Raw genomic sequence first — 144179 nt, forward strand, 5'->3', positions numbered from 1 at the left:
TGTTCATTCGTTCAGTCGTCTCCCACTCTTCGTGACCTCATGGACCAGCCCACGCCAGAGCTCCCTGTCGGCCGTCACCACCCCCAGCTCCTTCAAGGTCAGTCCAGTCACTGCAAGGATGCCATCCATCCATCTTGCCCTTGGTCGGCCCCTCTTCCTTTTGCCTTCCACTTTCCCCAGCATCATTCCCTTCTCTAGGCTTTGCTGTCTCCTCATGATGTGGCATTCAAAGGACTTCAACTTTGTCTCTCGTCTCCTTCCCTCCAGTGAGCTTTAGTCGGGCTTTATTTCCTGGAGGATGGACTGGTTGGATCTTCTCGCCGTCCAAGGCACTCTCAGAACTTTCCTCCAACACCACAGCTCAAAAGCCTCTCTCTTCCTTTGCTCAGCCTTCCTTCCCTAAGGTCCCGCTCTCACCTCCGTAGGTGACTACAGGGAAGACCATGGCTTTGACTAGGCAATGGATCTTGGTTGCCAGTCTGATGTCTCTACTCTTTACTATTTTATCGAGACTGGACATGGCTCTCCTCCCAAAAAGGAAGCATCTTCTGATTTCCTGGCCACAGTCTGCATCTGCACTCATCTTTGCCCCTATCTGACTACAGGTATTAAAAACTCTAAAATTACAACACCACAACAACAGAGAGGAAACAAACAAGCACATCTAATCACCCCTCAACAAAAGATTGCTCCAGGCACTGCCAGGCCATCTAATGCTAATCAAGGTGGTCAGCTGAAACATTCACACCTAGCTCCAGCAGACAAGAGTCCTTTGTCCCACCCTGGTCGTTCCAGAGATATATAAACCCATTTTCCTAGTTCCAACAGACCTCACTACCTCTGAAGATGCTTGCCACAGATGCAGGCGAAACGTCAGGAGAGAATGCTTCTAGAATATGACCATATAGCCCAGAAAAACCTACAACCACCCAGTGATTTCGGCCATGAAAGCCTTCGACAATACACATATACATAGACTGGGCCGCAGCGACGCATGGGAGGGGACCTCTAGTAAATAAAGTCAAAGCAGCAGCAAAGTCAAAGCAATTCAAGAGAGATGTTGACAAGCTGGAATGTGTCCAGAGGAGGGCGACTAAAATGATCAAGGGTCTGGAGAACAAGCCCTATGAGGAGCGGCTTAAGGAACTGGGCATGTTTAGCCTGAAGAAGAGAAGGCTGAGAGGAGACAGGATGAGGGCTATGTATAAATATGTGAGAGGAAGCCACAGGGAGGAGGGAGCAAGCTTGTTTTCTGCTTCCCTGGAGACTAGGACGCGGAACAATGGCTTCAAACTACAAGAGAGGAGATTCCTTCCTGACTACGAGAGCCATTCAGCAGTGGAACTCTCTGCCTTCCCCGGAGTGTGGTGGAGGCTCCTTCTTTGGAAGCTTTGAAACAGAGGCTGGATGGCCATCTGTCAGGGGTGATTTGTGTGCAATATTCCTGCTTCTTGGCAGAATGGGGTTGGACTGGATGATGGCCCAGGAGGTCTCTTCCAACTCTCGGATTCTAGGAAGTGTCGCATCCCAGCAGCTGGAGCATCCTTGGCAAACATATTCTAAATCACACTAAAACATTAAAACAGCAAAATACAGTCATAATTACAATGGTCATCTCCCCGGCCAAGCCGTAGAAGACGAAGCTTTCTACAGGAGCTCTTGGTATTATGTCCTGCGTGAAAGGCTTCTCTGTGTGGACTGAACCCAAACTGGCTCCTATTCCCTTCAAAACTCAAAAAAGGGGGCAGGACCAAGGAACCTAACTATAATTGACAGATGGCTTGCCCTATGATTGCAGCCAAAAGAAGTCACCTATCTGCAGAGTCCCTGAAACTTAGGACTATAACAAACATTCAATGCAAAGCAAACAAAATTGGAGCTCCTGGTACAGTTGTACCTGCACAGCTAGTAAATAAAGCCAAAGCATCTCTACAGCAGGATCATAGAATCATAGAATTAAAGAGTTGGAAGAGACCTCCTGGGCCATCCAGTCCAACCCCATTCTGCCAAGAAGCAGGAATATTGCATTCAAAGCACCCCTGACAGATGGCCATCCAGCCTCTGTTTCAAAGCACCCAAAGAAGGAGCCTCCACCACACTCTGGGGCAGAGAGTTCCACTGCTGAACGGCTCTCAAAGTCAGGAAGTTCATGTTAAGATGGAATCTCCTCTCTTGTATTTTGAAGCCACTGTTCCCTTGCGTCCTAGTCTCCAAGGAAGCAGAAAACAAGCTTGCTCCCTCCTCCTCCCTGTGGCTTCTTCTCACATATTTATACATGGCTATCATCATATCTCCTCTCAGCCTTCTCTTCTTCAGGCTAAACATGCCCAGCTCCTTAAGCCGCTCCTCATAGGGCTTGTTCTCCAGATCCTTGATGCAGGCGAAATGTCAGGAAAGAATGCCTCTAGAACATGGCCATATAGCCCAAAAAAACCTACAACAACCCAGTGATTCCGGCCATGAAAGCCTTCAACAATACACATATACACAGACTGGGCTGCAGCGACGTGTGGCAGGGGACCGCTAGTAAAGAAAGTCAAAGCAGCAGGAGACCCTTTGGCATCCCATTGGGATCCAGGAAGTGTCGCCTTCCAGCAGCGGGAGCACCCTCTTGAGCCCTTTGGCGCTTCCGGGTTCGAATGGAAGCCGGTGTTGTGAGGGTGTGCTTCATAGAGGGGGACCGGAAGTAGCTTTTCACTCTCTCTGTCCGGGCCTCTCTATGGCTGCGAGGAGACCGGAAGTGACGCGTGCCTCTTTGGCTACTTCCGCCGGACGGGCCGGCAGGCTCCCTGCAAGATGGCGGCGGCTGTGGCGGCGGCGATGGCGGCGCGGAGCTTGGCACGTTCCCGGGGGGCCCTGCTCAGCCCGTGCCCGGCCGGGGGCCCTCGCGCTCGGGTAAGGCAGCAGCCCCCGGTCTCCGGGGCAGAAAGCCCGCCTCGCTTGGGCCTCCGCCCGGCGGCCGGGCCCAAGGTCACCCCGACACGGGAAGGGTCACCGCCGCTCTCCTCAGCCGAGTGGGGCCTTGGAGGGGGGCGCTCCACCGGAAGTAGGCCCCACACCCGCTCCCTCCCGCCTCGACCTCCCTTTGGGCCGGGCTTCTCAAGGGAAGGGCCTCCTGTGGATCCAGGAGAGACCCGGCCTGCAGATCCCTTCAGCCCCGCCTCGGGATGAGCAGAGCAGGCCTCCTTCCGCCCTTGTTTTGAATATTGGGAAACCCTATATGGTTATATAAGAACAGAAAGAGGGAGGGAAGGCTGGCCACAGCAACGTAAGCCGGGTACAACTAGTGTATGTGTGTGTGAATAATAATAATAATAATTATTATTATTATTGTTATTATTATTATTACTATTCAAACTACAAGAGAGGAGATTCCATTTGAACATGAGGAAGAACTTCCTGACTGTGAGAGCCGTTCAGCAGTGGAACTCTCTGCCCCGGAGTGTGGTGGAGGCTCCTTCTTTGGAAGCTTTGAAGCAGGGGCTGGATGGCCATCTGTCAGGGGTGATTTGAATGCAATATTCCTGCTTCTTGGCAGAATGGGGTTGGACTGGACGATGGCCCAGGAGGTCTCCTCCAACTCTGATTCTATAAGAACTTGCCATCTGTGAGAGCTGTTCAGCAGTGGAACTCTCTGTCTCGGATTGAGGTGGAGGCTTCTTCTTAGAATCCTAGAGTTGGAAGAGACCTCCTGGGCCATCATCCAGTCCAACCCCACTCTTCGAAGAAGCAGGAAAATTGCATTCAAAGCACCCCTGACAGATGGCCATCCAGCCTCTGTTTAAAAGCTTCCAAAGAAGGAGCCTCCACCACACTCCCTCCAGGGCAGAGAGTTCCACTGCTGAACGGCTCTCACAGTCAGGAAGTTCTTCCTCGTGTTCAGATGGAATCTCCTCTCTTGTAGGTTGAAGCCATTGTTCCATTGCATCCTCATCACTAGAGAAGCAGAAAACAAGCTTGCTCCCTCCTCCTCCCTGTGGCTTCCTCTCACATATTTATACATGGCTATCATATCTCCTCTCAGCCTTCTCTTCTTCAGGCTAAACATGCCCAGCTCCTTAAGCCGCTCCTCATAGGGCTTGTTCTCCAGACCCTTGATCCTTTGAGTCGCCCTCCTCTGGACACATTCCAGCTTAGAGTCAATATTGTGGTGCCCGGAATTGGACACAATATTCCAGGTGTGGTCTAACCAAAGCAGAATAGAGCATGGGGAGCAGGACTTCCCTAGATCTAGACACCAGGCTCCTCTTGATGCAGGCCAAAATCCCACTGGCTTTTTTTGCCGCCACATCACATTCCTGGCTCATGTTTACCTTCCTCCCCACAAGTACCCCAAGATCTTTTTCACACGTCCTGCTCTCGAGCCAGGCTCATCATCCCGCATTCTGTCTCTTTGCATTTCGTCTTTTCTGCCTAAGTGGATAGATCTTGCAAATCTGAAAGAACTATTATTATTATTGAAAAAGAGAGAAGGGAATGTTTTGCAAAGGAAAAGGAGGGGGAGACAAGCCCTTGCAAGCCAGGAAGATAGGTAGGCATTTTCCCCTGCAAGCCTTTGCAATCCCAATGTACCTATGTATTTCCTGTCCTGGCCCCTGTTCAAAAGATTCTGCCTCACTTTCTATCCCTGTAAGAACTGGATTTTGGAAAAATTTCACTTGTGGAAGAAACAAGGGCTGGGATAAAGCTTCAGTGGAGACCCATTTCCCCCTGATAATAATAACTCTTCCAGGAGTGGATTTCCCTTCCTTCCGAGGGGAAGATTCCTCTCACTTCCTGTTCTCTCAACCCTGTTCTTAACTATGAGTCATTTATAAGTCGTATGTTTGTAACTTGGGGACTGCCTGTATTTGGATGAAGTTATTTAGAATCCAAAGGCCTAAACTGGCACCCAAACCAAACTAAGTTTATCACTTTATTTTATGGTTCATGCAATTAAATCCTACCTCATCCTTGGCCCCCCTCCCTGGTTTTTACACTGTCCTATCTCCCAGTGCTTTAAAATTGTATCCTTGACTAGCTGTCCCCTGCCATGTGTTGCTGTAGCCCAGTCTGTATATATGTGTTTTGTGTGTGTATATTTGTGTATATGTGTATACATGTGGTTTTGCGTATGCATTGTAATGTATTTTTGTTTTCTGGCTTTTAAAGTCTCTTCTGCTGTGTTTTTCAGTGTTTTTATGAATGATGGTCACTTGTTGGCCTGATAGGTGTCTTGTGTCCAAATTTGGTGCCAATTCATCCAGTGGTTTTGAGTTATGTTAATCCCACAAACAAACATTACATTTTATTTATATAGATTTTGGCCCTGCCCAGTGTGATCATCTGTGTTTTAATGTTTGATTTTATGCTGCTGTGTTGTTTACTTATATTGGTTTTGTATCTTATGCAATTTATTTTCTGATTTTTTTGTTGTTGTGTTTTTGTGTTTATATTGTGTTTTACTGTATTGATGGGCGTGGCCTTATGTAAGCCGCCCCGAGTCCCCTTGGGGGGAGATGGAAGCGGGGTATAAATAAAGTATTATTATTATTATTATTATTATTATTATTATTATTTGGTGGGCATTTCAAAACCGCTGTTGCCATCTGGGCTGCCTCTCACCTGGATCTGATTCCATTTTCCATTTGCAGGCCAGCATGGCATCTCTGGCGGGTCTCTCACGAGGCAAGAAGGTGGTCCTGAAAGTGCTGGGAGTCTTGACGGCCGGAGGGGCCGGCCTGGCTGTGGCCCTCCACTCAGCGGTCAGCGCAGGCGAACTGGAGCTGCACCCGCCCAGCTTTCCCTGGAGCCATGGCGGACCCCTCTCCGCCCTGGATCACAGCAGGTACTGGCGATCGAAAGGAACAGGTGGGGCGGGAGGCTTTGACCAGCCTCTGGGGCTGGCACGCAGGCATTGGGAATCTTCCTTGGCATCCCTGCCTTGCTCTGCTCACCTTATATCAGTGTTTCTCAACCTGGGGGTCGGGAGGGGGTGTCAGAGGGGTCGCCAAAGACCATCAGAAAACACAGTATGTGGGAAGTTTGAGCCAATTCTATTGTTGGTGGAGTTCAGAATGCTCTTTGATTGTAATGAACTGTAAAGCCCAGCAACCACAACTCCCAAATGTCAAGACCTATTTTCCCCAGGCTCCACCAGTGTTCACAGTTGGGCATATTGAGTATTTGTGCCAAGTTTGGTCCAGATCCACCATTGCATGAGTCCACAGTGCTCTCTGGATATAGGTGAACTACAAATCCCAAACTCAAGGTCAATGCCCATCAAACCCTTCCAGTGTTTTCTGTTATTCATGGGAGCCAAGTTTGGTTCAAATCCATCGCTGGTGGAGTTCAGAATGCTCTTTGATTATAAGTGAACTATAGATCCTTGGAACTACAACTCCCAAATTACAAAATGAGTCCTCCCCCAACCCCACTAGCATTCACATTTGGGTGTATTAGGTATTTGTGCCCAGTTTGGTCCAGTGAATGAAAATACATCCTGCATATCAGATATTTACATTATGATTTATGACTGTTATGAAGTAGCAACGAAAACAATGTTATGGTTGGGGGTCACCACCACATGAGGGACTGGATTAAGGGGTTACGGCATTAGGAAGGTTGAGAACCACTGCCTTATATGATTTTGATTTATCGTGGGGTTTTTTTGTACTGATATGTTGTATGTATTTTACTGTATTGTTACTGTGTTTTGGTTTTATTTTATTGTAATATGCTGAAGAAGAAAAATAATAATAATACTACTAAGAATAGACCTTCTTTTGGCCTCACATAAGCCTCCCCGAGTCCCCATTGGGGAGATGGTGGCGGGGTATTAAATAATAATAATAATTATTATTATTATTATTATTGAGTAATAAGAGTTGAAAGGGACTCCCCAAGGGCCATCCAGTTCCTGCTTCCAAACCTCTAGAGAAGGAGATTCCATTGCACTCCAAAGCAGCACTAGCAGGTTCCCTCCTCTGTTGACACTCTTTCCAATATGCAAAGCTGGCCCTCATCTCCCCTTCTCTCAGCCTTCTTTTCTCCAGGCTAAACATCCCCAACTCCCTCAACCATCCCTCAGAGAGTTTCCAGGCCTTGGACTATTTTGGTGGCCCTTCTCTGGATTTTATATTGCTGTGTTGTTTATTATATTGGTTTTTGCATTTTATGTTTTGTGTATACTCTGTGTATTGTGTTGATGGGTGTGGCCTCATGTAAGCCGCCCTGAGTCCCCCTGGGGGAGATAGAGCAGGGTATAAATAAAGTTGTATTATTATTATTACTATTATCATCATCTTCCAGCTGATCAGTCTTTTCTTACTTTGGTTGACCGCTTTGGCCCACCCAGACTTCTGTTTTCCTTCTCACAAAGGAAACAATCCTGGGAGTTGCAGTTTTTCGAGGCCTGTTGCCTCACTGAGCTGCAACTCCCAGAGTCCCAGAGCCTTGAGCCATGGCAGGTAGTTCATGTCAGATTGCATTAACACAGTGTTACACACAAGGTCTTTGGCCCTCTCTACCAAAAAGCGCTGTTGCCCCGCCAGGCTGCAATTCCCAGGATTCCACAGCATTGAGCCATAGAATAATAATAATAGTAATAATTATAATTATAATATTTTATTTGTATCTTGCTACCATCTCCCCAAGGAACTCGGTGCGGCTTACATGAGGCAGAGCCCAAACACAACATTACAAGCAATAATAACAACAATACAAGCAATTAAAACACATAGACAATAAGAAACAACATTATCAATAAGACAACACATAATTATTAACAGTGGGAAGGCCAAATGTTAGGTTAAAATTGGAAATTAGAAGCCAAAGTGGTTCCAAGCTGTATCAATTCTGTAGTGTAGATGCCATTGCATCCCAAGCCCAGGGCAGTTTGCACCCAGGAGTCACACATGTTGCTCTGAGATCTCATGGAGGAGAGCGTGCTGTCTGTACCTGGATGCAATGAAAAAGTAAAAATGGTTTTGTGGTTCTATATCTGAAAGAAGGGAGCACAGGTCACCCTTCTGGATCCGATGAAACATGGAGGTCCGTGAGGGAAACATCCATCCTCTTCTCCTGGCTCCAGCACGCGCACACACACACAGATCATAGCAGCCCAGTTGGGGGGCTGGAACCTGCCTTCTTGTGGGCGAAGGAACATGGAGCTGTGGGTAGCACATCCCATTCTGCCTTCACAGTTTGGGTCCCAGCTGATGCTCCAACTGGTGTTTCCCCACAGTAGAAAGAGAAGAGGGGCTGGCATTTATTGTCTTGCTGCATCTGAATGTCTGTGTTTGCTTTGGTTGCGTGTGTTGTATCTGTTGTGATTCATCTTATTTATTTAAAACATTTATATTCTGCCCTTCTCACCCCGCTGGGGACTCAGGGCAGAGCACAACACACACACACACACATATATATGGCAAACATTCAATGCCAGGACATAAAACCATAAATATACACAAACATTAAAATCACTTATATCCACTTTAAAATCAGTTGCTTAAAAACCATCTCAGGTTGCATGTGTTGTGTCTGTTGTGAGCCGTCTTTCAAGGATTGTACCCTAAAAGATGGGAATGTCGGTGTTTGCTTTGGTTGCGTGTGTTGTATCTGTTGTGATTCATCTTATTTATTTACTTATTTAAAACATTTATATTCCACCCTTCTCACCCCGCTGGGCACAACACACACACACACACACACATATATACATATACAGCAAACATTCAATGCCGGGACATAAAACCATCAATATACACAAACATTAAAATCACTTATATCCACTTTAAAATCAGTTGCTTTAAAACCATCTTAGGACAGCATTCTATTATTGCTCATTGCTATGCCCCAAAGGCTTGGCCCCACAGCAAGGTCTTACACATCCTTCTGAAGTACAGAAGGGAGGGGGCTGATCTAATATTGCCAGGAAGGGAGTTCTGTAACTGGGGGGCAATCACTGAGAAGGCCCTGTCTCTCATCCCCGCCAAACGCGCCTGTGATGGTGGTGGGACCGAGAGCAGGGCCTCCCCAGAAGATATTCGTTTCCGCAGTGGTTCGTAAAGGGAGATGCGTTCAAACAAGTAAACTGGGCCGGGGCCGTTTAGGACTTGATAGGCCAAAGCCAGCACTTTGAATTGTGCCCGGTAGCAAACTGGCAGCCAGTGGAGCTGGCGTAACATGGGAGTGGTGTGCTCCCTGTATGCCGCCCCAGTTGTTAACCTGGCTGATTCTTGCTGGACTATTTGAAGCTTCTTCACCATTTTTAAAATTTTAATCATTACATTTGGCCCTGCCACAGGTTTTTAAATGTGTCGTGATATTATTGTTATTGTTTTGCTTTGTTATGAGTTATTTATTGTTGTATTGTTGTTGTGTTTTATTGTTTTATTTGGGCTCAGCCTCTTGTAAGCTGCACGAAGTCCTGTGGGAGATGGTAGCAGGGTATAAATAAAGGTTTATTATTATTATTATTATTATTATTATTCTAAACTGCCTTCAAAGGCAGCTCCACGTAGGGTGCGTTGCAGTAGTCTATCCTGGATCTTCCAAGGATTGTACTCTGAAAGATGGGAGGATAATTTTGGGCTGCCTGGTTATTGCATTGTGGCTCCCAGCATTCCTTAATATTGGCTCTGCTGGGAGTTGCAGTCCCAGACTGCCTTTGGGGCCACATTTTCTCACCTTCAATGGGGAAAAGCATTAAGGAGGTCTCATAAGCTGACCCTGGTGTCTCTGCAGCGTCCGGCGTGGTTACCAGGTGTACAGGCAGGTGTGCTCCGCCTGCCACAGCATGGAGTACCTGGCCTTCCGCAACCTCGTTGGCGTTTCACACACAGAGTCCGAAGCCAAGGCCCTGGCGGAGGAGGTAGGCTGGGTTCTGCTCAATGGGGGACCCCAAGAGGGTGGGAGAGGGGTCCCCCTTCACCCTGCCACTGGGAGAGTTGAAGGGACAAGATGGGCGGCCACAAGGTGTTTCTGCCTCGGGATGGCCTTGGCTGACCTCTGGCCTCTCTCCCGCTTCAGGTGGAGGTGCAGGACGGCCCAGACGAGAACGGGGAGATGTTCATGCGCCCCGGGAAGCTCTCGGACTATTTCCCCAAGCCCTACCCCAACCCTGAAGCGGCCCGGGCAGCCAACAACGGTGCCCTCCCTCCGGATCTCAGCTACATCGTCAACGCCAGGTAATGGGGCCCAAAGGAGAGTGTGTTGCAGGGAGGCTAATGGAGCTGGACAATGGGCCTCCCTCCCTCTGGTCTGTTGGGAAAATGCTCCAGGAGCAGATCAGGTTGGACACGTTGGCAGCCTTGATCCGTAGAATCATAGAATCAGAAGAGACCCCAAGGAAGGCCTGGTCCAGCCCCCTTCAGACACCATCCAAGTGTCAGGAGTCAATTTCTGACATCATGAAGACATCACAAATTCCCTCTGTGACATCCTGACCTAATCATCCTGGCTCAGTTATCTCTGTGACATTTTGAAGCCAGCAGAGGACGCTGGAAACTTTGTATTGGAACTTGTGAAACAAGTTCTAATAAGGAAACTGAGAATTGGGGGGAGATGGGCAGGAAAAGTGTATAAAAGGAAGTGGTGGAGGGGAAAAGTCAGTAGGGTCTTTCTTTGCTGCAGAGATACAAGCAATATATCCATTTCAAAGCAAAAACGGCTTGTGAGTGGTTATTTAATATTGCTATATTGATCCTACAGTCTTACACCAAGCCCTCCTGACAGAAGGCCACCCAACATCTGCTGAAAAGTCCCCAGAGAAGAAGGTTCTAAGATTATTAGGAATTCCAACATGTTAGAATCATAGAATCTTAGAATCCTGGAGTTGGATGAGGCCTCAAAAGGTCACCAACCTTCTTCTGCTAGGCAGGAAGACACAATCCAAGCCCTCCTCAGAGATGGCCACTCAGCCTCTGCTTGAAATCCTCCCGAGAAGGAGGCTCCAATGGGCTCCCATTCAGCATATTCCATGGCTGAGCAGCTCTTGACTGTCAGAACCTTCTTCCTCAAGTCCAGGTGGAATCTCCATTGGATGGCCCTCCTCTGGTCACCTATCTTGACCCTCTCTCTCTCTGCCTTCCCTTGCTTTCCAGGCACGGAGGTGAGGACTATGTGTTCTCCCTCCTCACTGGCTACTGCGATCCGCCGGGTGGTATAAGCTTGCGGGAGGGCCTCTACTACAACCCCTACTTCCCTGGAGAAGCCATCGGCATGGCACCCCCCATCTACAACGAGATCCTGGAGTTTGAGGATGGTAAGTGGGAGCGAATGAGGGAAGGAGGGAGGAGAGAATGAAGCACCTACCCTTGTATCGATAGGGCACGGAGGGAACCTATGGGGCAGGCCTGCTCTTCTGTTTTCTCCCTCTGTTTCCTAGATCTATGTATCTCAGGGTGTCTTTGTCTCCTTTCTGCATGAGGAAGTCACTTCCCCTTCTTCCCAGAAGTCTTTATTGCCCTTTTGTTTGAGAAGGGAGCACCATGAGGCCCCTCTCTGCCTGACCCAGAGACACAAAAGTCAGCCTCAGAGACTCTTCTGCTGAGGCTTGGGAGCTTCCTTTTGTCCATCTTCTCCTTTATACACAAAGCAGAAGTCACTTCCCTATCTCAAACGAAAGTGGTAATGTATTGTCGAAGGCTTTCATGGCCAGAATCACTGGGTTGTAGGTTTTTTCAGAACTCTTGTCTGTTTGAGCTAGGTGGGAATGTTTCAACTGACCACCTTGATGAGCATTTGATGGCCTGGCAGTGCCTGGGGCAATCTTTTGTTGAGAGGTGATTAGATGTCCTTGATTGTTTCCTCTCTATTGTTTTGCTGTTGTAATTTTAGAGTTTCTTTTAATACTGAACAAAACCTGGTTACCAGTATTAAAAAAACTCTAAAATTACAACAGCTAAACAACAGAAAGGAAACAATCAAGGACATCTATTGAGCTCTCAACATGTTGTGACTCAGCTTGACTCTGAGTTTGAAGCTGAGGAAGCTGAGCTGTTTGGGCCTTCTGAGCCTGACTTTGGCCTGCAGGATGACGAGGAGGCTGATGGGTTATAGATTCCTGTACATGTTTCAGACGGGGTTAATAGTGTGGCTGCTGAAGGAGAAACAGCAAGTCAGTTCTCAGGGGAAAGGAATGTTCCTGCAGTTAGAGAGACTGATAGCGAGAGTGAAATCCCACACGGCCAGGTGGAGGATCCGTCCCAGCTGGACCCAGATAAGGGGGTTGCATAGCCTTGCAGATAATGAATTAATGAGCAGACAAGATCGTTTGCAATTAAGGCTTCAGAGAAGCACTCACTTGGCCAGCAAACGAGAAGCCAAAGGTCAACGCAATGCTTTCATGTTCGCAAAGGGTATTTAGTCTTGTAGCTGACAGGCAGTTGTTGTCAGTTCAATATTGCTCTTCCCATGTTAACTTCTGGGGATTTTCCTTGGTTTTTTGCAGCTCTCTTCTGGCTTCCTGAGTCTGAGATTTGGGTCTTGTTTTCAACTGTTTACCATGGACTCTTGTTTGACTATTGCTAAAGCATTATGCTTCATGTTTTTGCCTTTGGATCTTGGGAACTTTGCCTTTACATTTAAGTCTCTGTTTTGCCTATGGAATTATTGCATTTCTATTTCTTTGTTTTGATTTTGCTTTTTTCAATAAACTACACAAACCTACAGCTTTGGTGTGGTGATGTCTGGAGCAAGGTGGATACTATCCAGAGTTGCAACACAACAAAAGATTGCCCCAGGCACTGCCAGGCCAACAAATGCTAACCAAGGTGGTCAGTTGACTCCAGCAGACAAGAGTCCTTTGTCCCACCCTGCTCATTCCACAGATATATAAACCCTTTTGCCTAGTTCCAACAGACCTCACTACCTCTGAGGATGCTTGCCATAGATGCAGGCGAAACTTCAGGAGAGAATGCCTCTAGAACATGGCCATACTGCCCGAAAAAACCTACAACAACCCAGAAAGGGGTAATAAAGCATGCTATTAAGGCGTCCTTTGGGAAGAAGGGGGAGTCTTTCAAATCCTATCTGTAACTGGATTGATATGCAAAGTACCTGCATTCTGAATACATGGAAGTTTGTGAGTAAACCAGCTATGTTACTTTTTTTTTTTTTTTGGCTGTGTTTTTCTGAATGATTGTGGTGCATGTGGACTAGATGGCCCATTTGTTCCCATCTACTTCTAATACTTTAATACTCTATGACTCATGGGAACTACTGTCCAACAGCATCTGGAAGCCAACACTTCTATGGGCTAGACCAATTCTTTGTGTAAATCAATGCAATTGACATAAGTGTTAGCTTACTATTTAGCTGTTGATTCAGGTGGTCATCTAATCACCTCTCAACAAAAGTTTGCTCCAGGCACTGTCAGGCCATTATATGCTAATCAAGGTGGTCAGTTGAAACATTCACACCTAGCTCCAGCAGACAAGAGTCCTTTGTCCCACCCTGCTCTTTCCACAGATATATAAACCCTTTTTCCTAGTTCCAACAGACCTCACAACCTCTGAGGATGCTTGCCATAGATGCAGGCGAAACGTCAGGAGAGAATGCCTCTAGACCATGGCCATACAGCCTGAAAAAACCTACAACAACCCAGTGATTCTGGCCATGAAAGCCTTCGACAATACACTTCCCCTTCTTCCCAGAAGTCTTTATTGCCCTTTTGTTTGAGAAGGGAGCACCACGAGGCCCCTCCCTGCCTCAAGGTGCCTGACCCAGAGACACAAAAGTCAGCCTCAGGGACTCTTCTGCTGAGGCTCAGGAGCTTCCTTTTGTCCATTTTCTCCTTTATACACAATGCAGAAGTCACTTTCCCATCTCAAATGAAAAGGGTAATGTATTGTCGAAGGTTACTGGGTTGTTGTAGGTTTTTTTGGGCTATATGGCCATGTTCTAGAGGCATTCTCTCCTGACGTTTCGCCTGCATCTGTGGCAAGCATCCTCAGAGGTAGTGAGGTCTGTTGGAACTAGGAAAATTGGGTTTATATATCTGTGGAATAATGTCCAGAGTGGGAGAAAGAACTCTTGTCTGCTGGAGCTAGTTGTGAATGTTTCAACTGACAACCTTCATTAGCATTTGATGGCCTGGCAGTGCCTGGGGCAATCTTTTGTTGAGAGGTGATTAGATGTCCTTGATTGTTTCCTCTCTATTGTTTTGCTGTTGTAATTTTAGAGTTTTTTAATACTGGTAGCCAGATTTTGTTCTTCTCAGGGAGATTCCTGGTTTTCCCAAAGGGTAATGAATGCCATTTCCTAAAAGGTTATGTCGTATTTTTTTCCAAAAAAAAGGGAGTGCAACTATTATGTGATGAAATACACTATTCCTCCATGCTGACCCCAGTGTATGCTCGCATGTTCTGCAGGTACCCCGGCCACCATGTCCCAGATCGCCAAGGATGTTTGCACCTTCTTGCGATGGGCGGCGGAGCCGGAGCATGATCACCGCAAGCGGATGGGCCTGAAGGTCAGTCTCCTCTTGCCTTGGGAGAAAGGGGGGGGGGGTCCCTAGTTGGGTCCTTTGGGTGTTTTGGACTCCAACTCACCCCATTCCTAACAGTCTCAGGCCCTATCCTTTTCCCCTTCTGCCGCTTAAGCTCCAATTCTTTTGACAGATGGATAGTACTGAATGGCAGAAGGGATCCCATCAGGTCCGCTGGCTTTGTATTGGCCCATGGCTAGTTTAGTGAAGTCTGAAGCATTCTGTGCTTAAGTGGTTGAAGGGTAAAAGGAAAGGGCCTGAGGCTGTTAGGAATGGTGGGAGTTGGAGTCCAAAACACCTGGAGGGAGGCCCAAGTTGGCCCACTGTCCTGTCCACCATCATGACCTCTCCTCTGTCTTTGACCCCAAAACAGGTGCTGCTGATCGGGGGCCTCCTTGTGCCTCTCACCTACTACTTGAAACGGCACAAGTGGTCCGTCCTCAAGAGCAGGAAGATCGCCTACCGGCCACCCAAGTGACCCGCACAACAGAGGTCAAGGACCTCTCCCTGATGCTGAGGGGCGGCCCCTGCCCTCTCCTGCCCTAGGAATGTATGCGCAGGCGGGCAGGAGGGGCGGGCGCCCCCCTCTCTGCATTGGCTGTTATTTAACACGTTTCCATCCGGTCCGTCACCCACCGAGTCTTGGGAAGCGGACCCTGGGAGTCGCGGGGGTGGCGGGCACCCAATAAATGCGCTTCTTCAACCAGACAGGACTCTGTGATCCATGCCCAAGTCCAATGTGTGTGTGTGTTTGCTAGGGAATGGTTGCTGTGAATTTCTCTGAGGAGCAGCTGAGGTTCAAATGAGAGGAAAACAGCAGTGGAACTCAGACTGTGGTGGTGGCTTTTGAACACAGGCTGGATGGCCATCTGTTGGGAGTGCTTTGAATACAATTTTCCTACTTCTTGGCAGAATGGGGTTGGACTGGATGGCCCACCAGGTCTCTTCCAACTTGAGGATTCTATGAAAAGAGATTCCACCTAAACATTAGGAAGAACCTCCTGTCAGTAAGGGCTGATGAACACAGGAACATGTTGCTTTGGATTCCAGTGGAGGCTTTCTCTGGAGGTTTTAAAGCCAAGACCAGTTGGCTCTTTGTTGGGAGGGCTCTGATTGTGCCTGGCAGAAGGAGGTTGGGCTGGATGACCTTTGGGGGACCCATCACTGGCTGAATATAGATTCTTGGAGTCTGATAGATTTCCCTTCTCTGGAGGTTTGTAACCAGAGGCTGGATGGCCATCTATTGGGAAGGCTCTGATTGTGTCTTGCTGTCTGGCAGAAGGGAGGGGGTGGACTGTATGACCTTTGGGGGGTCCCTTCCACCTCTGGTTGAATCTAGATTATCTGGGAGTGTGATCTATTCCCTTTTCCCTGGAGGTTTGTAACCAGAGGCTGAATGGCCATCTGTTGGGAGGGCTCTGATTGTGTCTTGCTGCCTGACAGAAAGGGGTGGACTGGATGACCTTTGGGGGTTTCTTCCACCTCTGGCTGAATATAGATGATTGGAGTTTGGTAGATTCCCCTTCCCTGGAGGTTGGTAACCAGAGGCTGGATGGCCATCTGTTGGGAGGGCTCTGATTGTGTCTTGCTGCCTGGCAGAAGGGGGGGGTAGACTAGAAGTCCTTTGGGGGTCCCTTTCACCTTGTGCCAGCTGAACTGCTGATCTGAAGACCTGAAGATCAGCAATTTGAATCCACGAGATGGGATGATGGGCTCCCGTCTGTCAGGTCCAGCTTCTCATGAGGGACATGAGAGAAGCCACCCACTGGTTGGTAACACAGCCAAGCGTCCACTGGGCAACGTCCTTGTAGACAGCCAGTTCTCTCACACCAGAGGTGACTTGCAGTATGTTCTCAATTCGCTTCTGCCACAATAAAAAAAATCTGGGAGTCTGATGGAGTCCCCTTCCCTGGAGGTTTGTAACCAGAGGCTGGATGACCATCTGTTGGAATGGCTTCAATTGTGTCTTGCTGCCTGTCAGAAGCAAGTAAGTGGACTGGATGACCTTTGGGAGTCCCTTTCACCTATGAGGTGAATCTAGATCGAGTCCCCTTCCTTGGAGGTTTGTAACCAGAGGCTGGATGACCATCTGTTGGAGGCGCTTTGATTGTGTCTTGCTGTCTAGCAGAAGTGGGGGTAGACTGGATGACCTTTGGGGGCCCCTTTCACCTCGGGTTGAATATAGATTATTGGAGTTCGATAGATTCCTCTTTCCTGGAGGTTTGTAACCAGAGGCTGGATGACCATCTGTTGGGAGGACTCAGATTGTGCCTGGGAGAAGGGGGTTGGACTGGATGACCTTTGGGGGTCCCTTCCACCTCGGGTTGAATATAGATTATTAGAGTTCGATATATTCCCCTTTCCTGGAGGTTTGTAACCAGAGGATGGATGACAATCTGTTAGGAGGGCTCTGATTGTGCCTGGCAGAAGGAGGTTGGACTGGATGGCCTTTGTGGGGTCCCTTGAACCTCTGGTTGAATCTAGATTATCTGGGAGTCTGATCGAGTCCCCTTCCCTGGAGGTTTGTAACCAGAGGCTGGATGACCATCTGTTGGAGGCACTTTGTGTCTTGCTGTCTATCAGAAGTGGGGGTGGACTGGATGGCCTTTGTGGGGGTCCCCTTAACCTCTAGTTGAATCTATATTATCTGGGAGTCTGATCAAGTCTCCTTCCCTGGAGGTTTCCAAGCAGAGGCTGGATGGCTATCTTGCGGCCTGGCCGGAGGGGGATGGACTGGATAACCTTTGGGGGTCCCTTCCACCTCTGGTTGAATATAGATTCCCCTTCCCTGGAGGTTTGTAACCAGATACTAGTTGGCCATCTGTTGGAAGGGCTTTGATTGGGTCTTGCTGCCTGGCAGAAGGGGATGGGTGGGTTGGATGACCTTTGGGGGGGGGGTCCCTTCCACCTCTGGTTGAATCTAGATTATCTGGGAGTGTGATTGAGCCCCTTTCCCTGGAGGTTTGTAACCAGAGGCTGGATGACCATCTGTTGGAAGGGTTCTGATTGTGCCTGGCAGAAGGAGGTTGAACTGGATGGCCTTTGGGGGTCACTTTAACCTCTGTGCTGAATCTAGATTACTGGGAGTCTGATACAGAATCCCCTTCCCTGGAGGTTTTCAAGCAGAGGCTGGATGACCATCTGTTGGAGGCGCTTTTATTGTGTCTTGCTGCCTGGCAGAAGTGGGGGTGGACTGGATGGCCTTTGTGGGGTCCCCTTGAACCTCTGGTTGAATCTAGATTATCGGGGAGTCTGATTGAGTCTTCTTCCCTGGAGGTTTCCAAGCAGAGGCTGGATGGCCATCTGTTGGAAGGGCTTTGATTGTGTCTTGTTGCCTGGCAGAAGGGGGGTGGGTGGGCTGGATGACCTTTGGGGGTCCCTTGAACCTCTGGTTGAATCTAGATTATCTGGGAGTCTGATACAGAATCCCCTTCCCTGGAGGTTTGTAACCAGAGGCTGGATGACCATCTGTTGGGAGGACTCCTGATTGTGCCTGGCAGAAGGAGGTTGGACTGGATGGCCTTTGTGGGGTCCCTTGAACCTCTGGTTGAATCTAGATTATCTGGGAGTCTGATTGAGTCCCCTCCCCTGGAGGTTTGAAACCAGAGGCTGGATGACTATCTATTGGAAGGGCTTTGATTGTGTCTTACTGCCTGACAGAAGTGGGGGTGGACTGGATGACCTTTGGAGGTCCCTTCCACCTCTGGTTGAATATAGATTGGAGTTTGATAGATTCCCCTTTCCTGGAGGTTTGCAACTGGAGGCTGGATGACCATCTTTTGGAGGCGCTTTGATTGTGTCTTGCTGCCTGGCAGAAGCAGGGGTGGACTGGATTGCCTTTGGGGGTTTTCAAGCAGAGGCTGGATGGCCATCTGTTGAAAGGGCTATGATTGTGTCTTGCTGCCTGGCAAGAGGAGGGCTGTGTGGACCAGATGACTTGGGACGGGGTCCCTTCCACCTGTGGTTGAATATAGATTGCCCTTCCCTGGAGGTTTGTAACCAGAGACTAGATGGCCATCTGTTGGAAGGGCTTTGATTGTGTCTTGCTGCCTGGTAGAAGCAGGGTGGTGGCCTTGATGACCTTTGGGGGTCCCTTTCACCTCTGGTGAATCTAGATTATCTGGGAGTCTTATCGACTCCCCTTCCCTGGAGGTTTGTAGTCAGAGGCTGGATGACCATCTGTTGGAGGCGCTTTTATTGTGTCTTGCTGCCTGGCAGAAGCAGGGAGGTGGACTGGATGACCTTTGGGGGTACCTTTCACCTCTGAGGTGAATATAGATCATCTGGGAGTCTGCTACAGAACCCCCTTCCCTGGAGGTTTGTAACCAGAGGCTGGATGATCATGTATTGGAAGGCTTTGATTGTGTCTTGCTGCCTGGCAGAAAGGGGAGTGGAGTGGATTACCTTTGGGGGTCTCTTCCATTTCTCGTTGAATATAGAATATTGGAGTTCGATAGATTCCTCTTTCCTGGAGGTTTGTAACCAGAGGCTGGATGGCCATCTTTTGAGAGGTCTCTGATTGTGTCTTGCTGCCTGGCAGAAGGGGGGGGGGAATGGACTGGATGACCTTTGGGGGTCCCTACCACCTCTGGTTGAATATAGATTGGAGTTCGATAAATTCCTCTTCTCTGGAGGTTTGTAACCAGTGGCGGGATGGCCATCTGTTGGGAGGACTCTCATTGTGTCTTGCTGCCTGGCAGAAGGGGGTGGGCTGGATGACGTTTGGGGGGGGGGGGGTCCCTTCTCCCTTGGGTTGAATATAGATTATTAGAGTTTGATAGATTCCCCTTTTCTGGAGGTTTGTAACCAGTGGCTGGATGACCATCTGTTGGAGGCGCTTTTATTGTGTCTTGCTGCCTGGCAGAAGTGGGGATGGACTGGATGGCCTTTGTGGGGGTCCCCTTAACCTCTGGTTGAATCTATATTATCTGGGAGTGTGATCGACACCCCTTCCCTGGAGGTTTGTAACCAGAAGCTGGATGGCCATCTATTGGAAGCACTTTGATTGTGTCTTGCTGCCTGGCAGAAGGGGGAGGAGTGGACTGGATGACCTTTGGGACTTCCCTTGAACCTCTGGTTGAATCTAGATTATCTGAGAGTTTGATCTAGTCTCCTTCCCTGGAGGTTTCCAAGCAGAGGTTGGATGGCTATCTTGCGGCCTGGCCGGAGGGGGGCGGACTGGATGACCTTTGGGGGTCCCTTCCACCTCTGGTTGAATATAGATTCCCCTTCCCTGGAGGTTTGTAACCAGAGACTAGGTGGCCATCTGTTGGAAGGGCTTTGATTGTGTCTTGCTGCCTGGCAGAAGGGGGGTGCGCTGGATGACCTTTGTGGGGTCCCTTTAACCTCTAGTTGAATCTAGATTATCTGGGAGTGTGATTGAGTCCCCTTCCCTGGAGGTTTGTAACCAGAGGCTGGATGACCATCTGTTGGGAGGACTTGGATTGTGCCTGGGAGAAGGAGATTGGACTGAATGACCTTTGGGGTTCCCTTTAACCTCTAGTTGAATCTATATTATCTGGGAGTCTGATTGAGTCGCCTTCCCTGGAGGTTTTCAAGCAGAGGTTGGATGGCTATCTTGTGGCCTGGCAGAACGGGGATGGATTGGATGGCCCTTAGGGTCTCTTCCGCCACCTCTGTGGTTCTATGATGGACACACAGAACAAGGCAGAGGCGCAAGGAAGGCTGGCGAGCCCTGTGTGCCCCTCCGTGACTATTCTGCCCCTTGCCACCCCCCTCTGTATCCTTGGAAATAATCCCTTGCACTTCCCCAGTGTTTTAGTCTTTTTTATTGTGGGGCTGTGTTCCCCTCCACGCCATTCACACACGTCCACGTCTCCCTCCGCCAGCCCCAAACTCACTCCACTTTGCAGGCCGGTTTCTGCTGCTGTGGACGGTCAGTTCAAGGTGATGCCCCTTCCCTCCCTCCCTCCCTCTCTCCTTTGGCAAGGGTGGGGCTGAGGAACAGTGTCAAAAAGTCTTTGGCAACAGCTTTCAGGGCTAAGAGCGGGGGGGGGGGGTGTTGAAAGGGTTGGGGGTCTGCTCTCTCCCTGATTCTGCAACGTAAACAAGCAGCAGGACCTTCCCTTGTAAGTGTTTTAAGGGGTGCAAAGATTACAGAGAGGAGTGAAGAGGGTGGGGTGACCACCCAAAGTTGGAGAAGCCTTGCAAGAGGTTTACCTGGGTTAGTAACTGCCCCTCTCTGGGACCCCATCCCTAAGGTGAGTGCCAGGGGCCCCTCCAGGGCATCCAGACGCTCCTCCGTGCCGCAGAGGGCTCTGGAAGGCAGCCAAAGGCCGTGTCCAGTCTGACCTGTCGTCCCTCCGGTGAGAGTGGAGCTCAGTGGCAGTTCTGGCAGTTGGGGTGGCAACGCTCTCCGTCCACATTGCAGCGGCAACCTCCGCTCGTGTCCCCCGGGCCCTACGTCAGGAAAAGGCAAGACACGGATCAGGTGAGGCCTGGGCCAACTTGGGCCCTCCACCCCCCCCCCTAGAGTTTACGGCCCTTCTCTCCGCTTGTCCCTTACCCCCGGCCCCCACCGCGGCCCTTTGGTCACCCAGCAGATCTCTGTCTGGCAGACCGGACACCGGATCCAGTCGCAACCGCCTTTCTTCTGCACCACAATGCGACACACCGGGCAGTGCATGGCTTCCCCCACCTGCACCAGCATCTGCCAGAAGAGGAAAGAGAAGAGGAAGGGAAGGAAGTCAACACAGGCTCCTCTCTAGGGCTTTGGGGGAAACCTGCTCTACACCTGCGAAACGTGGACTGTCTACAGACATCACAAGCAACTCCTGGAAGGATTCCATCAGCACTGCCTCTGAAAAATCCTGCAAATCTCTTGGGAAGACAGGCAGGGAAATAAAGGAGAGAGTGTTTGAGACCAGGACATCCATAAGGAGACCAAGGTGCTGGTTTATAAAGCTATTGTCCTCCCAATCCTGCTCTACACCTGCGAAACGTGGACTGTCTACACACGTCAGACACAACTCCTGGAACGATTCCATCAACACTGCCTCTAGAAAATCCTGCAAATCTCTTAGGAAGACAGGCAGGGAAATGAAGGAGAGAGTATTTGAGGACTGGGACCAAGGTGCTTGTTTATAAAGCTATTGTCCTCCCAACCCTGCTCTACACCTGCGAAACGTGGACTGTCTACAGACATCACATGCAACTCCTGGAACAATTCCTTCAGCGCTGCCTCTGGAAAATCCTGCAAATCTCTTGGGAAGGCAGGCGGGGAAATGAAGGAGAGAGTGTTTGAGGACCGGGACATCCGTAGGGAGACCAAGGGGCTTGTTTATAAAGCGATTGTCCTCCCAACCCTGCTCTACGCCTGTGAGACGTGGACTGTCTACAGACGTCAGACACAACTCCTAAAACGATGCCATCAGCGCTGTCTCCGAAAGATCCTGCAAATCTCTTGGGAAGAGAGGAGGGGAAATGCCAGCGTGTTGGAAGAAGCAAAGACTATCAGCATTGAAACAATAGTCCTCCACCATCAACTCTGCTGGACACGCCATTGTCCGAATGTCCAAAGATCACCATCTCCCAAATCATTTACTCTATTCCGAACTCAAGAACAGGAAACATAATGTAAGCAAACAGGAAAAGAGATTGAAAGATGGGCTCAAAGCCAACCTTAAAAACTCTGGCATAGACACAGAACTGGGAAGCCCTGGCCCTTGAGCACTCTTAACTGGAGGTCAGCTGTGACCAGCAGTGTTATGGAATTTGAAGAGGCATGAATGGAGGGCGAAAGAGAGAAACATGCCAAGAGGAAGGCATGTCAAGCCAACCCGACTAGGACCGCCTTCCACCTGGAAACCGATGCCCTCACTGTGGGAGAACATCCAGGTCATAGGCACTCAGAGAGAGCTGGGAAGCCCTGGCCCTTGAGCGCTCTAACTGGAGGTCAACTGTGACCAGCAGTGCTGTAGAATTTGAAGAGGCACGAATGGAGGGCGAAAGGGAGTGACGTGCCAAGACGAAGGCATGTCAAGCCAACCTTGACCGGGACCATCTTCCACCTGGAAACCGATGCCCTCACTGCGGAAGGGAGAACATGCAGGTCAAGAATAGGGCTACACAGTCACCTACGGATCCACCACTAAGACACCACACTTGGAGGACCATCATCCTCAAAGAGACAGGAATGGAGGGCAAAAGTAAGAAACGTGTCAAGAGGAAGAGGGTATATCAAGCCAACCCCAACCGGGATGGCCTTCCATCTGGAAACAGATGTCCTCACTGCGGGAGAACATGCAGGTCATGAATAGGGCTCCACGGTCACCTACGGACCCACCACTAAGACACCACACTTGGAGGACCATCATCCTCAAAGAGACAGGAATGGAGGGCAAAAGTAAGAAACGTGTCAAGAGGAAGAGGGTATATCAAGCCAACCCCAACCGGGATGGCCTTCCATCTGGAAACAGATGTCCTCACTGCGGGAGAACATGCAGGTCATGAATAGGGCTCCACGGTCACCTACGGACCCACCACTAAGACACCACACTTGGAGGACCATCATCCTCAAAGAGACAGGAATGGAGGGCAAAAGTAAGAAACGTGTCAAGAGGAAGAGGGTATATCAAGCCAACCCCAACCGGGATGGCCTTCCATCTGGAAACAGATGTCCTCACTGCGGGAGAACATGCAGGTCATGAATAGGGCTCCACGGTCACCTACGGACCCACCACTAAGACACCATACTTGGAGGACCATCATCCTCAAAGAGACAGGAATGGAGGGCAAAAGTAAGAAACATGCCAAGAGGAAGAGGGTATATCAAGCCAACCCCAACCTGGAAACAGATGTCCTCACTGCGGGAGAAGATGCAGGTCAAGAATAGGGCTCCACGGTCACCTACGGACCCACCACTAAGACACCACACTTGGAGGACCATCATCCTCAAAGAGATAGGAATGGAAGGCAAAAGTAAGAAACGTATCAAGAGGAAGGCGTATCAAGTCAACCCCAACCGGGATGGCCTTCCATCTGGAAACAGATGTCCTCACTGTGGGAGAAGATGCAGGTCATGAATAGGGCTCCACGGTCACCTACGGACCCACCACTAAGACACCACACTTGGAGGACCATCATCCTCAAAGAGACAGGAATGGAGGGCAAAAGTAAGAAACGTGTCAAGAGGAAGAGGGTATATCAAGCCAACCCCAACCGGGATGGCTTTCCATCTGGAAACATGTCCTCACTGTGGGAGAACATGCAGGTCAAGAATAGAGCTCCATAGTCACCTACGGACCCAACACTAAGACACCACACTTGGAGGACCATCATCCTCAAAGAGACAGGAATGGAGGACAAAAGTAAGAAACGTGTCAAGAGGAAGGTGTATCAAGCCAACCCCAACCAGGATGGCCTTCCATCTGGAAACAGATGTCCTCACTGTGGGAGAAGATGCAGGTCAAGAATAGGCCTCTACAGTCACCTACAGACCCACCGCCAAGACACCACATCCTCAAGCTACAAGGGATCACCTAAGTAAGTAAAGGATGGATGGCCCTTGGGGTCTCTTCTTACCCTGGGGTTCTATGGTTCTGGCAATGGGCAGTTCTTGGGTCACCATGGAGGAAGGTGAAAGAGGCTAGGGGACCTGGCAGGGATCCCCATTTGGAAACCGAGGGTTGTTCCCCAAAAAGACACTGTGGTCCACAGGGGCGGCTTGTCCATTACGCAAAGTAAGCGGTTGCAGAACACTTTTTTTTGCCAGGGGCGCAGAGGCACCTCTGTAAATGCCCCTCGACCGCCACTTGAGGAGCGCCCCCTCAGCTCACAACAGCCCTAGAAGTCCGGGGGGAGCCTTGGCTTTCTTGCCTTGCTGCCGGGCGATCCTCTTCCCAAAGGGGCCGGGCCCTTGAGCCTCACCTCACCCCTCTCGTTCCTGCTCCACCCGGACACCGGGTGCACGAGCAGAGCCGGCGCTCAATCGTTCTCCGCGTTCGATCCCTTCCCCGTGACCGGCTCCCTTTCCCAATCCCCCAGCGCTCCACCCGCCTCCTCTCCTCTCCCCAATCCGCGGGTGGGCCAAGGGGCGGAGCCGCTGCACCTGGCCCGCTTCGGGTCCCAAGGCATGTCTGAAGACCCCAGCGTGCGCACCAAAAGTCACTTCTTCTCCTGACTTTCTCTTCAGCCATTGGGACCAAGAGAGAGAGAGAGAGCCCCTCTGACTGGAGGTATCTCCCACCTCCGCTCCCTCCTTTGTTTTTGCACCTACCTTCAGGAAAAGTGGGCATCTCCACCTCTCTCTCTCAATCTCTCGGTCCCAATGGCTGAGGAGAAAGTCAGGAGAAGAGGTGACTTTTGGTGCACACGCCGGGGTCTTCAGGCACGCCTCCGGACCCAAAGCGGGCCAGGCAAGGGAGCAAGTGCGGCAAGTGTAGTTACTGGGATGTATAGTTCACCTACAATCAAAGAGCATTCTGAACTCCACCAATGATGGAATTGAACCAAATATGGCACACAGAACTCCCACGACAAACAGAAAATATATATCAATGATTGGTGGGGGGGGGGGGGCACCAAAATACTGTTTGCTTACCATTGAAAATTACCTAGGGCCACCTCTGGTGGTCCACTAAGACTTCTACGGCCCATCCCCAGGAAGCCTTGCCAGGTCCTCCTCACCTTGAGCATGTTGCTGGTCTCCCTGGCCGCGGCGTCGTTGTGAGCCTCGAACTGCAGCTTGTCCTGGTACTGCTTGCAGTTCATGCCCTCGTGAATGGCCTGGAAGAGAGAGAGAAGGAGGAGGAGGTGGTGGTCAGGCTCTTGCAATGAAGGAGAATGAATCCAGCCACCGCTCCGGCCGCATGCGCAGACCCACCTTGCAGACGAGGCAGTTGAGAGCCCAGCAGATGGGGCAGCGGAACTCGTTGACGTCGTCCTCGTAGATGCACCACCCCAGGCAGTCCACCGTCTGGCAGTGGTAACTGTTCTGGGCCCGGCTCTCCGCCACCGCCAGCCGCCGCTCCAGGAAGCGCTCGTACTCATCCCAGGACACCAGCTGCGGAGAAGGACGGGTGCCACAAACGAAGATTTAAAAACCTACAAATGTACACTGTGGTGACTGAAAGCTAAAAGACTTGCAGGCCTGAGCAAACTTCGGCCTTCCTCCAGGTGATTTGGACATTCAGGAATGAGGGTGCCCCTCAGCCTAGCTTAATTTGATCTGTCTGCTGCCCATTGAGGACTACAGACTTGAGCAGTGTGGGGTTGAATTCCAACAACGTTTAGGGAATGCTGTGGATGTAATGTATATGGGTTGAATGAAAAGTAATGCCTCCACCTTCGCAATTCCTCCACAGATAGCAGGTACTGGCTTGTTCAGTAGACTCTCTACAGTTCCATTTTGGCGGGAAGCCTTAGCATTGGACGGTTGTGTTGTTAAAGTGTGAAGTATGGAACCTTGCGCAGACAGTTGGTCAATGTGACTTAAGCAACGTATGTGGCAGGTACTGGCTTGTTCAGTAGACTCTCCTCTACAGTTCCATTTTGGTAGAAAGCCTCAGCATTAGACGGTTGTGTTGTTAAAGTGTGAAGTATGGCACCCTGCACAGACGGTTGGTCAATGTGACTTAAGCAACATATGCGGCAGGTACTGGCTTGTCCAGTAGACTTTCCTCTACAGTTCCATTTTGGTGGGAAGCCTTAGTATTGAACAGTTGTGTTGTTAAAGTGTGAAGTATGGAACCCTGTGCAGATGGTCGGTCAATGCGACTTAAGCAACGTGCAGTCATTGAATTCTTGGCAGCAGAAGGTATCACCCCAAAGGATGGAGATTCATCAGAGAATGGAAACTGTTTATGGTGATGTGAGGATTGTGTATCATTGGGCGAGTAAGTTTAAAGCTGTTGAGGAGGGAACATCTGACATGTGTGACAAACAAAGAGTTGGACGTCCTGTGACAGCAACCATCAAGTTTCACAAGCAAAAGGTTGATTCAGGACAATCGTCGTAGCACTCAGAGAGAAATGTCAAGCATAATCGGCATTTCACAAGAACGTGTGAGTCACATTATTGCTTTGCTTGGCTATCGGAAGGTCTGTGCACAATGGGTACCCAGGATGCTGGTGCCTGAAATGGAAGCACACAGACTTGAAACTTCTGGGAAGGGATTTCTCCACCATACGATCCTCCATACAGTCCAGATTTAGCACCGCCTGACTTCTATCTGTTCCCGATCATGAAAGAAGATCTGCGGGGACCTCATTATGCTTCTGATTTAAGACGTTGAGAGAAATAGAGTGTTGACGGCTTCAGAAAACTTGTTCATTGTTAGCAGAAATGTATCCAATTGTCTGGTGATTATGTGGAAAAGTGAATAGTGGTCGTTAAAGAGCACATTCGAAGGATTCTTTCTGCACTTGATTTATCAAAATATTCCCATCCAAGCCCAAGTAATGAAGGTGGAGGCATTACTTTCCATTCAATCCTCGTAGTTTGGCCCATCATCTCTCTAATCTGTCAAGATCGTAGTTTGAAGCCATTGCTCCCTTGCATCCTAGTTTCCAGGGCAGCAGAAAACAAGCTTGCTCCATGCTCCCTAGAACTTCCCCTCACATCTTGATCCATCGCCCTTCTCATATCTCCTCTCAGCCTTCTCTTCTTCAGGCTAAACATGCCCAGCTCTTTAAGCCGCTCCTCATAGGGCATGTTCTCCAGACCATTGATCATTTTAGTCACCCTCCTCTGGACACAATCCAACTTGTCAGTATCACTGGTTTCATGACCATTGAGCCATGGCCATGAAACTAGAGATGATGTCCTTCAAAGAGGAGCTCCTGAAGCAGCTTCACCTTTGACTTTGGTTCAGCACTAAGATAGCCGTAGGATGTGAATGTAATGCACACCCTAATTTTGGCAAGGTCATTCAGCCCAAAAATTGGGAATGATGGGGGGGGGGGGGCACCTGTCTTGAAAGGGCCGTAGAAGTCTTAGTGGACCACAATTCTGTTTCCTGTTCCTAGGGAGGCAAAGAAGGGCCTCTGGTGCCTGTCACTCACCGCCCGGATCTCTCTGTCCTGGAGGTGACTGCCGCAGGCGTACGAGTCGTCCCGGAAGGGGCAGGGCACCTGGGGCTCCTCCGTGCAGTTGATCAGCTGCCGCAAGCAGTCCCTGCAAGGGAGGAAGGAAGGGAGGATAGAATAGAATAGCTTCGTTCGTCATTGTGCAATTGCACGGCAAAATTAATTGCTTTCCCCAGCACACATCTCAAAACAACACACCCATCCTCCACATTCATCATGGCACAGTCCCCAGTGCCACATCTTTGCAAAGCCATGGAGTTCAACATAGCCACAGCTCTAGGATAAAAGCTATCTCTCAGTCTGTTTTTCCTTGCTTTTGTCACCCTGTAGCGTCAGCAAGGTGCCAATAATTCAATAGAATGATATGCTGGGCGAGATGGATCCCCATGAATGCTCTGAGCTTTCTTGAGGCTGCAGGACTCTCTCATCTTTGAAAGAGGAAGATGTGGCAACCCTTTGGAGCACCTTCCTGTCTGCCACTGTGCAATTACCAAACCACGCGCAGATGCAGTGGGCTGGGACACTATAGCACAGCGGGAGAAAGCCACCAGCATGACAGTGAACATTGGCCGCACAGCAAAGCAAGGAACACGATCATCACAGTCACCTTTAGGCTATAAACTATACAACTATAAACTAAACAACAGAAGCTACTAACTCCAAGCACATCGTAAAACTACTTCCTCTCCGTCTGGTAGCTACATGGTGAACACAGAGAAACATGCTGTTATCAGTACTAGTCCACACCTCCTGCATTCCAGAGTAGACAGAGTTCTGGAGTACAACACTCCTGACCTCCCAATCGTGTTAAAAAACAAAGTATGGAATGACAGTGAACATTGGCCACACAGCAAAGCAAGGAACACGATCATCATAGTCACCTTCAGGCTATAAACTATTTACAACTATAAACAATAGAAGGTACTAACTCTAAGCACATCGTAAAACTGCTTCCTCTCTGTCCGGTAGCTACATGGCGAACACACAGAAACACGCTGTTATCAGTACTAGTCCACACCTCCTGCATTCCAGAGTGACGTATGATGTACGACGTACATCGTGTGCGTTCATTGCTCTATACACTTTGATTTATGACCTCTCTAGAAATGCCGTTCTCTCCATGGTACAGTTAACTCTTTCCACACAGGAATACTCTCAGCACATAGCATTGCATTTTAAACATACATACATACTTAGATACTTTGAAATCTACATTACGAAATACAAACAACTTCAACATTTCATTCAGTAGGTGGTTCCTTAGGAGTCTCAGTCCAGTCTCTGTATGAATGGTGCCCCAGGTCAGATCCTCCTTCCCAGGGACACCTGGGAGCTTCAAACTGGCCACCTTCTCCACTTGGTCTTCATTGATGACCAAGGAAGGAAGGAGGCCAAGGGAAGGGTGTTTTGGGTGGCCACTTCACCTGGTCCCTGCCCCTTACTCAGGTACCCAACTCACCTGCAGAAGCTGTGGAGGCATTCGCGGAGGAGTACCCCTTGCCCGGGATCCGCCTCCATGTAGCAGATGCGGCATTCAATGGCCTCCTGGTTGGGCACCAGAGCCTCCGCGTCCAGGCGGCGCAGCTGCTGGAAGTTACGCAGGCGCTCCTGCTCCTGAGCCTAATAAATGGGGGGAGTGGGTGGCCAGAAGAGACGAGACGAGAGGAAAGAAGGAAGGAAATGTCGTAAATACTTTTCCAGCATTAAAGGCGTTTTTTTGTTCATAATGAGACAGAGTATACCACAGAGTGATACAGAGAAAGAAGGTAAATCTAGCTTGCTTACCTGTAACCGTAGTTCCCTGAGTGGTCACCTGTGAGTTCGCACATATGGTATTTCCTTTCATCCGAACTGTCTGCGCAGGAAATACCCTATGTGCGATTCACAGTTGACCACGATGGGAAAACACACAGACTTTATTTACAACTATAAACAACAGAAGCTACTAACTCTAAGCATGTCGTAAAACTGCTTCCTCTCCGTCCGGTAGCTACATGGCAAACACAAAGAAACACGTTATCAGTACTAGTCCACACCTCCTGCATTCTACATTGAGCACACATACAAATGGGAATCACTTTTTCACTGGGTTGCGGTGAATTTTCCAGGCTGTACGGCCATGTTCAAGAAGCATTCTCTCCTGACATTTTCCCTGCATGTATGACAGGCATCCTCACAGGTTTTGAAGTCCGTTGGAAACTAGGCAAGTGGGGTTTATATATCTGTGGAAGGTCCAGGGTGGGAGAAAAAAGCAGCCAGGCTTTGAAACTGCAAGGCCATTCAATGCTAATCAAGGTGGCCAATTGCAACATTCACACTTGCCTCAACCATTACTCCACAGATAGATCAACCCCATTTTTCTAGTTTCCAACAGATCTCACAACCTCTGAGGATGCCTTTCGCCATAGATGCAGGCGTAACGTCAGGAGAGAATGCTTCTGGAACATGCCTAGACAGCCATACAAAAAACTCACAACAACCCATGGACAGCAGGCAGCCCCCAAATCCCACACTGGAACCCCCCTCCCCGCTGCCCCCAAAAGAGACCAAGAGGATGGCCTTGGTGTTCAGGTGGACATACTCAAGCAGACAAGAGTTCTTTCTCCCACCCTTGACATTATTCCACAGATATATAATCCTAACTTGCCTAATTTCCAACAGACCTCCCAACCACTGAGGATGCCTGCCACAGATGTGGGCAAAATGTCAGGAGAGAATGCTTCTGGAATATGGCCAACAGCCCAGAAAACTCACAGCAACCCAGTGATTCCGGGTCATGAAAGCTTCAATAACAAGATGGGAATTACATTTTGCTCAACATACCTACACATGTACACATTCACTTCTCATGAATACATCATGATATCTTCCTCCTCTTCCGAAAAGAGACCCAGAAGTAAGCCAGATTGTATCCCCTGAAAAATCTGCCATTCTGCGAATACATCTCCGTCTGCCATCCCTTGGAAAAGAGTACTCTTAGATGTTTCAAAATAATACTTATCTTTGAGAACCAGGACTGGACTCCAAAACACGTTAAGAGTTTGTCTCGCAAGGTTCCAGGCTTGAAAGTGACCCGTCACTACCCCAACCCCATTCTGACCATCCAGAAAAATCAACCTTCCTCCTCCTCTAATAATAATAACTATAAATGTATAACATATTTTTGCATTTCTTAGCTGGGTCTCAGTCCCAGCCCAGCCCCAAACACTCCTGGTAGGATTAATCACTTACCAAGCCTAATACTAGTTTGACAGGAAACCCCACAGGTCAGAGGCAATGCCCATCCAAAGAAAACAATGGTCCCAGAACCCTTATAGAGGTTTTCCTCGACAAAATCTTTTGGAACTTGTGTGTGTGTACGTTTAGATTTATGAATAAATAGAGGGAGATGAAGACTCATATATATATATATATACACACACATACATACACACACACACACACAAAACTGGAGTGCAGTCATAGACATATTCCTGGGCACTCAAATACACTTGATCTAATATATGAGTTTGGGAAACTGTTTGCCATATAATCCAGATCAAAGCAGATAATCTGGAATTGATAAGGCAGTGTACACATATATGGCAAACATTCAATGCCAATTTTTGACATACAAACATATACAGACATACACAGAGGCTATTAACTTCTTCTGGCCACCAGGAGAGCTGTCGCTTTCATTGTCCATCTGTGACGCTGATGAAGCACTTCCGCATTCCCCGCATGCTTCCCCGCTGGAATGCTTTGCTGGAGTCTTTTTTATGGCCTCATAAATCAGTTAATTCAGCCTCCCCACACTTTAAGGTGGTACCTAATTTTCCTACTTGACAGGTGCAACTGTCTTTCGGGTTGCAAAGGTCGACAACAGGCTACACACAATTGGTTGGAAACCCACTCCAACCCGGGCTGGCTTCGAACTCATTTTTTGGTCAGAGTGATCTTAATGCAGCTGACACTCAGCCAGCTACGCCACAATCCCAGTGCTGTTGTTCATTCGTTCAGTCGCTTCCGAACCTTCGTGACCTCATGAACCAGCCCACGCCAGAGCTCCCTGTCAGCTGTCACCACCCCCAGCTCCTTCAAGGTCAAGCCAGTCACTTCAAGGATGGGAAACTGTTGGGAGATTGAAATCCAGGAGATGCTAAAACTTTTAATGTTTTGTCGAAGGCTTTCATGGCCGGAATCCCTGGGTTGTTGTAGGTTTTTCCGGGCTATACGGCCATCTTCTAGAGGCATTCTCTCCTGACGTTTCGCCTGCATCTATGGCAAGCATCCTCAGAGGTAGTGAGGATGCTTGCCATAGATGCAGGTGAAACGTCAGGAGAGAATGCCTCTAGAACATGGCCATATAGCCTGAAAAAACCTACAACAACCCGCTAACACTTTCATCTGAGCAACTCTCCTTTGGTGAGATTCCGAGGAAACTTCTGGAGCCAAAATTAGGCTGTGATTCCAATACCTCGGGATTGACCTTTTCCTCACCTTCCAAGCCCAATCTTCTCCACCTCGATAAATAAAAATATGAAGATATATATTAGATATCAGAGCCAGCTCTTTCCCTCTTCCAGGTCCACTGGGACTGTCTCTTTCCCTTTTCCCTTATTCACTGTTGCAAAACTTTGCATAAGTGTGGGTGTGATCCTGGATTCATCGTTGAGCCTGGATCCCCAGGTCTCAGCGGTGATCAGGGGAGCATTTGCACAGCTCAGGCTCGTGCGCCAGCTGCGCCCGTACCTTGGGAAGTCTGACTTGGCCACGGTAGTACACGCTCTGGTCACATCCCGCCTTGACTACTGCAACGCTCTCTACGTGGGGCTGCCCTTGAAGACAGCCCGGAAGCTCCAGCTAGTCCAGCGCGCAGCAGCCATGTTACTAACGGGAGCAGGACGCAAGGAGCATACAACGCCCTTGTTGTACCAGCTCCACTGGCTGCCGATCTGCTACCGGGCCCAATTCAAGGTGCTGGTGTTGGCCTACAAAGCCCTAAACGGTTCCGGCCCAAAATACCTGTCTGGCCGCATCTCGGCCTATGAGCCCACGAGGACTTTGAGATCGTCCGGGGAGGCCCTTCTCTCGATCCCGCCTGCCTCACAGGCACGCCTGGCGGCGACTAGGGATAGGGCCTTCTCGGTGGTGGCCCCCCGGCTGTGGAACACCCTCCCTGTGGACATCAGACAGGCGCCCTCCCTTATGACATTCCGCAAGAGACTAAAGACGTGGTTGTTTGAGAAGGCGTTTGAGTAAGTGCTGCAACAACTGGCAATGACGATTGGAACGGAACATGGATAATGAGATTTGGATTGTGATTCAACGATGAGACGTCGCGAATGACTTAGTGTAATTGTATTATTGATAGTGATGCTGTTTAATGTTGTTTTTGATATTGCTTATGGTGTAAATTGTACCTGATTTTACATGTTGTACACCGCCGTGAGTCGCCCCAGGGCTGAGAACGGCGGTCTACAAGTGCAGTAAATAAATAAATAAATAAATAATCAGATTGTTTCTACAGCTGAGCCCTTGCTGTACAGCAGACGAGCACAAGATGCATGAGACCCAACGTTATATAACTTATTATAGAAGTTACTAGCTGTCCCCTGCCACGTGTTGCCGTGGCCCAGTCTGGTGATCTGGAAAATAAAGTAATGAGAAAGTGTTGGTTTCTAATATATGTAATTCCTTTATGCTTGTTGTTAAACAGTATTTCTTGCTGTTTCTTCGTCAGTGTTGATGTTTGGTTTGCCTACTCTGGAACATGCAACATATCATAGTCCTTCTTTAAGGGTCTCTTTCAAATCTATGATACTATATCTGTGTGTGTGAGAGAGAATCATATCTATCTATCTATATGTTGATGACTGGATAGCTCTTTGTCAGGAGGGCTCTGATTACATTTTCTTGCCCTGGTGAATGGAGTTGGACTGGATGGCCTTAAGTATTTTCTGTTGGTCATGGGGGTTCTGTGTGGGAAGTTTGCCCCATTTCTGTCGTTTGTGGGTTTCAGAATGCTCTTTAATTGTAGTGAACTACAAATCCCAGTAACTACAAATCCCAAATGTCAAGGTCTATTTCCTCCAAACTCCCTCTGTGTTCATATTTGGGCATATGGAATATTTGTGTCAAGTTTGGTCCAGATCCATCATTGTTTGAGTCCACAGTACTCTCTGGATGTAGGTGAACTACAACTCCCAAACTCAAGGTCAATGCCCACCAAACCCTTCTAGTGTTGTTTGTTGGTCATGGGAGTCCTGTATGCCATCTTTGGCTGAATTCCACCATTGGTGGAGTCCAGAATGCTCTTTGATTGCAGGTGAACTATAAATCCCAGCAACTACAACTCTCAAATGTCAAGGTCTATTTCCCTTAAACTCCATCTGTGTTCATATTTGGGCATATGGAATATCCATGCCAAGTTTGGTCCAGATCCATCATTGTTTGAGTCCACAGTGCTCTCTGGATGTAGGTGAACTACAACTCCCAAACTCAAGGTCATTGTCCACCAAACCCTTCCAGTGTGTTCTGTTGGTCATGGAAGTCCTGTATGCCATGTTTGGCTGAATTCCACCATTGGTGGAGTCCAGAATGCTCTTTGATTGCAGGTGAACTATAAATCCCAGCAACTACAACTCCCAAATGTCAAGGTGTATTTCCCTTAAACTCCATCTGTGTTCATATTTGGGCATATGGAATATTCGTGTCAAATTTGGTCCAGATCCATCATTGTTTGAGTCCACAATGGATGTGGGTGAACTATAATTCCCAAACTCAATGTCAATGCCCACCAAACCCTTCCAGTGTTCTTTGTTGGTCATGGGAGTCCTGTATGCCATCTTTGGCTGAATTCCACCATTGGTGGAGTCCAGAATGCTCTTTGATTGCAGGTGAACTATAAATCCCAGCAACTCCAACTCCCAAATGACAAAATCATAATTTTTTGAGTGATGGTCACTCCTTGTGTTGTGAGATATGTGTTACCAAATTTGGTGTGATTTCGTTCATTGGTTCTTTTGTTTTTAAGTTACTCATTATGCAGTTACTCATAATACTCTCTTCCATGTCCACTGGGACTCTCTCTTTCCTTTTTGACTTCTTCCCTGTTGCAAAGTTTTGCATAATCAAACTACCAAATTGTTTCTACAACTGAGCCCTTGCTGTACAGCAGACGAGCACAAGATGCATGAGACCCAAAGTTATATAACTTATATAACTTATTATATAAGTCATTATATTATTTCATAATATAATAACTTACATAATGCGGTGCTCATGTGACTTTGGATTACGTAGTTATCCTGGGAAACAACACAGGTTCTTCCAGCGGAGTCCCTGCTGAGATACTGGATGTTCGCCATCCCCAGGACTCATCAAGGTCTTTGTTTACCACTTGATTGACTTTCCGGTTTCCCGAGCCTCACTCTTTGTGTTGTTTGTTGTTGTTCATTCGTTCAGTCGCCTCTGACTCTTGGTGACCTCATGGACCAGTCCACGCCAGAGCCCCCTGTCGGCCGTCACCACCCCCAGCTCCTTCAAGGTCAGTCCAGTCACTTCAAGGATGCCGTCCATCCATCTTGCTCTTGGTCGGCTCCTCTTCCTTTTGCCTTCCACTTTCCCCAGCATCATTGTCTTCTCTAGGCTTTGCTGTCTCCTCATGATGTGGCCAAAGGACTTCATCTTGGCCTCTACTCTCCTTCCCTCCAGTGAGCAGTCGGGCTTTCTTTCCTGGAGGATCTTCTGGTTGGAGGACTGGTTGGATCTTCTCGCAGTCCAAGGCACTCTCAGAACTTTCCTCCAGTCGTTTCCGACTCTTCATGACCTCATGACCAGTCCACGCCAGAGCCCCCTGTTGGCCGTCACCACCCCCAGCTCCTTCAAGGTCAGTCCAGTCACTTCAAGGATGCCATCCATCCATCTTGCCCTTGGTCGGCTCCTCTTCCTTTTGCCTTCCACTTTCCCCAGCATCATTCCCTTCTCTAGGCTTTGCTGTCTCCTCATGAGGTGGCATTCAAAGGACTTCCACTTTCCCTCTAGTCTCCTTCCCTCCAGTGAGCTTTAGTCGGGCTTTCTTTCCTGGAGGATGGACTGGTTGGATCTTCTCGCAGTCCAAGGCACTCTCAGAACTTTCCTCCAGTCGTTTCCGACTCTTCATGACCTCATGGACCAGCCCACGCCAGAGCTCCCTGTCGGCCGTCACCACCCCCAGCTCCTTCGAGGTCAGTCCAGTCCCTTCAAGGATGCCATCCATCCATCTTGCCCTTGGTCGGCCCCTCTTCCTTTTGCCTTCCACTTTCCCCAGCATCATTCCCTGCTCTAGGCTTTGCTGTCTCCTCATGATGTGGCCAAAGGACTTCATCTTGGCCTCTACTCTCCTTCCCTCCAGTGAGCAGCCGGGCTTTCTTTCCTGGAGGATGGACTGGTTGGATCTTCTCGCAGTCCAAGGCACTCTCAGAACTTTCCTCCAGTCGTTTCCGACTCTTCATGACCTCATGGACCAGCCCACGCCAGAACTCCCTGTTGGCTGTCACCACCCCCAGCTCCTTCAAGGTCAGTCCAGTCACTTCAAGGATGCCATCCATCCATCTTGCCCTTGGTCGGCCCCTCTTCCTTTTGCCTTCCACTTTCCCCAGCATCATTCCCTTCTCTAGGCTTTGCTGTCTCCTCATGATGTGGCCAAAGGACTTCATCTTGGCCTCTACTCTCCTTCCCTCCAGTGAGCAGCCGGGCTTTCTTTCCTGGAGGATGGACTGGTTGGATCTTCTCACAGTCCAAGGCACTCTCAGCACTTTCCTCCAACACCACACCTCAAAAGCATCGATCTTCCTTCGCTCAGCCTTCCCGAAGGTCCAGCTCTCACATCCGTAGGTGACTACAGGGAAGACCATGGCTTGGACTAGGCAATGGATCTTGGTTGCCAGTCTGATGTCTCTGCTCTTCACTATTTTATCGAGACTGGACATGGCTCTCCTCCCAAGAAGGAAGCGTCTTCTGATGTCCTGGCCACCGTCTGCATCTGCAGTCATCTTTGCACCTAGAAATACAAACCCTGTCACGGCCTCCACGGTTTCTCCCTCTATTTTCCAGTGTGTTGTGTTGAGTTTACTCCAAATGCCCATTCTTTCCAGCCTGGACAATGAGGCCTACACACTTCAGAGGTGGGCACAGCAACAAACCCTTAATCCTTAACTTCACCAATTCCAGCCATTCTCTCTTCCTCTCAGCCTAAGTCTGTGATGTCAGGATTAAGTCTTGGCCAACGAGAAGGCAGATCCTCGGAGGCATGCCTCCTCACCAGCCAGGGGAGGAAGTGCAAGGTTTGAATAGCTGCCAAACTTTATAAAAGCTCACTTCTTTTGGAGGTCACACTGATCTGTCCTCCATCTGGCCAGGTGCATAAACATCTCTTATTGCCTTCAAACCTTCCTGGCATTCCAAGTAGCTTGGCTTGGCTTTTAGCCTCTTGCTTTGCCAATGTTGTCTTGACTTTGCTGGATTGTCTCATCTGGGGCCAGAGACCATCAGCCAGGAATGCTGGGTGTTGCAGTCCAGCAGGGTCATAGAATCATAGAATCATAGAATCAAAGAGTTGGAAGAGACCTCATGGGCCATCCAGTCCAACCCCATTCTGCCAAGAAGCAGGAATATTGCATCCAAATCACCCCTGACAGATGGCCATCCAGCCCCTGTTTAAAAGCTTCCAAAGAAGGAGCCTCCACCACACTCCGGGGCAGAGAGTTCCACTGCTGAACGGCTCTCACAGTCAGGAAGTTCTTCCTCGTGTTCAGGTGGAATCTCCTCTCTTGTAGTTTGAAGCCATTGTTCACTTGCGTCCTAGTCTCCAAGGAAGCGGAAAACAAGCTTGCTCCCTCCTCCTCCTCCCTGTGGCTTCCTCTTACGTATTTATCCCTGGCCCTCATCATATCTCCTCTCAGCCTTCTCTTCCTCAGGCTAAACATGCCCAGCTCCTTAAGCCGCTCCTCATAGGGCCTGTTCTCCAGACCCTTGATCCTTTGAGTTGCCCTCCTCTGGACACATTCCAGCTTGTCAATATCTCTCTTGAATTGTGGTGCCCAGAATTGGACACAATATTCCAGGTGTGGTCTAACCAAAGCAAATAGAGCATGGGGAGCATGACTTCCCTAGACCTGGATTGTGTCATCTGGGGCCAGAGCCCGTTGTCCGGGAATGCTGGGTGTTGCAGTCCAGCAGGGTCTGAGGAACCAAGCACTTCACCTGCCCTGATGTGTGAGGATGCACTTTTTGATGTCTGAGGATTCACTGAATTTGGTTAATTGGTTCAACTCATTTCTCTGAAACCGGAGTCAGCGTGTGGAGTACATGGATTAAGTCTCTGAAAGAGCTCCCCTCCTCTGTGGGGTACCCCAAGGTGCAATTCTCTCCCCTCTTCTCTTCAACATCTATGTTAGACCACTTGCTAGTTTGGCTCGGAGTTTCGGCCTGGACTGCTACCAATATGCAGACAATAGGAGCCTAGTGTCTAGATCTAAGGAAGTAATGCTACCCCTCTATTCCGCTTTGGTTAGACCACATCTGGAAGATTGTGTCCAATTCTGGGCGCCACAATTCAAGAGAGATATTGACAAGCTGGAATGTGTCCAGAGGAGGGCGACTCAAGTGATCAAGGGTCTGGAGAACAAGCCCTATGAGGAGCGGCTTAAGGAGCTGGGCATGTTTAGCCTGAAGAAGAGAAGGCTGAGAGGAGATATGACAGCCATGTATCAATATGTGAGAGGAAGCCACAGGGAGGAGGAGGGAGCAAGCTTGTTTTCCGCTTCCTTGGAGACTAGGACGCAAGTGAACAATGGCTTCAAACTACAAGAGAGGAGATTCCATCTGAACATGAGGAAGAACTTCCTGACTGCGAGAGCCGTTCAGCAGTGGAACTCTCTGCCCCGGAGTGTGGTGGAGGCTCCTTCTTTGGAAGCTTTTAAGCAGAGGCTGGATGGCCATCTGTCAGGGGTGATTTGAATGCAATATTCCTGCTTCTTGGCAGAATGGGGTTGGACTGGATGGCCCAGGAGGTCTCTTCCAACTCTTTGATTCTATGAATACCCAACTCGTTCTGCGCTTGGAGTCGGGAGCAATGTCAATACCAGACAATTTCACCTTATGTCTGGAAGCTCTGTCGAACTGGCTAAGTGCTAGTAGACTGAAGGTGAATCCGGTGAAGACTGAGATTCTCTGGCATGGCCGCTCAATTGGTCTGACCCATTTGCTACTCACCTTCGATGGTGCTGCCCTATCTCCTTCGCCTATCGTTAAGAGCTTAGGTGTCGTCCTGGATTCGCAGCTGACAATGGAAGCTCAGGTCGCTGCTGCCAGCAAACAGACCTTTTTCCATCTACGACAAGCGAGGCAATTGGTTCCCTACCTATCTGACGAGGCTCTGGCAACTGTCATCCATGCCACGGTCACTTCTAGACTGGACTATTGCAACGCCCTGTATGTTGGCCTTCTGATGTCTACAACCCGAAAGCTCCGTAATGTTCAGAATGCGGCAGCCAGGCTACTCACAAGAACGCCCATGAAATGCCATAGAACACCAGTGCTGCGGCATTTGCATTGGCTTCCAACTGAGTCCCGTGGTCTGTGTAAGATGCTAGTTCTGACTTTTAAAACTCTTTACGGCCAGGGTCCATCGTACCTTAGGGACCGCCTCTCCTTCTCCCATCATCGGAGGTCGCAAAGACCAGCCCAACGCGACTTACTCCATATACCGGGTCCTAGAGAAGTGCCCTTGGAAAGGACCAGGCGCAGGCGGGCTTTATTTCTGCCCCTGCCTCATGGGATTCCTTGCCACCCTACTTGAGAGCCATGCGTGACTGAGGGCCTTTTACTCTAGCACTTAAGACCTGGCTTTTCACTAGAGCATTTGATGTATGTTAATCATCAATTTCTGTATGTATTTTTATCTTTTACAATTTAGCTTGTGAATCACCTAAAGCATCTCGGATAGCGGGCAATTAATAAGTAATTAAATATGATGATGATGATGATGATGATGAATTTGCTGACCGAACAGTTGGCCGTTCTAATCTGGGGAGTGGGTGGAACTTAAGCTGTTTCGAACCTAGCAGTTCGAAAACATGAGCAGATCAATAGGTACCGCTTCTGCAGGAAGGTAACAGTGCTCCATACAGTCATGCTGGCCACATGACCTTGGAGGTGTCTACGGACAAGGCAGGCTCTTTGGCTTAGAAATGGGGATGAGCCCCACCTCCCAGAGTTGGACACAACTAGATTTATTTATTAATTATTCGAGTGTCAGGGGAAACCTTTACCTTTTTATGCTGCCATATAATCCAGATCAAAGCAGATAATCTGGAATTTATAAGGCAGTGTAGAAAGGACCTAAGAGTGTTGCCTCCAGATTCCTCTCAGTATTTCATTAACAAGTCATTAGGAAAGAGGAGCAGAAAATAGACAGGTCTTCCTGTATGCCAGCGTTTCTCAACCTGAGGGGGTCACGAAGGGGTGTCAGAGGGGTCGCCAAAGACCCATCAGAAAGGTGGAAGGTGAACTACATCCCCCCCTAAATCACTGTCAATTCATCCCAAATATCTCCAATACCTTCTGTTGGTCACGGGGGTTCTGTGTTGGAAGTTTGGCCCAATTCTATCACTGGTGGGGTTCAGAATGCTCTTTGATTGTAGGTGAACTATAAATCCCAGCAACTACAACTCCCAAATGTCAAGATCTATTTCCCCCAAACTCCACCAGTGTTTACATTTGGGCATATTGAGCATTCATGCCAAGCTTGGTCCAGATCTATCATTGCTTGAGTCCACAATGCTCTCTGGATGTAGGTGAACTACAACTCCAAAACTCAAGGTCAATGTCCACCAACGCTTCCAATATTTTATGTTGGTCATGGGAGTTCTGTGTGCCATGTTTGGGTCAATTCCACCATTGGTGGAGTTCTGAATGCTCTTTAATTGCAGGTGAACTATCAATCCCAGCAACTACAACTCCCAGGTGACAAAATCAATACCTCCCCCCCCCCTCCCAACCGCACCAGTATTCAAATTTGGGCATATCAGGTATTTGTGCCAAATGGGTCCAGTGAATGAAAATACACCCGCATATCAGATATTTACATTACAATCCAAAACAGTAGCAAAATTACAGTTCTGAAAATAATGTTATGGTTGGGTGTCACCACAACATGAAGAACTGTATTAAGGGGTCGCAGCATAAGGAAGATTGAGAAACACTGCTGTATGTGATACAGATATCTGGGAGAACAGGTAACTCTCACCAAAGAAGTCATTTAATAAAACAAGGGAGACACATTCTGCAATTCGTGGCAGGACATCAAATATACAAACAGGTATTGCCAACATTCATCCGTCTCCAAAGGGAACCTGGAACTTCCATCACAGTAAAATCACAGTGTTTTGGACAGAGAGGGCAAGGCCACTCCTGCTGGTTGCACGCAGCCCCCACCTGCAACCATCGTGGGGGATATCGGGGGGCCTTACAACGGACGCCAAAAATGCCCCATCCTGCAGAGAGGCCGGCCTGCCAAGTGCAAAAGGGCTCCAGGGAGGGACAGAAAGTGCTTTCCAGGCAGAGGTGGGGCAGGACTTCGCTCCAGGTGGGGCATTCCTGGCTTATCTGGCCGACTTCAATGCAGGTGCAGAAGTGCATTTGCAAGGCACAGAGAGGCCGGGAAAGCAGCCCCAGCTTTTTGGGTGGCTTTGTCTTCCTGAGAAAGGATTCCCCGAAGCACAAGGGCAAAAGGCCAATAGACACAAAAATAATCATACGAATGTATATCAGATCTATGCTGTAGTACGACAACATCCGATGTACTAGCAGCTTGTACACTGTATACTCAACAGAGATACACAATGCAAATCTCTAAACCAAAAAAAAAAAATCCTTTATGTGGGATAAACACTGGATTCCGACAGCAAAACGCACAAGTTTATCAGTCCTTTTTGGGAACCAAAAGTTTCCAAAAACTAGAGATGCAGAATGCAAATCTCTAAACCAAATAATTCCTTTGCAAGTCTCCAAATCATTAGGAAGTCCTTGATTCAGAGACTTGCAAAAAAGGACTTACAAACGTTTCAAAAAGGACTGATCAACTTGTGCATTTTACTGTAAGAATCAAGTGTTTATCTCACATAAAGGAATTTTTTGGTTTAGAGATTTGCATTGTGCATCACTGTTAAGTATCCTTTGTACTCACTGTCACTGCAATTGTGTTTATTGTAATGTTATTTGGTTACTGTATTCATATGCTGTTGTTTTTTGGGGTTTTTTTCCACATAATTTTGATGATGTTGCTTGTTGTTTATGTTTTATTTTTGCTGTAATATGTTGTCCGGGCTTGACCCCCATGTAAGCCGCTCTGAGTCCCCATTGGGGAGATAGTGGCGGGGTATAAATAAAGTTTATTATTTCTTCTTATTATTATTATTATCATTACAAGCTGCTACTATTGTCGAAGGCTCTCATGGCTGGAATCGCTGGGTTGTTGTAGGTTTTTTGGGGCTATATGGCCATGTTCAAGAGGCATTCTCTCCTGACGTTTCGCCTGCATCTAGGGCAAGCATCCTCAGAGGTTGTGAAGTCCTCACAACCTCTGAGGATGCTTGGCATAGATGCAGGCGAAACGTCAGGAGAGAATGCCTCTTGAACATGGCCACATAGCCCAAAAAACCCTACAACCAAGCTGCTATATGGCCATGTTGTAGAGGCATTCTCTCCTGACATTTCACCTGCATCTATGGCAAGCATCCTCAGAGGTTGTGAGGTCCTCACCACCTCTGAGGATGCTTGCCCTAGATGCAGGCGAAACGTCAGGAGAGAATGCCTCTAGAACATGACCATATAGCCCAAAAAAACCTACAACAACCAACTGCTAGTACATTGGATGTTGTAGTACTACAGCATAGATACGATATACATACTTATGATTATATAATGGTATTACTTTTTGTGTTTATAGTGGCCTTTTGCCGTTGTCTTCCTGAGCCCAGGACAGCAAATGGGACAGACTGCCCAAAAAACAACAACAAAGCCATCAACTGTGACGGCTCGCATCAGGAGGCAACAGCGCCTCTCTTGCTGGCTCCACCAAAGAGCTAGGGCACACAGAAGGAGCAAGGACATGGGGGCCACCCAAGTAAGGCACCGTGGAGTCAGACAGGAGGGAGCTCTGCCAGCTCCAGTGTTGAACGGGGGCCTTAGCAAGGCACCCCAGGACAAAATGCCCCCCACAGACCATGTCCTGGAGAGAGGTCATTCATGGGGTGGGCGATGGGAACGGCCTGGGCTTTGGCTCTGCAGGGCTCCCATTGCAACCAGAGTCTGATCCATCTCAACAGCACTTCCTGCCACGATGGGTCACTCTCTTGGATCCCAAACTCTTCCAGAGAGCGGGAGAACAACTTCACCAACCTCAAGCCAGAGGACGCAGGAGAGAGTTTGAATCAATACTAGACTTCTAGGAAGGCTTTGGGAGATCATCAACTTCTGACACTCCATTCCTGGAGACCAGAAGTTTAGGCATTGTCTCCTCTAAAGATCTCTCCAGCATTCTCCATCAACTTCACCAACCTCACTCCTCTTTCAAATAGCCCAGAGACTGGGAAAAGCTGGAGGACTCAGGAGAGAGTTTGGAAACAGCCAAGACAACATACTTTGGCTTCGTAGTCAATATTAGACTTCTAGGAAGGCTTTGGGAGACCACCAACTTCTTCGCTGTCACTCCATTCTTGGAGACCAGAAGTTTAGGCATTGTCTCCTCTAAAGATCTCTCCAGAATTCTCCATCAATCTCACCAACCTCAAACCGGAGGAAGCAGGAGAGAGTTTGGGAACAGCTTCATAGTCAATACTAGACTTCCAGGAAGGCTTGGGAGATCATCAACTTCTTCATTGACACTCCATTCCTGGAAACCAGAAGTTTAAGCATTGTCTCCTCTAAAGATCTCTCCAGCATTCTCCATCAACTTCACCAACCTCAAGCCGGAGGACTCAGGAGAGAGTTAGGGTGGAAGACTGAGGGAGAGGTCCAAGCTACGACCCGCTCCAGAAGGACAAGGCCTGACCCTCTCTGTGCCCAACTCCTACAACAGGAATGAGCAAGCAGAAGGAGCAAGAGAGTAAACAGAAGACTGAGTGCCAGGCCAGACCCCCATTCCCATGTCCTCCTGAGAGGAGATCCCTGAGACATCTGCTCCACCCCTCCCTCCTGGCCTCTTTTGAAGGTGGGCTCAGCCCCAGAGGTCAGGGGGGCACGGAAACGCCAACGTGCTGCTGCTTCTGGAGGTCAAATGGGGAGGGCGCCAGGGGCACGGCCTCTCTCCCCACGCTGCAGCCAGCCGCCAAGTCCTTCTCCAAGGAGGGTCCGTCTGCCCAAACCAAGGCGAGGCAGGAGCGGGGGGCTGCGGGTGGAGAGGGGCCCCCGCCCTGCGCTTTACGGCTACGAGGAGAACTCCGAGGAGAGGTGGATGAAGTCCTCCAGGGAGGAAGGGAGGTGAGCCCGGGGCCCGGCGGGACCGTCTTCTCTCCTTCCCTTTTCCTGCCGAAAGAGAAGAAAGAAAGAAGAGAAGAGAGTCATCGCCTGCCGGATGGAAGGGGGTGTGTGTGTGTGTGTGACAGGGGGTCTCCTTCCTCATTCAGGGCTCCGCTGACCACCTGTCCTCCAGCCCTCCCCACTACTCTGTACCTCCCTCCCAGGTGAGCAAAACAGGAAGGCCTCCCAGAAGGCTTCACAGGCTCCAGAGGGAGAAACACACAGCATTTCAAATTTCAATTGTTTTTCCAGGGAACCATTATACAGATATATATGCATGTGTGTGTGTGTGAAATCACAGAAATAACAACCAAAAATATCACTTGTGCCAATGTACCATATTTACAGTGGTCCCTCACTTATCGCAGGTGTTTCGTTCCTGGACCACCCGCGATAAGTGAAATTCCGCGATGTAGGAATGCACCCTCATCTTCCCTCCTCGCCCTTCTCACCTTCCTCTTCCTCCTCCTCGTCGCCATATGGGGCCTCTTGCCACCACTTGGGACCCACAACGACTCCTCAGTTGCAGGGCCCAAGTAGCAGCAAGGGGCCCCAGGCAGAAAAGAGGAAGAGGAAGGTAAGGAGGGTGAGGGGGCGGCTTTTCTTCCCCCTGTCACTTTCCTTACCTTCCTCATCCTCCTCTTCGCCGTCTGGGGGCCAAGCGGCAAAGAGGAAGGTAAGGAGGGCGAGGGGGTGGCTCTTCTTCCCACCACCGTCTTCCTTACCTTCCTCATCCTCCTCTTCACCGTCTGGGCCTCTTGCTGCAATGGCGACCAAGTGGCGAAGAGGAAGGTAAGGAGGGTGAGGGGGCGGCTTTTCTTCCCCCTGTCACTTTCCTTACCTTCCTCATCCTCCTCTTCGCCGTCTGGGGACCAAGCGGCGAAGAGGAAGGTAAGGAGGGCGAGGGGGTGGCTCTTCTTCCCACCATCGTCTTCCTTACCTTCCTCATCCTCCTCTTCACCGTCTGGGCCTCTTGCTGCAATGGTGACCAAGTGGCGAAGAGGAAGGTAAGGAGGGCGAAATTCTTTTTTTAAAAAATAAAAAAGCCTGCAAAACAGCGAGTCCCCGATAAACGGACCGCGAAACAACGAGAGACCACTGTACCCAAGTATAAGCCGACTCTAATATAAGCCGAGGCACCTAATTTTACCACAAAAAACGAAAAATGTATTGACTCAATCTAAGCCGAGGGTGGGAAATGCAGCCGCTACGGGTCAATTTCAAAACAGAAATAGATACCAATAGAATTACATTAATTGAGGCATCTGTAGGTGAAATGTTTTCGAATATTTACCTAAGATAAGGCTATCCAACTCTGATTAAAAGGTAAAGGTAGTCCCCGGACATTAAGTCCAGTCATGTCTGACTCTGGGGTGTGGTGCTCATCTCCATTTCTAAGCCGAAAAGCCAGCGTTGTCCATAGACACCTCCAAGGTCATGTGGCCAGCATGACTGCATGGAGCGCTGTTACCTTCCCGCCAGAGCGGTACCTATTGATCTACTCACATTTGTATTTTTTCGAACTGCTAGGTTGGCAGAAGCTAGGGCTGACAGTGGAAGCTCACACCGCTCCCCGGAATCGAACCTGCGACCTTTCAGTCAACAAGCTCAGCAGCTCAGTGCTTTAACCCACTGCGCTACCGGGGGCTCCTGATTAAACCATTATTCTAATGCGTTTACGTATCCTTCCAATAATAATAGTAAACAGAGTAAAACAATAAATGTATTAAAAATAATAATAGAGTAAAATAATGGAAATGTAATGATCACAGTAATAATAAGAGTAAAATAATAAATGTAATAGTAGAGTAAAATAATGTAAATGTAATAATAAAAATAGAGTAAAATAATGTAAGTGTAATAATACCAATAATAATAATAGAGTATAATAATGTAAATATAATAATACCAATAATAATAGAGTAAAATAATAAATGTAATAAAAATAATAATAGAGTAAAATAATGTAAATGTAATAATAAAAATAGAGTAAAATAATGTAAGTGTAATAATACCAATAATAATAGAGTAAAACAATGGAAATGTAATAATACCAATAATAATAGAGTACAATAATAAATGTAATAAAAATAATAATAGAGTAAAATAATGGAAATGTAATGATAATTTGATAAGTTTTTTTAAAAAAGTATTATTTGACACAAACTATATAAATAAAAATGTAATATTCATTTGTGGGATGAACGTAATTCAAAAACCATTGGACGAATTGACACCAAATTTCGACAATATAACACCTCTCAGGCCAACGAGTGACCATCACTCATAAAAACACTGAAAAACACAGCAGAAGATACTTAAAAAGGCAAAAAACAAAAAATACATTACAATGCATGCGCAAAACCACACACATAAACATATATATATATATATATATATATATATATATATGCATATACACATATACATAAATATAGACACACACACATACACACAAAACACACATACACAGACTAGGCCACAGCAATGCGTGGCAGGAGACAGCTAGTCTAATTTATAATCAGAAAGTATACATTCAAAAATAATGAAATGTGTCTAGATGTGTATGCAAATGGCAACTTGTGCAAAATAAGTATAACATACCTTACCATTCACTCAAATTTAAGATATTTTCAAAGCAAAATCCATTCAAGATTGTTAGGTTTTAATGTTGTTTTCATATGTGGGGGTCCGCTGGGATTTTATGTCAGTATTTGTTTGTTTTGCAAAATTTGTTGGAATCCGCCCTGAGTCCCCTCTGGGAAGGAGTGCTTCCCGCAGAGAGCACGAAGAGAGCTAGGTGCACATCATCATCATCATCATCATCATCATCATCATCATCATCATCATCATTTCTACTACCCCTCTATTCCGCCTTGGTTAGACCACTTTACCTGGAATATAGTGTCCAATTCTGGGCACCACAATTCAAGGGAGATATTGACCCTAAGCTGGAATGTGTCCAGAGGAGGGCGACTCAAATGATCAAGGGTCTGGAGAACAAGCCCTATGAGGAGCGGCTTAAGGAACTGGGCATGTTTAGCCTGAAGAAGAGAAGGCTGAGAGGAGATATGATAGCCATGTATAAATGTGTGAGAGGAAGCCACAGGGAGGAGGAGGGAGCAAGCTTGTTTTCCGCTTCCCTGGAGACTAGGACGCAAGGGAGCCATGGCTTCGAACTACAAGAGAGGAGATTCCATCTGAACATTAGGAAGAACTTCCTGACTGTGAGAGCTGTTCAGCAGTGGAACTCTCTGCCCCAGAGTGTGGTGGAGGCTCCTTCTTTGGAAGCTTTTAAGCAGAGGCTGGGTGGCCATCTGTCAGGGGTGATTTGAATGCAATATTCCTGCTTCTTGGTAGAATGGGGTTGGACTGGATGGCCCAGGAGGTCTCTTCCAACTCTTGGATTCTATGATTCCCACCCTGGAATTTCTACAGATATATAAATCCACTTGTCTAGTTTCAAAACAGACCTCTCATCCTCTGAGGATGCCTGCCGTAAGTGTGGACAAAACGCCAGGAGAGAATACTTCTGGAACATGGCCAGACAGCCCTGAAAACTCACAGCAACCTAGTGATTCCAGCTATGAAAGCCTTCAACAACACATTACTAATATTATTATTAGTCCCCTTGGTTTACAAATAAAGATGATGATGATTATTATTTATACCCTGCTTTTCTCTCCAGAAGGAGACTCAAAGCAGACCTGTGGGAGGGTGGGTTCTGGGCTCACCTTCTGGTACTGCAGGATGCCCTCCTTCTCCTGCTGGATCCGCCAGAGCTCCGTCTCGTCCGGCTGGTAGCTCCCAGGGACCACATAGTTGGCGGGACGGTCGGTGCTGCACATCTCGCATCCGGGGCGGGTGGGCTTGTTGATGAAGGTGCAGGTGGGGCAGGGCCAGCCAGCCTGCAACAAGGGAAGAAGGTAGGTAGGGAGGTAGGAAGGAAGGAAGGAAGGAAGGAAGGAAGGAGAGGGCTATTGGCCTGCCCTCTGACCCAAGGGCACCTCAGGACTGCCCCCCTCATCAGCATCACCCTCAGCACTATGCATCAGCATTATTTCCACCACACGCTTCCCCCAGAATAAGGAATGAGAGCAGTGATTCTCAACCTGTGGGTCTCCAGGTGTTTTGGCCTTCAACTCCCAGAAATCCTAACAGCTGGGATTTCTGGGAGTTGTAGGCCAAAACACCTGGACAATGGCAGCCAATGGAGCTCCTTAAACAGGAGGGTTCTGAAAGGCATTACATACAGCAAAATAGGAGGATATTCTGTCCCTTTCCAAAAGCAGAGAGATCCACAGCAGGAGCACCAGAGGAAAGGGACTGGGGAGAGGGACAGAGGAGACTGGGTGGGGCTTAGAAGGAGGCCTTCCTACCTGCACAGGAGAAGGAGGGGCAGGAGCTGCAGCTGGAGGGGCCCGGCTGTGTCCAGGAAGGAGGCTGCCCAGCTGCAGAGAGCCCAGGAACTGGCTGATCTCCCCAATGTCCATCTTCCTGTTCCCGTCTTTCGAACCTGCTGGAAGGGCAGACACAAGGTGTGACCTCCATCCGAGATCAAGCCCTTCTTCTGGTCAGAGGCAACCTTTGGCCTTTCCGGGAGCCGCCCGCCCTCCCGCTCACCTTTCTTGGACAAGGGGTTGGGCAGCGTGCTGTACTTGCGCCGGGCGTCCGAGGGGTCGGTCGGCGGGGAGGGGGCGGGCTGCAGGACCACCCAGTCCTTGTCCTCCTTGAAGCGCTGCTCCGAGAGGTTGGCCCCCTTGGCCGAGAGCAGGTAGAGGAAGGCCGTGTCCCCGTCCCGCCGGATCCCGTAAGAGCTGAGCGTCCGGTCGTCCACGCAGAGGCACTGGCCGATGACCCAGCGCTGGACACTGGGGTGGAAGCCGTAGTGCTGAAAGACCTGCGTGAGAGAGAGGGAGAGGGGCAGAGAGCTGGGCCAGGGGTTCTGGCAGCGTGTCTGCTTCAAGGGAGTCTTCAGAGAGCTCTTTATTTGTCAACAAACAACCATATTGGCCAACGCATAACAGGATGAGATGTCTTTGATTTATTGGGAGATTTCAAAGTGTATGTTTTTAAAGCTCTCAGCAATATGCCCTCAAAATGCGTTCCTTCACCTCTCCTTGAAAATTCTATCCCAGTTATATCCTACCTTGTTCATGTCCAGCATTATTTTTAACTTTAATCTATTACATTTGGCCCGGCCACTGGTTTTAAATGCTTGCGTGTTACTGTTGATTTATTGTTTATTTTTTGTTATGTGATTTATATTAATTGTATTGTATTATGAAAGTGTACGATATCAATCTAGCCACTGGCACCACTTATAGAGAAGTGTGTGTGGTTATATACTAGTATAAACCACACCACTTTCCACCACTGTAACAAAAAGCGGGTTATCTAACACCAAGTATCCCACAGCTGAACACCACTGTAAAGGATTATATGTAATAATATACCACTACTAGACAATAGTATGGTAGCGAGTTGATGTTAGATAGAATGTGTAATGGTAGAGTGAACGCTGCTTCAGTCTTCTTTGGGTTTAATGCTGCCACCAACCCAAGCTGTCTTAGGATTTTTAAAGTGAGTTTCTGAGGTAAACTCTTCCCTTCTCTGCCAACACAGCTCTCCCCTTAGCTCCCAAAATGACTGCTTGGATAAGAGACCTTTCTGTGGTATTAGGATGTTAACAATGCTTGAATTATCCCAAAGGATGACTGATAGAATGAGGAACGATAGAGACCTTTTTGAAAGTTAAATAGAAAAATATTTATTTATAAGAACAGACAACTAACTTCTTCTTCTGAGAGGCACAAAACACTTGATTTGTTACAAAAGTGTACTATAGCTTGATGGTTGCTTGAAAAGAGTTTCTTCACTTAGTTACATACAGAGCTAATCAGATATAGCTGCTGGTTACAAAAAATCCCTCACTCTATTTCAGAGAAATAGCAATGAGTTTCTGACTAACCTAACCTAGGTAGTCCCCTGAGTTATCAGCTAACTCTCCCAGAATTTTTCCAGCTAACTAACTCAGTCTAGAGAGCTAATTCCTTATGTTATCTCCCACAAGAAATCAGGTATCTGTCTGATCCTTCCTGTCAGCTAATCAGCCTTGCCTGACACAGACGCTCTCTCTCTGAAAACCCAGTTTCAAAAACACGTCTTTTCCCACCAACTCCCAATCCTCCTCTCCACAGAAGCTGAAATCTTTTCCCTCCCCAGACTTGGTTCCTCCCATCCGCTCTAGCCAATCCCAGGAGACCTCGAACTCCTCCCATCTTCTAGTTATCCCCACTCAAGATGGCTGCTTCCCTGGCATATACTCTCAAAAAAGAGGTTTGCCCTACTGTTATCCAGGCTTCCTTTTCGGCCTACTAGGTAAGATTCACTACATATTGCTTTGATTGTTTTGTTATTGCTTTGTTTATTGATGTACTGTGGGCTTGGACTCATGTAAGCCACACCGAGTCCCTTGGGGAGATGGTAGTGGGGTACAAATAAAGATTATTATTATTATTATTATTATTATTATTATTATTATTATTATTATTAACAGACCACAGAGGTTTGAGTTTGTCCTAGCACGACAAGATGTGAAATGATTTCCTACTTCCTCTGATGATACCGGAATTTGGTCATCAGGAAACTATTTGAGAGGTGTGTCTTCACTGAGAAGGAGAAGACTGTAATCGCCCTCTTGCCGAGATGCTTTTGCCGGAACAGACGTCCTTGCTCTGTGCTGTGTTCTTTGTGTAAATAATATAAATAAAGCTAATTACTTTATGGCTGCAATCCATCCAAGTTTTATTATCTGAACGCATCTGCCTCTACGTCCCACCTCGTAACCTAAGATCATCTGGGGAGGTTCTGCTCTCGCTTCCACCAACATTGCAAACGCGGCTGGTGGGGACAAGGGACAGGGCCTTCTCGGCGGTGGCCCCCCGACTGTGGAATGCGCATCCAAATGAGATACGATCAACCCCATCCCTCCTGGCTTTCAGGAAGAAAGTAAAATTGTCTTTGGTCAGCAGACATAAAGCAGCACTTTGGTTGAAATGGACTGGAAAGACGATTTACATGAGGATACGGTTTTATTGGTAATTAGAATTTTATACTGTTTAATTAATGGCTTATGTATTTTATGTATTTTAATGTTTTGATGGTTTTTGTTTAATGGTTATTGTATTAATTGTTCATGTAACGGCATCGAATTGCTGCCTATGTAAGCCATCCTGAGTCCTGCTTTCGGGATAGAGAAGAGATGGGATAGAAATACCAGAAATAAATAATAATAATAATAATAATAATAATAATAATAATATTACCGCATTGTCATAACATTCTTTCACCAGAACTGAGGATCTCCACAGAATCATCCTCATAGGTTGATAAACCACACCCACAAACCCTTTGTTCTACTGTGGAAAAAAAGATCTATTTCCCTGTCACATAATAATAATAATAACAATAACAATAACCATAATAATCTATCTATATAAATAAAAATGTAATGTTCGTTTGTGCTACCATCAGAACTCAAAAACCACTGGGGGAATTGACACCAAATTTAGACACAAGACACCTAACACTCCAATGTATGTCCACTCAAAAAACTTGATTTTGTCATTTGGGAATTGTCGTTGCTGGGATTTATAGTTTACCTACAATCAAAGAGCATTCTGAACTCCACTAATGATGGAATTGGGCCAAACTTAGCACGAATATTCCATATGCCCAAATATGAACACAGACGGAGTTTGGAGGAAATAGACATTTGGGATTTCTAGTAATGTAATCAGAGCCATAGAGTCATAAATATAGATAGATAGATATGATTCTCTCTCTCACACACACAGATATAGTATCATAGATTTGAAAGAGACCCTTAAAGAAGGACTATGATATGCTGCATGTTCCAGAGGAGGCAAACCAGGCACTCTCCACATCAACACTGACGAAGAAACAGCAAGAAATACTATTTACTCACAAGCATCAAGACATGACATATATTAGAAACCAACACTTTCTCATTACTTTATTTTCCAGATCACCAGACTGGGCCACAGCAACGCCTGGCAGGGGACAGCTAGTAATAATAATAACTTTGTTTATACCCCGCCACCATCTCTCCAAGGGACTTGGAGGCCAACAACACATCAAACTCTTGGATAATAAGACTTTTATTCTTTTCTCCAGCTTTGCCTTTGATGGTCTCAGACAAATGGCCCTTGTATACAGACAAGAATGCTGCGATTCACTGTGTCGAATGCCATAATGTTGCTTCTGTTTGATGTTTTGTCTTATGCCTGTAGTAACAGGCTGTGTTTTTTATTTAATTTTAGTTGTTAAGTCATAATTCGTGTTTATATGTTGGGTTGTTACATTTTGTTAGTATGGATGTATTGTTGTTGTATTCGGGCATTGAATGTTTGCCTTTTATGTTTGGAATTACAAAGTAATGGAGACAAGGAGAAATTGAGGGCAGGAGAAATAAAGGAAACCTAGAGCCAAAGGGAAAGAGCGCTCTTCGATTCCAGGGAGATAGAGCGGACTATAAATAAAGTTGTGGTTGTTAGACAATATAGTAATAATAATAACAACAATATAAATGTATCGACTTGAGTCTAAGGCTGCCCAACTCTGATTAAACCATTATTCTAATGTGCTTACGTATCCTTCCAATAATAATAGTAAACAGAGTAAAATAATGTAAATGTAATAATACTAATAATAATAGAGTAAAATAATAAATGTAATAATACAGTTAAATAATGTAAATGTAATAATAGTACTAATAATAGAGTAAAATAATGTAAATGTAATGATAACAGTAATAATAGAATAAATAATAATTGTAAGAATAAAAATAGAGTAAAATAATGTAAATGTAATAATACTAATAATAATAGAGTAAAATAATAAATGTAATAATAGAGTAAAATAATGTAAATGTAATGAAAACAGTAATAATAGAGTAAAATAATAAAGGTAATAATAGAGTTAAATAATGTAAATGTAATAATACTAATAATAGAGTAAAATAATGTAAATGTAATGATAACAGTAATAATAGAGTAAAATAATAAATATAAAATAATAAAGGTAATAATAGAGTAAAATAATGTAAATGTAATGATAACAGTAATAATAGAGTAAAATAATAAATATAAAAATAGAGTAAAATAATGTAAATGTAATAATACTAATAATAATAGAGTAAAATAATGTAAATATAATGATAACAGTAATAATAGAGTAAAATAATAAATATAAAAATAGAGTAAAATAATGTAAATGTAATAATACTAATAATAATAGAGTAAAATAATGTAAATATAATGATAACAGTAATAATAGAGTAAAATAATAAATGTAATAATGGAGTAAAATAATACATGTAATAACAGAGTAAAATAATGTAAATGTAATAATACTAATAATAATAATAGAGTAAAATAATGTAAATGTAATAATACTAATAATAATAGAATAAAATTCTGGAAATGTAATGATAACAGTAATAATAGAATAAAATAATAATTGTAAGAATAAAAATAGAGTAAAATAATGTAAATATAATAATACCAATAATAATAAGGTAAAATAATGTAAATATGATAACAGTAATAATAGAGTAAAATAATAAATATAATAATAGAGTAAAATAATGTAAATGTAATAACAGTAATAATAGAATAAAATGATGTAAATGTAATGATAACAGTAATAATAGAATAAAATGATGTAAATGTAATGATAACAGTAATAATAGAGTAAAATAATAAATGTAATAATAGAGTAAAATAATGTAAATGTAATGATAACAGTAATAATAGAGTAAAATAATGTAATAATAGAGTAAAATAATGTAAATGTAATAATACTAAAAATAATAGAGTAAAATGGAAATGCAATGGCAACAGTAATAATAGAGTGAAATAATAAGTATAAAAATAGAGTAAAATAATGTGAATGTAATAATACTAATAATAATAGAGTAACATAATGTAAATGTAATGATAACAGTAATAATAGAGTAAAACAACAAATATAAAAATAGAGTAATATAATGTAAATGTAATAATACTAATAATAGAGTAAAATAACAAATGTAATAATAGAGTAAAATAATTGAAATGTAATAATACTAATAATAGTAGAGTAAAATAATGGAAATGTAACGATAAAAGTAGTAATAGATTAAAATAATAATTGTAATAATAAAAATAGAGTAAAATAATTAAATGTAATAATACCAATAATAATAGGATAAAATAATAAATGTAATAATAATAATAGGATAAAATAATAAATGTAATAATAATAGAGTAAAATAATAAATGTAATAACAAAAATAGATTAAAATAATAAATGTAATAAAATAATAAGAGTAAAATAATAAATGTAATAATAATAATAGGATAAAATAATAAATGTGTTAAAATTAACAATAGAGTAAAATAATAAATGTAATAACAATAATAATAAATAGAGTAGCATAATTTAAATTTAATAACACTAATAATAAATAGCTAAATAATAAATGTAATAAAAATAATAATAACAGAGTGAAATAATACATAACCTTGACTTTAGTATAAGCTGAGGGGGGCTTTTTCAACCTAAAAAAAGGGCTGAAAATATCGGCTTATACTCGAGTATCGACAGTATCTGCTTTGCTATAGAGAACATTCCCGTGCCAGACGAAGAGGCGTTCTGCTGCCTGCTCATCAAGGCCCTGGGCCCTACCTGCTGCCTGAGCGCCGCGATGGTGGTGTGGGTGTGGACACGGGTGGAGATGCTGGCCGAGCACATGGCGTCCTCCACTTGAACCTTCATGCTGAAAGGGAAGCAACCCAGGTTGAAGCAGAAAGTAAAAAAAGAGTCTTCCCCAGGGCCCACCGGCCTCCCCGATTCCATCCAGACCTGATCTCGTTGGTGGGGTAGCAGGACTCCTTCAGCAGGACGCGCAGCGGGATCTGCTGCTGGGAAAGTGCTGTGGCCGAATGCACGGCCTCTGCCTCGTCACCGAGCTCAATGGCTGCAGACAGACGGAGTGCCAACTCTTCTGGAGAGAAGCAAGGAAGAGTACAAGAAGATAGTTACTTTTACTTTTAAGGCATAGGTCATAGAACCCTAGAGTTGGAGGGGATCCCAAGGGCCAGCCAGTCCAACCCCATTCTGCTAGGCAGGAAAACACAACCCAAGCCCTCATAGAATCACAGAATCAAAGAGTTGGAAGAAACCTCCTGGGCAATCATCCAGTCCAACCCCATTCTGCCAAGAAGCAGGAATATTGCATTCAAAGCACCCCTGACAGATGGCCATCCAGCCTCTGCTTAAAAGCTTCCAAAGAAGGAGCCTCCACCACACTCCCTCCGGGGCAGAGAGTTCCACTGCTGAACGGCTCTCACAGTCAGGAAGTTCCTCCTCATGTTCAGGTGGAATCTCTTCTCTTGTAGTTTGAAGCCATTGTTCCATTGTGTCCTAGTCTCCAGGGAAGCAGAAAACAAGCTTGCTACCTCCTCCCTGTGGCTTCCCCTCACATATTTATACATGGCTATCATATCTCCTGTCAGCCTTCTCTTCTTCAGGCTAAACATGCCCAACTCCTTAAGCCGCTCCTCATAGGGCGTGTTCTCCAGACCCTTGATCTGCTCCCTCCTCCCTGTGGCTTCCTCTCACATATTTATACATGGCTATCATATCTCCTGTCAGCCTTCTCTTCTTCAGGCTAAACATGCCCAACTCCTTAAGCCGCTCCTCATAGGGCGTGTTCTCCAGACCCTTGATTATTTTAGTCGCCCTCCTCTGGACACATTCCAGCTTGTCCATATCTCTCTTGAATTGTGGTGCCCAGAATTGGACACAATATTCCCGGTGTGGTCTCACCAAAGCAGAATAGAGGGGTAGCATGACTTCCCTCCCGACAGATGACCATCCAGCCTCTGCTTCAAAACCTCCAGAGAACTCCCAAGCAGCATTTCCCACTTTCAAACCATTATGAAGTTCTTCCTCATGGTTTTTTTGTGTGATTTGAATCGATTGCTGCATTGCGTCCTGTCTCTGGAGCAGCAGAGAACAAGCCTCTCCTTCCCTGTGGGTCATCCAACTAGTATTGAAGCACGGCTCCTCTCATGTCCCCTTCTCTCTTCCAAGCTAAACATCCCCAGCTCAGTAAGCTGCCCTTCAGAAGGATTCACGGCTTCCAGACCTCTGACCCATTTGGTGTCCCTTCTTTGGACCCCTTCCAATTTGCCCATCTCCTTCCTGAATTGTGCCCCTTTTTCAGGACCAATTCTGCTCAAGGAGACAAAATCTAGCCTTTCCTGGTTGCAGAAGCAAAAAAAATCACCTTTCTTCCACACCTGAGATGAAGTAAATTGCACCCAGGTTGCCAACTGTTACTGAACAAGGGCTCGGAGTACATATTACTGTATTGTCGAAGGCTTTCATGGCTGGAATAACAGGGTTGTCGTAGGTTTTTCGGGATATATGCCCATGTTCTAGAAGCATTCTCTCCTAGGAATGTTTAGGACAGTGGATCTCAACCTTCCTAATGCCGAGACCCCTTAATCGAGTTCCTTCTGTTGTGGTGACCCCCAAACTATAACATTATTTTCGTTGCTACTTCATAAATATCATTTAGCTACTGTTATGAATCGTCATGTAAAATATCTGAGATGGTATTTTCATTCACTGGACCAAACCGAGCACAAATACCCAATACACAAATTTGGATACTGGTGGGGTTTGCGGGGGGAGGGGCGTTGATTTTGTCATTTGGGAGTTGTACTTGCTGGGATTTATAGTTCACCTGCAATTAAAGAGCATTCTGAACTCCACCAATGATGGAATTGAAACAAACTGGGCACACAGAACTCCCATGACCAACAGAAAACCCATCCAGAGGAAGGGTTTGATGGGCATTGACCTTGCGTTTTGGAGTTGTAGTTCACCTACATCCAGAGAGCACTCTGGACTCAAACAATGATGGATCTGGCCCAAATTTGGCACAGATACTCAATTTACCCAAAAGCAAACACTGGTGGAGTTTTGGGAAAATAGACCTTGACATTTGGGAGTTGTGGTGGCTAGGATTTATAGTTCACCTACAATCAAAGAGCATTCTGAATCCCACCAATGATATAATTTGGCCAAACTTCCCACACAGAACCCCCATGACCAACAGAAAATACTGTGTTTTCTGATGCTCTTTGGTGACCCCTCTGACACCCCCCTGGTGACCCCCCCCCCCCGGGGTCCCAACTCCCAGGTGAGAACCACTGGCTTAGGAGATAACGCTTATAGAACATGGCCACATAACCTGAAAAACCTACAACAACCCAGTACATTTTACTGCTTTCAGACTGAAAGCCTTGCACTAAACAGCAAGCTCTTCTAAATATATGGATGGATGGCCATCTGCTGGGGGTACTTTCATTGCGATTTGATTTCAATTTTAATGTTTTTATTATTTGTTGTTATATATTGTTTTTACTGCGTCTGTTTTATTTGTAATCCTTGGGCTTGTCCCTCTGTAAGCCACTCTGAGTCCCTTCAGGGAGATGAAGGTTGGGTATAAAAATAAAGTTGTTGTTGTTATTTCCTGCTTCTTGGCAGGGGGATGGACTAGACAGCCCATGAGGTCTCTTCCAACTCTATGATTTTATGTGTGCCAGCCTCCTATTCACATACACTTCCATGAAGGCATTTGGAGAGAGACCTAAGGACGCTACTCAATCCATGTTGAGTACCTTGTTCATGCCCAGCGTTATTTTTTGAAATTTTAAATTATTATATTTGGCCCAGTCATAGGTTTTTTAAATGCTTGTGTGTTACTGTTATTGTTTATTTTTTGTTTATGTGATTTATATTAATTGTTTTGTATTGATTGTTTTTGTTATTGCTTTTGTTTACTGATGTACTGTGGGCTTGGCCTCATGTAAGCCGCACCGAATCCTTTGGGGAGAGGGTAGCAGGGTATAAATAAAGTTTTATTATTATTATTTATTATGCTCCTGGCCCATCCTCAAGCAAATCCTGGAAGCGAGGAGTTTCACAGGGCAATTTGTTCAGGCTGGTAAGCATTGCTACTTCTTCTTCAGCAATAGGTGAGATATGTATGAAAAAGTGGGATCCACTTTCCCACAATGATTCACAACAGCCTAAACTACTGTAGGTGTGGATATCACTGCAGAAATGTGATTCCACGTTGGGTTGTTGTAAGGTTTTGGGTGATATGGCCGTGGTTCTAGAAGCATTATCTCCTGCCGTTTCGCCTGCATCTATGGCAAGCATCCTCAGAGGCGCTGAGACCTCACAACCTTCTCAGTGGTGGCCCCTCACCCCTGGAACTCACTTCTGGGGGAAATCAGGGCATCAACATCCCTCCTCTCCTTCAGGAGGAAGGTGAAGACGTGGTTGTGGGACCAGGCCTTTGGGCAATCTGACAATTAAATATGGATAACCAGATGGATAGGACCAAAAGGACTGATAAGTGTGGAATTGGAAATGACTATGAGATTGTGAAGCGCTGACCGTCAATGAGGAAAATGGTTTGATTTGGTTTTATTGCTTTTATTGGTTTTATGGTTGTTTTTGCCTTATAATAATTACTGTTCCTGTTAATTGATGCTATTGTTAAAGCTGCTGTTTTGTTAACTGATGTTATTGTCTTACTGTTGTTATGTACTGCGGGCATCGAATTGTGCCTCGCTTTTGTAAGCCGCCCTGAGTCCCCCCCCCCCCCCGGGGTGAGAAGGGCGGGGTAGAAGCAACCGAAATAAATAAATAAATAAACCTCTGAGGATGCTTGCCATAGATGCAGGTGAAATGTCAGAAGAGAATGCTTCTAGAACATGGCCATATAGCCCGAAAAAGCCTATAACAATCCAGTGATTCCAGCCATGAAAGCATTCGACAATACATTGATTCCATATTCCATGAAAACAAAAACTGACACAGATCTGAGTCAAATAGCTGATTTTGTCTCCTTTATGACTTGCAGAGCGTGCTTTCTGTGTAATAGAAGCCTGTGTTTTGTTTCCCTTGGACATGCTGCCCTCTTTGAAAGAAATACGTTCACTTGATTTTGATTCTCCCAAGTGGTTTGCTAGTCCTTGACTGGCTGGAGGTTTGGAGGGAAGGAGGTGGAAGAAGAGGCTCTTTGGCCCTCCAGGAGGCCCACTGCAAAGGGCCCGGCCCCACTCCGCCACTGACCTTTCCTCGCCAGCTGCGAGAGGAGAGAGGCCTCTGGTTCGGACGCAGGCAGAGAGTTCATGGCAGCCGAGGGAGGGGGAAGGAGACGCCCAGGGAGCAAGCCGGGGCCCTCGGAGGCTGCGGAGAGACAGGCAGGAAACAAAATGATGGGGAGCTGATTTAGCCAGAGGGCAGAACAAATTCGGACCCCCCCCCCAAATAATAATAATAATAATATTGATATCTATATAAATAAATGGCCCCCCGGTGGCACAGTGGGTTAAAGCACTGAGCTGCTGAGCTTGTTGACCAAAAGGTCGCAGGTTCGATTCCAGGGAGCGGCGTGAGCTTCCGCTGTCAGCCCTAGCTTCTGCCAACCTAGCAGTTCAAACACATACAAATGTGAGTAGATCAATAGGTACCGCTCCGGCGGGAAGGTAACGGCGCTCCATGCGGTCATGCTGGCCACATGACCTTGGAGGTGTCTATGGACAACGCTGGCTCTTCGGCTTAGAAATGGAGATGAGCACCACACCCCAGAGTCAGACATGACTGGACTTAATGTCAGGGGACTACCTTTACCTTTAACTATATAAATAAAAATGTAATGTTCATATGTGGTATTCAAAGAACTCCAAAACCACTGGACGAATTGACACCAAATTTGGACATAATACATCTAACAACCCAATGTATGTTCTTCACTCATAAAAACACTGAAAAACACAGCAGAAGGGACTTAAAAAAGCTAAATGATGAAAAGCTACATGACAATACACAAAAAAGGAAGAAAGAGGGAGGGAAGGGGAGGAAAAGAAAGAAAGAAAGAAAGAAAGGACAAGAAAGAGGGAGGGAAAGAAAGAAGGAAAGGGAGAGAAGGAAGAAAGGAGACAAAGAGGGAGGGAAATAAAAAAGGGGAAGGAAGGAGAGAAGGAAAAAAAGGGAAACAAGGAAGGAAAGAGGGAGCGAAGGAAAGTGGGAAGATGTAGAGAAGGAGGGAAGGAAAGAAGGAAAGAGAAAAGAAAGAAAAGAGAAAACAGAAGAGAAAGAAAAAGGGGGAAGGAAGGAAGAAGAGAAGGAAAGAAGGGAAGGAAGGAAGGAAAGAGGGAGTGAAGGAAGGAGGGAAAGAAGGACAGAAAGAGGGAAGGTTGGCCACAGCAACGCGTGGCGGGTACAGCTAGTCGATAATAATAATAATAATAATAATAATAATAATAAACTTTATTTATAACCCGCCACCATCTCCCCAAAGGGGACTCGGGGTGGCTAACATGAGGCCAAGCCCAAAAATAATACAACATAATTAGACACAGAAACAACAAAAATGCATCGTAACAAAATATATAAAATAACAAATAAAATAAACAGAATAAAATAGCATAGTAAAATTAAACACAAAGAGCGGGCCAGATGTAGGAGATAAAATGTTAAATAGTTAAAACCCTGGATGAGACAGAGGTGTGTGTGTATTTGTGAGAGAGGAGCCCAAGAAGGAGGAGCAATTGGGTTTGGCCTTCATAAAGGACATGGGAAGCTGCTTTATCATGAGGACAGTTAAAGGTGGAGTGGTCACTCTCTGAAGGCACACCGGAAGAGCCAAGTTTTTAGCTCTTTCTTGAAGGCTGCTAGGGTAGGGGCTTGCCTGATCTCCCCAGGTAGCGAGTTCCAAAAGCGGGGGGCCACCACGGAGAAGACCCTCTCCCTCATTCCCAAAAGTCGAGCCTGTGATAGAGGGAGAGGCGACAGGAGGGTCTCTCCAGAAGATCAAAGGGATCATGCAGGTTTGTGGTAGGAGAGGCGGTCGCAAAGGTAGGTGGGTTCCAAACCCTGCACTGGAAAAGCCAATTTAAGCTTCTTTACTTCCAAAACCGCCCCCTTTCCTGCCTTTAGCTAGAGCGGTGGAAAGTGCAAAGTGTGCTAATGTAGTACCCCTCACTCTCCAGACCCCACAGACGTGCTCAACACAGAAAATTTCCAGCACTTGCCTTGGCCTGCCCCACATGTCACTCTGCTCCCACAAAACAAGCCTAGGAAAACCTTGAAGCTTAGAGGGCATGAGTGCCTCTCTTCCTGCCCACGCTATGCCAACTCTTGGCACCGGAGCCCATAAACCAGCCTCTGACCCTCCTGAGGACGTTCCCAGGCAGCAGCTGACCTTTCTGGGCCTCCCGGAGGGAAGTGCTGACCACGGACCACCACTTCTGCGCCTCCTGCTCATCCTCAAAATGAAAGACCAGGGGGTCCTCCGGTCGGGCTAAAACCTTCAGCTCGTGGCACGTGGCGGTCTTCACTTCGTAGGAAATATCCTTGAGGCTGTACTCGACCAGGCTCTGGGGGCACAAGAGGGTCATGGGGACAGATCAAAGACAAAGGGTCCACTTTCTACTCTCTTTCATGAAGCTGCTCCCCTCACCCCACAAGAGATGCCAGCAGAGCATACACAAGCCAAAAATACTGTATATACTCGAGTATAAGCCTAGTTTTTCAGCCCTTTTTTAAGGCTGAAAAAGTCCCCCTTGGCTTATATTCGAGTCAAGGTTATTTATTATTTTACTCTGTTATTATTTTTTTTATTACATTTATTCACTTCTGACACGACAAAAAAATACATTTATTATTTTACTCGATTATTATTATTAGTAGTAGTAGTAGTATTACATTTGCTTTTTCTGTTATTATTACATTTTCATTGCTTTACTCTATTAATATTATTACATTTATTATTCTATTATTACTGTTATTATCGCATTTCCATTATTTTACTCTATTATTATTGTTATAATTACATTTATTATTTTACTCTATTATTATTGGAGGGATACGTAAGCAGATTTACAAGTTTAGAATAATGATTTAATCAGAGTTGGGCGGTCTTATCTTAAATTACAGTTTTATGTAAATATTCACAAACATTTAACCCACTGATGCCTCAATTAATGTAATTGTATTGGTATCTATTTTTATTTTGAAATTGACAAGTAGCTGCTGTATTTCTGACTCTTGGCTTATACTCAAGTCAATATGTTTTCCTAGGTTTTTTGTGGTAAAATTAGGTGCCTCGGCTTATATTTGGGTCCGCTTATACTCGTGTATATACGGTAACTCATTCCATTTCCAACGAGAGTTTTAGATGCTGCCTTGGCAGGGCCAGGAACTTGACTCTTTCTTGAAAAATTTAGGACAGCAAACCCCCGCATAATCTAGGTGCCTTAGCATGTGCACAGAAGTTGTGAGGACAGCTATCAGTTTCTATGGGGATAAAAGGGAGTGCCTTCTTGGACGGCAAGAGCAGACCGTGTGTGTTTTCCTGCTCTGTTTTCTTATTCTTTTTCCAATCACGGTTTCTCAAGATAAACCTGCTAAAAGTGTAAGGATGCTGACAGAAAAAGGAAGTGAGAATGCAGCCCCCCATCCCGCCCCACCAAACACACACTCACATGAGAAGGAGGTGCAAAAGGCCCAGAGTAGACACACTGCCCCAAAGGAGCAAATTCCCTTTGCACCTTCCTCCTCCTCCTCCTTTGCAGCCAAGCAAATTTTCTCTCTAATCCCTTGGGGTCAGAAATGCCAAGCATTTGTCTCTAATCCTTTGGTCATTCTCTCATGGTGCCTTTCCAGTATTTCTACCTTGCCTGTCAACCCCAAAGGATCCAAAACATCTTACAAAACTCTGTCCAGAGGCTGACACTTTAATCTAGAACAAAAGTGAGAGGAAAGGGCTGGGGAATTCCCCTTGATGTTTTGGTGCAGCAGAATAAACACAAGTTTTCCTCAGAGAACTCAGAGGAGGTTTGGATGGAATCTCTGAACCTGTTTTTCTCAGCTGCTTTAATCCGGGTTTTCAAGTTATATTGACCGGATACCACTGGATGTTTTTCAGCAGGCAGGGAAATGTAATGATTGCCTCTTAGGTTATGACCCGTTTCCTCTATCTATCTATCTATCTATCTATCTATCTATCTATCTATCTATCTATTATTGTAAGGCACCCTGAAGGGGGATTCAGAGTGGCTTACAAGACATATATATATATATATACATACAATATTTTATATTATTAGCATAGCACAATATCAGTATATTGTACTATACCATTATATTGTAATATTATTAGTAATATTACATGTAACATAAAATATATAATTATAATATTGTATTATTATTCTACTGTATTACATTATAATATTATAAATATTATATGAATATACAATAGATTATATTATTCGCATAGCACAGGAGACAAGAGTCCCTTCTTTCCTAATTGGTTCTATCATTAAAAAAAAACATGGGGAAAGTTGATTAAACTGCAAGAGGGAGGGACATCCTGCTATAGCACATTTGGCTCTAGTTTTCCAATTAATAATTTCATCATTAAGTTTATTTATTTACTTTACTTCTATACCGCTGTTCTCAGCCCAGAGGCGACTCACAGCGGTTCAAGTCTCAACCAATTCATGCTATCAATGTCATTTCTGAATTGGTTGATTCATAAAAGCATGGGGAAAGTTGGGTTGCCGTGAGTTTTCCGGGCTGTCTGGCCATGTTCCAGAAGCATTCTCTCCAGACGTTTTGCCCACATCTATGGCAGGCACCCTCAGAGGTTGTGAGGTCTGTTGGAAACTTGGGTTTTATATACCTGTGGAATAATGTCCAGGATGGGAGAAAGGACTTTTAACTGCTTGGGGAAAATATGAATGTTGTAATTGGCCACCTTGATTATCACTGAATGGCCTTACAGCTTCAAAAACTGGCTGGTTCCTACCCGGGGAAATCCTTTGGTGGGAGGTGTTAGATGCCCTGATTGATTCTTGTCTGGAATTCCTCTGTTTTCTGAGTGTTGTTCTTTATTCACTGTCCTGATTTTAGAGTTTTTTTTCAATACTGGGAGCCAGATTTTGGGTGAAAGTATAATAGCTGGGACTCAGTGCTAGTAGCGCTACGCTGGTTGCTCAACGCGGCTCTCGTGAGACAGCACACCAACTGAGAGACGCAGCTGTTGGAGGATACCAGTGAAGTAATGTAACACAGGTTGGACAGGATAACAGTGAAGTAATGTAGCAGTAACTGGATTTGATTCATTATTACCACTGCTCATATTTCTCCCTTCCAATACAACTACGTTTTTGAAGGTGTTTGCATAAGATCTGCAGATCTGTGAAAAATCCAGGGTGGGAGAAGTAACTCTTGTCTGTTGGAGTTAGGTGTGAATGTTAAAGCCCTGGCAGACCGTGCAAAAAGGATCTGCAAAGCCCACCTCCTCCAAGACGAACTGAACCACCTCAACTGGGCTTTCCAGGCCAATGGAGACTCCACCTCAGACATCAGGAGAGCTGCAAGACAACCGAGAAGAAGCCACGAGAGTATAGACAAAGACCCACCCAGAGGGAAAGGGTTCTTACCAGACATCAAGGGAACCACTGACCGCAGAGGGAAGCGCATGAGGAAACACAATATAGAAACTATCTCCAGACCCATCAAGAAAATCCAACAACTGCTACATTCAGCAAAGGACAAGAGGGATCCTCTCACCTCTGCAGGAGTCTACCGTATCCCATGCAGCTGTGGACAAGTCTACATAGGGACCACCAAACGCAGCGCCCAGACACGCATCAAGGAACATGAAAGGCACTGCAGACTACTTCAACCAGAGAAATCAGTCATAGCAGAGCACCTGAGGAACCAGCCTGGACACAGCATATTATTTGAGAACACAGAAATGCTGGACCACTCCAACAACCACCATGTCAAACTACACAGAGAAGCCATTGAAATACACAAGCATGTGGACAATGTCAACAGAAAGGAGGAAACCATGAAAATGAACAAAATCTGGTTACCAATATTAAAAAACTCTAAAATTAAAACAGCAAAACAGCAGAGGAAAAACAATCTGGGACATCTAATCACCTCTCAACAAAAGATTACCCCAGGCACTGCCAGGCCATCAAATGCTAATGAAGGTGGTCAGCTGAAACATTCACACCTAGCTCCAGCAGAGAAGAGTCCTTTGTCCCATCCTGGTCATTCCACAGATATATAAGCCCATTTTCCTACTTCCAACAAACCTCACTATCTCTGAGGATGCTTGCCATAGATGCAGGCGAAACGTCAGGAGAGAATGCCTCTAGAACATGGCCATAGAGCCCGAAAATAACAACAACAATAACAACAACTCCTCCCCAGGCTCCCTTTTCTAATTTCGTGGCCTAGTAGTGTATTCCCAACCAGAGCCACTCCTCCCCTTCAGAGGGCCAGCCCTGCCCTTGCTTTCCCTTCCCTTGCTCACCGGCTCGGTCCCGGAGTCAGGCCCGCCCTGGAGGCCCTTGAGGCCCAGCCGGAATCTCTCCGGGCCGGGAGCGGCGCTCAGCTGGAGGCGGAGGAGCCTCTTCTGCTGCTGCTGCTGCTTCCTCTGGGAGGGCGAGGCCGGGCGCGGGACCCAGGCCCGGGCCGAGGCCAGAAGGACCAGGCCCGCCGATGCCGACGCCGCCATTGCCGCCCCAGGCCGGAACCGGAAGTGCCCGCTTGGCCTGCCTTTGCCCTCCCCGAGACTGAGACTGCGCCTGCGCGTCCGTCGCTCAATGCGTTCCCCCCTTTGGAACAACACGCCGGTTTGTTTGGTTCCGGGACATTTCCTTCAAACATAGAATCATAGAATCCTAGAATCCTAGAGTTGGAAGAGACCTCCTGGGCCATCATCCAGTCCAACCCCATTCTGCCAAGAAGCAGGAATATTGCATTCAAATCACCCCTGACAGATGGCCATCCAGCCTCTGCTTAAAAGCTTCCAAAGAAGGAGCCTCCACCACACTCCCTCTGGGGCAGAGAGTTCCACTGTTGAACATAGAATCCTAGAATCTTAGAGTTGGAAGAGACCTCTTAGGCCTTCATCCCGTCCAACCCCATTCTGCCAAGAAGCAGGAATATTGCATTCAAAGCCCCCCTGACAGATGGCCATCCAGCCTCTGCTTAAAAGCTTCCAAAGAAGGAGCCTCCACCACACTCCGAGGCAGAGAGTTCCACTGCTGAACATAGAATCATAGAATCAAAGAGTTGGAAGAGACCTCCTGGGCCTTCATCCCATCCAACCCCATTCTGCCAAGAAGCAGGAATATTGCATTCAAATCACCCCTGACAGATGGCCACCCAGCCTCTGCTTGAAAGCCTCCAAAGAAGGAGCCTCCACCACACTCCCTCTGAGGCAGAGAGTTCCACTGCTGAACGGCTCTCACAGTCAGGAAGTTCTTCCTCATGTTCAGATGGAATCTCCTTCCTTGTAGTTTGAAGCCATTGTTCCATTGCGTCCTAGTCTCCAGGGAAGCAGAAAGGAAGCTTGCTCCCAAACAGTCTGAACTGGCCATGGAACAAGAGACTGGTCCAATGTCTTGTCGAAGGCTTTCATAGCTGGAATCACTAGGTTCTTGTGGGTTTTTTTCGGGCTATAGAGCCATGTTCTAGAGGCATTCTCTCCTGACATTTCGCCTGCATCTATGGCAAGCATCCTCAGAGGTAGTGAGGTCTGTTGGAACTAGGAAAATGGGTTTATATGTCTGTGGAATGGCTGGGGTGGGGCAAGGAACTCTTCTCTGCTGGAGCTAGGTGTCAATGTTTCAACTGACCACCTTCATTAGCATTTGAAGACCTGGCCGAGCCTGCGGGAATCTTTTGTTGAGAGGTGTTAAGATGTGCCTGGTTGTTTCCTCTCTGCTGTTTTACTGTTGTAATTTTAGATATGTGGATGACACCTTCACCATTTGGATCCATGGAGAAGAAGAACTCAACAGGTTCCTGGACCATCTCAACAGCATCCACCCAAACATCCAGTTCACCATGGAAGAAGAAAATGAAGGAAGACTGCCTTTTCTAGATGTCCTGGTCATCCGCAAACCAGATCAACAATTGGGTCACACCGTCTACAGAAAACCCACACACACAGAGAGATATCTACACAAAAACTCCAACCATCACCCAAGTCAAAAAAGAAGCACCATTAAAGCGTTGGCAGACCGTGCAAAAAGAATCTGCGAACCCCACCTCCTCCAAGATGGACTGAACCACCTCAACTGGGCTCTCCAGGCCAATGGAGACTCCACCTCAGACATCAGAAGAGCTGCAAGACCACCGAGAAGAAGCCACGAGAGTCAAGACAAAGACCCACCCCGAGGAAAAGTGTTCCTGCCAGACATCAAGGGAACCACTGACCACATAGGGAAGCTGATGAGGAAACACAACATACAAACTATCTCCAGACCCACCAAGAAAATCCAACAAATGCTCCGTTCAGCAAAGGACAAGAGGGATCCTCTCACCTCTGCAGGAGTCCACCGTATCCCATGCAGCTGTAGACAAGTCTCCAGAGGGGCCACCACACGCAGCAGCATTGTCCAGACACACATCAAGGAACATGGAAGGCATGGCAGACTCCTTCAACCAGAGAAGTCAGCCATAGCAGAGCACCTGAGGAACCAGCCTGGACACAGCATATTATTTGAGAACACAGAAATGCTGGACCACTCCAACATCCACCATGTCAGGCAACACAGAAAAGCCATTGAAATCCACAAGAAGCATGTGGACAATTTCAACAGAAAGGAGGAAACCATGAAAATGAACACAATCTTGCTACCAGTATTAAAAAAACTCTAAAATCACAACAGCAAAACAGCAGAAAGGAAACAACCAGGGACATCTTAACACCCCTCAACAAAAGATTCCCCCAGGCTCAGCCAGGCCTTCAAATGCTAATGAAGGTGTTCAGTTGAAACATTCACATCTAGCCCCAACAGAGAAGAGCCTCCAAGTCCCATCCCAGCAAGTTTCCCCAGAAGGATACCATGGTCAATGCTATTGAAAGCCGCTGAGATATCCAAGAGAACTAGAAGGGTCACACTCCCCCTGCCCAGTTCTCTATGATGTGTGGGAATGAATGGAAGAATCGAAGTTGTATGAGTGGAGTTAATAATTTTGGAGACACCAATTCTAAAAGACCAAGGCCTGCAATGACTAACTAGCTGCTTGGTGGACTATAATTAAAAGTTGCTAATAAAAACTGAAAAGTAAACTCTGATAAGAACTGGGACAGTGATGACAGAAATGTTCACAATGTTAAGAAGGAAGTCAAGATCAACACCATGAATGTAAGATCAACACCAATCAAGAAGAATCAACATCTGGCCAGGAAACTGAGATGGAGCCAGGATGGAAGGCTTCTATCGTTAAATTATAACTTTGGGACGACATCAGCAGAATGTATATATACTATAAAAGCTCTGATTGTTTTGAATGACATCATAACTCAAAATCCACTGGACAAATTTCCGCCAGATTTGCCCACAAGACACCGATTAAGCCAAGGAATGATCACCACTAAAAAAAATAAAATGATTTTGTCATTTGGAAGATGTAATTACTGGGATTTATAGTTCACCTACAATCAGAAAAGCATTTTGAACTCCACCAATGATGGAATTGAACCAAACTTGGCACACAGGACTCCCATGACCAACAGAAATCCCTGGAAGGGTTTGGTGGGCATTGACCTTGAGTTTTGGAGTTGTAGTTCACCTACATCCAGAGAGCACTGTGGACTCAAACAATGGTGGATCTGGACAAAACTTGGCACGAATATCCAATATGCCCAGATGTGAACACTGGTGGAGCTTGGGGAAAATAGACCTTGACTTTTGGGAGTTGTAGTTGCTGGGATATATAGTATCAAAGAGCATTCTGACCAATGATAGAATTGGGCCAAACTTCCCACAGAAGCCACATGACCAACAGAAAATACTATGTTTTTTTGGTATTTATTTATTTCTCGTGTCAGAGCAACCAGTCCATTATATTACATTTCTAACAGAACAAAGCAAACAAACAGACAGAATACACAACTTGTGAGTTTGGTAGTTGATTAAATGTCCTTTGACCAGTATCTGGCCACTTGGAGTGCTGCCTCTGATGTTGCTGCAAGAAGGTCCTCCCTTGTGCATGTAGTAGGGCTCAGGGTGCATTGCAGCAGGTGGTCAGTGGTTTGCTCTCCTCCACACTCGCATGTCGTGGATTATTCCACGTTGTGGCCCCATTTCTTGAGGTTGGCTCTGCATCTCGTGGTGCCAGAGCACAGTCTGTTCAGCGCCTTCCAAGTTGCCCAGTCTTCTGTGTGCCCAGGGGGGAGTCTCTCATTTGGTATCAGCCATTGGTTGAGGTGCTGGGTTTGAGCCTGCCACTTTTGGACTCTCGCTTGCTGAGGTGTTCCAGCGAGTGTCTCTGTAGATCTTAGAAAACTATGTCTAGATTTAAGTCGTTGGCGTGCTGGCTGATACCCAAACAAGGGATGAGCTGGAGATGTCTCTGCCTTGGTCCTTTCACTATTGGCTGCAACTTCCCGGCGGATGTCAGGTGGGGCAATACCGGCTAAGCCCAGGGTTCCACACTGGGCATGCACACTCAGCAGCAGAGTAGCATAGCGCAAGGGCAGATGTCTTCACTGTGTCTGGTTGTGATCCCCAGGTTGTGCCAGTCAGCTTTCGTATGATATTGTTTCGGGCATCCACTTTTTGCTTGATGTTCAGGTAGTGCTTCTTGTAGGTCAGAGCACGGTCCAGAGTGACTCCCAGGTATTTGGGTGCGCTGCAATGCTCCAGGGGGATTCCTTCCCAGGTATAGTTCACCTACAATCAGAAAAGCATTTTGAACTCCACCAATGATGGACTTGAACCAAACTTGGCACGCAGGACTCCCATGACCAACAGAAAACCCTGGAATGGTTTGGTGGGCATTGACCTTGAGTTTTGGAGTTGTAGTTCACCTACATCCAGAGAGCAATGTGGACTCAAACAATGGTGGATCTGGACAAAACTTGGCACAAATATCCTATATGCCCAGATGTGAACACTGGTGGAGCTTGGGGAAAATAGACCTTGACATTTGGGAGTTGTAATGCTGGGATTTATAGTGTCAAAGAGCATTCTGACCAATAGAATTGGGCCAAACTTCCCACAGAACCCACATGACCAACAGAAAATACTATGTTTTTTGGTGATCTTTGGTGACCCTTCTGACACCCCCAGGGATCCCGACTCCCAGGTTGAGAAATGCTTCCTTAAGGCCATCCAACTTCCTTCACCTGGGCAAGAAAACATAATCAAAGCCCTCCTGACAAAGAGCCTTCCAGCCATAGATATGGATAGATAGATACGATTAACAAACACACACATATATGTATATGACAGATAGAGTATCATAAAGGGACCCCTAAAAGGATCCGCACAAATAATGAGTGCGGATCCCAGTAAGGTGGCCTTTTGCATCTGGCAGATGGTAATCTTTTCAGCCCCGATTGCGTTTAAGTACAGGTCAAGGTCTTTAGGCACTGCACCCGGTATGCCGATCACCACTGGGACCCCCTTGACTGGCTTGTGCCACAGTCTTTGCGGTTCGATCTTTAAATCCTCATATTGTGTCAGCTTTTCCAGTTGTTTCTCTTCAATCCTGCTGTCGCCTGGGATTGCAACATCGACAAACCATACTTCGTTTTTTAACATGATCGTGAGGTCATGAGTCTTGTGCTCCAAAAGTCTATCAGTCTGAATCCGAAAGAGTAACTTGACGTGTTCAATCTTTGTAACTTTTTCCAGCTTGTGGTCCCACCCATTCTTTGTTGCAGACAGACACTATTTGTGGCACAAGTTCCAATAAATCATCTGAGTATGTTATGCCTCTGCTTGTAGTCCGTCTGCTCAATCTTCTTGCAGCAGCTGAGGATGGGATCAATTGTTTCATCTGCTTCCTTGCAGCATCTACACTTGGGTATTATTATTATTATTATTATTGGATGATAATATTGGATTATTGGATGATGTGTTAATTGCCCCAACAGTGCTGCAGAATTCGAGGAGGCACGAGTGGAGGGCGAAAGAGAAACGTGCCAGGAGGAAGGTGCGTCAAGCCAACCCCGACCGGGACCGCCTTCCACCTGGAAACCAATGCCTTCACTGTGGGAGAAGATGCGGGTCAAGAATAGGGCTCCACAGCCACCTACGGACCCACAAGGAAACCCATCATGGAAGACCATCTTACTCGCCCAACGAGGGATCGCCTAAATAAGTAAATTGCCCCAACTCTATTCTCCATCTTCATTGCTATGATACTTCACCTTGTTGACGGGAAGCTTCCCACCGGAGTGGAAATCATCTATTGGACAGATGGCAAGCTGTTTAACCTCAGCAGACTGAAAGCCAAAACCAAGGTTACAACAACATCTGTTATAGAACTCCAGTATGCTGATGACAATGTCGTCTGTGCGCATTCAGAAGAAGATCTACAAGTCACTCTAAATTCCTTCGCAGAAGCATACCCGAAGCTTGGCCTGTCACTGAACATCGAGAAAACCAAAGAGCTGTTCCAGCAGTCACCGGCCAATCCCTCTCCAATGCCAGAGATACAGCTTAATGGTGTAACATTAGAAAATGTTGACCATTTCCGCTACCTTGGCAGCCACCTCTCCACCAAAGTCAACATCGACGCCGAAATACAACACCGCCTGAGCTCTGCAAGTGCAGCATTTCCCGAATGAAGCAGAGAGTGTTTGAGGACCGGGACATCCGTAGGGATACCAAGGTGCTTGTCTATAAAGCTATTGTCCTCCCAACCCTGCTCTATGCCTGTGAGACGTGGACTGTCTACAGACGTCACATGCAACTCCTGGAACAATTCCATCAGCGCTGCCTCCGGAAAATCCTGCAAATCTCTTGGGAAGACAAGTGGACAAACGTCAGCGTGCTGGAAGAAGCAAAGACCACCAGCATTGAAGCGATGCTCCTCTGCCATCAACTCCGCTGGGCCAGCCATGTTGACCGGATGCCCAGAGCAGTTGCTCTACTCTGAACTTAGGAATGGAAAAAGGAACGTTGGTGGACAGGAAAAGAGATTTAAAGATGGCCTCAAAGCCAACCTTAAAAACTGAGAGAGAACTGAGAACTGGGAAGCCCTGGCCCTTGAGCGCTCCAGCTGGAGGTCAGCTGTGACCAGCAGTGCTGCAGAATTTGAGGAGGCACGAGTGGAGGGTGAAAGAGAGAAACGTGCCAGGAGGAAGGCACGTCAAGCCAACCCCGACCGGGACCGCCTTCCACCTGGAAACCAATGCCTTCACTGTGGGAGAAGATGCGGGTCAAGAAGAGGGCTCCACAGCCACCTACGAATCCACAAGGAAACCCATCATGGAAGACCATCTTACTCGTCCAACGAGGGATCGCCTAACTAAGTAAGTAAGTAATTATTGGATGAATAATTTGCCTCTTGAAATGTCTGCGTATGATTATTAGTTGTTTATTAAATGTTACATAAATTAATTCTAGCCTGTGTTAAGTACGACTCCTCCTGTCTGCCTACACACACGTCCTTTGTCTAAAAAACAAAGCAAAACCCAAGGACAGGTACACAAACACCTGGACGAAAAAGTGTGCTATTCACGCACATAGAAAACCGCAGGCACGCACGCAGGATGTCGAACAATGGCCAATTAGAAGCATATAACATGTACAACAATAGCCAATTAGCAAAGAATACACAAGTGCTTAGGAATCCTAGGTAAGAGAAGGTTTGGTAGGAACTCACAAAGCTTTGTGCAGAGCACCCTCTCTGCAAATAGTTTTGTCGAAGGCTTTCATGGCCGGAATCACTGGGTTGTTGTAGGTTTTTTCGGGCTATATGGCCATGTTCTAGAGGCATTCTCTCCTGATGTTTCGCCTGCATCTATGGCAAGCATCTTCAGAGGTAGTGAGGTCTGTTGGAACTAGGAAAATGAGTTTATATATATATATGTGGAATGACCATGGTGGGACAAAGGACTCTTGTCTGCTGGAGCTAGGTGTGAATGTTTCAACTGACCACCTTGATTAGCATTTGATGGCCTGGCAGTTGTTTGGTGTGGCTTGTTAGTGCCTGGTGCAATCTTTTGTTGAGAGGAGATAAGATGTCCCTGATTGTTTCCTCTCTGTTGTTTTGCTGTTGTAATTTTAGAGTTTTCACTAGGTTGTTGTAGGTTTTTTCGGGCTATAGGGCCATGTTCTAGAAGCACTCTCTCCTGACCTTTCGCCTGCATCTATGGCAAGCATCCTCAGAGGTTGTGAGGTCTGTTGGATGTATTATTCAATGTATTATTGAAGCCTTTGAGACTGGAATCACTAGGTTGTTGTAGGTTTCGTCAGGCTATATGGCCATGTTCTAGAAGCACTCTCTCCTGACCTTTCGCCTGCATCTATGGCAAGCATCTTCAGAGGTAGTGAGGTCTGTTGGAACTAGGAAAATGGGTTTATATATATATGTGTGTGGAATGACCATGGTGGGACAAAGGACTCTTGTCTGTTGGAGCAAGGTGTGAATGTTTCAACTGACCACCTTGATTAGCATTTGATGGCCTGGCTGTTGTTTGGTGTGGCGTGTTAGTGCCTGGCGCAAACTTTTGTTGAGAGGTGATTAGATGTCCCTGATTGTTTCCTCTCTGTTGTTTTGTTGTTCTAATTTTAGAGTTTTCATGGTTTCTTCCTTTCTGTTGAAATTGTCCAAATGCTTGTAGATTTCAATGGCTTCTCTGTGTAGTCTGACATGGTGGTTGTCAGAACCTATGCTTTTAAAAAAAGAACCTATGCTTTAAAGCAGTGTTTCTCAACCTGGGGGTTGGGACTCCCGTGGGGGTTGCGAGGGGGTGTCAGAGGGGTCACCAAAGACCATCAGAAAACATAGTATTTTCTGTTGATCATGGGGGTTCTGTGTGGAAAGTTTGGTCCAATTCTATTGGTGGGGTTCAGAATGCTATTTCATTGTGGGTGAACTATAAATCCCAACAATTACAACTCCCAAATGGCAAGGTCTATTTTCTCCAAACTCTACCAGTGTCCGCATTTGGGCATATTGAGTATTTGTGCCAAGTTTGATCCATATCCATCATTGCTTGAGTCCAGAGTGTTCTATGGAAGTAGGCGAACTACAACTCCAAAAAACTCAAGGTCAATGTCCACCAGACCTTCTCAGTATTTTCTCTTGGTCATGGGAATTCTGTGTGCCAAGTTTGATTCGATTCCATCATTGATGGAGTTCAGAAGGCTCTTTGATTTTAGGTGAACTATAAATCCCAGCAACTCCAGCATTACCAAATGACAAAATCAATCACCCCAAACCCCACCAGTATTCAAATTTGGGCGTATTGGGTATTTGTGCCACATTTGTTCCAGTGACTGAAAATATATCCTGCATATCAGATATTTAGATTACGAATTATAACAGGAGCAAAATTACAATTGTGAAGTAGCAACGAAAATAACATTATGGTTGGGGGTCAGCACAACATGAGGACCTCTACTAAGGGGTCGCGGCATTAGGAAGGTAGAGAAACACTGTTTTAAAGCCATTGAAAAGTCATTCATGACAAAACACACTTTGGGTTCGGTTGCTTAACCAATTACAAATCCACCGCATTCATAGAATCATAGAATCAAAGAGTTGGAAGAGACCTCTTGGGCCATCCAGTCCAACCCCATTCTGCCAAGAAGCAGGAATATTGCATTCAAATCACCCCTGATAGATGGCCATCCAGCCTCTGCTTAAAAGCTTCCAAAGAAGGAGCCTCCACCACACTCCGGGGCAGAGAGTTCCACTGCTGAACGGCTCTCACAGTCAGGAAGTTCTTCCTCATGTTCAGATGGAATCTCCTCTCTTGTAGTTTGAAGCCATTGCTCCATTGCGTCCTAGTCTCCAAGGAAGCAGAAAACAAGCTTGCTCCCTCCTCCTCCCTGTGGCTTCCTCTCAATATTTATACATGACTATCATATCTCCTTTCAGCCTTCTCTTCTTCAGGCTAAACATGCCCAGTTCCCTAAGCCGCTCCTCATAGGGCTTGTTCTCCAAACCCTTGATCATTTTAGTTGCCCTCCTCTGGACACATTCCAGCTTGTCAATATCTCTCTTGAATTGTGGTGCCCAGAATTGGACACAATGTGATTCCAGGTGTGGTCTAACCAAAGCGGAATAGAGCATGTGGAGCAGGACTTCCCTAGATCTAGACACTAGGCTCCTATTGATGCAGGCCAAAATCCCATTGGCTTTTTTTGCCACCACATCACATTGTTGGCTCATGTTTAACTTGTTCCCCACGAGGACTCCAAGATCTTTTTCACACGTACTGCTCTCGAGCCAGGCATTGTCCCCCATTCTGTATCTTTGCATTTCGTTTTTCCTGCCAAAGTGGAGTATCCTGCATTTGTCCCTGTTGAACTTCATTTTGTTAGTTTTGGCCCTTCATCTCTCTAATCTGTCAAGATCGTTTTGAATCCTTCTCCTGTCCTCTGGAGTCTTGGCTCTCCCTCCCAATTTGGTGTCGTCTGCAAACTTGATGATCCTGCCTTCTAGCCCTTCATCTAAGTCATTAATGAAGATCCTGAACAGGACCGGGCCCAGGACGGAACCCTGCTGATGGCACTCCGCTCGTCACTTCTTTCCAGGATGAAGAGGAAGCATTAGTGAGCACTCTCTGTGTTCGTCCACTTAACCAATTCCAGATCCACCTCACCGTAGTTTTGCCTCGCCCACATTGGACTAGTTTCCTTGCCAGAAGGTCGTGGGGGACCTTGTCAAAGAAGGCCTTCCTGAAATCCAGGTACGCTCCACCCACGGCATCATTCCCCGCATCTACCCAGCTTGTAGCTCTATCGAAGAAAGAGATCAGATTAGTCTGGCATGACTTGTTTTTGATAAATCCATGTTGACTATTAGCGATGACCACATTTGTTTCTAAGTGTTTGCAGACCGCTTCCTTAACAATCTTTTCCAGAATCTTGCCCGGTATCGACGTGAGGCTGACTGGACGGTAGTTGTTTGGGTCATCCTTTTTTCCCAATGTGCCTAACCCACATTGGACTTGTTTGCTTGCAAGAGGGTCATGGGGAACTCTTTCTGAAATCCAGATCTGCTCTCTCCTCAGCATTCTCTGCATCTAACAAGCTTGTAACACCACTGATAAAAGAGATAAGATGAGTCTGGCTTGACTTGTTTTTGAGGAATCCATGCTGACTTTTAGTCAACACTGCATTCTTTTCTAAGTGATGGCAGTTGGCCTCCTTTATGGTGTGCTCCAGAATCTTTCCAGGTATTTTATTTATCGTGTCAGGAGCAACCAGACAGTTGTATTGCATTTTTAACAAACAAACAAACCACAAAGTTTGCAAGCTTGGTAGTGGATTAGAAGTCCTTTGAGCAGTATCTGGCCAACTTTGAGTGCCTCTGGTGTTGCCGCAAGAAGGTCTTCCCTTGTGCATGTGGCAGAGCTCAGGTTGCATTAAAGCAGGTGGTCAGTGGTTTGCTCTTCTCCACACTCGCATGTCGTGGACTCCACTTTGTGGCCCCATTTCTTGAGGTTGGCGCTGCATCTCGTGGTGCCAGAGCACAGTCTGTTCAGCGCCTTCCAAGTCGCCCCGTCTTCTGTGTGCCCAGGGGGGAATCTCTCATCTGGTATCAGTTCTGGGATTGAGCCTGCCACTTTTGGACTCTCGCTTGCTGAGGTGTTCCAGCAAGTGTCTCTGTAGATCTTAGAAAACTATGTCTGGATTTAAGTCGTTGACATGCTGGCTGATACCCAAACAGGGGATGAGCTGGAGATGTCTCTGCTTTGGTCCTTTCACTATTGGCTGCTACTTCCCGGCGGATGTCAGGTGGGGCAATACCGGCTAAGCAGTGTAATTTCTCCAGTGGTGTAGGGCGCAGACGCCCAGTGATAATGCGGCATGTTTCATTCAGAGCCACATCCACTGTTTGAGCTTGGTGAGATGTGTTCCACACTGGGCATGCGTACTCAGCAGCAGAGTAGCACAGCACAAGGGCAGATGTCTTCACTGTGTCTGGTTGTGATCCCCAGGTTGTGCCAGTCAGCTTTCATATGATATTGTTTCTAGCACCCACTTTTTGCTTGATGTTCAGGCAGTGCTTCTTGTAGGTCAGAGCACGGTCCAGAGTGACTCCCAGGTATTTGGGTGCGCTGCAATGCTCCAGTGGGATTCCTTCCCAGGTAATAATCCTCAGAGCTCGGGATGCTTCTCTGTTCTTGAGATGAAAGGCATATGTCTGTGTTTTAGATGGATTAGGGATCAGCTGGTTTTCCTTGTAATAGGCAGTAAGAGCACCTGGAGCAGTGATTCTCAAGATGAAGCCACAGGGAGGAGGGAGCAAGCTTGTCTTCTGCTTCCCTGGAGACTAGGATGTGGAACAATGGCTTCAAACTACAAGAGAGGAGATTCCATCTGAACATGAGGAAGAACTTCCTGATTGTGAGAGCTGTTCAGCAGTGGAACTCTCTGCCCCGGAGTGTGGTGGAGGCTCCTTCTTTGGAAGCTTTGAAGCAGAGGCTGGATGGCCATCTGTCGGGGGTGATTTGAATGCAATATTCCTGCTTCTTGGCAGAATGGGGTTGGACTGGATGGCCCAGGAGGTCTCTTCCAACTCTTTGATTCTATGATTCTATGATTCTATGATAATATAAAAGTATTTTCCAGATTTAAATAAATGTATAATATAATATAATATAAGTATTTTTCAGGTTATAATACAATATAATAGTATTTTCCAGATTTAAATAAATGTATAATACAATATAATATAATTTAAAATAAGTATTTTCAGGATATAATATAATATAATATAATATAATATAATAGCATTTTCCAGATTTAAATAAATGTATAATATAAGATAATTTGAAATAAGTATTTTCCAGGTTATAATATATTATAATAGTATTTTCCAGATTTAAATAAATGCATAATACAATATAATATAATTTAAAATAAGTATTTTCCAGGTTTAAATATAACATAATTATATTATAATATATAATTATAATATAATTATAATAATATCATATCACAGAATAGTGATATGATATTATTAATTACTTTCCAGATTTAAATAAATGCTTAATATAATTTATAATAAGCATTTTTCAGGTTATAATATAATATATAAGCATTTTCCAGATTTAAATAAATGCATAATACAATATAATATAATATAAGTATTTTCCAAATTTAAATAAATGTATAATATAATATAATTTAAAATAAGTATTTTCCAGGTTATAATATAATATAATATAATATAATATAATATAATAATATCTTCCAGATTTAAATAAATGCACAACACAATATAATATAATTTAAAATAAGTATTTTTCATGTTTAAATATAATATAATTATATTATAATATATAATTATAATAATATCATATGATATAATAGTATTTTCCAGGTTTAAATAAAATATATAAGCATTTTCCAGATTTAAAGAAATGGATAATATAATATAATTTATAGTAAGTGTTTTCCAGGTTATAATATAATATAATAGTATTTTCTAGATTTAAATAAATGCATAATATAATATAATATAAATGTTTTTCAGGTTATAATAGTATTTTCCAAATTTAAATAAATGTATAATATAATATAATATAAGTATTTTCCAGGTTATAATATAATATAATAGTATTTTCCAGATTTAAATAAATGCATAATACAATATAATATAATTTAAAATAAGTATTTTTCAGGATATAATATAGTATAATAGTATTTTCCAGATTTAAATCAATGCATAACTTAATATAATTTAAAATAAGTATTTTCCAGGTTATAATATAACATAACATAACATAATAATATTTTCCAGATTATAAAATAATATAATAATATATATTTAATTATATTATATTATATTTAATTCTAATATAATATAAATATAATATAATTTAAAATAAGTATTTTCCAGGTTATAATATAATATAATAGTATTTTCCAGATTTAAATAAATACATAATATAATATAATATAATATAATTTAAAATAAGTATTTTCCAGGTTATAATATAATATAATAGTATTTTCCAGATTTAAATAAATACATAATATAATATAATATAATATAATTTAAAATAAGTATTTTCCAGGTTATAATATAATATAATAGTATTTTCCAGATTTAAATAAATACATAATATAATATAATATAATTTAAAATAAGTATTTTTCAGGTTATAATATAATACAATACAATATATAAATATTTTCCAGATTTAAATAAATACATAATAAATATAATATAAGTATTTTCCAGGTTATAATATAATATAAAATAAAATATATAAACATTTTCCAGATTTAAATAAATGCAAAATATAATTTATAGTAAGTATTTTCCAGGTTTAAACATAATATAATATATTTTCCAGGTTTATTTATTTATTTATTTATTTATTTATTTGCTGCATTTGTTGACCACCGTTCTCAGCCCTGGGGCGACTCACGGCGGTGTACAACATATAAAAGACAATTTGCAATAATGCAATAACGAAAAATCAACATATCACTAGTACACAATAATATAATTACACTAAAATAATCCGCTCCGTCTTATCGTAGAATCATAACCAATCTCGTAATCCATATTCCGTTCCAGTTGTCATTACCAGTTAATGTAACACTCAGTTAAATGCCTTCTCAAATAGCCATGTCTTTAGGCTCTTTCGGAAAGACATAAGGGAGGGCGCCTGTCTGATGTCAACAGGGAGGGTGTTCCACAGCCGGGGGGCCACCACCGAGAAGGCCCTATCTCTCGTCCCCGCCAGACGTGCCTGTGAGGCAGGCGGGATCGAGAGAAGGGCCTCCCCAGACGATCTTGTGGGCTCATAGGCCGAGATGTGGTCCGAAAGGTATTTTGGGCCGGAACTGTTTAGGGCTTTGTAGGATAACACCAGCACCTTAAATTGGGCCCGGTAGCAGATCGGCAGCCAGTGGAGCTGGGACAACAAGGGCGTTGTATGCTCCCTGTGTCCCGCTCCTGTTAGTAACATGGACTAGCTGGAGCTTCCGGGCCGTCTTCAAGGGCAGCCCCACATAGAGAGCGTTGCAGTAGTCAAGGCGGGATGTGACCAGAGCGTGTACTACCGTGGCCAAGTCAGACTTCCCAAGATACGGGCGCAGCTGGCGCACGAGCCTGAGCTGTGCAAATGCTCCCCTGGTCACCGCCGAAACCTGGGGATCCAGGCTCAACGATGAATCCAGGATCACACCCAAGCTGCGAACCTGCGCCTTCAAGGGGAGTGCGACCCCGTCCAGCACAGGCTGTAACCCTATGCCCTGCTCGGCCTTGCGACTGACCAGGAGTACCTCTGTCTTGTCTGGATTCAATTTCAGTTTGTTCACACTCATCCAGACCGTTACAGCGGCCAGGCACCGGTTCAGGACCTCGACAGCCTCCTTAGTAGCAGGTGGAAAGGAGTGACAGAGTTGGACATCATCTGCGTACAGATGACACCGCACCCCGAAACTCCGGATGATCTCCCCCAGCGGCTTCATGTAGATATTAAACAGCATGGGGGACAGTATGGAACCCTGTGGCACCCCACAAGTCAAAGGTTGTGGTGTTGAACAGGAGTCCCCCAATAATATAATATAATAGTATTTTCCAGATTTAAATAAATGTATAATATAATATAATCTTACAGATTTAAATAAATGCATAACACAATATAATATAATTTAAAATTATTTTTCAGGTTTAAATATAATATATTTTTATATTATAATATATAATTATAATAATATCATATCATATAATAGTATTTTCCAGGTTTAAATATAATATATAAACATTTTCCAGATTTAAATAAATGCATAATATAATATAATCTATAGTAAGTGTTTTCCAGGTTTTAGTATAATATAATATAATATAATATAATATAATATAATATAAATGTTTTTCAGGTTATAATATAATAGTATTTTCCATATTTAAATAAATGCATAACACAATATAATTTAAAATAAGTATTTTCCAGGTTATAATATAATATAATATAATATATAAACATTTTCCAGATTTAAATAAATGCAAAATATAATTTATAGGAAGTATTTTCCAGGTTTAAACAGAATATAATATATTTTCCAGGTTTAAATAAATGCATAATATAATATGTATTTTTCCCATCAGGAAGCTGCTTGACCTTTTGCAAACAAGAAAATACAAGGCAGCCCTGCTATTTGCATATGAAATGGGGCTAGCCAATCCCTGGACAGATTAGCCTGCCTGTCAAGCGCAAGCCCCGCCCCATAACAGGAAAAAGTGACAGCGGCCCCGCCCACCGCCTTTGTTCCCCAGCAGGCCGAAGACCAGCGCCCTTGAGACCGCAGCCAATCAGAAAGCGGTTCGCTGCTGAGGGCGAGACGAAGCTATTGACGGACGTTAGCACCAGCCAGTGGTGTCCTGCAGTGCTTAGATTGGCGTTTCCTCTCGGCCAATGAGAAGAAGGAGACGTCGGGCCATCTCCCAATCGCGGCGGGGGGGAGGCGGGGCTTGCCATTCTTGTTGTCGTCCTCCTGCCAGAGCGAAGGGAGCCGCGTCAGTCGCTGGTTGACTTCGCCGCCATTGCGTCCCGGCTCATCGGGGACATGTCGAGGCTTCGAGGGACGACGACGCGGGCGACGCGGACGACGACGACGACGACGACGACGAGGCCTGCTTCGAGATCCCTCCGGAGCGCCGCGGGACCGTTACGCCCGTGAGGTAGGCCTCTGTGTGGGGAAGGACTACGCTTCCCGTGATGCCTCGCGCGGGGCTGTCCGGCGCGGCCTAGGCCTGGCTGCGCGCGGGGCACGCCGGGAAGCGTAGTCTGTGGCTGTTTTCTCCCTCCAGGGGGCGGGGCTCGCTCCTTCTTTCCCTCTGTGGCGCGGGGCGTCACGGGAAGTGTAGTTTCTCCTATCAGGCGAAGGCTGCTTCCTGTTAGGCTTCTTCCTGTCCATATTCTCCTCCAGAAATGGACACAGGGCTCATAGTATCCCTGGGAAAAGTAGAATAGAGTGTTTGCCTATCTGTTATTATTATTATATGTTGTATTATTCTATATGATCCTATGAAAAGCCCCAAATAAATAAATATTATTAATAATAATTAATAATATCAATCTTAATATGTTATATTATTATATTTTTATTTTCTTATATATTATTATACTATTTATATTATAAATATATTATAATTATAATATATTATCCTATTATATTATATTATAATGTTTCTATCATTATGTTTATTATTATTATTATTATTATTATTATATGTTATATTATTCTATATGATTCTATGAAAAGCCCCAAATAAATAAATATTATTAATAATAATTAATAATATCAATCTTAATATGTTATATTATTATATTTTTATTTTCTTATATATTATTATACTATTTATATTATAAATATATTATAATTATAATATATTATCCTATTATATTATATTATAATGTTTCTATCATTATGTTTATTATTATTATTATTATTATTATATGTTATATTATTCTATATGATTCTATGAAAAGCCCCAAATAAATAAATATTATTAATAATAATTAATAATAATAATCTTAATATGTTATATTATTATATTTTTATTTTCTTATATATTATTATAATATTTATATTATAAATATATTATAATGATAATATATTATCCTATTATATTATATTATAATGCTTCTATCATTATTATTATTATTATTATATGTTATATTATTCTATATGATTCTATGAAAAGCCCCAAATAAATAAATATTATTAATAATAATTAATAATAATAATCTTAATATGTTATATTATTATATTTTTATTTTCTTATATATTATTATAATATTTATATTATAAATATATTATAATTATAATATATTATTCTATTATATTATAATGTTTCTATCATTGTGTTTATGTATGTTATATTACTTATTAATATAATATAATATATTTCATATACATATGATATTTAAAATATAATGTAATACAATATAATACTATTATCAGTATTATTATTATTATTAACTTTATTTGTACCCTGCTAGCATCTCCCGAAGGACTCGATGCGGCTTACACAGGCCAAGGCCTCAACACACAACATAACAATGCAACACCTAAAGCAAAGTTAAAAACAGATTAAGCAATATAAACAATAAACAATAACATCGAGACACTATAAAACTGGGCCGAGCCAGAGTAATGGGTACAAAATTAAAAGTGCTGATATGACAGGTGATATGTAAGGATTATAGGGTAAGTGCAGTGTGCAGAGTGCAGCAATCTTAGTTCTACTAAAGTGCTTCTGGGACTTGGTATTGGAGGTTTCCTATTCTGGAAAGGCACATCAGAACAACCAGGTCTTCAAGTTCTTTCTGAAGACTGCCAATGTAGGGGCCTGTCTTAGATCTTTGGGGAGGGTGTTCCAGAGTCGGGGGGCCACCACAGAAAAGGCCCTGTCTCGCGTCCCCACCAGCCGCACCTGCGACGCAGGCGGAATCGCGAGCAGGGCCTCTCAGGATGAACGAAGTGAACGCGTGGGTTCGTAGACAGAGATGCGGTCACGCAGGTAGGATGGTCCCAAACCGTTCAGGGCTTTGTAGGTAAGCACCTGCACCTTAAATTGGGCTCGGAAAATAAACAGCAGCCAGTGGAGCTCCTTGAACAGGAGGGTTGACCTCTCTCTGTAAGGAGCCCCGGTTAACATCCTGGCCGCTGCCCATTGGACCAGTTGGAACTTCCGAGCCGTTTTCAAGGGCAGCCCCACGTAGAGCGCATTGCAGTAGTCCAATCTGGAGGTGACCAAGGCATGGACCACCCCGGCCAGATCAGCCTTCACGAGGTACGGTCGCAGTTGACGCACGAGTCTCAATTGTGCAAAAGCCCTCCCAGACACCGCCGACGCCTGAGCCTCAAGCGTAAGCGTTGAATCCAAGAGGACTCCCAAACTGCGGACCTGTGGCTTCAGGGGGAGTGTAACCCCGTCCAGCACAGGTTGCCACCCTATACCCCGATCCGGTTTACAATCGACCAGGAGGACCTCTGTCTTGTCGGGATTGATCTTCAGCTTGTTCCTCCTCATCCAGATAGACACAGTGGCCAGGCACCCGTCCAGCACCCGAGAGGCCTCCTTGGAATTGGGTGGAAAAGAGTAGTAGAGTTGTGTGTCATCTGCATAGAGGTGGCACCTAACTCCAAAACACCTAACTCCAAATATAAAATTATTATATTTTATATTTTATATTATTCTATTCTATTATAATGTTTTTATCATTATGTTTATGTATATTGTATTCTTTATTAATAATATAATATAATATATTGTATATACATATGATATATTATATTTATATTAAAATATATTATAATTATTCTATTTTATATTATCCTATTATATTATATTATAATGTTTCTATCATTATGTTTATGTATATTATATTCTTTATTAATAATATATTGTATATACTGCCGGTTCAGTTCCGAGCACAATTCAAGGTGCTGGTTTTGACCTACAAAACCCTGTACGGTTCCGGTCCAGTGTATCTGTCCGAACGTATCTCCCTCTACGTTCCACCTTGGAGTCTGAGATCATCTGGGGAGGCCCTGCTCTCGACCCCACCGCTATCACAAGTGAGGCTGGTGGGGACGAGGAGCAGGGCCTTCTCAGTGGTGGCCCCCCACCTGTGGAACTCACTCCCGGGGGAAATCCTCATCCCTCCTCGCCTTTAGGAGAAGGGTTAAGACTTGGTTATGGGACCAGGCCTTTGGGCACTCCGGCAATTAAATCAAACAACCAGGCGAGTAAGACCAGCAGGATTGATGAAGTGGAACGTAAAACTAGATCTATGAGTAGTGAACGCTGACCATGTAAGAGGAGAAACTGGGTTTGTATTTGGATTTTATTGATTTTATGGTTATAATGTATATTTGGTGTTAACTGTATATTGATGTAATTTTGTGTTTGATTGTTTTTATGATGCGGGCATCAAATTGTGCCTTGCTTTTGTAAGCCGCCCTGAGTCCCCTTCGGGGTGAGAAGGGCGGGGTAAAAGAACCCCAAATAAATAATAAATAAATAATAAATAATAAAATATGTTACATAAAATATTATATATTTTATGTTACATGTAATATTACTAATAATATTACAATATAATGATGTAGTACAATATAGTAATATTATATATAATACTGATATAAAAGTTATAAAAACCCTAAATAAATGAAGATGTGATCTATTGTTTCATCTGCTTCCTTGCAGAGTTATTATTATTAGTAATATATTTTATATTATTATAACATTTTATTTTATATATTATTATATTTATATTATATTTATATTATAATTATAATATTTTATATTATCCCATTCTATTATTCTATTCTATTATAACGCATACCCCACTTTACATAAATATAATAATAATAACATTATAATAGAATAATAGAATAGGATAATATAAAACATAATATGTTTACAGTTTTGGAGTCCCCAGTGGTGCAGTGGGTTAAAACACTGAGCTGCTGAACTTGCTGACCAAAAGGTTACAGGTTCAAAGCCGGGGAGCGGCGTGAGCTCCCGCTGTTAACCCCAGCTTTGAAAACATGCAGATGTGAGTAGATCAATAGGTACTTGAAGGGAATGTGACTGGAATGATGATATGGCTGATGAGATTGTTTTACTGTTTTAATGATGGCTTATGTATTGTTAATTATTCTTTTATGTTTAATTGTGGTTTTAATTTTGTAATTTGTTGTGTAGTGGCTTTGGAATGGGGCCCATTGTAAACCGCCCTGAGTCCCCCTTTGGGGGTTGAGAAGGACGGGATAGAAATGCGAGAAATAGTAATGATAATAATACTGATCCGGCAGGAAGGTAACGGCGCTCCACGCAGTCATGCCAACCATATGACCTTGGAGGTGTCTACGGACAATGCTGGCTCTTTGGCTTAGAAATGAAGATGAGCACCAACCCCCCGGGTTGGACACGACTGGACTTAATGTCAGGGGAAAACCTTTACCTTTATCTATTATCATCTATTACAGTGGTTCTCAACCTTTCTAGTGCCGTGACCCCTAAATACAGTTCCTCATGTTGTGGTGACCCCCGACCATAAAATTATTTGTGTTGCTATTTCATAACTGTCATTTTGCTACTGCTATGAATTGTCACATAAATATCCGATATGCAGGATGTCATAAATTTCATTGTCATAAATTGAACATAATTAATGCATAGTGAATATGTTTGGGGGAGTGTGGACAACAGATGATGGTATCTGCAGTACCTTCGACCAATTCAGCTCTGGCTTCCACAGCCGAGACCCCCATGCATGACAGATCTGGACCAAACTTGGCACACAGAACTCCCATGACCAACAGAAAATACTGGAGCAGTTTGGGAGGAAGTGAAAGTGAGCTAGGGGAGATGTAGTTCGCTTACATTTGGAGAGCACTCTGAACTCAAACAACCCTGGATCTGAACCAAACCAAACCCTGGATCTGAACCCGTGCCTTTGGGGCGGGGCCAACGGAGGTGGTTTCGCGACCCCTCCAAAATGGCCAGGCGACCCCCCTGGGGGTCGCGACCCCCAGGTTGAGAACCGCTGATCTATTATTATGATCCCTGTACAATTTGTTTAGGTGGGTTTGGTACCTTTTGGAAACAAGCTCCACTTTTATGTCCCTTTCGTATCCAAAATGGGGGTGTTGGTCCCTCCGGATTTCCAGCATTCCTTGCTGCTGCTTGCACTGGTTAGGGCTGATGGGACTTGCAGTCCAACGGCAGCGGAGTCCCATCCTTTGCTGGTTCTTGGATTGTGCGCTGGCCTCCGTAAGACCTATGTCCTCGCTGCTGACCTACATTCGAGACAATGAATGTGGGCGTCTCAGGCCCAGGAAGCCCCTCTGTGCCAGCTGCGTCACTTGGCATTGGTCCTTGTTAGCGCTTCAGCATGTTGCAGCTAGATTTCCCTGCCAAAGTATCCTGACACATAATCATGGCGTTAGAGCATTATCCTTTCTTTGCAAGGGGATGCTTGGCCCAGAGATGGTCCTCTTTGGACCTCGGTTTGTATCCTCTCGATGGGAGTGTGCCCCAAATCCATTGCCGTACTCCCAAGACCTAGGATGCCTCGGTCAGAAAGCCCTTCTTTTTCTTTTATTTCCCTTTTAAGAGTTTCTGTTTATATCAACTCTTTTCCAGCCTCTTGTCCCAGTCAGAGCCCTGCAGGCAACAGGTTTTTTAGCACATAGCCAAAAAAGGAACATGCCAAAGGAAGGCAGGTTGGAGGGGATCCTTCCTGAGCCCAGATGGAGATCAGAGCAAGGAATTTAAAACACATCTAAAGACCTGTCTCTTCCAGCAGGCCTACCCAGTCAGTTTTAACTATGCATTTTAAACTCATGTCTTGTGTTTACTATATTTTGATCTGTTCTGTGTATTTTAATATATTTATTCCATAGAACTGCATTTTAATACATGTAAACATTTTATAAATCCTATTTTAGAAAGTTTACCAGGGAGATCTGTAAGGTTTTATGTTGATTATCTTTTGGCTGATCAATACCCCCAAATTACTACTAAAGTTGCTAGCTTTTGTGCAACAACGATAGCTTGTCGTCGCAAGATGCTATCACACTCTTAGAAGGTTTTAATATTTCCTCCAGTTTTTACCATTGTCATTTTAGCATATAAATGTTTAATACTGTTTTAACTATCTTATTCAATACTGGGTTCTAACTTTGATTTTGACATTGTTTCTTAATGCCTACATGTATATATTCTTGTTCTGACGTTCGTACATTTCTTGGTGCTGGTCATTGACCATAAATAAATGTGTGTGTATGTGTGTGAGTGTCTCTCTCTCTCTATATGTGTGTATGTGTGTGTATGTATTTTACATAATGTTTATAATAATGTGTTTTTAGCTATGTTGTGACTCGCTTCAAGCCACGAGGAGAGGCAGGTGAGAAATACAATAATAATAATGATAATTGCTACTATTATTGCTACCCAGCTGGTAGGATGGGGGCAGTCTGTATGTGGTGGAACACTACTGATTTTCTGCAGATGGAATGTGTAAGAATTAACCCCAAAACATTTTGTTTTCCCACTGAGGAAAGGGCCTCCCTTGTAGCCCCTCGCCTGGGAGCAAAGTCTGGAGTCCAGCTGCCTTTATGAGTTCCCTCTCCTTTGACCTATTTCAGAGCCCTCCTTCCCTTCCTCCATCCGTGTCTCTGTTCCTCTGGCGGTTTCCCTTCTGCTCTCTGGCCCAGAAGCAGCTGCAGATCGGCAGGGAGAGGCCCTCCTTGAGCTCAGCAGAGAGGAACAGAGTGTCCTCTCCTTGTTTACAGGGCTCAGGTTTCAGCCTGGAACCAGAGTCGAAAAGGAGGAACTTTGAAAGCTTCCTCTGGGTTAGCATGACTCAAATGTTCCCTTGACCCAAAGGGCATGGGCTGCTTTGAATTTTGCATGGGGAGGCCGGGTGTCAGCCTGCTCTGGAGGTGGCCATTCAGCTTGTGCGGGCACGGAGCAAGCCCTCTTGTCTGCCCACCCACTGGCCAGGGCTCTTTCCCTCTTCTTGCCCCACTTGATGAAGGGCTAGAAGGTAGGATCATCAAGTTTGCAGATGACATCAAATTCGGAGGGATAGCCAAGACTATAGAGGACAGGAGCAGGATTCAAAACGATCTTGACAGATTAGAGAGATGATGGGCCAAAGCTAACAAAATGAAGTTCAACGGGGACAAATGCAAGATACTCCACTTAGACAGGAAAAATGAAATGCAAAGAGACAGAATTGGGGACAAGGCCTGGCTTGAGAGCAGTATGTGTGAAAAAGATCTTGGAGTCCTCGTGGACAACAAGTTAAACATGAGCCAGGAATGTGATGTGGCAGCAAAAAAAGCCAATGGGATTTTGGCCTGCATCAAGAGGAGCCTAGTGTCTAGAACCAGGGAAGTCCTGCTCCCCTTGCTCTATTCTGCTTTGGTTAGACCACACCTGGAATATTTGTCCAATTCTGGGCACCACAATTGAAGAGAGGTATTGACAAGCTGGAATGTGTCCAGAGGAGGGTGACTCAAAGGATCAAGGGTCTGGAGAACAAGCCCTATGAGGAGCAGCTTAAGGAGCTGGGCATGTTTAGCCTGAAGAAGAGAAGGCTGAGAGGAGATATGATAGCCATGTATCAATATGTGAGAGGAAGCCACAGGGAGGAGGAGGGAGCAAGTTTGTTTTCTGCTTCCCTGGAGACTAGGACGCAATGGAACAATGGCTTCAAACTACAAGAAAGGAGATTCCATCTGAACATGAGGAAGAACTTCCTGACTGTGAGAGCTGTTCAGCAGTGGAACTCTCTGCCCCGGAGTATGGTGGAGGCTCCTTCTTTGGAGGCTTTTAAACAGAGGCTGGATGGCCATCTGTTGGGGGTGATTTGAATACAATATTCCTGCTTCTTGGCAGAATGGGGTTGGACTGGATGGCCCAGGAGGTCTCTTCCAAATCTTGGATTCTATGATTGTATGAGGATCCTTTTCACAGGCAACTGACACCACATGTGTGCAGCAGAATGGCTTTTGGGGAAAATGGGAGGGTGCTGGATAAGAACGGGAAAATTGGGAGGTTTCCCAGATTTCCTTCCATGGAATAGTTTGTGATAGTGCTTTGAGGAGCCCTTTCTTGATGAAACTCCTCCCATCCACCCTAGTCATGGGATTCTGCTCTGTATTTCCCTGGCCTTGAATACCAAGGCTTGTGTTTGAACATACGCTTCTTTGTCCCGTCCCATCACAAGAGTTCTAGCATTACATAATGCCAGCTGTTTTGATTCCAGTGACCAGCTCCTTCCTGTATGTTGCGGATCCCCTTGTTCCTTTCTCCAACTTCTGAAAAAGGGAATTATCTGCAAAGCAAAGCAGGAATTTGATGGAGAGCCCATTCTTAGCAGAGCTGGTGTTGCAACTGAGAGTAAGCTTCACCTTGCTTCCAAATACCACCACACAAGAGCTGTAGTTTTATAGTTTATTGAGGAGAAAATCCAAGTCAAAATAAAGAATAAGCATTGCAAAATTCCAAAGATAAAGGTTAAAAGCAGAATATAGTTCCAAAGATCTTCAGGTAAAAACAGGAGACATAATCCTATTGGCAAAGTTCAAACCAGAGTCCCAGGTACAAGCAATGAAACAATTGCCCCATGAATTACAATGCAAGAAATCCCAAGCGTACTGCTTTCCAGGCTAAGGTTATTCCATGAAGCTTTCAGGCTAGTAAGCTACGTTGAACTGACGCTTTCTCAGAGTTTGCAAGAGGCCTAAATACCTTTCTAACATGAAAACATTAGGCTCTCATCATCATAAAAACATTGCGACAACCTTTCATCGAGCTGGCTTCTTGTCTGCTGGCCAGACGAGAACTCCGCCTGACCCTCAGATCAAGACGAGCTTGCTGGGTCAAGTCACTATCTACACTTTCGGTATCAGCATGGGAAGGCACCTGCTCGCTATCTCCTTCGTTAAAATTCCTTTCTGGTGGTGGTGGTGGGAATGGCTGTGTTGACACTGCACTGTTTGTGGGAGCCTCAGAAGCAGGCCCAGAGATTTGGGGCACACACAAAGAGCCAGGAAGCTGAATCCCATCATCCTCATCATCAGAAAATATCTCAGCCACAACAGCTGGACTTCCAGCAGATATCAGGATAAATGAAGTGCTCCGTGGCACTGGTTCCTGTTTCTTGGAGATGTTTGAGATTTGTTTCATAAACCACCTTGCCTTGGTTTGGTGAATTGTAGTGAATTCTCAACATAATACTTGTTTTCCCCCAGATGTTCTCCACTTGCCTAGTTTGATTCCTCTTGTGGATTTCTGTACAGCTGAATTTAACTCTAACATACATACCACTGTCCCACTTTTTCTTCTTTACTTTTCTGCATTAGGACTTCAGGCTCTTCTTGTTTATTTCCCAGACTGTGTGCATTTGATGAATAAAACCTAAAGTGTTATTCATTCTTGTCAGAAATATTAAATATTAACTGGGTATTTTTGATTACAAAAATGTTAGTCAAGCACTGAAAGAGTTAGTAGGTCAAAGCCTGTTAGAGTCAGTGGGCCAAAGCTACTGTCATCCAGAAGAGTGTGAGATAAACCTCTGTGTGATGAATAAAACCTAAAGTGTTGTTCATTCTTGTCAGAAATATTAAAAATTAACTGGATATTTTTGATTACAAAAGTGTGAGTCAAGCACTGAAAGAGTTAGTAGGTCAAAGAGTCAGTGGGCCAAAGCTACTGTCATCCAGAGGAGTGTGAGATAAACCTCTGTGTGATGAATAAAACCTAAGGTGTTGTTCATTCTTGTCAGAAATATTAAAAATTAACTAGGTATTTTTTATTACAAAAGTGTGAGTCAAGCACTGAAAGAGTTAGTAGGTCGAAGCCTGTTAGAGTCAGTGGGCCAAAGCTACTCTCATCCAGAGGAATATTAAAAATTAACTGAGTATTTTTGATTACAAAAGTGTGAGTCAAGCACTGAAAGAGTTAGCAGGTCGAAGCCTTTTAGAGTCAGTGGGCCAAAGCTACTGTCATCCAGAGGAGTGTGAGATAAACCTCTGTGTGATGAATAAAACCTAAGGTGTTGTTCATTCTTGTCAGAAATATTAAAAATTAACTGGGTATTTTGATTACAAAAGTGTGAGTCTACTAACTGAAAGAGTTAGTAGGTTGAAGCCAGTTAAGAGTCAGTGGGCCAAAGCTAGTGTTGTCCGGAGGAGTGTGAGGTAAACCTCTGTGTGAGAGAAGTCTCGTGTGAGAAAGCTCCAGTATGAAGACTGCTGCGTGTAAAGTATTTGTTTATTTGTGTTGTAGAAACCTTGTCCTTGTAAATAGTGTAACTATATTATTTTACTACAAAGAAAAGCTTCCTAAGGAGAGATAAACATTGGTCTGTGTGTGTGTGTTCTTTCCATCACTTTGGGGTCCTGGTGCTGGGTCACGCTGCTGTTGATAAGTTACTCTGTTTACATTTATGAGGAGGGTCTTTTGTTAATAAGCCCACTCTGTCAATGGTTCTCATATATATTCTTCAATCATTGTATAAATATATATAAATAACACCTCGTCTCTCACTCAGCTTCTCCTCTAGAATTCATCTCCTTGTGTTTAGCGCTTCCTCTTGGACAGATGATTACAGTGTCATCCCCGAAAGATTTAATGTAAAGCCTTCTTGATCAGATTGGCCACGCTTTTGCCAAAGGCAAAGCCCTTCTGAACAAATCTTGCCAAGAAAACCCCATGATAGGGTCAACTTAAGGTCCCCAATCAGTTGGAAACAACAACAACGATGCCACAGAAGGAAAAGCTTTCCAATTCTCAAATTAGGAGCATCCCTTATGATAAAGGACAACTGCCAGCCCACCTATTGGCAAACTTTCCAGATCTCAGTCCAGGGATCTCCCCCATAATATGAACACGAGGCAGCTTTGGTCTCCCTGTATTAATCTCCTGTCTTCCCAGCAGTGGAGCCAGCTGATGGTCTTCTCTCTTCTTCTCTGCCAGGAAGTTCAGCCTTGCAGACAGAGCACCAAGAACCGTCCTTGTACCAGAAGGCACGACAATGAAGCTGTTGGAAAACTCCAGTTTTGAAGCCATAAACTCCCAGCTGACAGTGGAGACGGGAGATGCACACATCATTGGCAGGTGAGGGGGAAGGGGCTTCTGGAGGAGGAGGGGAGCCTTAATTTCTCATCTGAACACATCCCACTGTAACTTGGGGGCGTTCTTCTGCAGCTTGTGGATGCCTTCAAGTGGTCATGTTTTGTTTTTGTTAAGAGGAACATTCAGATCTATTCTCTTATCAGCCACCAGGTCCTGTGTCCTAAATCCCTTTGGTGGAAGCAAGTGCCTCCTGTTGAATTTCTGTCTGTCCTTCTTCCCAGGTGTTCTGCCCAATCACATTTTCTTTCCAGGTGTATAGGCCTGCTGAGTGGCAGATGGGAAGTCCTGCCGAGCAGCAGACTATCTGCCCAGATTGGAGAGATGTGCTCTTTGTTTGGAATTGTGGAACCAAGGAGTCACTGGAGGGGAATAGGGGAGCAGTCAGGTCCTGCTTCAATGTTGCTGTCTCTGTGATGTCACCTAAGAGAACAATTCAGGGCCAGTGTTTGGTTCTCTTGCCACAAAAGGAGTTGGAGAACCCCTCGGCTTTGCAGAGTGTGCTGCTGCTTTGGAGTTACACAGGGAATATGTTGGGTTTTATTGCAATCCTATTTCACTCCATTTGCTTGGAAAATTTTCAGTTCCTGTTGCCTTTGAATTCAGGTGGTTTGGTGGCTACAGCTGCTTTGAGTCTCCTTGTGGAGAGAAAAAGCAGGGTATAAATAAACATAATAATAATAATAATAATAATACAGAATTGTATATTTGAATTGTATATTTATATACAATATGTTGTTGTTGCTCATTCGTTCAGTCGTCTCCGACTCTTCGTGACCTCATGGACCAGCCCACGCCAGAGCTCCCTGTTGGCCGTCACCACCCCCAGCTCCTTCAAGGTCAGTCCAGTCACTTCAAGGATGCCATCTATCCCTCTTGCCCTTGGTCGGCCCCTCTTCCTTTTGCCTTCCACTTTCCCCAGCATCATTGTCTTCTCTAGGCTTTGCTGTCTCCTCATGATGTGGCCAAAGGACTTCAACTTTGTCTCTAGTCTCCTTCCCTCCAGTGAGCAGTCGGGCTTTCTTTCCTGGAGGATGGACTGGTTGGATCTTCTCGCAGTCCAAGGCACTCTCAGAACTTTCCTCCAACACCATAGTTCAAAAGTTCTGAGAGTGCCTTGGACTGCGAGAAGATCCAACCAGTCCATCCTCCAGGAAATAAAGCCCGATTGCTCACTGGAGGGAAGGAGACTACAGACAAAGCTGAAGTGCTTTGGCCACATCATGGGGAGACAGCAAAGCATGCTGGGTAATTATGCTGGGGAAAGTGGAAGGGAAAAGGAAGAGGGGCCGACCAAGGGCAAGAGGGATAGATGGCATCCTTGAAGTGACTGGACTGACCTTGAAGGAGCTGGGGGTGGTGACGGCCGACGGAGCTCTGGCTTGGGCTGGTCCATGACGTCACGAAGAGTCGGAGACGACTGAATGAATGAACAACATATATATATATATGTATATGTATATATGTATATATGTCTGTGTGTGTGTGTGTATATATATATATATATATATATATAAAAATATACAATTATATAAATAATTGTATATTTATATAGTCCTAGACACTTGGGAAGTGTTCTACTTGTGATTTTGTGATACGAAATCCAGCATATAGATCTCGTTTGCTGTGACATACTGTGCTTTTGTGTCAGTAAAATCATACAGAATTGTATATTTGAAAATGTTTGAAATCAGATCAGTGGTATGAATAACAATCAACAGCTCAGGGAATCTTTAGAAGAGCAGAAAATCCCATGAGTTCTGCTCCGGGGAAAATAACGATGGGGAATAAATTGCTTCCTTCAAGTCCCTTGGAAGGCTTGTAATGAAGAGGGGGACAAACAACTTCCCTTGGGTATGTGCTAGAACAGTGTTTCTCAACCGGTGGGTCCCCAGATGTTTTGGCCTTCAACTCCCAGAATGCCTGACAGCTGGTAAACTGGTTGGGACTTCTGGGAGTTGTAGGCCAAAACACCTGGTTGGGCCCACAGGTTGAGAACCACTGTGCTAGAAGCTGATAAGTGTGTGGGCAGGGGCGGCTCATCCATTACGCGAAGTAAGCGGTCGCAGAACACTTTTTTTTGCCAGGGCGCAGAGGCGCCTCTGTAAATGCCCCTCGACCGCCACTTGAGGAGCGCCCCCTCAGCTCACAACAGCCCTAGCAGTCCGGAGGGAGCCTTGGCTTTCTTGCCTCGCTGCCGGGCGATTCTCTTCCCAAAGGGGCCGGGCCCTTGAGCTTCGCCTAGCCCCTCTCGTTCCTGCTCCACCCGGCCACCGGGTGCGCGGGCAGAGCCGGCGCTCAATCGTTCTCTGCGTTCGATCCCTTCCCCATGACGGGCTCCCTTTCCCGATCCCCCGGCGCTCCACCCACCTCCTCTCCTCTCCCCAATCCACGGGTGGGCCAAGGGGCGGAGCCGCCGCGCCTGGCCCACTTTGGGTCCGGAGGCGTGTCTGAAGACCCCAGCGTGCGCACCAAAAGTCGCCTCTTCTCCTGACTTTCTCTTCAGCCATTGGGACCGAGAGAGAGAGAGAGAGAGAGACAGGGACCCTCCGGCTGGAGGTATCTCCCACCTCCGCTCCCTCCTTTGTTTTTGCGCCTACCTTCAGGAAAGGTGGGCATCTCCACCTCTGTCTCTGTCTCTCTCTCTTGGTCCCAATGGCTGAGGAGAAAGTTAGGACAAGAGGTGACTTTTGGTGCACACGCCGGGATCTTCAGGCATGCCTCCGGACCCAAAGCGGGCCAGGCAAGGGAGCAAGTGCGGCAAGTGTAGTTACTGGGATGTATAGTTCACCTACAATCAAAGAGCATTCTGAACTCCACCAATGATGGAATTGAACCAAATATGGCACACAGAACTCCCACGACAAACAGAAAATATATATCAATGATTGGGGGGGGGGGGCAAAATACTGTTTGCTTACTGTTGAAAATTACCTAGGGCCGCCTCTGTGTGTGGGATAGATGGCGGGTCTGCACCTGGTGTTGGCTGCTTGGTGTTTGGGCCCATCTTGTGCCCCTCTCTCCCTTTGCAGGATCGAGAGCTACTCTTGCAAGATGGCGGGAGACGACAAGCACCTCTTCAAGCAGTTCTGCCAGGAGGGCCAGCCCCACGTCCTGGAGGCACTGTCTCCACCTCAGACCACCGGGATCAGCCCAAGCAGGTAGGCCCCTGGCCCTGCTCCCCTCAGTCTACCCCAATCAGACCTTACAGGCAGAACTGCCAGTTTCCTTCAGCAATGAGAAGAGGGCTGAGGTCCTTTTTAGAGGAGGTTTGTGGGGCTGAACGCTGTGTTGTGTGTCCCAGGCTCAGCAAGAGCCAGAGCGGCGACGAAGAGGGGCCCCTCAGTGACAAGTGCAGCCGCAAGACCCTCTTCTACCTGATCGCCACCCTCAACGAGTCCTTCCGCCCCGACTACGACTTCAGCGCAGCCAAGAGCCACGAGTTCAGCCGAGAGCCCAGCCTCAACTGGGTGAGTGGCTCCATTCGTTTGTCTCTGGCCGGCAAGCCTGGTCTGGTCACTCTTATCGGGAAAGGCCCTCGGTAGAGTTGGGGGTTTTTTCTGTTCATGTCCAGCATTTATTTTTTAAATTTTCAACTATTACATCTGGCCCGGCCATAGGTTTTTAAATCTTTGCGTGTTATTGTCTATATGTGAGTTATATTAATTGTATTGTTTTATTTGCTTATTGCTTCGTTGTTTTTCTGATGTGTTGTTGGGCTTGGCTTTATGTAAGCCGCCCCAAGTCCCTTTGGGAGATGGTGGTGGGGTATAAATAAAGTTCTATTATTATTATTATTATTATTATTAGAATCATAGAATCATAGAATCAAAGAGTTGGAAAAGACCTCCTGGGCCATCCAGTCCAACCCCCTGCCAAGGAGCAGGAATACTGCATTCAAACCACCCCTGACAAATGGCCATCCAGCCTCTGCTTAAAAGCTTCCAAAGAAGGAGCCTCCACCACACTCCGGGGCAGAGAGTTCCACTGCTGAACGGCTCTCACAGTCAGGAAATTCTTCCTAATGTTCAGATGGAATTTCCTCTCCTGTAGCTTGAAGCCATTGTTCCGCATCCTAGTCTCCAGGGAAGCAGAAAACAAGGTTGCTCCTTCCTCCCTGTGGCTTCCTCTCACATATTTATACATGGCTATCATATCTCCTCTCAGCCTTCTCTTCTTCAGGCTAAACATGCCCAGCTCCTTAAGCCGCTCCTCATAGGGCTTGTTCTCCAGACCCTTGATCATTTTAGTCGCCCTCCTCTGGACACATTCCAGCTTGTCAATATCTCTCTTGAATTGTGGTGCCCAGAATTGGCCACAATATTCCAGGTGTGGTCTAACCAAAGCAGAATTATTATTATTATTATTATTATTATTATTATTATTATTATTAGAGTTGCTCCTTGCCCGTCCCAAAGCAATGCATGATGGAGCAGTATAAGCAGGGAGGATGGGCACAATACTGGCAAGCCTTGCTCCTTCAGTACTTTGATGGGTCAACAAATACCCTAATGCATCTGGACAAGAAGGCGATTAGAGACAAAATCTTTGAGAGGGATGCAGCTGACAACTTGCAGATTAGGAAACTGCAAGGTTTCTCTAACTGGTATCCTCGGCTAAAAAGTGACCAATATCGTCAACAATATCTTCAAGACCTAACGTCAGCGGTCCTGAAGAAAGCATTTACAGCCCTGTGATTCCAAACAATGCCATCAAACTGGCTTAAGGGAAGATACAGAGGGATCCCCCATGCCCAACGACTTTGCATTTGTGGCACAGGGGAAAGAGAAGACCTAACACACTATTTGCTATGTTGCCCCTTGTACGATGACCATAGGAAAAATCTCCTAGGATCACTCTTGGAAGAGTGGCAACAATCTGTGGTGATCTGCGACTTGCTAGCAGATCATTCTAAAAATATAACACTAAAGGTTGCCACATTCGCAATTATAGCCCAAAAGATCAGAGCCAAAGCAGCAAAATCCATTCTGGGGGTCAGAAATGGAAACGGTTTGGATTGACACAAAGCAGACACTGTCATTGTCATGTCTCTGCTTTCATAATTTTAATGAACTTGTTTCAGTTTTAACTCTTGTTACGTTTTAAGGTTTATATTGGAAAGTGTTTATAAAGTTAGTATATTATGGATGTCATGGCCTATGGCTAGTACAATAAACCATTCATTCATTCCTTGCCCCTCCTTGCTGGGCCAAAGGCTGTGCTCCTTCTTCCTGATTTGACTATTACAGGGCAGCTGAAAGGATTGTAGTCCGTATCTGTATGCAAAGGGATCTTCCCGACACCATTCAGGCTGAGCAAAGGAGTCTATACCTTATGTTTTTGTAGATCCATTCTGCTTCATCAGATGCAACAGAAATTGACTTGACTCTGTAAAGCTTGTGCTCCAAATTTCCTTCTCAAAGTTAGTCCCATAGGTGCAGCAAGACCACCTTGTATGGCATTTCTCAAACTCTGCTTCTCCAGGTATTTTGGACTTCAGAACCCAGCTGTGAGGAGTAGTGAGAGCTGAAGTCCAAAACATCTGGTGGAGCAGAGTTTGAGAAACACTGTGTTGTACTCCAGAGCAGGATTCCCTCTGACTCTCAACACCACACAGTTGAGTTAAAATAGCAAGCAGTTTATTGAAGATAGTTGAAAACAAAGCAATAAAAGCCAAAGCAATAAAAGTAATCCGCAGTAAAAAGGCAAATCCAATTGATTAGGAAGTAAAAAGAGCAATAAATCCACAGAGAAACAGTTCCAAGAAAATCCATTAAATCAGAGGCTTGATTTCAAAGGCAAAAACAACAGCAAAGGCCGGGTTCCTGTAGGTTTTTTTTGGGCTATATGGCCATGGTCTAGAGCAGGCATGGGGAACCTTCGGCTCTCCAGCTGTGGTGGACTTCAACTCCCACAATTCCTTGAGGCTCGGCATTCGCCCCAAAGGCTTACCTTGGCCCAACGAGGTTTGTTTGGCTCTTTTTCATGGAGGACGGGCAGCAAAGGGGGAGAGACGAGCGTAACGTAGAACCAAACAAACCTCGTTGGGCCAAGGTAAGCCTTTGGGGCGAATGCCGTGCCTCAAGGAATTGTGGGAGTTGAAGTCCACCACACCTGGAGAGCCGAAGGTTCCTGACCCCTGGTCTAGAGGCATTCTCTCCCGACATTTCGCCTGCATCTATGGCAAGCATCCTCAGAGGTCGTGAGGTCTATTGGAACTAGGAAAATAGGTTTATATATCTGTGGAATGACCAGGGTGAGACAAAGGACTCTTGTCTGCTGGAGCTAGGCCTGAATGTTTCAGCTGACCACCTTGATTAGCATACAATGGGCTGACTGTGCCTGGAGCAAACTTTTGTTGAGAGGTAATTAGAAATACACAATTGAAATACACAAGAAGCATGTGGACAATTTCAACAGAAAGGAGGAAACCATGAAAATGAACAAAATCTGGCTACCAGTATTAAAAAAACTCTAAAATTGCAACAGCATAACAACAGAGAGGAAACAAACAAGGACATCTAATCACCTCTCAACAAAAGTTTGCTCCAGGCTGTGGGGAGGAAAAGACTTCTCCACCTGGCCGTGTGGGATTTCACTCTCGATATCAGTCTCACTAACATTCCTTTCCCCTAGGAACTAACTTGCTGTTTCTCCTCCAGCAACCCCACCATCAGCCCTGTCTGAGGCATGTACAGAAATCTGTAACCCCATCAGTCTCCTCATCATCCTGTAGGAATTCTGACTCAGAAGGCCCAAAGAACTCAGCTTCAGACTCAGAGTCAAGCTGAGTCACAACACTCAGAGCGGCTTACAAGATATATATATATATATATATATATATATATATATATATATATATACATACAAGATATTATATTATATATTACTTTATTGTACTATACCATTATATTGTAATATTATTAGAAATATTACATGTAATATAAAATATATAATTATAATATATTATTAGTATTATATAGTATTACTAGCTGTCCCCTGCCACGTATTTCTGTGGCCCAGTCTGTTGATCTGGAAAATAAAGTAATGAGAAAGTGTTGGTTTCTAATATATGTAATTTCTTTATGCTTGTGTTGATGTAGAGATAGTCTGGTTGGCCTATTCTGGAGCATGCAACATAGAATTGTCCTTATTTAGGGGTCCTTTTCAAATCTATGATACTATTTATGTGTGTGAGAGAGTCATATATATCTCTCTATATCTATGGCTAGATGGCTCTTTGTCAGGAGGGCTTTGATTACGTTTTCTTGTCCTCATGAAGGGAGTTGGACTGGATGGCCTTGAGTATTTTCTGTTGATCATGGGGGTTCTGTGTGGGAAATTTGCCCCAATTCTGTCGTTTGTGGGGTTCAGAATGCTCTTTGTTTGTAGGTGAACTATAAATCCCAGTAACTACAACTCCCAAATGTCGAGGTCTATTTCCCCCAAACTCCATCTGTGTTCATATTTGGGCATATGGAATATTTGTGCCAAGTTTGGTCCAGATCCATCATTGTTTGAGCCCACAGTGCTCTCTGGTTGTGTGTGAACTACAACTCCCAAACTCAAGGTCAATGCCCATCAAAGCCTTTTAGTGTTTTCTGTTGGCCATGGGAGTCCTGTGTGTCACCTTTGGTTCAGTTCCATCATTGGTGGAGTTCAGAATGCTCTTTGATTGTAGGTGAACTATAAATTCCAAGAACTACAACTCCCAAATGACAAAATCAAAAAAATTTGAGGTAAAGACATACATCGGGTTGTTAGGTGTATGTTGTCCAAATTTGGTGTCAATTCGCCCACTGGTTTTTGAGTTCTGTTAATCCCACAAATGAACATTACATTGTTATTTATATAGATCATATGTATATACAATATATTACATTACATTACATTATATTATTAGCATAGCACAGGAGACAAGGTGGAACTGTCTCCTGCCCCCCCCCCCCTTCACTCTGGCCCCTTTGTTCCCTCTCTCTTGCTGGACCAGTGGGGTGTTTGGGGAGGTGTGTGTGTGTGTGTGTTTTGCCCGGACACATTCATACACACAGCCCTCTTCTCCCTCACCTGAGTGCCGGTGTCTCCTTCAGGTGGTGAATGCTGTCAACTGCAGCCTCTTTTCTGCTGTGCGGGAGGATTTCAATGCGCTGAAGCCTCACTTGTGGGATGCAGTGGACCAGGAGATCTGCCTCTCCGAGTGTGACATTTACAGGTTGGTCCACTGGGCAAGGTAGGGCGCTCTCTGGAGGAGGTGGCCTACCTGGCTGTAGGAGGAAGGGAGGAAGGGGTGGGTCTTGGCAAAGAGACCCCCTCACAGCTTCTTCTTCTGGTGCCTCAGCTACAACCCAGACCTGGATTCGGACCCCTTTGGAGAGGAAGGCAGCTTGTGGTCCTTCAACTACTTCTTCTACAACAAGCGCTTGAAACGGATCGTCTTCTTCACCTGTCGCTCCATCAGGTAAGAGCCTCAGCCCAGGGAAAGGGGGGTGGGCTCTCTCTGGCCCTTCCTGGTGTCTCTGGGTGGTCCTTGGGTGCTTTTCTAATGATGGGGTTGGGTCAGAGGGGCTGGAGAGAATCCAAAACAGAAGGGTCTCCTTTGCCTCCCCAGCGGCTCCACTTACCCTCATTCCGAGGCCGGGAATGAGTTGAACATGGACCTGAGCGAGGACGACGCGGAGGAGACGACGGACGCCTTTGACAAGGACGGGGGAAGCATCGAGGAGGAGAGGTGGGCGAGGAAGGCTTCTCTGTGCCCCCCAAATCCCCCAAGTGGGAGGGACCCTTCTCAGGAGCACTTGGGCTGTGTAGGCTTGCATGGCTCAGGCTCGGACTACATCACCGCTTGGGTCCTCACCCCAAATGGGCTCCCCTTCACTCAGTGTTGAGGTTGCAAGGAAAATTAGCAACAGTAGAAAAGGTTTATTGATTGATTGATTGATTGATTGATTTAGAGCATTTGTATCCCATCCTTTCAACCCCCAAAGGGGGATTCAGGACAGCTCACAATTGGCAGTCATTAAATGCCGACAAAGAAACAGAACACAACAATTAGCATGTTGATTTGAACAGCTATAAATATACATTAAAAAGGCAATAAAAATACATTAAAATATTGGCTCTTAAAATATTGACACAACCAAGCCTGAGTCCGCAAATCCAAATCATTATTTATTTACAGTATTTATATTCCACCCTTCTCACCCCGCAGGGGACTCAGGGCGGATTACAATACACATATTTATTTATTTATTTATTTATTTACTATTCTTGTATACCGCCGTATCTCAAGCCCGAGGGCGACTCACAGCGGTTTCCAGACAGTAAACAACAAGACACTAAAAACAGCAGCAATCAATATACCATGACAATTAAACTACACAATTCTATTACTAGCAATTAACAACATCAATACACAGTTATCACAAAAAACCCACCCCCGATCGCCTCATCATCCAAAACGTGATCCAAATTCGTCGTCCATTGTTCCGTTCCTATGTTCAAATTACCTGAATTGCACTACAGTTACTCAAACGCCTGCACAAACATCCAGGTCTTCAACTTTCTATGGAATGTCATGAGAGATGGGGCCAGCCTAACATCTGCAGGAAGGGCGTTCCACAGCCGAGGAGCCACCACCGAGAAGGCCCTGTCTCTCGTCCCCGCCAGCCGTGCTTGAGAGGCTCGCGGGATCGAGAGCAGGGCCTCCCCGGAAGATCTCAAAGTCCGGGTGGGTTCATAGGCCGAGATGCGGTCCGCTAGGTATCTTGGGCCGGAACCGTTTAGGGCTTTATAGGCCAGTACCAACACCTTGAATTGGGCCCGGTAGCAAATCGGCAGCCAGTGGAGCTGGTGCAACAGGGGAGTTGTGTGCTCCCTGCGCTCCGCTCCTGTTAGAATCATGGCTGCTGCGCGTTGGACTAGTTGAAGCTTCCGGGCCGTCTTCAGGGGCAGCCCCACGTAGAGAGCGTTGCAGTAGTCTAGGCGGCAAACATTCAGTGCCATACCTGGCAAACATTCAATGCCATAGACACACAACATATATAAACAGACACACAGGCAATTTAACTTTCCATGAAGGTATTCTGGCCACCAGGGGAGCTGTTGCTTCACCGTCCATTTGTGACACTGATGAAGTACTTCCTCATCCTTTTCACCTGGTCATGCCCAGCATATTTTTAAATTTAAATTTTACATTTGGCCCTGCTATAGATTTTAATGCGTCGTGGTATGTTGTTAATGTTTATTGCTTTGTTTTGAGTTCATTTATTGTTGTGTTGTTGTTGTTTTTACTGATGTATGTGGGCTCGTCCTCTTGTAAGCCGCACCGAGTCCTCCGGGAGATGGTAGCGGGGTATAAATAAAGGATTATTATTATTATTATTATTATTATTATTATTATTATCTGTTTTGAACTTGCACTTTATAGTTGTGGAGGCATCAAATTGTTGCCAATTGTGAACCACCCTGAGTCGCCTGAGTGTAGTATATAAATAAATAAAGAATAAATAAATGCAGGGGAAATGTGAATGCTACTGGAACATGGCCATACAGCCCAAAAAACCCACAACAACCCAGTCATTCCGGCCATGAAAGCCTTTGACAACACATTGAAATTCAGTCTGTTTAGCAAGCCTTATTATCAGCTAAGGTTGATTTTTTTTCCTACCTATTTTAGGTAGGAAAAATACCTTTAAGGTAAGGAAAAGTCCTTACCTTCTGTGGAAACCTTTTTTGTTGCCATATGGTCCTGCCTATCAGGATATTCTTCCAAGGAGCTCATTTGGAGCTTCCTTTCTCGTCACTCATTCACTGGCTTGTGCCCTGCCATTTGCAACAGTCAACATGCACACTTGCTCTATTCAGGCATGGGTTGGCCATCTGTTAGGAATAGTGGGAGATGAAGTCCAAACCCCTTGGAGGGAGGACTGAAGTTTGACCGTACCTGTTCTCTCCCACCCGTAGAGAGAGGCAAAGCATGCAACTTGACGTCTTTCCCTCTCTTCTCTCTGCAGGACGCAGGTGATCTGCATGTGACTCTGCGGCCCACCCTCCCCTCCCATCCAGGATGATGGCTCCTCCTCCGGCGTGTTCCCCAAATCTCCCCAACATTGCTCCGATCCCCTTCTTCGCCTGCCCTGCAGATGCTGCGGACTCTGGGGATACAGCTCCTTCCGCAGGGCGAGAGACCTTGGCCTCCCTTTCTGCCTGGGACCGGACCCCCCTGAAGCACTTTCTGACCCAAATGGGCAGCGCAGTGAACTCTGTCTGGACCCCGAACCTCCTTCTGCCGCTGCCTGTGCTTGGGGCTTCTGCTCTCCCCAGGATGGACTGACCGGACGGCCAGCCCTGGGGTGCGCCCACCCTTTTTCAGGCCCCTGTCCAGCTCCTTTCTTCCCCGCGCCTCCCCTGGACCTCTCTTTCCCCATTTGGGGATGCTGCCCTATTGCAGAAGATGGACTACGCACAGGCCGGAGCCGGGGCCGGAGAACTGGGGAAGGAGGGCCCTGCGCTGGCTTCTCCCTTCAGCCACCAAAGACTCTTTCCAGGGGGTGTGGGGAGGGCAGGCGTGGGATGGGGAGCGCCTGGGGGCAGCTCCCAGAGTTCTATTTTTGTATCCGCAGCCCTTCTTTCTGCGTTGTTTCTGTTGTGTGCACAGCGGGGGGCCCTCCCTCCCCCCTCCCTCCTTCCAGCCAGGTTTCACGCCCTCCTTGGCCAGCAGACAGGATCCCTCGCCCATATGGGGGCCAGGCAGGAGGAGGATTCATCCGTCCCTCTCTCTGTGTGTCTCTCTCTCTCTCTCCCCCATCCATCCATCCATCCGTTCTTTTGCACTGACTTTTGCACTGCCCTTTGGCCTCTCCATCTTTGCTATAAGAGAGGGCAGTGGCTGTGTGTCCACCCCAGACCATGGCCAAGGGAGGAAGCCTCCTTGCCACCCCCATCGTCGTGGCTTCTGCCTCTCATGAGTCCCAATGAGTCCTCTTGCGGCCTCTGGAGTGGGACGAGGCAGCAAGGCGGCTGACCCTTACAGGTGGGTCCATTTCCTCCCTCCAGTGTCCTCAGTGGGGCGGAAGGGCAACCAAAGACCCAGCAAGAGCCTCCACTCCAAATCCCATCATCCCTTCGGATGCTGCAGGCCTCTGTTGCAGTCCCTTTCCTTCCTCGAAAAGGCGCCTGGCCCGGGAAGGCCCCCCCAAAGGAGGAACCCGAATTGTTTGGCCCTCTCCCTCCATCCCCCAGCCCCCAGGGCCCAGGCAGCAAGCAGGCTCCACCCCAAAGCCCCTCTCCTTAGCTGCAGTGGCTTCCCTCCTCCTGTGTTGGACTCTCTTGGCTAGTGTTTTGTTGTTGTTGTTGTGCCTATAAAGGGTTTTTTTCTCTCTCTCTGGCTTGATGAGTCCAGATATCTGCCTTGGCTCTGACTGTTGCTTAATAATAATAATAATAATAATAATAATAATAATAATTCAAACTACAAGAGAGGAGATTCCTTCTGAACATGAGGAAGAACTTCCTGACTGTGAGAGCTGTTCAGCAGTGGAACTCTCTGCCCCGGAGGGAGTGTGGTGGAGGCTCCTTCTTTGGAAGCTTTTAAGCAGAGGCTGGATGGCCATCTGTCGGGGGTGATTTGAATGCAATATTCCTGCTTCTTGGCAGAATGCGGTTGGACTGGATGATGGCCCAGGAGGTCTCTTCCAACTCTTTGATTCTATGATTCTATGCTGTTGCTGTATCCTATATGATGAAGAGCCATCAGGACTTCCTCCTTCCTTTTGGTCACCCAGCATTTTCTGATCTTTTTTTTTTATGGCGTCGTAAAACACCTCTTCCGCTTTTAGCGGTACCTAATATCTGTAATCACAGCTAAAGCTGTTTTCAAATATCTTCGGTAAACAATGAGCTAGGCTGACAGTTGGCAGCTCACGCCAACCCAGGGGTTCAAACTTTTAACCTTTTGGTTGATCTTATAATTGCTGTTGATTTACCATTTTGTAAACCTCCGGAAGGGTTGTGTGTGGGTGGCGGGGGGGGGGGGGGGGGAGGAGGCTTGCGGGGGGGAATCAAGTGTTGGGGTCAGCTCCATCATCCTTTGCCCTTTGGGCCTCCCTTCCTTACAACATAGCTGGGACTGGAATGCAGAACCATGGCTTCAAACTACAAGAGAGGAGATTCCATCTGAACATGAGGAAGAACTTCCTGACTGTGAGAGCCGTTCAGCAGTGGAACTCTCTGCCCCGGAGTGTGGTGCAGGCTCCTTCTTTGGAAGCTTTTAAACAGAGGCTGGATGGCCATCTGTCGGAGGTGCTTTGAATGCAATTTTCCTGCTTCTTGGCAGAATTGGGTTGGACTGGATGATGGCCCAGGAGGTCTCTTCCAACTCTAGGATTCTCAAGACCCAGGCAGCAGTGCAAATTGGATTCTTACTGGAAAGGCTTTTATTCCTGGCCAAAGCCATAGGCGATATCAGGTACTCACTGCACATAAGGGCTCTGTCACAACCTGAAATGGGGTTGCAGAATTTTGGAAACACGTTCTCATTGGTGTTCAAAGATCAATTATTCCATTGGTCGAAGCTGGCCAATACAGGTTTTCTTTGCCTCTCTCTAACAAGCAGGACGATGGCACAATGATGCTTTCATGCCTCTGACCCTGACGATTGGTCTTGTCCACTTTTCTGTTTCAAACACAGACTTCATGCGGCTGAGAGAAATTAGGGAGTGTTCGCTAACAGTACGAGGGTTGAATGAAAAGTAATGCCTCCACCTTCGTTACTTGGGTTTGGATGGGAATATTTTAATAAATCAAACGCAGAAATAATCCTTAGAATCCTTGGTTAGACCACTTTACCTGGAATATTGTGTCCAATTCTGGGCACCACAATTCAAGAGAGATATTGACAAGCTGGAATGTGTCCAGAGGAGGGCGACTAAAATGATCAAGGGTCTGGAGAACAAGCCCTATGAGGAGCGGCTTAAAGAGCTAGGCATGTTTAGCCTGAAGAAGAGAAGGCTGAGAGGAGATATGATAGCCATGTATAAATATGTGAGAGGAAGCCACAGGGAGGAGGAGGGAGCAAGCTTGTTTTCTGCTTCCCTGGAGACTAGGACGCAATGGAACAATGGCTTCAAACTACAAGAGAGGAGATTTCATCGAACATGAGGAAGAACTTCCTGACTGTTAGAGCCGTTCAGCAGTGGAACTCTCTGCCCCCGGAGTGTGGTGGAGTCTCCTTCTTTGGAAGCTTTTAAACAGGCTGGATGACCATCTGTCAGGGGTGATTTGAATGCAATATTCCTGCCTCTTGGCAGAATGGGGTTGGACTGGATGGCCCATGAGGTCTCTTCCAACACTATGATCCTATGATTCTATGAATGTGCTCTTGAACTACCACTATTCACTCTTCCACATAATCACCAGACAATTGGATACATTTTGGCAAAGGATGAATAAATTTTCTGAAGCCATCACAGAAGAAGTCGACACTCTGTTTCTGTAACCAGTGTCTCACGGTTCTCTCAACGTCTTCATCAGAAGCATCATGATGTCCCTGCAGATCTTCTTTCATTATTGGGAACAGATGGAAGTCAGGCGGTGCTAAATCTGGACTGTATGGGGGATGTGGAGGAGAGATCCACTCTCTGAAGTTTCAAGTCTGTGTGGTTTCGTTTCACGCATCAGCATCCTGGGTACCCATTGTGCACAAATCTTCCAATACCCAAGCGAAGCAATAATGTGTTCCACACGATCTTGTGAAATGCTGATTATGCTTGAAATTTCTCTCTGGGTGATACGACGATTGTCCTGAATCAACCTGTCAACCTTTTGCTTGTGAAACTCAGTGGTTGCTGTCACAGGACATCCAAGTCTTTGTTTGTCACGCAAGTCAGATGTTCCCACCTCAACATCTTTAAACTTATTCGCCCAACGATGCACATTACTCACATCAACACAATCACCATCAACAGCTTGCATTCTCTGATGAATCTCCTTTGAGGTGACACCTTCTGCTGTCAAGAATTCAATGACTGCACATTTCTTAAGTCGCATTGACCGGCCGTCTGTGCAGGGTTTCATACTTTGCACTTAAACAACACAACCATTCAATGCTAAGGCTTCCCACCAAAATGAAGCTGTAGAGGAGAGTCTACTGAACAAGACAGTACCTGCCACATACCAGTACTGCCATCTGTTGAGGAGTTATGAAGGTGGAGGCATTACTTTTCACTTTAACAACAACCGTTCAATGCTAAGGCTTCCCACCAAAATGAAACTGTAGAGGAGAGTCTACTGAACAAGCCAGTACCTGCCGCATATCAATACTGCCCTCTGTTGAGGAGTTATGAAGGTGGAGGCATTACTTTTCACTTTAACAACACAACTGTTCAATGCTAAGGCTTCCTGCCAAAATTGAACTGTAGAGGAGAGTCTACTGAACAAGCCAGTACCTGCCGCATATCAGTACTGCCATCTGTTGAGGAGTTATGAAGGTGGAGGCATTACTTTTCATTCAACCCTCTTATCGGAGTCCACACTACCATGTGGACTCAGTTCAGAGCAGATAATGTGGGATTTCCTGCCTTGATATTCTGGGATATAGGGCTGTGTGGAAGGGGAGAGTCTACTGAACAAGCCAGTACCTGTTGCCTACCAGTACTCCCATCTGTTGAGGCATTACTTTTCATTCAGCCCTCTTATCTGAGTCCACACTACCATATGGACTCAGTTCAAAGCAGATAATGTGGGATTTCCTACCTTGATATTCTGGGATATAGGGCTATGTGGAAGGGGAGAGTCTACTGAACAAGCCAGTACATGTTGCCTACCAGTACTGCCATCGGTTGAGGAGTTACAAAGGTGGAGGCATTACTTTTCATTCAACTCTCTTATCTGAGTCCACACTACCATATGGACTCAGTTCAAAGCAGATAATGTGGGATTTCCTGCGTTGATATTCTGGGATATAGGGCTGTGTGGAAGAGGAAAGTCTACTGAACAAGGCAGTACCTGTTGCCTACCAGTACTGCCATCTGTTGAGGAGTTACGAAGGTGGAGGCATTACTTTTCATTCAACCCTCTTATCTGAGTCCACACTACCATATGGACTCAGTTCAAAGCAGATACTGTGGGATTTCCTACCTTGATATTCTGGGATATAGGGCTGTGCGGAAGGGGAGAGTCTACTGAACAAGCCAGTACCTGTTGCCTACCAGTACTGCCATCTGTTGAGTTATGAAGGTGGAGGCATTGCTTTTCATTCAACCCTCTTATCTGAGTCCACACTACCATATGGACTCAGTTCAAAGCAGATAACGTGGGATTTCCTGCCTTGATATTCTGGGATGTAGGGCTGTGTGGAAGGGGAGAGTCTACTGAACAAGCCAGTACCTGCTGCATACCAGTACTGCCATCTGTTGAGGAGTTACGAAGGTGGAGGCATTACTTTTCATTCAACCCTCTTATCTGAGCCCACACTACCATATGGACTCAGTTCAAACTAGATAATGTGGGATTTCCTGCCTTGATATTCTGGGATATAGAGCTGGTGGAAGGGGAGAGTCTACTGAACAAGCCAGTACCTGCCGCATACCATCTGTTGAGGAGTTACGAAGGTGGAGGCATTACTTTTCATTCAACCCTCGTATTAAAAGGAAGGCATACGATTAAGACACATTTCTGCAGGTGCCTACTGAGGTTCCTTTGACTGCACAGAAGCTTTGGGCCAACTTGGACCCTCCCTCCAGGTGTTTTGGACTTCAACTCCCACAATTCCTAACAGCCTACCGGCTGTTAGGAATTGTGGGAGTTGGAGTCCAAAACACCTGGAGGGCTGAAGCTGTTAGAGGAGTTGTGGGAGTTGGAGTCCAAAACACCTGGAGGGAGGGCCCAAGTTGGTCCATACCTGCTTTAGACCTTTTTCCCATTGGCCTCCCTCTGGGTCGTTGTGTCACACAGAGGTCCACTTCTGTCTTTCAATGTGTACGTCGTAATGGTCTTGTCATACCTGTTGTCCAGGTATATATATACCTGCATTACCTGGGTTTGCATCTTCCTTGTGCCTCTCAGCCCAGGCTTTGCTTTGCTTGTCAACAGAAGCTTCCATCTCCACGGCGACCGGGCTCTCCCTGCAAGGCACCTGCGGCCTCCTGAAGGTAAAGGTGGACCATGACCTGGAGGAAGTGGGAAGGGGAGGACACCAGGCCGAAGGGACACCAAAATATACTGTATTGACTCAACTCTAATGCTCACCTGTTGGGACTAAAACCCCTTCCCAAAATTAGGGTGACCATTAGATTCATGTTCTATGGTGACCTTAGTGCTGAGCCAAAGCCAAAGGAGAAGCTGCTTCAGGAGCTCCTCTTTGAGGGACCTCAACTCCCAGAATGACCATGCCATCCTGGGATTTGTAGTATTCTTTAGCAGAGGAGGACCAAGACCTTGCAAACAGACATCCCTTATGTCTCCCTAGCATTGAACTTTGGCAGTTAAAGCGGATTCATTCTACAGCAGGAATGAGCAAACTTCATCGGCTGTTTGGAATTGTGGGAGGTGAAGTCCAAACTTACTTACTTATTGGGTTGTTGTAGGTTTTTTCGGGCTATATGGCCATGTTCTAGAGGCATTCTCTCCTGACGTTTCGCCTGCAACTATGGCAAGCATCCTCAGAGGTAGTGAGGTCTGTTGGAAGTAGGAAAATGGGTTTATATATCTGTGGAATAATGACCAGGGTGGGACAAAGGACTCTTGTCTGCTGGAGCCAGGTGTGAATGTTTCGACTGACCACCTTGATGAGCATTTGATGGCCTGGCAGTGCCTGGGGCAATCTTTTGCTGAGAGGTGATTCGATGTCCTTGTTTGTTTCCTCTCTGTTGTTGTGCTGTTTCAAATTTAGAGTTTTTTTAATACTGGCAGCCAGATTTTGTTCATTTTCATGGTCTCTTCCTTTCTGTTGAAATTGTCCACATGCTTCTTGTGGATTTCAATGGCTTCTCTGTGTAGTCTGACATGGTGGTTGTGAGAGTGGTCCAGCATTTTTGTGTTCTCAAATAAAATGCTGTGTCCAGGCTGGTTCATCGTGTGCTCTGCTATGGCTGACTTCTCTGGTTGGAGTAGTCTGCAGTGCCTTTCATGTTCCTTGATGCGTATTTGGGCATTTCTGCGTTTGGTGGTCCCTCTGTAGACTTGTCCACAGCTGCATGGTACACAGTGGACTCCTGCAGAGGTGAGAGGATCCCTCTTGTCCTTTGCTGAACGGAGCATGGGTTGGATTTTCTTGGTGGGTCTGGAGATGGTTTGTATGTTGTGTTTCCTCATCAGCTTCCCTCTGCGGTCAGTGGTTCCCTTGATGTCTGGCAAGAACACTTTTCCTCTGGGTGGGTCTTTGTGTTGACTCTCGTGGCTTCTTCTTGGTTGTCTTGCAGCTCTTCTGATGTCTGAGGTGGAGTCTCCATTAGCCTGGAGAGCCCACTTGACGTGGTTCCGTTCATCTTGGAGGAGGAGGTGGGCTTCGCAGATTCTTTTTGCACAGTCTGCCAAGGCTTTAATGGGGCTTCTTTTTTGACTGGGTAATGGTTGGAGTTTTGATGTAGATATCTATCTGTGTGTGTGGGTTTTCTGTAGATGGTGTGACCCAATTGTCGATCTTGTTTGCGGATGACGAGGACATCTAGAAAAGGCAGTCTTCCTTCATTTTCTTTTTCCATGGTGAACAGGATGTTTGGGTGGATGCTGTTAAGATGGTCCAGGAACCTGTTGAGTTCTTCATCTCCATGGCTCCAAATGGTGAAGGTGTCATCCACATATCTGAACCATATGTTTGGGTGGATGCTGTTGAGATGGTCCAGGAACCTGTTGAGTTCTTCATCTCCATGGCTCCAAATGGTGAAGGTGTCATCCACATATCTGAACCATATGTTTGGGTGGATGCTGTTGAGATGGTCCAGGAACCTGTTGAGTTCTTCTTCTCCATGGCTCCAAATGGTGAAGGTGTCATCCACAGATCTGAACCATATGTTTGGGTGGATGCTGTTCAGATGGCCCAGGAACCTGTTGAGTTCTTCATCTCCATGGCTCCAAATGGTGAAGGTGTCATCCACATATCTGAACCATATGTTTGGGTGGATGCTGTTGAGATGGTCCAGGAACCTGTTGAGTTCTTCTTCTCCATGGCTCCAAATGGTGAAGGTGTCATCCACATATCTGAACCATATGTTTGGGTGGATGCTGTTGAGATGGTCCAGGAACCTGTTGAGTTCTTCATCTCCATGGCTCCAAATGGTGAAGGTGTCATCCACATATCTGAACCATATGTTTGGGTTGATGCTGTTGAGATGGTCCAGGAACCTGTTGAGTTCTTCTTCTCCATGGCTCCAAATGGTGAAGGTGTCATCCACAGATCTGAACCATATGTTTGGGTGGATGCTGTTCAGATGGCCCAGGAACCTGTTGAGTTCTTCATCTCCATGGCTCCAAATGGTGAAGGTGTCATCCACATATCTGAACCATATGTTTGGGTGGATGCTGTTGAGATGGTCCAGGAACCTGTTGAGTTCTTCTTCTCCATGGCTCCAAATGGTGAAGGTGTCATCCACATATCTGAACCATATGTTTGGGTGGATGCTGTTGAGATGGTCCAGGAACCTGTTGAGTTCTTCATCTCCATGGCTCCAAATGGTGAAGGTGTCATCCACATATCTGAACCATATGTTTGGGTTGATGCTGTTGAGATGGTCCAGGAACCTGTTGAGTTCTTCTTCTCCATGGCTCCAAATGGTGAAGGTGTCATCCACAGATCTGAACCATATGTTTGGGTGGATGCTGTTCAGATGGCCCAGGAACCTGTTGAGTTCTTCATCTCCATGGCTCCAAATGGTGAAGGTGTCATCCACATATCTGAACCATATGTTTGGGTGGATGCTGTTGAGATGGTCCAGGAACCTGTTGAGTTCTTCTTCTCCATGGCTCCAAATGGTGAAGGTGTCATCCACATATCTGAACCATATGTTTGGGTGGATGCTGTTGAGATGGTCCAGGAACCTGTTGAGTTCTTCTTCTCCATGGCTCCAAATGGTGAAGGTGTCATCCACATATCTGAACCATATGTTTGGGTGGATGCTGTTGAGATGGTCCAGGAACCTGTTGAGTTCTTCATCTCCATGGCTCCAAATGGTGAAGGTGTCATCCACATATCTGAACCATATGTTTGGGTTGATGCTGTTGAGATGGTCCAGGAACCTGTTGAGTTCTTCTTCTCCATGGCTCCAAATGGTGAAGGTGTCATCCACAGATCTGAACCATATGTTTGGGTGGATGCTGTTCAGATGGCCCAGGAACCTGTTGAGTTCTTCATCTCCATGGCTCCAAATGGTGAAGGTGTCATCCACATATCTGAACCATATGTTTGGGTGGATGCTGTTGAGATGGTCCAGGAACCTGTTGAGTTCTTCTTCTCCATGGCTCCAAATGGTGAAGGTGTCATCCACATATCTGAACCATATCGTGGGCTTTTTGGTTGCTGTCTCCAGGGCTTGTTTTTCAAAGTAAGTACTTGCTTACTTACTTACTTACTTACTTACTTACTTAGGCGATTCCTCGTTGTCCGAGTAGGATTGTCTTCCAAGATCGGTGTCCTGGCGATGGGTCCACAGGTGACTGTGGAGCCCTATTCTTGACCCGCATCTTCTCCTGCAGTGAGGACATCGGTTTCCAGGTGGAAGGTGGTCCCGGTCGGGGTTGGTTTGATGCACCTTCCTCCTCTTGGCAATTGTCTTTCACCCTCCATTTGTGCCTCTTTGAATTCTACAGCACTGCTGGTCACAGCAGACCTCCCGTTAGAGCACTCAAGGGCCAGGGCTTCCCAGTTCTCTCTCGGTGTCTATGCCCCAGTTTTTAAGGTTGGCTTTGAGCCCATCTTTAAATCTCTTTTCCTGTCCATCAACGTTACGCTTCTCGTTCTTGAGTTCGGAGTAGAGCAACTGCTTTTGGAGATAGTCGAGCATTTAGACAATGTGGCCTTCAGTCCAGCAGGGTGATGGTGGAGGAGCATCGCTTCAGAGCTGGTGGTCTTTGCTTCTTCCTCACACTGGCATTTCCCTGCCTGTCTTCGCAAAAGATTTTCAGGATTTTCCAGAGGCAGCGCTGATGGAATTATTGCAGGAGTTGCATGTGACGTCTGTAGACAGTCCATGTCTCACAGGCATATAGCAGGGTCAGGAGGACAATGGCTTTATAAACAAGCACCTTGGCATCCCTACGGATGTCCCGGTCCTCAAACACTCTCTGCTTCATTTCCCAGCCTATCTTCCCAGGAGATTTGTAGGATTTTCCAGAGGCAACGCTGATGGAATCATTCCAGGAGTTGAGTGTGATGTCTGTAGACAGTCCACATCTCGCAGGCATATAGCAGGGTCGGGAGGACAATGACTTTATAAATAAGCACCTTGGTATCTCTACGGATGTCCCGGTCCTCAAACACTTTCTGCTTCACTAGGTTCTTGTGGGTTTTTTTGGGTTATATGGCCATGTTCTAGAGGCATTTTCTCCTGACGTTTCGCCTGCATCTATGGCAAACATCCTCAGAGGTAGTGAGGTCTGTTGGAATTAGGACAATGGGTTTATATATCTGTGGAATGGCTGGGGTGGGGCAAGGAGCTCTTCTCTGCAGGAGCTAGGTGTGAATGATTCAGCTGACCACCTTCATTAGCATTTGAAGGCCTGGCTGAGCCTGGAGGAATCTTTTGTGGAGAGGTGTTAAGATGTGCCTGGTTGTTTCCTCTCTGCTGTTTTGCTGTTGTAATTTTAGAGTTTTTTAATACTGGTAGCCAGATTTTGTTAATTTTCATGGTCTCCTCCTTTCTGTTGAAATTGTCCACATGCTTCTTGTGGATTTCAATGGCTTCTCTGTGTAGTCTGACATGGTGGTTGTTGGTGTGGTCCAATATTTCTGTGTTCTCAAATAATATGCTGTGTCTCTGCTTCATTTCCCTGCCTATCCTCCCTGGATTTTCCGAAGGCAACGCTGATGGAATCGTTCCAGGAGTTGAGTGTGACGTCTGTAGACAGTCCACGTCTCACAGGCATATAGCAGGGTTGGGAGGACAATGGCTTTATAAACAAGCACCTTGGTATCCCTACGGATGTCCCGGTCCTCAAACACTCTCTGCTTCATTTCCCCGCCAGTCTTCCCAAGAGATTTGTAGGATTTTCCGGAAGCAACACTGATGGAATCATTCCAGGAGTTGCATGTGACGTCTGTAGACAGTCCACGTTTCGCAGGCGTATAGCAGGGTTGGGAGGACAGTTGCTTTATAAACAAGCCACTTGGCCTCCCTATGGATGTCCCGGTCCTCAAACACTCTCTGCTTCATTTCCCCGCCAGTCTTCCCAAGAGATTTGTAGGATTTTCCGGAAGCAACACTGATGGAATCATTCCAGGAGTTGCATGTGACGTCTGTAGACAGTCCACGTTTCGCAGGCGTATAGCAGGGTTGGGAGGACAGTTGCTTTATAAACAAGCCACTTGGCCTCCCTATGGATGTCCCAGTTCTCAAACACTCTCTGCTTCATTTCCCTTCCTGTCTTCCCAAAAGATTTGCAGAATATTTTGGAAGAAGTACTGATGGAATCGTTCCAGGAGTTGCATGTGACGTCTGTAGACAGTCCACGTCTCGCAGGCATATAGCAGGATCGGGAGGACAATGGCTTTATAAACAAGCCCCTTGGTATCCCTACGGATGTCCCAGTCCTCAAACACTCTCTGCTTCATTTCCCCGCCTATCTTCTCAAGAGATTTGTAGGATTTTCCGGAGGCAACACTGATGGAATCGTACCAGGAGTTGCGTTTGATGTCTGTAGACAGTCCATGTCTCACAGGCGTCTAGCAGGGTTGGGAGGACAATGGCTTTATAAACAAGCCCCTTGGTATCCCTACGGATGTCCCAGTCCTCAAACACTCTCTGCTTCATTTACAATACTCAGATCCAACCAAAAAAGGGCACTATATAGAAAGGATTAGCTACTGGCCTCTAGGTCTATATGTATGTAATGCTCAGATCCAATCACAAGGGTGCGGCATACAGATAGAAAGGATTTGTTACCGGTCTCTACATCTGTATGTTTGCAACGATCAGATCCAACCACAAGAGGGCAATGCATAGAAAGGATTAGCTACAGGCCTCAAGGTCTGCATGTTTGAAATTCTCAGATCCAACAAGAGGGTGGTAAAGAGATATAAAAGATTAGCTAGCTATTGACCTCTAGGTCTGTATGATTGTAGTGCTCAGATCCAACCACAAGACAGCACTTTAGAGATAGAAAGGATTAGCTACTGACTTCTGGATCTGTATATATGTAATGCTCAGATCCAATTGCAAGAGGGCGATACAAAGAAGAAAGGATTAGCTACTGGTTTCTACATCTGTATGTATGCAATGCCCAGATCCAACCACAAGACGGTGGTATAGAGATAGAAAGGATTAACTACTGGCCTCTAAGTCTCTATGTGTGTAATGTTCAAATCCAACCACAAGAGGGCAGTAAAGAGATAGAAAGGATTAACTATTGGCCTTGATGTCTGTATGACTGCAATGCTCAGATCCAACTACAAGAGGACAGTACAGAGAAAGAAAGGATTAGCTATTGGCCTCTACATCTGTATGTATACAACATTCAGATGCAACCACAAGATGGCAGTACAGAGAAGGAAAGGATTAGCTACTGGCCTCTACATTTGTATGTATACAACACTCAGATGCAACCACAAGATGGCAGTACAGAGAAGGAAAGGATTAGCTACTGGCCTCTAGGTCTGTATGTATGCCACGCTCAGATCCAACCACAAGAAGTGGCACAGAGATAGAAAGGATTCACTACTGACTTCTAAGTTTGTATGTATACAACACTGAGTCCAACCACAAGAGGACAGTGTATAGAAAGGATTAGCTAACTATTGGCCTCTATGTCAATATGACAGCAATGCCCAGATCCAACCACAAGAGGGTGGTATAGAGATAGAAAGGATTAGCTGCTGGCCTCTAAGTCTCTATGTATGTGATGCTCAGATCTAACCACAAGAGGGCAGTAAAGAGATAGAAAGGATTAACTATTGGCCTTGATATCTGTATTATTGCAATGCTCAGATCCAACTACAAGAGGGCAGTACAGAGAAAGAAAGGATTAGCTATTGGCCTTGATGTCTGTATGATTGCAATGCTCAGATCCAACTACAAGAGGACAGTATGGAGAAAGAAAGGATTAGCTATTGGCCTCTACATTTGTATGTATACAACACTCAGATGCAACCACAAGATGGCAGTACAGAGAAGGAAAGGATTAGCTACTGGCCACTAGGTCTGTATGTATGCCATGCTCAGATCCAAACACAAGAGGTGGTACAGAGATAGAAAGGATTTGCTACTAGCTTCTAAGTTTGTATGTATACAACACTGAGTCCAACCACAAGAGGACGGTGTATAGAAAGGATTAGCTAACTATTGGCTTCTAGGTTAGTATGACAGCAATGCTCAGATCCAACCACAAGAGGGTACTATAGAGATAAAATAGAATTAGCCATGGCCAACACTTGTTCATCAATCAAGGAAGCAATCAATGTATTCAGACATAATTTTAAAGAAAGGAGGGGATGACAAGACTTCCGCTGAGGCTGAGAGAGTGTGACTTTCTCAAAGCAACAATTTCAGGGTTTTATTTCAAAGGGGAGTGGCTGCATCTTTTCTCTGAGGCTGAGAGAGTGTGTCTCAGTAAAGTCAACCATTTATTAATAGCTAGCTCATGTACCTGATGTTGCCTGGGTATGCATTTTCTAATGCCCTTTATGAGAAATATTCATTATTAGCTTTATGATGTTATAAAATGTGTATGGCAGGCATGAGCCAACTTTGGCCGTCCCTCCTGGTGTTTTGAACTTCAACTCCCACAATTCCTAACAGCCAATCGGCTCGCCAGTCGCTTTGCACATGCACAAATGCACTCTCTCTGCTCTTGCTTTCCAGGTTCTAGAGCGAAACGCCAGGTTTGAAAGACTGAAGCCAAGCCTTGTATCCAAGAGCCAAGTGTCAGCGAGTTCCCTTTGCCATTTGAGTAGCTGAATCCCCTCTTTCTCTTCCAGAGTTAGACAGAGAGGAGGAAACGCTGCAGAGATGGTGGAGCTCTCAGAGCCCAGCTGTGAGTAGAACCATAGTATTTGGTATTTCAGAGTTTGGTATTTGGTATTGAGAAGAAGCAGGGGAGCTGAGGGATGATTTATTGTTGCCACCAATTTGAAAGGAACCAGTATTCAGGAGATTTTACCCCAGTTCCCAATTTTTAAGAAGACCTAGCCGATTTGCAATGGAGGTTGCCGATTAGGAACCAAATTTACCATCAAGTTATGAGGGAGGCTGTTCAATTGCACCTCCTCCTTTATTAAGAAAGTAATAACTTAGTAGTAATTACACTGTATATACTACAGCGTGACTGGAGAGAAGAATGTAGATTTACTTGGTTACTTTTCCCTACGTTTCTGCCACCACGTGAGGTAAGTTGTAATATTGTGAGAAATGGCACTTGGTACACAGAATAGACGGAGATGAGGCAATCTTCAAATAAAAGTTAACAATTTTATTAAGTACACAGCGTGTGGTTGCAAGACGTAACTTTTCCTTGTTGCACTGGGAATAATACTTGTAACTTTAACAGTTCATTCTTTCAAGTAACACAGTATCTTTCTGGCGTAGAGCACTTGTTTCAGACAAAGTTTCAATACAGGGATGTTTCCCTTATTTGATCCTCCCTAGATCAAATTCTAAGTAAACTATTCTTTAGCCTCTCCTTAGATTCTTTAGCCTCTCCTCTTTAGCCTCTCCCTAGATCAAATTCTAAGTAAACTATTCTTTAGCCTCTCCTTAGACTAAAAGAATACCAGCTATGTTTCACCATTAGGCTGCACTAGCCTGAGAAACTTCCAATAGCCAAACCCAGCTTTTCAAAGCCTCAAAGCTTTGCTTCACAAGTCACTCCGCCACCTTTCCTTTCCTTCTCTCCCAACTCCTAACTCCTCACTCCTCTGAACCTAACTCCTGACTGCTCACTCCTCTAAACCTAAACCCCTAACTGATTTTTTTGACTGTCGTTTTTCAAACTCTCCCCTCTAAGCTCCTCCCACTTCCCTCTCTCCTGCATCGGTCTCCATGGCAACGCACATGGAGGACTCCTCTGACTTAGGCCGCTCCAACCTTACTGCAGCCAATCTAAACACAAATACAGTTAAAATCATACAATTTATAATCAACTCCTGTACAGGTATTCCATCAAACATCCAGATCATTGCAACAAGTTTGTTTGATCAAGACACCCTGCTGGGTGGAGAGTGCCACAGCAAAACTAAGACATGGCTTACCTTTATAGCCAAAGCATGTGCACACAAGCTTTTTCTCTGAACTTTGCCACATTGGCCCTACAGCCTGGAAACCACATAACACCCCAGTGATTCTGGCTGTGAAAGCTTTCGACAGGACACGCAACATATTGACTGTTCCACGTTTATACACAATCCAACCAATCATTGTGTTGGATCATTGTGTTGCACTTGGAAACTATCTTGTTGCACTCCAGGACAGGAGAATCCCTCTGCCTTTAAACACCATGCCGTTGGATAAAGAAACAATCCTTTTATTGAAGATAATTAAAAAGCAGTAAAGTAAAAAAATAAAAGCACTTTAAAGAAATAGGTAAATTCAATTAGGTAGGAAGATAAGCAGGAACAAAGTAGTCCCGGGTAATAGTCCAGCAAAGTCCATAAAAACTAAGTTCAAACTTCTCAAATAAAATGTAAGAAATCAGGCAACATGAATCCAAGGCATAAGTATAAAAGTATAGAATCCAAGAATCAAAACCATGAAATAAAGACACTTAAAACATGAATTTTCCAGGCAAAACTTCCATGAAACAAGGACGAGTTCTTGACTTGATTCCAAACGATGCTTCATCTGACTACATATCCTGTACTTGGGACTTTTATCTCCTCGTTAGCTATGTGTCTAGCACACAGAAATTGGCTTGACTTTAGCTGAGAATTACTTATCTTTTTCTCTTGGGGCCTGGCAGAACGCCACAGCCACTGTTCGGCTCTCCCTTTTTGACTGATCTCCTCATTAATTTCTGCAGCTGGGCCAGGTGCTGGACTGTTTTCATGTTCCCTAGAATCATAGAATCATAGAATCAAAGAGTTGGAAGAGACCTCATGGGCCATCCAGTCCAACCCCATTCTGCCAAGAAGCAGGAATATTGCATTCAAATCACCCCTGACAGATGGCCATCCAGCCTCTGTTTAAAAGCTTCCAAAGAAGGAGCCTCCACCACACTCCGGGGCAGAGAGTTCCACTGCTGAACGGCTCTCACAGTCAGGAAGTTCTTCCTCATGTTCAGATGGAATCTCCTTTCTTGTAGTTTGAAGCCATTGTTCCCTTGCGTCCTAGTCTCCAGGGCAGCAGAAAACAAGCTTGCTCCCTCCTCCCTGTGGCTTCCTCTCACATATTTATACATGGCTATCATATCCCCTCTCAGCCTTCTCTTCTTCAGGCTAAACATGCCCAGCTCCTTAAGCCGCTCCTCATAGGGCTTGTTCTCCATTTTAGTCGCTCTCCTCTGGACACATTCCAGCTTGTCAATATCTCTCTTGAATTGTGGTGCCCAGAATTCCCTAACATGGGAACTCTCTGGTAACAATTCAGAGAGCACACCATCAGGGACATTCCCATGAAAAACTACACTTTGAACAGGGATCTCCTGGTCATGCTCTGCATCAATATCACTGACCAAACCATTGCCATCTTGAAACTCATATTGAAACTCATATTGAAACTCATTGACATCACTGACCCAGCAATTGGCTATCTGGATATGCCGCCTCATTTTGCTTCTTGCCAAAATCCTGACAAGGGCTTTCCCCACCTTTCCTTCCATTCCTCCTGCAGCAGCCCAGGTGGGGCCGAGGAAGAGGCTCCACTCGCAGGCTCACATGGAGGAGAAGAAAGAGAAGGATGGAGAGGAGGACAAGGAGAGTCCGGACGAGGCCCGGCCACCACCGGACGGGCAGAAGGGCAGGGCACGGCAGCTCTGGCGCATGCTCCAGAAGGGCTTCCGGCATGCAGTGGAAAAGGTATGTGCCGCAGAATCACAGAATCCTGGAGTTGGGGGAAACCACCTGAGACTTTGCTGCCTCTATCCTATAACACTATGTAACACTTGAGGTTTGTACTTGATACTAAACGGTGCTTGGTTTGAGGAAATCTCCCTCACGGGCACTCTTAAATCCTAAAAACTGATTCCGGCTAACTCTAATCTTTGGTTTCAGTTGTCGGATTCTCTCAGACCTACGTAAACATTGAGCCCCCCTGTGGTTCTGGCTTATCTCCAAAGTGTGGCTGTTATCATTGACCCGACCAAGTGTCAAGTTATCTTGCAAGCTCAGGCCAGAAGGAGAAGGGAGTGGATTCTCCTCTCGGTCTGACAAAAACTTTCTCATGAGAACTTGGCTTTTCCCTTGATGCCTCTAAATCAAAGCTTGTAGGATTTTTACTGCCCAAAGTGCCTCATCCTCATTGATCACTTCAGCCTCACTATCCAAACTAGGCCCATCAACATTAGCATCAACATTACGTTGAGCATTAGACTGGTTTTATGGATTGTGATGTATAATTGATTGTTTTAATTGTTTTATAATTGCTGTTGATATATGATTTTATCTTATTGTTTGTGTTGGCATCAAATTGTGCCTTTTGTAAACCGCCCTGAGTCCCCCCTCGGGGGTTGAGAAGGGCGGGGTAGAAGTTCAAATCACCCCTGACAGATGGCCATCCAGCCTCTGTTTAAAAGCTTCCAAAGAAGGAGCCTCCACCACACTCCGGGGCAGAGAGTTCCACTGCTGGTCGGCTCTCACAGTCAGGAAGTTCTTCCTCATGTTCAGATGGAATCTCCTCTCTTGTAGTTTGAAGCCATTGCTCCATTGCGTCCTAGTCTCCAGGGAAGCAGAAAACAAGCTTGCTCCCTCCTCCCTGTGGCTTCCCCTCACATATTTAAACATGGCTATCATATCTCCTCTCAGCCTTCTCTTCTCCAGGCTAAACATGCCCAGCTCCTGAAGCCGCTCCTCATAGGGCTTGCTCTCCAGACCTTTGATCATTTGAGTCGCCCTCCTCTGGACACATTCCAGCTTAGAGTCAATATCTCTCTTGAATTGTGGTGCCCAGAATTGGACACAATATTCCAGGTGTGGTCTAACCAAAGCAGAATAGAGCATGGGGAGCATGACTTCCCTAGATCTAGACACTAGGTTCCTATTGATGCAGGCCAAAATCCCATTGGCTTTTTTTTTGCTGCCACATCACATTGTTGGCTCATGTTTAACTTGTTGCCCACGAGGACTCCAAGATCTTTTTCACACATACTGCTCTCGAGCCAGGCATTGTCCCCCATTCTGTATCTTTGCATTTCATTTTTCCTGCCAAAGTGGAGTATCTTGCATTTGTCCTTGTTGAACTTCATTTTGTTAGTTTTGGCTCATCATCTTTCTAATCTGTCAAGATTGTTTTGAATCCTGCTCCTGTCCTCTGGAGTATTGGCTATCCCTCCCAATTTGGTGTCGTCTGCAAACTTGATGATCATGCCTTCTAAGATGTTGAACAGTACCAGGCCCAGGATGGAACCCTGCGGATGGCACTCCACTCATCACTTCTTTCCAGGATGAAGAGGAAGCATTGGTGAGCACCCTCTGGGTTCGTCCATTTAACCAATTCCAGATCCACCTCACCGTAGTTTTGCCTAGCTCACATTGGACTAGTTTCCTTGCCAGAAGGTCATGGGGGACCTTGTCAAAGAAGGCCTTCCTGAAATCCAGACACGCTCCATCCACGGCATCATTCCCTGCATCTACCCAGCTTGTAACTCTATCGAAAAAAGCGATCAGATGAGTCTGGCATGACTTGTTTTTGATAAATCCATGTTGACTATTAGTGATGACCGCATTTGTTTCTAAGTGTTTGCAGACCGCTTCCTTAACAATCTTTTCCAGAATCTTGCCCGGTATCGACGTGAGGCTGACCGGACGGTAGTTGTTTGGGTCATCTTTTTTTCCCTTCTTGAAGATTGGGACCACATTGGCCCTCCTCCAATCTGCTGGAACTTCTCCCGTTCTCCAAGAACTCTCAAAGATGGTTGCCAATGGTTCCGAGATGACTTCTGCTCGTTCCTTCAATACTCTTGGGTGGAGTTGATCTGGCCCTGAAAGGGGACTTGAACTCATCTCAGAGATTTCATCCACGTGGATTCCATGGCAGCAAAATTGCTATATGCGCAACACTGTGTATGCCAATCCATGCCTTATGTCGGTTCTTTTCCACATTCCTGTTCTGGTTCGTAACAGATACTTCCTCCCAGGTGTCAGTACATCCTGTTCATACCAGTCTTGAGGAATTCCTGCTAGTATCTTCAACTCAGCAGTTAAAGGAGTTAAAGGTCACTCCTTTAGGGTTCTGAGAGTGCCTTGGACTGCGAGAAGATCCAACCAGTCCATCCTCCAGGAAATAAAGCCCGACTGCTCATTGGAGGGAAGGAGACAAGAGACAAAGTTGAAGTCCTTTGGCCACATCATGAGGAGACAGCAAAGCCTGGAGAAGGGAATGATGCTGGGGAAAGTGGAAGGAAAAAGGAAGAGGGGCTGACCAAGGGCAAGATGGATGGATAGCATCCTTGAAGTGACTGAACTGACCTTGAAGGAGCTGGGGGTGATGATGGCTGACAGGGAGCTCTGGCGTGGGCTGGTCCATGAGGTCACGAAGAGTCGGAGACAACTGAACGAATGAACAACAACAACCTTTAGGGTTGATTTTTCCCTGCTTCGAGGGCCAACTCACAATTTCATAATGCCTTGCGGTTCTCCGTTTTAACAGTATTTTCCTTAGTTTTGGAACCTGTTTCTTCAACTTTTCAGCCCAAACACTGATATTTATCACAGTAGTTTGATGACAGTTATGAGACTTTCCCCAGCATGACCACCTGTCTCTTTTTGCAGATGAAGACGGAGGAGATGAAGGTGGCCTACCTGAGCCACGGCCTGCAGCACCTGAGCCACCTGGTCCTAGACAGCCCTGTGCGGTACGTGACCCACGACCCTCTCAGGGGGCTCTTCATGGCCCTCGACTCGGAGAACAAGCTGCACTTCCTGCGGGAAGATGGCTCCCTCAAGGGCTCTGCCCGGACCCCCGTTCCCATGATGGGGCTCCTGTACGCTGCGGAGGTGGACCAGTTTGTGTCCTGGGACGCAGGGGGGATGCATGTGCTGGACGCCCGGCTTCAGCCACTCTCGCAGGTGCCCTCCGCCTGGCCCATCCACTGCGGCCTCTACTGCCAGGAGCTGAACCGCATTGTGATGGCCGGCGAGAGGACCCTAACCCTCTGGGACTTCCGCTACGGCCACCGCAGCCTCCACTGCTGCCGCTCCATCGACCTGGGCTCCGAGGACACCATCACCCACCTGGTCTTGGATGCCACCAGCGCAAAGGCCCCGCGCTGCTTTGTCTCCTACAGCACTGGAGTGGCGGCCTTCGACATCTCCAAGGGGAGGCTCTTGTCCTCCAAGAGGAACCTTCACAGCAGGTGAGGCCCGTTCCTTGACTCATAAATGGAGAAATGGCCCCAGTTGTGAGGAGATGGTGATGGAAATGATGAAGATCAGGATTATAGGGATAGCGGTGAAGGAGGTGGAACGAATAGAGATTGGGATGGCGATGGGGTGGAAATGATGATGGAGATTGGGATAGGCGATGGGGTGAAAATGTTGATGGGGATGGGGTGGGGATGATGATGGAGATGGATATGATGGAGGTGGAAAGGTTGGAGATGGGGATGGAGATGGGGATGATGATGGAGGTGGATATGATGGAGGTGGAAAGGTTGGAGATGGGGATGGAGATGGAGATGGATATGATGGAGGTGGAAAGGTTGGAGATGGGGATGAGATGATGATGAGGATGGAGACGATGATGGGAATGGAGATGATGGAGATAGAAAGGATGGAGATGGGAATGGAGATGATGATGGAGATGGAGATGATAGAGGTGAAAAGGATGGAGATGGGAATGGAGATGGAAATGATGATGGAGATGATGGAGGTGGAAAGGATGGAGATGGGGATGGAGATGATGATGGAGGTGGAAAGGTTGGAGATGGGGACAAGATGATGATGGGGATGAAGGTGGAAAGGATGGAGATGAAAGTCTTTAACAACGCAATGATAGTAAGAGTTTATCAATGTGATCGTGGCTCTCTCAGACATACATACATTGAACAGCTTCCTCTCCTCACAACCTCTGAGAATGCCTGCCATAGATTCAGATGAAATGTCAGGAGAGAATGCTTCTAGAACATGGCCATACAGCTCAAAAAACCTACAACAACCCAGCTTCCCCTCCGTCTCCCAGTCTATTGTAAAGGGATTATGTAAATGGGGGCATGAGTCTTATTTAGAGGGTACGATTTCTTGATATTACTCTCATCAACTGCCCTGTTCCGGTCTTTCAGACTCAGGACAGTCCTTTTGACTTCTTTGATAGTGTCCATTGGCCTACAATGTGGTCTGCTTCCCACTTTTCCATGCATTATCATTTTTCCAGTGGGTCATGTCTTCAGATGACCAAAGTAAAACAGCCTCAGTTTAGTAATTCTAGGGAGAGTTTGGGCTTAGTTTCCTCTTATTGTTGCAGTTGTAATTTGCCCTCATATCAGTGTCTGCTTCTGGTGTCGTTCTGAACGAGAGTCCTGTAGGAGTCTTGGTCATTGAATGTCCGGCTCTAGTCTTGCAACAGCCATGGATTCTTGTGGAGTTTAAACCAGTAGAAACCAGCTCCCTTTCTGACAGGAGCTGGTGGTATGTCATGGGTTTCTGGTTTGACTCAACTGGCTCTTCTTGGGGCATTTCTCCTGCTTAGGGCGATCACAGGTATCACCTACTGCGATGTGACCGGGTGCATCGCGACAGCCTCCCGGGACACCACCATCAAGGTCTGGGACGATAACTGGCACATCCAGACGATCTTTGTGGGCCACACTGGTGAGGATGTCATAAATACTTTAAAAAGAAGATGGCAGGTGGACCAGACTCCTCTGGTCTGCCACAATTTTGGAATAGTAAAGTGTCTCTTAGATTTATTGATTTATTTATGGTATTTGTATACCGCCTTTCTCAGCCCGAAGGCGACTCAAGGCGGTATACAAATACTTCTTGCTGATGTTGTTCCAAAAGTTCTAAATGAATGACAGGTGTTTTTCCAGCTAAAACACTCTTATTCCATCAGTTCCAGACAGATATTAGCTTTTCTTCTAAAGTAAGGTGCACTGTGTTTGCTTCCTTAATGTAACGAGTCATTTTCTCTGGTAATGTAAACATGTTGTTTTCCACCAAGAGTTAACCATGTGTCTCTGGTCATCAATGTCAACAGTTCAGCAACTTTGGTAGTTTTCCAGGCCTCATTTCTTAAGATGGCAACTTCAGCCTATATAGGTCCCCAGCCATAGACCTTTTATACAATTTCATTCAATCCCATTCAAACGACACATCATATTTATGACAAAGAGGAGGAAGAGGAATGGGCTCCTAGGTCCCGACTTTCTCCTATAGAAAAGCTGTGTGATGGGTAGAAGTTTGAAAAGTGATCTTTCTGTATGAAATAATCACACTTGGGATGAATGAATGCTTAGGATTAATTCCTGGCTGTTGGAGGCCCAAGGAAGTTTCTGGCTTATTTCATCCTGGCCAAGCCTTTCCTGGACTAACCTGCCTTGTGGGTTCTACGAAGTAGGGCCATTGTTGGAGTTCAGCCTGTGATTGTGTTTCAGGATCAGGGTGCTTTGGATGTGGGGAATGATGTCAATGAGGTTCAAGATGGCAATGGTTTGGCCAATGATATTGATGCAGAGAATGACATAGAGACACCTGTTCAAAGTGGAGTTTCTCATGAGAATGTTCCTACAGGGTATAGGGATGATGGCTTACTCCCTGAATTGCTCCCAGAGAGTTCCCAGGATTTGGGGCTTGAAAACAACTTGGCACCTGCAGAAACTAATGAGCAGATAGACAGGCAGGTGGAAATTAGCCAAAACAGACAGCTGGACCAAGCCTTCAGCATTCTGCCAGGCTTCGACAGATAAGAATCAGAGGCATTCCAGGAAAACAAAACCAATTTCTGAGTGCTTGGAATGGCTTAACGGGAGGATATAAAGTTCCAAGCGAGGGAAATATAGTCAGAGGAAGCATCATTTCAGAATCCTGTTAAGTTCCTGCTCTTGTCTCATGGAAGTCTTGCTTGGAAGATTCATGTTTAAGGATTTCTTGCTGTATGGTTTGTCTCGTTGTCTCTTGTGATTACCTATTCATGCCTTGGATCAATGTTTCCCTGTTTGTTTGGATTTTATTAGAGAAGTCTGGACTTTGTTTTTGAACTTTGCTGAACCATACCTTGGACTAATTTATTCCTGCTTATCTTCTTACCTAATTGGATTTACCTATTCCCTTAAAGTGCTTTTCCTACTTTTCTGCTTTTACTTATCTTCAATAAAAAAGGATTGTTTTCCTACTCAACGTGTGGTGTTTTAAAGTCAGAGGGTTATTCCTGTTCTGGAGTGCAACAGCCACAAACTCAGAAGGCTCCACGTTGGCTTCAGGGTCTCACTTTGTTGTTAAGCACGCAACAGGAAACACCACCAAGACATAGGACACTTAGCTCATTAATGACTATTCAGGGGTACTGAACAGAGGCCAGCCTTGCAGGGATGCTGCACCATTGTCTCTTGTGAATGTGTCCATTCCTCTTATTAGGACCTCTCCTTTAATGACCAGTTGAGCAAAGTACCTTGGAGAGCGATCACCATTAGAGAGGGAAAGGGAGGTGACCAAAGACTGAGGTGAAGGGAAGAAAATGATCAAAGAAAACCCCCAAAAAACGCATCATAAAGTCCATGGTCCTTAAGACTATGGAGGGAGGGAGACGGACAAAGGCTGAGGTGGAGGAGGTGAGATGCCCAAACACTAAAGAGGGGAAAAGGAAACTGACCAGAGACAAAATTGTGGGAAACGATGGACTGGCCATCCCTTTGACCGTGACCCTTTTTTCTTCTTTGCCATGTTTTCGCCCAATTTTCTTTCTCTGTCCTGAACTCGCCTTGCTTTGCTGCACCACCAGCTCCGGTCATTGCAGTGACCTTCTATCCGGAGCGTCCGCTCATCTTCTCCGCCTCCCAAGATGGGACCATCCGCACCTGGAACCTAAGCACCACTGACCAGGTGGACCAGGTGCACACCTCAGAGCCTGTGGAGACCCTGGAGACCCTAAGTGTCTCGCGGGTGGCCTCGCGCTCCGGCCGCCTCCTCAACCTCTGGAAGATCAACCAGCTCTACTCGCTCTATACACCGTTGGGGTCTCCCCTCAGGCGCTTGACCTGCGTCAACCTGGAGGCCGTAGGGGACTTCCCGACCCGTGCCATCTGCATCTGCCAGGACTCCTCCGTGCGGCTGGTGGACGTCCAGAGCGGTCTGGTCCTCTCCTCCTTCACCGTGGAGCCCCCTTTCCGGGCGAAGGAGGCCGCCTACTGCTTGCCGCGGGAAACCCTCTTTGTGCTGACCGAACAGGGGGCCCTGCTGCGCATCAACACGGCCACCGACCCTATGGTCCTGAAGAAGAACATCCCCAACCAAGATCCCCAGTCCAAGCCCTGCTGCCTCCTGCTCTACAGCCACATTGTGGACCCCGGGACCGTCTTTGCCACCTGGCTGCAGGTGAAGGAGGACAAGAACTACCGGAAGCAGTGGCTGAAGCAGCCCCTCAGGCTCCAGGACAAGAACAGGTAAGCATGGTCGCCAGATCCCGGCACCCTCCAGCCACTTTCTTCGCCTGCCTAGGTACAGCCTGGCACCCATATTTGTCGTTATACCCAATGATGGTTGCTTGTTGCCACCTGCTGTCATGTTATTGATTGATTTAATAACTCTCTGTCTTCCTCTGCAATTTTTCCTCTAATGTTTAAGTTCCCTTGGACTACCCTCTCCTCCTTATATACATCAGCCTTCTCTTCTTCAGGCTAAACATGCCCAGCTCCTTAAGCCACTCCTCATAGGGCTTGTTCTCCAGACCCTTGATCATTTTAGTCACCCTCCTCTGGACACATTCCAGCTTGTCGATATCTCTCTTGAATTGTGGTGCCCAGAATTGGACACAATATTCCAGGTGTGGTCTAACCAAAGCGGAATAGAGCATGGGGAGCATGGCTTCCCTGGACCTAGGCACTAGGCTCCTATTGATGCAGGCCAAACCCCCATTGGCTTTTTTTTGCCACCACATCACATTGTTGGCTCATGTTTAACTTGTTGTCCATGAGGACTCCAAGATCTTTTTCACACGTACTGCTCTCGAGCCAGGCCTCATCGTCCCCCATTCTGTATCTTTGCATTTCATTTTTCCTGCCAAAGTGGAGTATCTTGCATTTGTCCCTGTTGAACTTCATTTTGTTAGTTTTGGCCCATCATCTCTCTAATCAAGTTCGTTTTGAATCCTGCTCCTATTTACAAACCAAAGTAATTTTAATTTTTACAAACCAAAGTAATTCTATTTTTCCCTATTTTTCCTTTTATCATTACCCACCTCTCCTCTGAATCACTTTTTACTTTTTCCACCTGGAAATCTACTGTGTTTTTAATTAAAATAGTCACATCACGTGCTCTAGTTGAACCTCTAGATTCACAAACCTGACTCCAAATCCTGTCATTAAATAGTGGAGTACTGTCCTGCAATCTTTTATGTAATTCTTGTAAAAATAGAACATCCACCTTGTTATCTTTCACCATTTTCATCAGTTTTGCTCTTCGTTGTAGACCTGATAACCCGTTACAGTTACGGGACATAATTACAATCTCACCCATTACAAGATATTGTTTGCAATTTCCCTCCTGTAGTTCCTTTTCCCTGTTTGCTTGTCTTCCCCACCTGCCACCTGCCATCACGTTGACCTTGATTTATGGCAACCTTGTGAATGAGAGGCCTCCAAGTCTCTTGTCCTCAACATCTCGGTTCAAGTCTTGTAGGATTTTAGATACTACTAGCTGCCCCCTGCCAGGTGTTGCTGTGGCCCAGTCTGGTGATCTGGAAAATAAAGTAATGAGGAAGTGTTGGGTTCTAATAGATGTTATTTCTTAATGCTTGTGGGTAAATAGTATTACTTGTTGTTTCTTTGTCAATGTTGATGTAGATATGGTCTGGTTTGCCTACTCTGGAACATGCAACATATCATTGTCCTTCTTTAGGGGTTCCTTTCAAGTCTATGATATTATATGTCATATACATATGTGTGTGTGAGAGAGAGAATCATATCTATCTATCTATCTATCTATTTATCTATATCTATAGCTGGATGGCTCTTTGTCAGGAGGGATTTGATTATGTTTTCTTCCTTTGGTGAAGGGAGTGGGACTGGATGGCCTTACAAGTTTATACTTTGTTTTATCCTAAACTATCAAGTATTTTTAAATAACTAGGTACCATATTAAAGGTACTTTTATGTAGTTCCTAAAAATATAATATGTGTAGAATCATAGAATCCTAGCGTTAGAAGAGACCTGGTGGGCCATCCAGTCCAACCCCATTCTCCCTAGAAGCAGGAAAATCGCATTCAAAGCACCCTGACAGATGGCCATCCAGCCTCTGCTTAAAAGCCTCCAAAGAAGGAGCCTCCACCACACTCCGGGGCAGAGAGTTCCACTGCTGAACAGCTCTCACAGTCAGGAAGTTCTTCCTAATGTTCAGGTGTGGGTCATAGATCTTAATTTGTAGATATGTTTTTGAAACTTTGTACCTAAAATAGACTTCCCACCCCAAAACAACTGCCCTGCACCTATGCGCCTATGGCCCGCTTCCTTCTCATTGGCTTGACTCTCCTTACCAGGTTCCTCCCCATCACAGGGCACCAGGATGGGCTCCTGAGTGTGTTGGAGTGGTTTTCGGGACGGATCCAGTGCCAGGTGAAAGCCCACAGCCCCAAAGCGGTCACGGCTTTGGCTGAATATCCCACCCAGACATGTGTCATTTCAGCTGGTGAGTCTTTAATGGGTGTCTTGAGGCCAGAGGACAACCAGTGAGGCTAAATTGAAACTAGGGTGAACAGATTGAAACTTAATCCAGACAAGACAGAGGTCCTCCTGGTCAGTTGAAAGGCCGAACAAGGGATAGGATTACAGCCTGTGTTGGACGGGGTTACACTCCCCCTGAAGACACAGGTTTGCTGTTTGGGAGGGATCCTGGATTCATCGCTGAGCCTGGAAACCCAGGTCTCAGTGGTGGCCAGGAGAACTTTTGCACAATTGAAGCTTGTGCACCAGCTGTGCCCGTACCTTGGGAAGTCTGACTTGGCCACGGTGGTCCACGCTCTGGTTACATCCCAAATAGACTACTGCAAGACTCTCTACATGGAGCTGCCTTTGAAGACTTCTCAGAAGCTTTTACTAGTTCAACAGTCAGCAGTGTCACATTGCCAGGGCTCTGCCATATTTAGGTAGAGATGAACCAAACTCCCAGTTTGTATCAAGCAATTTAATTAAAACAGCACTTACTTGCTGACTGTTTTAATAGACCAAAATATAAAACATAAAAATAGCACTCAGCCACAGAATAAACAAAAACTGATGGCAAAAGCTACATCGTAGTCAAAGGGTCCAGTCCAGTTGTCAAACGCTGAGAGTTCAATAAACAAAGTCCAGGGATCAAGAGTCTATACCGTAGTCAAAAGCCAGTCCAAAGGTTCAAGGTTCCAGGGTTCCAAGATTAAAGGAGACAGGCCAGGATACCGAAAGTCCAACAGACCTGGGGGGGGGGGGGGAAACCAGCAGCATCCACCACCAAAATATGGCAATACTTTTCTCCCGAAAATCATTTCCAAGGCTTATATCCACAAACACCCAGCTGCGACCTCTCTCTTGCATACCTCCACCCTTAATTGCTTCCACCCATGAACTCTTACATACAGATTACTAAACCCTTTAGAACTAATACTTATATTAACCCTTCCATCACCAAGCACTACCAACTGCAGAACATATGACAGGCAGCCAGGTTACTCATGGGAGCGGGATACAGGAAACACACAACTCTCTTCTTGTGAAATGCTGCCAATTAGCTTCCAAGCACAATTCAAAGTGCTGGTTTTAACCTTAAAGTCCTAAATGGTTCTTGTCCAGATTACCTGTCCGGACGTATCGCCTGTTATGAACCATCATGAAGCTTAAGATCGTCAGGGGAGGCCCTGCTCTCGATCCCACCACTCTCACAAACATGGTTGGTGGGGACGGGAGACAGGGCCTTCTTGACAGTGGGCCCCCCGTCTGTGGAATTCCCTCCCTAAGGGCATCAGGATGGCGATCCTCCCCCCTGTCCTTTAGAAGACAATTGAAGACTTGGCTGTGGGAGCAGGCATTTGTCTAACGGATAGTGACAATTGGAAGTAAGTTAGGACACATACGACATTGGATTTACCCGACTTGGTCTTGGTTTTAACTGGTATCTTAATTTATTGTTTAACTAGCTGTGCCCTGCCACGCATTGTTGTGGCCTATAGTAAGAATTTTCGAAGTAGAGTTAGCTATCTGTACTATTATGAAAGAGCGGTACCTACCTATTCTTTCCCCCTTTTTCTTCCCCTTCCCCTTTCTCTCCTTTCTTCCTTCTCTACCTCTTTCTTTCATTCCTTCTTTTGCTCTTTGGTTTCATCCTTCCTTCTGTCTTTCCTTCCCTCCCCCTTTCTCTACTTCCTCCTTTGTCTCCTTTCTTCCCTCCCTGTTTCTTTTCTTCTTTCACTTTTTATTTCCTTTTCTCCTTCTGTCCTTCTTTACCTCTTTCCTGCCTTTCCTCCCCTTTTTCTTTCCTTTCTACTTTGTATTCTTTCTTCCTTCGGTACCTCTTTCTTTCCTTCCGTCTCTCCTTTCCTTCCCTCTTTCCTTCCCTCCTTCCTTCTTTCCCTTCCTCCTTCTCTCTTTCCTTCCCTCCCCCTTTCCCTCCTACATTCCTTCTCTTTTCCCCTCCCTCCTTTCTTCTCTCCTTCCTTCTTGTCTATTTTCCTGCAATACTATGGTAGAGTCCCTTCTAACTCTATTCTACGAGTCTATTTAATATAGTAATATTTTGAATTTAAAGGTATTTTTGTGGGGTCTTTTTCAGTGATGGTCACTCCTTAGATTGTGAGGAGTTTTGTTGCCAAATTTGAGGTCATTTGGGCCAATAGTTTTTTGTTTTTAAGGTACTCATTACGCACAGAGCATTTTTATATATATAGATGAACAGTGCCGCCCCCCTCCACACCCCCCCCCCCGGTATGGTAATGAATCTGTATTGAAAGGGTCTTTGAGAGAAATTTGCAAATACTAAGTAAGGGGCTTTGAATGAAATTAACATCAAATGAGAGATATACCCTTTCTCTGTAGAGCACCACGGAAGAAACAAGATGTGACATTTAAAAGGTACTTCTTACACAGGATGCCTGTGGTTAGCTTCAAATATTGTTTTTGAAGCGCAGAGGCCACGTGCACAAAAAGGTACTTTCCATCAAAAGGTCAAAGAGAGGGGGCTGGAAAGAGAGTACTTTTCCATGACAAAAATGTTCTTGTTTACTTGAGGCTATATATTTGGTGGTCAAAAGCCAAGACGGCACGGCAGTCACTTGAAGGGTAACTTCTGTGCATGTTGCCTGGCTGTCGGTCTTCTTCATGAAGAAACTAAAATAAAACCTTGTTTCTTTTTTATCTTTCATTGGGACTGTCTCCTTCCTTCCGTGTTCCCACGACATGGACCTAAAATGACCCAATTTAGGGTCTATAACAGTATAATGCGTTTTAATGACTTTTTACTGATTTAATTGTAACCCTTGTTGTTTATTGTTGATAGCATCACATGATGCTTATGTGAGGCTGCCCTCAGTCCCCCTTTGGGGAGGGGAGAAGGATGGGGTACAAATGCATGTAATAATTAAATCAGGCTGGGCAAACGTCAGCCCTCCAGGTGTTTTGGACTTCAGCTCCCACAATTCCTAACAGACCTCAACTCCCACAATTTCTAGATAAATTATGAGAGTTTTAAGATGGTGCCCACCTCTTTCCCCTGGACAGGAAACGACCGGACGGTGAAGATGTGGCGGCTATTCCCTTACACGGAGGAGTGCCTGGTCCCCCTCCTCAGCTTCTCTTGCGGTGCCCCGGCCACCCACATGTGCTCCTTTGGCCCCACTCTGGCGGTGGCCTTCCAGGACCCCCAGACCGTGACCCATCGCATTGTCTACTACAACCTGATGGAACAGAGTCGCTTGGAGCACGGACCCGAGGAGGATGCCCAGGACGACATCACAGGTGGGATCGGGGCAAGTGAGGTTGGACCCAGGGTGCTCATCTGATCCGCCTTTGGGAAGCATAACATCCTCTTCTCCCCTTCCTTCCTTCCTTCCTTCCTTCCTTCCTTCCTTCCTTCCTTCCTTCTTTCCTTTCTCCTGCTAGGTCTCTGCTACTGTCCTAACCTGAAGCTCTTTGCCTCATCCAGTCGGGATGGATCCGTGAAGATCTGGAACATGAAGAATCAAATGCTGAGGTGAGAGGCGGGGGCCAAAGCTGAAGTGTTGGGTAACACTTGAACTTGAACTTAGGCGATCCCTCCAAGGAAGATTGTCTTCCAGTGTATGTGGCTGTGGAGCCCTATTCTTGCTCTGCATCTTCTTTCGCAGTGAGGGCATTGGTTTCCAAGTGGAAGGTGGTCCCGGTCGGGGTTGGCTTGATGCGCCTTCCTCTTGGCACACTTCTCCCTTTCACCCTCCATTCGTGCCTCTTCAAATTCTGCAGCACTGCTGGTCACAGCTGACCTCCAGCAGGAGCGGTCAAGGGCCAGGGCTTCCCAGTTCTCAGTGTCAATGCCAGAGTTTTTAAGGTTGGCTTTGAGCCCATCTTTCAATCTCTTTTCCTGTCCACCAACATTCCGTTTTCCATTCTTGAGTTCAGAATAGAGCAACTGCTTTGGGAGACGGTGGTCGGGCATCCGGACAACGTGGCCGGTCCAGCGGAGTTGATGGCGGAGGACCATCGCTTCAATGCTGGTGGTCTTTGCTTCTTCCAGCACGCTGACGTTTGTCCGCCTGTCTTCCCAAGAGGTTTGCAGGATTTTCCAGAGGCAGCGCTGATGGGATCGTTCCAGGAGTTGCATGTGACGTCTGTAGACAGTCCACGTCTCGCAGGCATAGAGCAGGGTTGGGAGGACAATAGCTTTATAGACAAGCACCTTGGTATCCCTACGGATGTCCCGGTCCGCAAACACTCTCTGCTTCATTCGGAAAAATGCTGCGCTCGCAGAGCTCAGGCGGTGTTGTATTTCGGTGTCGATGTTGACTTTGGTGGAGAGGTGGCTGCCAAGGGAGTGGAAATGATCAACATTTCCTAATGTGACACCATTAAGCTGTATCGCTGGCATTGGAGAGGGGTTGGTTGGTGTCTGCTGGAACAGCGCCTTGGTTTTTTCAATGTTCAATGACAGGCCGAGCTTCTCATATGCTTCTGCGAAGGTGTTTAGAGTGGCTTGTAGATCTTCTTCTGAATGTGCACAGATGACGTTGTCATCAGCATACTAGAGTTCTATAACAGATGTTGTTGTAACCTTGATTTTGTAACAATCCCCTCAAAGAATCAGGGGGTCCCCCAGGGTTGCAGAACAGTTTGCGGGGAGCATATTCCTCTCACCTTTGCTCTGAGGCATCAGAGGAAGATACCTGTTGGCCAAATGCTTTGGCCATTCTTGGAAGCAATTGTAGGTCCCCCAGCCATCATGGAGTAAAAGTCGAGGAAAGTCTCCCTTGATGTAGAAATTAGGCCTGGTCAATCCATGGTTCTAAAGTACTTACAAAACTAAAGTTCTGGTGGTGAAAATTTCAGAACTCTAACAAAACTCTCAAAATTTCATTATAAATGGCAGTTCCTAATTGGTTCTATCATAAAAATCACCAATAATGAAATAATAATTAAATTTTGAAAGTACTTACAAAACTAAAGTTCTGGTGGTGAAAATTTCAGAACTCTAACAAAACTCTCAAAATTTCATTATAAATGGCAGTTCCTAATTGGTTCTATCATAAAAATCACCAATAATGAAATAATAATTAAATTTTGAAAGTACTTACAAAACTAAAGTTCTGGTGGTGAAAATTTCAGAACTCTAACAAAACTCTCAAAATTTCATTATAAATGGCAGTTCCTAATTGGTTCTATCATAAAAATCACCAATAATGAAATAATAATTAAATTTTGAAAGTACTTACAAAACTAAAGTTCTGGTGGTGAAAATTTCAGAACTCTAACAAAACTCTCAAAATTCCATTATAAATGGCAGTTCCTAATTGGTTCTATCATAAAAATCTCCAATAATGAAATAATAATTAAATTTTGAAAGTACTTACAAAACTAAAGTTCTGGTTGTGAAAATTTCAGAACTCTAACAAAACTCTCAAAATTCCATTATAAATGGCAGTTCCTAATTGGTTCTATCATAAAAATCTCCAATAATGAAATAATAATTAAATTTTGAAAGTACTTACAAAACTAAAGTTCTGGTGGTGAAAATTTCAGAACTCTAACAAAACTCTCAAAATTTCATTATAAATGGCAGTTCCTAATTGGTTCTATCATAAAAATCTTCAATAATGAAATAATAATTAAATTTTGAAAGTACTTACAAAACTAAAGTTCTGGTGGTGAAAATTTCAGAACTCTAACAAAACTCTCAAAATTCCATTATAAATGGCAGTTCCTAATTGGTTCTATCATAAAAATCTCCAATAATGAAATAATAATTAAATTTTTGAAAGTACTTACAAAACTAAAGTTCTGGTGGTGAAAATTTCAGAACTCTAACAAAACTCTCAAAATTTCATTATAAATGGCAGTTCCTAATTGGTTCTATCATAAAAATCACCAATAATGAAATAATAATTAAATTTTTGAAAGTACTTACAAAACTAAAGTTCTGGTGGTGAAAATTTCAGAACTCTCAAAACTCTCAAAATTCCATTATAAATGGCAATTCCTAATTGGTTCTATCATAAAAATCTTCAATAATGAAGGAACAGCTGTTCTTTCCCATGCCCACTGTAAAGATCCCTTACCTTGCCAGCCTGGATGGCAGGGCCTAGGAGAAGCAAGCCAGTTAGTTGCAGCTTTGGAGGGCCTGGCAGAGGGCAGCAGAAGCCATTTTAGTTTAGGGAAAGCACCATTTCAGAGAGGGGGAGTGGCCTAGGCCTGGGTCAGCCTTAGAACAGCCAGGATTGGTTTATTAAGGGGGGTGGAGTTTAGCATGGTTTGGAGGGAAAGAAGGAGGCTTTTTCAGTCAGTCTGTTGTTGTTAGAGATCAGTGTAGGAAGGCAGTTTAGGAGTTCGTGTTTTGAGATTAGTTTAGAGAAGGCAGTTTGCCTTAGGTTTGCCAGCGAATAGAAGCTGTAGCAAACTGGTACAGTTATCAGGGAGAGATAGCTGGAGTGTAGTTAGCTAGGCCACAGTTGAGGGTAGCTAAGCTACAGTTGTGTCTTGGCAGAGATTCAGATCCTGTCAAGTATACTTGGTTTTAAAGAGAAGAAAAACTCTGAATCTTGTAACAAAGAAAGAACCATTTACATGTAACCATTACGCTTGCAAGACATAAGCCAAAACCTCTATGTAACAGCTAAGATTTTTAACAGCATTTACACTTTCTTCTGTACTTTATCAATAAACTTTCCTTGTTTATTTTAAACTCAAAAAGCCTGAGTCAAGTGTACATTTGTGGATACAGTCCCTTTTCAACCTCAACTGTTTTCCTTTGAAGAAGAAGATAATAAAACACAGTGCTTGGGGATCTTTAAAACCCTTTTAATATTTTAATTAGCTAGAGTGTTCCTGTACGTTTTAGTTTATGGTGGCAGCGGAAGTTAATCAGAGAGACATCCCCTCGTAACGTTATATAGGTGCCAGTGGAGTGAATTCTTCATATTGGAGGGACAGTTGGTGGGATCTGCTTTACCCCCCTCTCCAGTTATTGTTTGCCATACAGCGTGCCTTTATACCCACCTCCTTCCTCTTTGCATCGGCGGCTTTGCACCTGGATTTGAGAGCCCTGCTTTTCCCTTCTGCAGGCAGCTGAAGCTGAACACCATCCCGGAAGGCCTGGCCTTCGCCAACCATTGGGGGGATTTGCTGGTGGGCATCGAGCGGCACCTCTACCTCATCCACCACAGCAAGTACCTGCCCAACTACTACAAGATGAAGGTAGGGCTCCGAGGGTGTGTTTTGTGTGTCGTTGGCCCTTGGGGTCAGGGTCCACTGCAGGCCTTTGCTACCTTAAAAATTAAGCCCCCTTGAAATAGAAAAACTTTATTAATAAAAATACAGGTAATTATTGACAGACCTAATGTGAAATTACAGTGTTAATAGATTGTATATGTGATTTTTTTGGTTGCGCAGAGCGTGTTTTAGCCAAATCCCATGCAAAAGACACAGGCAAGAGGTGTCGTATCACCCCAATTCTCCAATAGCTGCACTGGCTACCGATTGAATACCAGATCACTTTCAAGGTGCTGGTACTAACCTTTAAGGCCTTATATGGTCTGGGGCTGGCGTACCTGAGGGCCCGCTTATCCCCCTACCAACCCCAGAGATTACTCCGGTCTGAAGATCAAAATCTGCTTGCAGTCCCTAACATACGGACCTATCATTTGTCATCTACTAGACATAGAGCCTTCTCGATCGTGGCCCCTTATTGATGGAATGCCTTGCCGGTTGAAACTCGAACCATCCGAGACCCACTTGCTTTACAGGAAAGCCTGTAAAACTTTTCTTTTCCGACAAGCTTTTGATGGGTGAACAACCCGGGCTATGCCTGTTCTCGCTGCCTATTGTTATTGTTATGGTCATTTTTAAAGCTAATTGTATTGTTTTAATCTGTTTCTGTAACCCGCTCCGAGCCAAATTGGGAGTAGTGGTTTTGTTGTTGTTCATTCGTTCAGTCGTCTCCGACTCTTCGTGACCTCATGGACCAGCCCACGCCAGAGCTCCCTGTCGGCCGTTACCACCCCCAGCTCCCTCAAGGTCAGTCCAGTCACTTCAAGGATGCCATCCATCCCTCTTGCCCTTGGTCGGCCCCTCTTCCTTTTGCCTTCCACTTTCCCCAGCATCATTGTCTTCTCTAGGCTTTGCTGTCTCCTCATGATGTGGCCAAAGGACTTCCACTTTGTCTCTAGTATCTTTCCCTCCAGTGAGCAGTCGGGCTTTATTTCCTGGAGGATGGACTGGTTGGATCTTCTCGCAATCCAAGGCACTCTCAGAACTTTCCTCCAACACCACAGCTCAAAAGCATCTCTCTTCCTTCGCTCAGCCTTCCCGAAGGTCCAGCTCTCACATCCGTGGGTTACTACAGAGAAGATCATGGCTTGGACTAGGCAATGGATCTTGGTTGCCAGTCTGATGTCTCTACTCTTTACTATTTTATCGAGACTGGACATTGCTCTCCTCCCAAGAAGGAAGCGTCTTCTGATTTCCTGGCCACAGTCTGCATCTGCACTCATCTTTGCCCCTAGAAATACAGTCTTGTCACGGCCTCCACGTTTTCTCCCTCTATTTCCCAGTTGTCAATCATTCTTGTTGCCATCATCTTGGGTTTTTTTTGACGTTTAGCTGCAACCCGGCTTTTGCGCTTTCTTCTTTCACCTTGATTAGAAGGCTCCTCAGCTCCTCCTCGCTTTCGGCCATCAGAGTGGTGTCATCAGAGTGGAGTAGCGGTATACAAGTTGAATAAATAAAATAAAATAAAATAAATCTCTACCTGAATATGGCAGAGCCCTGGCATCGTGACAGAATATAATACCAATGAAGGAAGAATGGATAGAAAAGATATTAGATATAATGAACATGAACCAATTGACCTCCCTACTAGCAAAGGTGCAAAGGAGCAAATATATTAGAACAACAAAGTGGACTTCCCTTAAAGAATGGATGGATGAAAAGGGACAACTTCAAGATGTTCCCCTGAACAGATGAGAAGAAGGAAGAACTGCCAACGTTGAACATTTAAGAAAATAAGAAGTAAAAAGATGCTATAAAGCTCTTGCTTTTTTCATACAGCCATTATAAAGAAGAATGGAAGTGTAACCAACTATTTTTCTTCTTTTTTCTTCTTTTCCCCCCTTTTCTTCTTTTCATACCCTTCCCTTCTTTCAGATCCTACAAGCCCTCCCCCTCCCTTCATAGAATCATAGAATCAAAGAGTTGGAAGAGACCTCATGGGCCATCCAGTCCAACCCCATTGTGCCAAGAAGCAGGGATATTGCATTCAAATCACCCCTGACAGATAGCCATCCAGCCTCTGCTTAAAAGCTTCCAAAGAAGGAGCCTCCACCACACTCCGGGGCAGAGAGTTCCAAAAAGCAATAAGGCGTTTAAAGGCAGCAAGATAAAATAGTGTCCACACGTAGCAATCAAAAGCAATGTTCAAAAACTATAAAATATAATCCAAGGCACTGATTATCCAGACAGGAATCAACCAAGAAGCAAGAACACACCAGACGCTGCTAGTCAACTTGAAAGGCTAGAAAAAAACCATGAAGACGAGGCCACTTGAACAGGAATTCCATGAGGCTTGTGCTTAGTTTCCAAATGATGCCTGATTTGACAAGATTTTCTAAAAGCAAACCTTAAATCCCAAAAACTGTTTTCGTTTTCCTCCAGTCTTTGACCTTAACTGACAAATTCTTTCAGATCTATGTAAACATTGGGCCTCTTGTTGATTCTGGCTAATTTCCAGCCGCTGACACTGCTTATCTAACTCCTCATTAACTTTACCAGGTATCAGACTGTTTTCCAAACTAGAATCTGGAGAGCTCGCAGACGGAGGGAGTAAACCTTCCTCCCAAGACCGGACAGAAATATTCTCATGAGAATCTGCCCTTTGCACCGAAGCCTCTCTGTCAGTGTCTGCATGAAACTCATTGACCAAAGTGTCTCCATCTTGCACCTCAGAGTCAGTCCCAGCATCCCCCACATCAGAAGCAACAGGGGACTGATTTCCCTCCTCATGACCCACATCAGACACAGAAACATCAAGAGACAGAAACACACTCACAGGTTCAAGCCCAGGCTGAGTCCCAACAATAGCAATCTGTTTCACTGAAAACAGATTAAAGAACATTTTTAACATTCAAAAAAGTATTCATGATGTGTGTGTTGGGTCCGCTGTTCAGTTTCTGTGGATGCAGCCCTGTCCTTCTCTTGCAGCTGCTGTGTGCAAAGTTCCTTGAGCCACTCCAGGACGCCTGCCTCCCGCTCAGCGATGCCTGCTTCCAGACCCTGGTCCAGGAGAACACCCGGCGGCTATTGCATGAACCACCCTTGGAGGAGTCTGAGTAAGAAGAGCACAGGTGTACATAAGGCTGAGAATGTGATCCTCTCCCCACTGCTGCCATAGGATATGTTGGGCCTGGGACCCTCCCCTTGCATGAGATTGGGGAAAGGTTGGACTGGATGGCCCATGAGGTCTCTTCCAACTCTTTGATTCTATGATTCTATGGGGACCTGCACCTACCATCTGTAGGAATATTTGGCATCTATAGCAGGAGCCCCTGGTGGTGCAGTGGGTAAAACCGCTGAGCTGCTGACCTTGCTGACCAAAAGGTCGGTGGTTAAGATCTGGGGAGTGGGGTGAGCTCCTGCTGTTAGCTCCAGCTTCTGCCAACCTAACAGTTCGAAAACATGCAAATGTGAGAAGATAGGAACTGCTCTGGTGGGAAGGCAATGGTGCTCCATGCAGTCATGCTGGCCACATGATCTTGGAGGTGTCTATGGATAACGCTGGCTCTTCAGCTTAGAAATGGAGATGAGCACCACTCCCCAGAATCAGACACGACTAGACTTAATGTCAAGGAGAAACCTTTACCTTTAGTTTTATAGCAGAGTAGAGTGCAGCCTGAGCCCGGGTGACGCAATGAATTAGACTGCTGAGCTGCTGAACTTGTGGACCGAAAGGTCACAGGTTCGAATACGGGGAGTGGCGTGAGCTCCTGCTGTTAACCCCAGCTTCTGTCAACCTAGCAGTTTGAAAACATGCAAATGTGAGTAGAGTTCAGCAACATCCATAAAAGCAAAGTCTACACATCTCCAATACAATCCAAAAAAAATAATTAGGAATACATTGATCCAAGGCTTGGGTAAGCAATCATGAAATATAGGAATCCAAAACCATGAACGAGAAATATCTTAGCATGAAACTTCAAAGCAAGGTTTCCATGAAACAAGGACGAGAACTTGGCGTGATTCTAAATGATGCTTCATCTGACTACACATCCCAAACTTGAGACTTTTATCCCCTCGTTAGCTAGGTCACTAGCGGTCAGAAATTGGTTTCTCTTTAGTTGAGGCTTTGTTATTGTTTTCTGCTGAAGCCTAGCAGATTGCCTAAGCCTTTTCACAGCCTTTCTGTTTTGACTGAACTCTTCTCGCCTATCTCTTGGCTCGTTATCTATTTGCTCATTAATCATAGAATCATAGAGTTGGAAGAGACCTCATGGGCCATCCAGTCCAACCCCCTGCCAAGAAACAGGAATATTGCATTCAAAGCACCCCTGACAGATGGCCATCCAGCCTCTCTTTAAAAACCTCCAAAGAAGGGGCAGAGAGTTCCACTGCTGAACGGCTCTCACAGTCAGGAAGTTCTTCCTCATGTTCAGATGGAATCTCCTTTCTTGTAGTTTGAAGCCATTGTTCCATTGCGTCCTAGTCTCTGCAGGTGCATCCCCACACCCCTCAGGGACATTCTCATGGGAAACTACAGGGATCTTCTGGTCATTCTCTGCATCAATATCACTGACCAAACCATTGCCACCTTAAACTAATCTTGAACCTCATTAACATCATTCCCCACATCCAAAGCATCCTGATCCTGAAACACAGGCTGAACTCCAACACCCCCTCTATAAACCCCCAAGGTCTTAAGATCGTCTGGAGAGACCCTGCTCTCGGTCTCGCCACCATCCCAAGCACATTTGGTGGGAACGAGAGACAGGTCCTCCTTGGTGGTGGGCCCTTGGGTGTGGAACGCCCTCCCTAACGAGATTAGTTCTGCCCCCTCCCTCATGACCTTCCGGAAGAAGCTCAAATCCTGTTTATGGGATCAAGCGTTCGCAGGATAGATGGTTTTAACTGACTGTTTATAGCTGACGGCAATGGAGTGAAGATGGCTTTAATGGACTGTTGAACTGATGGTTATTGATTTGATCTGGAGGATGACATGTTTTAGTGTATTCATAGCTGTTTATAATGTAGATAAAGTGTATATTATGGTATGTATTGTTTGGCACCCAATGGGGCCCGCTGGTAGCCATCCTGAGTCCCTCCTTGGAGGCAAGAAGGATGGGATAGAAATGCTCTTAATAAATAAATAAATAAAAATTATATCCCGGGGTCTGGAGGGTCCTCAGAAGGTGGCTTGGCCCCAGAGAATTAATGGGGCCTCAGAAGTGGGCTGTACCAGAGGTTGCCAAACATAGACCCCACTTCCAGGTGGCCATGGAAGGCAATGGTTTGAGTGTGACCCCAGCCCAGCCCAGTATGAGCAACTGCGAAAAGGTGTCACTTGTTGTTGCAATCCAGAGCAGGGAACGAGGCCCTAAGATAACTATCCACCACACTTGGCTGTGAAAAACAATCCTTTTTTATTGAAGAAAAATGGTTACAAAATAAAGGAAAAATGCAAGTCAAAAGCCACAGCAAAATCAGCAAACATGAATTTAAATGGACAAAGCAAAACCAAAAGCCTCACTGGGAAATACTGGAACCTGTTAGCAATCCACTAACCGTACTTGATATCCTAGAAATCTTCCCAAACTATGGCCAGGGAACCGGGAGAACTGCCAAGGTCTTCATCAATTCTGAAACGATGCCTGAACTGAGACAATCAGCTTGGCGTATTGCAATTAAAACTCAAGAATTGGTTCCGTGAACCGCCCTTCTGTTTTGAAGCCAATGTTTTTAATTCTTGAATTCGGGAGGATCGACGCAAACTGAGTGTTTTGCTTCTGTCTTCCCAAATTTGGCCCCTTCTGTTGTCATTACAGTTAACAGGTGCAGAAGGGAGTGAAAGGTCAAGGTCTCCCTCTGAAACATTCTCATGAACACTGGTACTTTCATTCTCCAAATCTACAGAAGTTCCTTCCTCACTAATTTCAGGGACATTGGCATTTTCCAAACCTACAGCAGTTTC

General features: G+C 45.6%; 4 protein-coding genes across 5 annotated transcripts in view; 3 read left to right on the forward strand and 1 right to left on the reverse strand.

Moving 5' to 3' along the window:
* Positions 1-2721: 2721 nt before the first annotated feature.
* On the forward strand, positions 2722-15178 carry CYC1 (cytochrome c1). Its single transcript, XM_060776034.2, has 7 exons — positions 2722-2895; positions 5634-5827; positions 9727-9853; positions 10012-10169; positions 11085-11245; positions 14355-14455; positions 14844-15178. The coding sequence occupies exons 1-7, from the start codon at positions 2797-2799 to the stop codon at positions 14946-14948; spliced, it is 945 nt and encodes a 314-aa protein (XP_060632017.2). The 5' UTR covers positions 2722-2796; the 3' UTR covers positions 14949-15178.
* Positions 15179-20241: 5063 nt separating this feature from the next.
* SHARPIN (SHANK associated RH domain interactor) lies at positions 20242-65760 on the reverse strand. 2 transcript variants are annotated; one of them, XM_060776033.2, is made up of 14 exons: positions 65552-65760; positions 61421-61595; positions 59287-59403; positions 54991-55132; positions 54814-54904; positions 48685-48961; positions 48441-48577; positions 47796-47969; positions 28976-29136; positions 27493-27604; positions 25314-25493; positions 25118-25216; positions 20997-21140; positions 20242-20890 (listed from the first exon to the last, which is right to left on the reverse strand). In XM_060776033.2, exons 1-14 carry the CDS (start codon positions 65753-65755, stop codon positions 20810-20812), a joined length of 2094 nt encoding a protein of 697 aa, XP_060632016.2. In that variant the 5' UTR covers positions 65756-65760; the 3' UTR covers positions 20242-20809. The 2 variants fall into 2 exon arrangements, with proteins under 2 accessions (XP_060632016.2, XP_060632015.2); XM_060776032.2 differs by having other exon boundaries at positions 48441-48580.
* Positions 65761-81658: 15898 nt separating this feature from the next.
* On the forward strand, positions 81659-105234 carry MAF1 (MAF1 homolog, negative regulator of RNA polymerase III). Its single transcript, XM_060776031.2, has 8 exons — positions 81659-81870; positions 92698-92838; positions 95886-96014; positions 96158-96323; positions 100944-101065; positions 101192-101311; positions 101462-101581; positions 103866-105234. The coding sequence occupies exons 2-8, from the start codon at positions 92756-92758 to the stop codon at positions 103885-103887; spliced, it is 762 nt and encodes a 253-aa protein (XP_060632014.1). The 5' UTR covers positions 81659-81870; positions 92698-92755; the 3' UTR covers positions 103888-105234.
* A 12752-nt stretch (positions 105235-117986) lies between these two features.
* Positions 117987-144179, forward strand: part of WDR97 (WD repeat domain 97) — an 89158-nt gene continuing 62965 nt past the window's right edge. Inside the window, exons 1-10 of the mRNA XM_067467204.1 lie at positions 117987-118029; positions 120819-121003; positions 123914-124497; positions 125829-125950; positions 128079-128739; positions 130831-130979; positions 134039-134275; positions 134420-134510; positions 138067-138199; positions 141200-141327. Of these exons, the coding sequence (XP_067323305.1) occupies positions 118005-118029; positions 120819-121003; positions 123914-124497; positions 125829-125950; positions 128079-128739; positions 130831-130979; positions 134039-134275; positions 134420-134510; positions 138067-138199; positions 141200-141327 (2315 nt within the window). The 5' untranslated portion in view covers positions 117987-118004. The remainder of the gene's footprint in view (positions 118030-120818; positions 121004-123913; positions 124498-125828; positions 125951-128078; positions 128740-130830; positions 130980-134038; positions 134276-134419; positions 134511-138066; positions 138200-141199; positions 141328-144179) is intronic.

The sequence above is a fragment of the Anolis sagrei genome, chromosome 4, assembly GCF_037176765.1.
Source record: "Anolis sagrei isolate rAnoSag1 chromosome 4, rAnoSag1.mat, whole genome shotgun sequence".
Classification (NCBI taxonomy): domain Eukaryota; kingdom Metazoa; phylum Chordata; class Lepidosauria; order Squamata; family Dactyloidae; genus Anolis; species Anolis sagrei.

Bases quoted from the DNA above. Each gene is read 5' to 3' on its own strand.
- MAF1 (XM_060776031.2), top strand. From the start codon at position 92,756: ATGAAGCTGTTGGAAAACTCCAGTTTTGAAGCCATAAACTCCCAGCTG. The intron at 101,312-101,461 runs GTAAGAGCCTCA...TTGCCTCCCCAG, and splicing joins TTCACCTGTCGCTCCATCAG to CGGCTCCACTTACCCTCATT. The intron at 101,582-103,865 runs GTGGGCGAGGAA...TTCTCTCTGCAG, and splicing joins GGAAGCATCGAGGAGGAGAG to GACGCAGGTGATCTGCATGT.
- CYC1 (XM_060776034.2), top strand. From the start codon at position 2,797: ATGGCGGCGGCTGTGGCGGCGGCGATGGCGGCGCGGAGCTTGGCACGT. The intron at 5,828-9,726 runs GTACTGGCGATC...GTGTCTCTGCAG, and splicing joins TCCGCCCTGGATCACAGCAG to CGTCCGGCGTGGTTACCAGG. The intron at 10,170-11,084 runs GTAATGGGGCCC...CTTGCTTTCCAG, and splicing joins AGCTACATCGTCAACGCCAG to GCACGGAGGTGAGGACTATG.
- SHARPIN (XM_060776032.2), bottom strand. From the start codon at position 65,755: ATGGCGGCGTCGGCATCGGCGGGCCTGGTCCTTCTGGCCTCGGCCCGG. The intron at 61,596-65,551 runs GTGAGCAAGGGA...TTGTGCCCCCAG, and splicing joins CTGACTCCGGGACCGAGCCG to AGCCTGGTCGAGTACAGCCT. The intron at 47,970-48,440 runs GTAGGAAGGCCT...CCCTTGTTGCAG, and splicing joins CCCCTCCTTCTCCTGTGCAG to GCTGGCTGGCCCTGCCCCAC.